Source organism: Muscardinus avellanarius (genome assembly GCF_963383645.1).
Source record: "Muscardinus avellanarius genome assembly, chromosome: 20".
Lineage (NCBI taxonomy): Eukaryota > Metazoa > Chordata > Mammalia > Rodentia > Gliridae > Muscardinus > Muscardinus avellanarius.
The window spans coordinates 15,355,269-15,499,447 of record NC_137806.1 but is presented as its reverse complement, the minus strand read 5'-3'; the positions used below and the strand labels follow the sequence as shown (position 1 = coordinate 15,499,447).

The window sequence follows — 144,179 nt, the reverse complement described above, 5'->3', positions numbered from 1 at the left end:
GTTAGGCCAGTGCCGGGGCCAGCAAGGCCGGGATCGGAGCTCACTGTGAGGCAAGGCTGGTGCTGGGGCCTCTGAAGCCGGGATCGGAGCTCACTGTGAGGCAAGGCTGGTGCTGGGGCCTCTGAAGCCGGGATCGGAGCCTGCCGAGGGGTTAGGCTGGTGCCGGGGCCAGCGGCCGGCACCAGAGCCTTCAGTGAGGCAAGGCCGCTACTGGGGCCTCTGAGGCTAGAATCAGAGCCTGCTGAGGGGTTAGGCCAATGCCGGGGCCAGCAGCCAGCATCAGAGCCTGCTGTGAGGCAAGGCCGGTATTGGGGCCTCTGAGGCCAGTATCGGAGCCTGCCTAGGGGTTAGGCCGGGGCCAGGGCCAGTGTGGCCGGGATCAGAGCCTGCTGTGAGGCAAGGCTGGTGCTGGGGCCTCCGAGGCCGGAATCAGAGCCTGCCGAGGGGTTAGGCCGGTGCCGGGGCCAGCAAGGCTGGCATCGGAGCCTGCTGTGAGGCAAGGCTGGTGCTGGGGCCTCTGAGGCTGGGATCGGAGCCTGCCAAAGGGTTAGGCCGGTGCCAGAGCCAGCGTGGCCAGGATCAGAGCCTGCTGTGAGGCAAGGCCAGTGCTGGGCCTCCAAGGTCGGGATCAGAGCCTGCCGATGGGTTAGGCCGATGCCGGGGCCAACGGCTGGCATCGGAGCCTGACAGAAGGCAAGGCCGCTACTGGGGACTCCAAGGCCAGGATCGGAGCCTGCCAAGGGGTTAGGCCGATGCCGGGGCCAATGGCCAGCATTGGAGCCTGCCATGAGGCAAAGCCGCTACTGGGGCCTCCGAGGCCGGGATTGGAGCCTACTGAGGGGTTAGGCTGATGCTAGGGCCAACAAGGCTGGGATTGGTGCCTTCCGTGAGGCAAGGCTGGAGCTGGGGCCTCCGAGGCTGGGATCAGAGCCTGCCGAGGGATTAGGCAGGTGCCGGGGCCAGCGGCCCACAACAGAGCCTTCTGTGAGGCAAGGCCGCTACTGAGGACACCGAGGCTGGTATTGGAGCCTGCCTTGAGGCTAGGACAGTGCTGGGGCCAACAAGGCCGGGATTGGAGCCAGCTGAGGGGTTAGGCTGGTGTTGGGGCCAGCAAGACCAGAATTGGGGCCTCCCATGAGGCAAGGCCACTGCTTGAGCCAGCAAGGTCTGGATCAGTCCACCAGGCAGCCAGGCCACTACTGGGGCCGTCAAGAGTGGGACCGGTACTTGCAACGCGGCATGCACAGAGAAATATCACAGAAAATAAAAATCAGATGCTTCCCCTAAGCAGCAAAAACTAGGAGGAAAGGGGCAACAGGAAGTGGTCGAGCTATAGAAAGAGCCCTATAGTGAAGCAACTAAGGTGACCAATCAGAGGGTATGGAATAGGGGAGGATGGAGCCTCTTTAAAACGCAGGAGGTACATAAACAAATGTGTCAAAGTTAATCCGCCAAACAAGTATGGGATCGAGGGAGGGGGAGGGAATGGGATGGGAGCTGGATGAGGGCTAATTGGATGATGTGTGCTTGTATATCCTCTCAAGTCTTGTATTCCAATGTGATATATGATTCCAGTGCACCAATAAAAAATAAATAAATAAATAAATAAATAAATAAATAAAATAAAACTAGCCCTAATCATCTCTAGACCACAGCTTCCCCCTCCCTATTCCATTTTCCACAGAGTTCTCAGAGTTCTCAGACTGCATGTCCACTAAGGGCACCACCCTGGCTCCAATTCTTTTTAGGTTTCCCATTCATTTCAGAACACCCCACACCCTCCAGAGGCTGCCTGGTCCCCACAGTTGGACCCTGCACTTAGCTCAGCCGCTCTAAGCTCTTTGGTCCAAATTCTCTCAGCTCTTTTCTACCCCCACAGTTTTGTGTGTTCCATTTCCTCTGCCTGAAACAGTCCTTCCACCCAGTGTGACACTAACTCTAATTCATGCTTCATTGCCTCGGCCAAAGGAAATTTCCATAACTTCTGAAATCCACAACTGCAAGACAAAGGTCCTATTACACATCACATTCTGTATTTTCCTTCTGATCCTGCAGTGTTACTATAAGTTACTTTCAAAACTGGGTGTGGTGGCGCACACTTGTAATCCCAGCATTTAGGAGGTTGAGACAGGAGGATCAAGGTTGGCGACAGCCTCAGCTACTTAGTGAGGCCCTTTACCACTCAGTGAAAACTTGTTTCAAAATAAAGGCTAAAAAATAGGGTTGGGGATGTAGCTCGAAGGTACTGGGTTTCATCCCCAATACCGCAAAAAAAAAAAAAAAAAAGTTACTATAATGATTTGCTTGATTCTATTTCTACAACTAGCCTGCCCAGGGATACCCATTAACCAAAGTGCATGACTATTCTATCTTCAAGAAAGCAGCGTGTGTAAGTATAAAAGAATGGCAAATCAAATATTTATAAGGGCAGAAGTTTTTTGTTTTGTTTGTTTTTGGGCAGTGCTAGGGATTGAACTCAGGACCTCATGCATGCTGGGTAAGTAACTCTACCACTAATCCACACCCCAAGCACAGAGTTATAGAATTTTAAAACCAGAAATAAATATCGTAAAAATAAGTTGTATAAGCCAGGCCCAGTGGCATATGCCTGTAACCTTAGGACTCAAGAGGCTGAATCAGAAGGATTGCAAATTTAAGGACAGCCTCAACAACTTATGTAGACCCTCAGCAATGTATTAAGACCCTGCTTCAAATTAAAAATAAAAGAGGATGGAGAATGTAACTTAAAGGGAGTGTAGCTTAAAAAAGGGCTGGGGGTGTAGAGGTAAAATACCCCTGGGTTCAATGCCCAATACCAAAACATACTAATAGTAATTAGTACAGGCCATCTTCTTTTTAGTTATGATACACTCCCATGGAAAATAAAACACAGGAAATACTCAAAGGAAACAAACTGAAATGTTAGCGGTGCTGATGGCCTTTGCTATAGCAAAGAGCTTTTTTCTTCCATTGCTTTCTTAGCAATTAGCTCTTTCTTTTTTAAGGAAGAGTATTAACTTTATTTTTAAAAATAAAATAAGGATGTTTTCTACCCAAAGAGTTATCTTTCCTTCTCAAGATATTTCAAAAAGTCCTTGACAATTCTGACAGAAATAATACCAAATGCCCATTACACTTCCTGCTCAGGCACTGAAAATAAACCAAAGCACAGCTGTGAGCCTGCCAAAAGGCTCTCATGTGTGTGCTCTCGGCCTGCATGAACACAAAACTCCTTAATAAAATATAAGAAAATCAATTTACCAATATATAAAAGGATAATACTTTAATACAAAGTGGGGTTTATCCTAGGAATGCGAAATTGGTTTAACATTCAAAAAGCAACAATGTACACTATAATTTAAATATGTACCTCCAAAATTTATATTAAAACCTGATCCCCAGTGTAACAGGAGGGGCCTCATGGGAGATGTTAGGTCATGAGAGCTTCACGATGGATGGATGGTGCTATATCATGGGCTTACAGGAGTGGCCGTGCTCCCGCCGTCCACCATGTGAGGGTGTAATATGAAGGAGTCTCCCGCTTCCAGAAATGTTAGAATAAACTTCTGTTCTTAATTAGTGAGTTAATTAATTTTTGTGGTCCTGGGGATTGGATCCAGGTTCTTTCTACCTCTGAGCTACACCTCCAGCCCTATTTTATTTTTTATTTTGAAACAGTGTCTCACTAAGTTCCTGAGGACCCTGCTAAATTGTGGATGCTGACCTCCAACCTGCAATCCTCCTGTCTCAGCCTCCCAAGTACTGGGATTTCAAGCATGTGCCACCATTGTGCCCAGCTATATATATATATATATATATATATATATATATTTTTTTTTTTTTTTTTGGTGTATGGGGATAGAACCCAGGGGTTTTTCTACCTCCAGGCTATACTCCAAGACCTATTTTATACTTTATTTGGAAACAAGGTCTCACTAAGTGGCCGAGAGCCTCACTAAGCTGCTGAGGCTGGCTTCGAACCTGTGCGACCCTCCTGTCTCAGCCTCCCAAGCGCTGGGATTGCAAGCGTGCGCCACCACGCCTGGCTCAATTTATATTCTTTATAAATGCTCAGTCTGTGGTATTCTATTGTAAGATCACAGACTAAGATGATGTAATTTACTACATAATATCAATTAATAAGGGAACAAACTATTTAACTCAGTAGATGAAGAAAAATCTGTTGATTAAAGTCAATACTGGGTCATAGATGAAAAACAATCCACAAACCAGTAACAGGCGAGAATTTTCTCAACTGCATAAAACATGTCTACAAAAAATTAGCAGTTCTATTATTCTTAACAATGGGCTATTAAATGTTCTTCTGTGCCAATAATGATTTCAACTCTTATCACATCTGTTCAATATTGGACTTGTGCTTCTAGCTAATACAATAAGATACCAAAAAATCAATGTAAATTATAATAGAAAGAAAAACTAAAACTGTTATATATAGATAACGTGGTTTTATACATTGAAATCCAAAGGAATCAAGCTGTGTGGTGGCACACACTTGTAATCCCAGTACTTAGGAGGCTGCGTCAGGAGGATCACATGTTCAAGGCCAATCTCATCTACTTAGTGAAGCCCTCCACAGCGTAATGAGACCCCTTTTTAAAATAAAGAATAAAAAATAGGGCTAGGGGTGTATCTCAGAGGTAAAATGCCCCTGTGTTCAATCTCCAGTTTAGAAAAAAAATCCAAAGGAATTAATAAACTGCTAGAGTTAATTTCATTTAATGTGATTTCAGGATGCAAGTCAACACACAAAAATAAGCAAATCATTGAAAATTAACTTTTATAAAGCTATTTGTAATAGCATCAAATAACATTAAATAAATTTAATAAAACTATATAAAGCCTTCAAAACCTAAAAACAGTACAACGGTGCTGAGATAAAAGAGGTATAATTAATGGGAAGATCTGTTCTATGGAATGCAAACCTCGGCAGCATCGAGATTTCTGTTCTCCCTGAATCCATCTTTAGAGTCTGCAAGCTCTGCAAGTGTCGGAAAGTGAGGAGGTTTGTTCATGTTTCTGTCTTGTGATACTAATGGATGGAAGCCGCGGGCATCGTAACTCTGAGATACACCCCCAGCCCTATTATTTATGTATTTATTTATTTATTTATTTATTTATTTATTTATTTATTTATTTTGGTGGTACTGGGGTTCCTGGAAGCCCTTCTACCTCCGAGGTACACTCCCAGACCTATTTTTACATTTTTATTTGGAAACAGGGTCTCCTAAGCCAGCGTGCGCGGCTGGCTTCGAACCTGCGCAATCCTCCTGTCTCCGCCTCCCAAGGGCGGGGATTACAAGCGTGTGCCACCACGCCCGACCTCATTCATTTATTTATTTTAGTCTTTTTTGTGGTACTGGGGTTCCTGGAAACCCTTCTACCTTTGGCCTTCACTCCCAGACCTATTTTTATATTTGTATTTGGAAACAGGGTCTCTTCCTGGCTTTGAACCTGCGCGATCCTTCTGTCTCCGCCTCAGAAGCTCAGGGATTACAAGAGTGCACCACCACGCCGGGCTTAGTCTTTATTTTTAAAACAGGGTCTCACTGAGTTACAAAAGGTCATGGTGGCGCCGGCTTGTAATCCCTTAATCCCCGTGCTTGGGAAGCAGAGACAGGAGGATGGCGCAAGAGAGGGAGAGGGAGAGACAGACAGACAGACAGACAGACAGACACACACACACACACACACACACACACACACACACACACACACACATACTGGGGATTGAACCCAGGGGCATTCTATCTCCAAGCTACATCTATTTCTCTCGTGTGTGTGTGTGTGTGTGTGTGTGTGTTACTAGAGATTAACCTGAGAGCATTCAACCTCTGTGCTGCCCCACAGCCTTATTTTATTTTTTATTCTGAAGCAGGGTCTCACTAAGTTGCAGAAAGCCTCTAAGTTGCTGAGGCTGGCCTTGAACCTGTGATCCTCCTCTCACCCTCCCAAGGTGTGCCACCATGCCCAGCTTAATTTTTTTTTTTAATCTTTGAAACAGGGTATCTCTAGGTTTCTGAGAGTCTTGCCAAGTGGCTGAGGCTGTCCTCAAACCTGCAATCCTACTGTCTCAGCCTCCTGAGTATGGGAGTATAGGCATGCGCCATCAATCCCAGTTTAAAATTCCTTTTTTAAAAAAATGTATAGCCGGGCGTGGTGGCGCACGCCTGTAATCCCCGCGCTTGGGAGGCTGAGACAGGAGGATCATGCAGGTTCGAAGCCAGCCACGCTGGCTTAGGAGACCCTGTTTCCAAATAAAAATATAAAATAGGTCTGGGAGTGTAGCCCGGAGGTAAAAGGGCTTCCAGGAACCCCAGTACCATCAAAATAAATAAATAAATAAAATAAAACAAAATAAAATAAAATAAAAGTATATACTGGGCATTGAGCCCATGGGCATTCTACCTCCAAGGTACACCCCAGATCGCTCTCTCTCTCTCTCTCTCTCTCTCTCTCTCACACACACACACACACACACACACACACACACACACACAACAGAATCTTGCTAAATTGCTGAGGCTGACTTTGAACCTGCAATCTTCCTGTCTCAGACTTCCAAGTACTGGGATTGCACCGCCACGCCCAGCTCCTTTCTGTATTTCTTGTTCTTCCTCGTCACTTTGTCACAAAACTCGCACATACTGGGTCCATGAGCACTTGCGTACTTAGCACCACTGATACCAAGAGCATAGCATTTTATTTCATATCACTTTTAACACATTCCCTATATGCCAGGTTCTTTTTCAATAGTAGCCACACAGTAAATGAACCATAATGATGGCCAAGAAAAGAGCAGTGAAGTTGGGTGTGGTGGCACACACCTGTAACCCCAGTACATGAAGGCTGAGCATGGAGGATCACAGGTTCAAGGCCAGCCTCAGCAACTTAGTGAGACCCTGTTTCAAAATAAGAAAGTGCTGGGGTGTAACTCAGAGGTAGAAATCCCCTAGACTCAATTTGTAGTATCAAAACAAACAAACAAAAACACAAAAAAGAGTGAAAATCTCCTTTTATTTCTTTTTGTCCTCTATATGATCATTTAAAAATATTATAAATAAAAATTGAAGTACATCTCAAAATACAAAAGAGGAAAAATAGGAATGGATTAATTCTTTTAATTGGATTTACATTTTTATCTTAAAAGCAGAGAAAAATATTTACATACCGTTTAATCTGAGTAATGAAGGATAACATTTTCAATTTAAAAAACGAAGTGATTTCATCTAAACATATCTTGTCCGCATGTTTCTGTAATAAGCAGCCAGGTCTGTCCACTGTATGCTCACACGTGGTAAAAGCCCATTTTGTTAATTTTAGTTAATTTAGTTTTCAAAAGTTTATTTCACCTAAAGCAAAAGATACACAAATAGATGGGGAGTCACAAAGACTTTGCAGAGGTGTTTGTTTTGTTTTGTTTTGTTTTGTTTTGTTTTGTTCTGTTGTGGCACTGGGGATCCTGGGAGCCCCTCTACCTCCGGGCTACACTCCCAGAACAATGTTTTATATTTTTATTTGGAAACAGGGTCTCCTAAGCCAGCAAGGCTGGCTTCGAACCTGTGCGATCCTCCTGTCTCTGCCTCCCAAGCAGTGGGATTACAAACCTGTGCCACCACATCCTCTTTGGGAGGGGTTTTTAAAAGTCATTTTCACGATAAATTCCAGAAATCACAATCCTGCTAACGCATTTCTTTTCTTCGAACAGATCCTAGCAAGTTGATTTCCAGCGCGCCTCAGCCAGGTTTCCAAGAGAGTTAACCTCAAGTGAGCACGGACACACTCAGCTGCTCCGCGTCGCCTCCCTGGCCGCAGTCTCTGTGCCCTACAGAGTGTGCGGCCTGTTTAAACTCAGGAACGAGGGCATCGGAGGCCTGGGGGTCTGAGCTGCACCTGCTGTAAACTCCAACAGTCCTCAACCAGGACAGATTCCAAAGTAACTCAGTGACAACGCACTTTCCCAGCGTGCACGAAGCCCTGAGCTCAGCCCTCCAAAAAGTAATAGTAAAAATCATCTGAGTCCATGTTAAATTACATAACTAGAAATTTTTGAATTACTTCTGTACAGAATCCAATGTCCATTAAAAAATAAACTAAAGCACGTAAAAAAGAGGGAGTCGATGAAGACAACATTTCCATTGACACTACATACATATGCAAAACTATCAGTGCCAATCTTAACATCATATATGGGGAGCTGGAGGGAGTAGGGTTGTTGGGGTGCCAAAGATGTTGGGGTGAGCTCTCGGCTCAGGAACTCGGGGTCTGCAGGGTCCTGGGCTAACGTGACAGAAAAGAATCTCAGCACGCGCCAGTTAGAGACATGGACAGAGGTTTATTGGGGAAAAGGGGAGGAAATACACATTCAAGAGAGCAGGCATTTTGGGGAGTTCAGGGTTCTCTTCTTATAGGGGACTTTCGTGAGGGGTGGGCTAGAGAAGGTATGCGAGGATGAGCTCAGTCCGGCAGTCCCAAGGCGGTTTATGGTGGGCAGGTGGTCTGGCAGCCTTAGGGTGGATGATCTTGGGTTGATTGGGGTCCTCATTAGTTGATTGACAGATAAGCTGGGATATCCTAAATTATAGGTTTTCTCGGAAATATTGTTAACTCTAGGATCTACAGGTTTCCCAAGAATTTATGGGAGAGTCAGGCCTGGGAAAGAGAGCTGGTTTGTGGACTAGAGGCAGAAGCACTTCAGCTCCAGGTTCTTATATCAAAGTTATATTTCTACTTTTCCTTCCTGTCTGTCTCCTTTCTACCTGTTTATTCCTTCTATCCTACGTCAGGGTGAGTCCAGAAGAAAATAAATTTAAAACACATTAAAGTGTGTTTATTCACAGCATGCATAGATAGCATAAAAACTCAATAATAGAATGCAGCAATTTTGAAACCTAAACTAATAAAAGATTTTGTTTAGAGAAAAGGTTTTTTTTTAAATCAATGACTTTGTTTTGCATTGCTAATGGTGATAAGAAGAAGCCACCTTCTTCTGGTCAGTCTGACTTCATTCCAAAGCTCTCTACAGACCGGCGTCCTCTTCTTGCCTGCTCCCGGGGCCGATCGTTCCCACTGCTCTGCCCTCAACATCAGGGGGAATCTTCATTGTGCCCCTCTGTCCTTCGACACCTGCCCCCACCCACCTGGGCATGCGAGAGCAAATCAAGGTTGTGTCTGGGCACAAAGTTTCGTGCCCAGGACATTGGGTTCCATGAACATGCTGCGTCCTGGGAAGAGGACAGGGTTGCCAAGATAAATCAGCATGGGTATCGCCATGGGTGAGGGTGCAGGGAAGTGCCCGAGGGACTCTGGACCTTCCAAGGGATCTGTCTGGTGAATCGTAGAGAAAAGGAAAAACAATAGTGGTTTTGACTTTGATGATGGATACAGGAGAACTCAGAAAATTAAAAGAGGACAAGGGCTTAAAAATGGCTCGTTGCACAAATACCAATTACTGCCATTCATGTGAACTGATCACTCTTTTCCCTAATCACCATGCAGCCTATTAACAATAATTTGCAACATCGTGTGTGTGTCATATTAACCAAGTTTAATTGGACAAGGTGTCCTCTGTCATCAGAGTTTATAGTTTGTGTAGCTATAAACTAGCCTATTTGCCAACTAGGCTAAAGAATTTCAGGGAAGCTGGGTGTGGTGGTGCATGCCTGTAATCCCAGTACTTGGGAAGCTGAGACTGGAGGATCACAGGTTCAAGGACAGCCTCTGAAGCTGAGCGAGACTCAGCAATCTAGTGAGACTTTGTCTCAAAACAAAAAATAAAAAGGACTGGGGGTGCAACTCAGAGGTAGAATGTCCTTGGGCTCAATATCCAGTAACATGTATGTTACAGATTGGGAGAGTATAGTTGTGGAGAGAGAGAGAGAGAGAGAGAGAGAGAGAGAGAGAGAGAGAGAATTTCAGAGAAAAATATTCCCATGAATGTTTTCCCCCAGGAAAGTCTGAGTTCCAGGAAGCTCTGGGTTTTCCATCGTTGGAAAGTTCCTCAGATTTCGCTGTTGTCCACACGCCTTTCTGCATGGCCATCCATCGCAACTGCCGCTGGGCTTCCATCTGCCCGCACTCACACTGACATCAAGATACAAAATGGAAACTTCCAGTGTTTCAACAAGAAGTTGTTTGGCATGATAATTAATCAAGAAGGCAAAAACAAGCTCTGCCTCCGCTTGCCTAATTATCTACCAATAAAGGCGATTATAAACTATCACCTGCTGAGCCACACAGATGAAAAAGCCCAGGTCCCCTAACGTCCAGAGCTCACGCATTCCATCTCCAACTTTTGGCTCAGAAAACCTGATGTCTATGCTCATGGATCCTGACTGTCACTGCGTGTTTCCCAAGGACTCATATCTACGAAACAAGGAAGAGTCTTCACAGGTAACAGTGCTCAGGGCTCTGTTGTACATTAAGTGGTAAGCTTACGTTTTCTTTTCCTTTTTTTTTCCCCTGGTGCTGGGGATTGAACCCATGGGCGATACTTCTGAGCTATATCCCCAGCCCTTTTGATTTTTGTTTTGAAACAGGGTCTTGCTAGGTTGCTAAAAGTCTTGCGAATTTGCTGAGGCTGGCCCTGAACCTGTGTCTTTCTCTCTCAGTCATTAAGCCTGCTTGGGGGAGAAGAAGGGGCAGGTGGAGGCAGTGGACAACACCCAGGCCCATGGAGACAACACCCGCTCATGGAAATCAGTATGATTCTGCAAATCATGGGCCAAACCTCCACTGGGCAGACCCCTGGCAGCCTTGAAACAATAGCTCTTTCAGAACATTAGCTGCTTTGAAACAAAAAAATGGTTTGGGTAGTTATGTTTCTTTATGACAACAGGCAACAATTTTTAATAATTGTATTTATTTCCTATTGCTATTATAGTAAACTACCACAGATCTCTAGCTTAAAATGACACCAATTAGTCGGGCGTGGTGGCGCACGCTTGTAATCCCCGCATTTGGGAGGCAGAGACAGGAGGATCGCACAGGTTCGAAGCCAGCCTCCCTGGCTTAAGAGACCCTGTTTCAGCCAGGCGTGGTAGCACATGCTTGTAATCTCAGCATTTGGGAGGCTGAGACCTGAGGATCGTGGTTTGCAGACAGCCTCAGCTACTCAGTGAGGCCCTCCGCAACTTAGTGAGACCTGGTTTCAAAAATAAAGAATAAAAAATAGGGCAGGGGGTGTAGCTCGGAGGTCAAATGCCCCTGGGTTCCATCCCCAGACCCGCAAAAAAACAAAGAGACCCTGTTTCAAAATAAAAATATAAAATAGGTCTGGGAGTGTAGCCTGGAGGTAGAAGGGTTTCCAGGAGCCCCAGTGCCGCACACACACACACACACACACACACACACACACACACACACACACACAGGCACCACTTAATTACCTTTTATTCTAGAGATCAAAATTTATTCTAGAAGCCAAAAGTCCAAAATCAGAGTCAAGTTCAGTGGTGCTCACCTGCAATCCCAGTACTTGGGAGGCTGAAAAAGGAAGATTGTGGGTTTTAAGTGCAGTTACTCAGAGAGACTCTGTTTCAAAATTTAAAAAGTAGGAAGAGGAGGAGGAGGAGGAGGAGGAGGAGGAGGAGGAGGAGGAGGAGGAGGAACTGAGTGTGTAGCTCCATGGTACAATGCTCTTGGGCTTAATCCCCAGTATTAAAACAAACAACAACAAAAAGCCTGGTACCGAATGCTGGAGTGCTGCCAGTAATGTCAGTATTTGTTGAGAAATGCAGGGTTTTCTTTGGAAGCTGAAAATCAGGTATTTGTTATGGTTAGGGGAATCTGACAGACCGCCTGAACTACTCACATTTGCAAAGCCTCTTTGCCACTAAGGTAATATATTCACAGGTTCAGGACTGGGATGGTGAGCATCCTATGAGTGGAAGGGGTAAACATTCTGCCTGCCATAATGATTATGAAATGTATGCCAGTTCAAGAAAATAGCATTTCAGATACAATGTCAAGTAAAGTAAAATATAAAGTTGAAATGATGTGGTATATGAAAATGGCCACATGGAATTAAGATTGTATGTAAAACTAAATTCTGTAAAAATAATGGTATGAGCTGGGTGTGGTGGCATGCACCTATGATCCTAGTACTTGGTGCTACGGTGGGACAGCAAAACTGTGCCGGCGTGAGATGAAGCATAGGCTCTTGTTCTTAGCTATTTTAGAAAAAAACAGCCCAAACTCTTCTGCTGTAGGCTTAAGCGAATTTTATTATTACAAAGGCAGAAAGATAGGACAGAAATGAAAGCACTACATGAAGGATGTAGTGGAGCAACTTGAAAATAAGTTACTGGAGTTTTGGACACAGAACAGTTTTTATAAAGATACATTGTCCTTCATCTTGCTCAACCAATAATTTTCTGAGCTAGGTGTGAGCCCGCCCATTACCTCGGTGCGGGCCCCTTTTTTATGATTATGGGGATGATGATTATGGGGATTTCTCTCTTGGCCAAAAGCCTTCCTCCCTCAATGCAGGTGTAGGCCAAGGTTTTTGTTAGGACCGAATGATTAACAAAGTCTGGGGTCAGTACTGGCACACTTGGGAGGCTAAGACAAGAGGATTACAGGCTTAAAGCCAGCCTCAGCAACTTAGCAAGACCCTGTTTCCAAATAAAAAATAAAATAGAGCTGGGGATTTAGCTCAGAGGTAGTATGACCTTGGACTCAACCCCTAACACACACACACACACACACACACACACAAAGTAATATTAATACTTTCTTTCCACCATCCCTTCTCCTCTGAATAACATATTATCTTCTTAATAGGTTTTTTAAACGAATTTTTTTATTGCACATAAATGATATACATTTAAACTATATTTGGTGCCCTCTCCCCCCCCGCCCCCTTAATAGGTTTTTTAAAACAAAAAAATGGCATCTATCAGAACATAAAAAGAAAGACAGCCAAAACTAAAAAATTAGTTAAAAAAATTATATATATATATATATATATATATATATATATATATATATATATATATATATATTTCTGTGCCAGTACTGGGAAATGGCTTCAAAATGTATTTGAAAATAGCTTTGGTATTAATGTGCCAGCATTGGAAAATGGCTTTGGTATTAATGTATTGGAAAATAAATTTGGTATTAATGTATCAAAAATTAGTGTCAAAATGTAAAAAGCAGTCAGGGCCTGGTTACTGCCAGGCACTCAGGCAGCTGTAATAATGCAGAATTTTCTCGCTAAAAGTTAATTAGCAAGATAGAAGAGTTGGGACCTAGGACCTTCATATTCTAAAAACAGGTTTACAAGCTGGGCATGGTGGCGCATGATTGTAATCTCAGCATTTGGGAGGCTGAGACTGGAGGATCACGGTTCACAGACAGCCTCAGATACTTAGTGAGGTCCTCTGCAACTCAGTGAGACTCTGTTTCAAACTAAAAAATAAAAAAAAAAATAAGGCAGGGGGGTTTAGCTTGGAGATTAAATGCCCCTGGGGTTCATCCTCAGACCCACAAAAAATAAAATTAAATTAAATGATATAAAATAAAATAAAGACAGGTTTACATAATAAATAAATTATAACCGATAGGCTAGAATCCGCCAAGAATGTGGGAGGAGGGTACAGGCCTCTGTCAAGAGTGGGCAGATACCAGGTAACCCCTGACTTCACTGATCATTCTGGTCCTGACAAAGACCTGGGCCTGCACCTGCATTGAGGCAGGAAGGCTTTTGGCTGAACAAAAAAATTCCCATAATTATAATTCCCATAACCATGAAAAAGGGCCCGCATGGAGTTAGTGGGTGGGCTCACACCTAAGTCAGAAGATTATTGGTTGAGCAAGATGAAGGTTAATGTATTTTTATAAAAACTGTTCTGTATCCAAAATCTTCAGTAACTTATTTACAAGTTATTCCCCTACACATTCCCTCTTTGAGTATAGGGCTTTATTAACCTATCCTTTCTTTCTGTCTGTGTAATAATAAAATTGCTTAAGTTTACAATAAAAAAAAAAAGTTAGTACTATTTTTTTCTAAAATAGCTCAGAACAAGAACCTGCAGCTATATCTCCTACCTTACAGTTTTAGAGCCAAACAGGGACATTGTACTGTAACATTGTACAGTAACAATTGTACTGTAACAAGTTTGCACTGTAGCAGTTTTACCATAACAGTTTCCTTTATCTCAACAAAGTCCCACTTTCTAATTTGTAATAAAATGGATGATCAATGAATGAATGAAAAAAAATTGATATTTGCTTGTCAGAAAAGTAATTATCACTTCAACTTCCCTTCCATGATTCTTTAGCCAACAGAATAAAGGTGGTCTTATTATTTATAATATTAAAAGGGAAAGAAAGGGCAACATATGAAGCAAGAAGCCTAACTCGGCACTGATTCTGCACCAGTATTAGGAAATGGCTTAAAATATTTGATAATAGTTTGGGTATTAATGTATCAAACATTGGTTTATCGAAAGTGGGGTTCAAAATGTAAAAAGAGGAGGCTGGGATGTAGCTCAGTGGCAAAGCGCCTGCTTTGCAGGTGTGATGCTCTGGGTTCAATCCCGTTTTAAAATGAAATGGGGGGTTTCTTCCGAGCCCCCAAGATGAAGCGGAGGGTCTCTTGAGAAGAAACCCAGAATTTCATCAAAGATGAAGTGAAGTTACTTGAGAAGAAACTCGGCGTTTCCTTACCAGGTTCTTGTCTACAGTGAGCAAAGACTGACACCCGCAGACCGCAGGAAGGTGAGAAAATGGTTTATTGGAAGCAGCAGGGAATAGGGAAAAGTGGCTGAACACCCCAAAGGGGCTGTCAGAACTCTGGAGTCCAGCAGCTGCCTTCAGGACAATACTTGAGAGTTGCCCAAGCCGAATGCCTTCAGTTGCAAGCTGCTTTTTCCCAGAGTCCACGCGATCTGCCAGAAAGGAATAGGGAAAGTGGCAGAACACCTCTAGGGCTGTCGGGGCTCTGGTGTCCAGTAGCTGCCTTCAGGTCTTACCCGAGTGTTACCCGAGCCAAATGCCGTCAATTGCAAACTACTTTCTCCCAGGGTCCACGCAATCTGCCAGAAAAGAGGTGCAGGTCACCCCTAGGGGCCCTGGTCGGCCTTGATGTCCAGCAGAGGCCTTCAGATCACTACCCGAGAGTAGCCCGAGCCACGTGCCCTCAATTGCACTCTGCCTTCTCTCAAGGCTAACGCGACCTGCGAGAGAGAGAAAAGCTCCCCAAAAGGGGAGGGGGTCCTGGAGAGAGAAAAAAAAATGATTTGGTGGCCGGTCTGAGCTTTTGCCGATGTCTGAGTGTCCTCTGTTGGTTGTGGTGAGTTTGGGATTCTGGGAATTCTGGGAAGCAGCTCTCAGAATTTGCATAGGGTATTTGCAAGTCCTTTGAAGAGTCTCCTTTCAGTAAAGTGTCAGACTTGCTCCAGTGATGTCTCCTGGGTTTGTTGATTAGTAACCAAATGGTTTTGTGAAGCTTTGGTCCTTCTTATCTCTGAACCTTGGCCCCTCACCCCTCAGGAAATTGACTTTTTTCTACCGAGGCCTCTTCCCAATCTGCCTATTTCCTTTCTATCTCCTCAATAAGACAAAAAAAAAAAAAAAGAATCCCAAAATGTAAAAAGAAAAGCAGTTAGGGCCTGGTTACTGCCAGGTACTCAGGTAGCTGTTATAATGCAAAGTACCTTCACTGGAACTAATTAGCAAGTGGATAGAGGAGTTGGGACTTAGGACCCTCACATTCTAAAAACAAGTTTGCATAATAAGTGACATCTAGCAAGAAGCTAAGAATTCCCCAAGAGTGTGGGAGGAGGGACTGACCTCTGTGAAAGGGGAGCAGATACCACATGGCTCCTGACCTTGTTAATCATTCTGGTCCTAACAAAGAAACCTAGGCTTATACCTGCAGTAAGGCAAGAAGGGTTTTGTTTTTGTTTTTGTTTTGTTTTTTTGTTTTGTGGGGGGGTGGTTTTTTTCTTGGGGGGGGGGTTGGCTGAACCAGAAATCCCTATAATTGTACCAGTATTGGGAATGGCCTAGGAAGATTTGAGAAAGCTCTAATTATTAATATATTTCAAAAATATTTGTGTCAAAATGGTGGCAGACCTGGAGAGAGAAAGGCTTGGCTTTGGTCAGGAAGCAAACAACTATTGAAACTTATATTGACTTAGCTAAATGTAATTAGCAAGTCAATAGGAGAGGAGAACTAAGCCTTTTTCTATCTAAAGACAGATCTACATGATTAGATAAGCTAGCTAAGATGGTAGGAGGGGTCGACCTTCATGAAAGGAAACACCTTATCACAGCTTGCTGGGAGAGGTACCTTACAGGGTCAGGAGAGGTACCTTACAGGGATATTCACTACGTCAGAGTCAGAATTACGTAAACAAGATGGAGGTCATGGGTATAAAAAGGTCGAGTCCACGTGTGAGCCCTTTGTTGTATTCATTCGAGTCACCCCTCCATGCCACTCTGGCATGGGGCTGTAACTATTTTCTGTATTTCTGTCTTTTTAATAAACTTCTTTTAATCTTCAGCAACTGTCCAAGCCACGCATATTTATTCTTAGCTTAGGACAAGAATCCGCTTTTTTTTTTTCTTCTGTTTTTGGTTGTTTGGGATTTTGTTGTGGTTTAAGGGAAATTGTGTCCAGGACCCTAACAGGGGTACCCGGAAACAGTTTCCCCACAACCATACTCTCCCAAACTGTATCAATAATCATAACAAAAGGGGCCTGCAGGGAGTTAAGGGGCTGACTTACACATAGGTCAAAGGATTAGGTAGAGCAAGATGGGGAACTATGTATCTATAAAAACTGTTTTGTATTTAGGACTCCAGTGACTTCTTTTCAAGTTACCTCCTTATATTATCTTAGGTTAGGGATAGTATAGGGTGGTATTAAACTATATTATATTTTTCCATCTTTGTAAATAAAGTGACTTAAGCTTCCAGCAAGAGTTTGGACTAAGCTGGGCATGGTGGTGCACACTTGTAATCCCAGCATTTGGGAGGCTGAGACCAGAGGATCATGGTTCGTGGACAGCCTCAGCTACTAAGTGAGACCCTCCGCAACTCAGTGAGACCCGGTTTCAAAATAAAAGAATAAAAAAATAGGGCAGGGGTGTAGTTTGGAGGTCGAATGCCCTTGGGTTCCATCCCCAGACCCACAAAAAAAAAAAAAAAAAAAAGAGTTCGGACTAGTGTTTTTCTATATCTAGTTCAGAACAAGAACCTGCAGTTACATCTCTCTCACACTAACAGTTTTGGGAGCTCAACAGGGTCCCTGGAAGAGTTCCCCAACCATAACAGATTCTTTAGAAACACTGTATATAGTCTAAATTTAAATGAATAAATTTTTCTAAAAACTTGATGAGAATATAATTCACATACCATAAAATTCATATTTCAAAGTGTAAAAATCCTCGTTTTCAGAACATTCAGAGTTCAAGCATTACCACTAGTTAATTTCAGAGCATTCTCACCAAATGCAAAAGAAACTCTATCCCCATTAGCAATCACCTGAATTTTCTTCACCGCACAGCCCCTAGAAACCACTACTCTGTCTCTTTCTCTATGAATTTACCTATTTTGGACTTTTCACATAGATAGAATCATAAAATCTGTGATCCTTTTTGTTGTGGTGTGAGATGATATGGTTTTGGGGAAACTGTCCCCGGGGACCCCTGTTAGGGTTCCAGACACAATTTCCCTCAAGCCACAACAAAACCCAAAAAACAGAAAAACAGAAAAACCGTGGATTCTTGTCCTGAGCTAAGGGTAAATACACTTTAGCCCGGACTCTTGCTGAAGATTTAAAGAAGTTTATTAAAAAGACAGAAATACAGAAGATAGTTACAGGCCCATGCCAGAATGGCACGGGGTGGGGGGGGAGGTTCAAATGAATGCCCCACCAAAGATACAACACGTGGGCCAGACTTTTTATATCCATGACCTACATCTTATTTACGTAATTCTGACGTAGTAAAAACCCTGTAAGTTTCCTCCCCCATCAAGGTGTGGCAAGGTGTCTCCTTTCATGAAAGTCAAAGTGAGGAGGCAGAAAAGGAGTAGGCAGGTAGGGAAGAGGCCTCGGTAGAAAAGCTTAATTTCCTGAGGGGCAACGAATACTAATTAACTTCCAAGGCTCCTAAAAAGAGACCAGCTCTTCCAAGGTTCAGAGACAAAAATGACCAAAGCTTCACAAAACCATCTGTTTACTAATCAACAAACCCAGGAGACATCCCTGGGCAAGCCTGACACCTCTACTGAAAGGAGACCCCTCAAAGGACATGCAAATACCCTATGCAGATTTTAAAAACTGCCTCCCAGACTCCAAGCAACAGAGGACATGCAGAGATGTATAAACCCCTAGACCATTCACTAGGACGGTTACCCACTCTGGAACCCCTCCCGGTTGGGGAACTTTTCTCTCTCTTTCGCAGGTTGCATTAGCTTTGAGAGAAGGTGGGGTGCAATTGAAGGCACTTGGCCCGGGCTACACTCGGGTAGTGACCTGAAGGCCTCTGCTGGACTTCAAGTCTGACCAGGGCCCCTAGGCGTGACCTGCACTTCTTTTCTGGCAGATTGCATGGACTTTGGGAGAAAGTAGCTTACAACTGAAGGCATTTGGCTTGGGCTACCCTCAAGTATTGTCCTGAAGGCAGCTGCTGGGCATCATAGTTCCGACAGCCCTTAGGGGTATTCTGCCATTTTTCCCTATTCCCCACTGTTTCCAATAAACTTCTTACTTCTCTTCCTGGCATTTACGGGTGTCATTCTTCACTCGCCGCAGACAAGAATCCGGTAAGGAAACGCCTTGTTTCTTCTCAAGAAACCCTGTTTCATCTTAAGGAAATGCCATGTTTCTTCTCAAGAAACCCCGTTTCAAAAGGTCGACCCCTTCTCCCATCCTAGCTAGATTATTATGTAGGTCTGTCTTTAGAAAGAGGAAGCCCTAGCTCCCCTCTCCTATGGACTTGTTAATTACTTTTATCTAAGTCAATAGCTGTTTGCTTTTTGACTGAAACTGAAACTAAGTCTTTCTCTCCAGGTCTACCATTTTGACACAATTATTTTAGAAATATATCTATTAATAATCAGAGCTTTCTCAAATCTTCCTAATCCATTCCCAATACTGGCACACTTTGAATTGGCTTTTCTTAACATTGTCAAGGGTCATCCGTGTTGTAGGATGGGGCCGGATCTCACTCCTTATTAGGGCTCAGTAATATCGCACTGTGTGACTGTGCCTTTCTTTTTCTTACCATTCATCCATCCGTGGACCTTTGGGGTGTTTCCACTTGGGGCTATCATGCAGCACTGCTATAGTAATAGGGGTTTGCTTCGGACCCTAGCAGCCAATACCTGGCTGTTCCAAAGCTGCCATGTTTCTTCCTCTGTCTTCCCCCTTTCCTTCACCCCTGATACAAATAACGTGACCTGACATCTGTGGATCTGAATAAGAACTGGCTCAAGGACACAAGACAGGGGCAGAGCCTGCAGAGCTCGTGCTTAACAGACTCGGCCCCTGTGCTCAAGGAGGATCCCAGGCTTGTTCCCAAATGCCTATATTCACTGGTTTCTCCGATTTGTTAGCAAATCAATACATTTCTTTTTCCTTCTTCCCAAAGACTTGGTCTCAATTATTTGATTTGGCAAATTGGGGCAGGTGCAGGGATTTGGTAGCACTATGAACATATGGCAAGTTTTTAGGTGACATAGTTTTCATTTTTCTTAGGAATAGAATTTGTTTGGTCATATAGTAACTTTTTAATTAATTTATTTTGTGTTGCTGGGGATTGAACCCATGGGCATTCTACTGAGGTAGAATAAAAGAAATACAATTTTAGGTAGAAAAGAGAAAATTGGGAAGGAAATAAAAATACAGTTTTAAAATTAGTTTTTTGGGGTTTTTTTTTTTTTTTTTTTTTTGGTGGTACTGGGGTTCCTGGAAGCCCCTCAGGGCTAGAATCCCAGACCTACTTTATACTTCTTATTTGGAAACAGGGCCTCTTAAGCCGGCGCTGCTTCGAACCTGTGCGATCCTCCTGTCTCCACCTCCCAAGCAGGGATTAGAAGCATGCACCTCCATGCCCAGCTCTGGTTTCATTTTAGCAGAGCTTGTTTTCTCTCAGGAAAGAGCCAGGCCTGCACTTATAAATCATAATGGCCTAGTACTTCACCTAGAATTCCTGAGGTAATGAGATTCCAGAAAGAGTTTCACCCTTTGTCAGAGCCTGGGAGGAAAGTGGGGGGTCACACCTGTGTTCCACACCCCATCCCTCCCTGGACTCCCCATCAAGGCTCCAGCTCCCTCCGCTCCCTAGGATTCTCAGCTCAAAGGAATTCCAACCTTTTGTGAGCCTAAAGCTTCCAAAGAGAGGAGGCAGCCAGCCCATGTTGCTGGTTTCCTACCCTTCTCTAGATACCTGTGAAAAATGATTCACCCCAGTGGAGGTCTCTCTCCACAGCAGGTCTCACTCTCTCAAGATGGCCCACATTTCCCTTGAACGTGTATCTTTTCTTAATTTAAACCTCTGCCTTTTCTCTGATTGGCCCACGTTGAAACTTTTTACCACGGAAGCCAAGACATTACGTTTTGGGGGACAGAGTGCTGGAGGGCCAGTCACAAGAGTCTGAGGTCGCTCCCTAAGCCCAGCGTGTGAAGAGCAGCAGGCTATGTTAGAAGGTCTGTCTCTCTTCACTACCTCGTTGCTTTGTCTACCACTGGTCTAGCTTAAGGTCTGGTCCTTAAGGTCTCTGCGAATTCTGCCTGATAAGCTCCTAACCGCTTACTCTGCCAGAAGGACCTCCACCCTCTCATGCTCTGAGAAGCCTTTGTGGTGCCAGGTATGCTTTTTCGTGGGTTACGTGCTAAGCACGTCTGATGTGTATTGCTGGCATGGGTTAAAGAGTTCTTGGTATTTCTGTGTGATATAAATATGCTGCAGGACTACATAATAAACACCTGGTGTGCTTCCGAGCCTCAGGTCAGGTCCCCCATGTCCTTCTTTACTTTCTCTTTGTCCTCAGTCCTGACCCCCGTGTCTTAGTAGTTTTTAATTTTTTTTTTTCCTTTATGTGGTACTGAGGATTGAACACAGGGACATTCTGCCTCCCAGGTATAACCTCAGCACTTTTTTTTTTTTTTTTGCTTTGTTTTGTCTTGTTTTGTTTTGAAACGGGGTCTCACTAGATTGCTAAGTATCTCGTTAAGTTGCTGAGGTTGGTCTTGAGTCTCCCAAGTACTGGGATCCGAGGCCTGAGCCACCATACCTGGCTTGTTAGTGTATTATTAGTGTGTGCTTATTCAAAACGATGACAATATCAGGGAACTTATTCTCACATATTATTTCTCTGGCCCTTGTATTTTTCTCTCCATGTCTCTCTTTCCTGCCTGAATTTAGTTCAATGTTGCCAACATTCTGAATCATTTAACAGGTGATTGTCAAAGACAAATACTTCCTTGACATTACGGAGTGGGGCTCCTCTCTGTGATAAGCAGTCATTCGTTTTCTCTTCCACTGCAGCTGTCTTTACTTCCTATCAGTGAACAACCAAAAAAAAAAGAGGATGGGGAGTTTCCACAGATGTGCTCATCTCTTGTCTGTTACTCATAAAATCCAGGAGGATGCTCCAACTTGCAGCCCTAGGCAGTCCCCATGGATTTCTTCTGTCAAATCAGGGCACCTAAGGATGAACTGGCTGCCCTCCTTTTAAAGGCTGTTTTTACACCCTCCTCCTCCTCCTCCATCTTCTTCTTTCCTGCTGTCAGTACTTGCTGATGTTTCTCAAACATGAAAATCTTTTTATGAGTCAAATCCTTAATTGTGCAAAGAATCATCTCCATCTAGGTTTTCTCAGAATTTTAGTAACCCAGAGGTTTATAGTAAACCTCGATTTTACTTTATTTTATATATTTTGTGGCACTGGGGATTGAATGCAGGGGAATTCTAACTCTGAGTTAGAGCCCAGCCCTGTTTTATTTTTTATTTTGAAACAGGGTCTCAGGAAGTTGCAGGGGGCCTCACTAATTTGCTGAGGTGAGGCTGGCTGCAAACTTCTGATCCTCAGTTTCAGCTTCCTAAGTACTGGGATAACAGGCATGTGCCATCAGGCTCAGAATTTTAAGGATATTTATTTTTTAGAAGAAAGTGAACCCTCTGAGAACCTATAGAGTTCATTTAAATCTCATTCATACAAAAATTACCTGGAAGCTCAATTGTAGCTTGTTGATTTATTTAGGTAAATTATCAGTAAGATAAACTGGATTGTTGGTCATACATAAAGTAGAATACTACACAACTAGTTAAGATTTATCAGAACTAACAATAACATGAAATAATGCTCACCCAGTAAAGTGAGAAAGCAGGACATACAGTTGTAGTTCAGCACAATTTCAACTATATATATGAAAATGTTTTTAAGACAAAGGAGATACACTGAAGTCCTAAGGTCGTTGAGAGCACATATTGCTTTCCTTCTGTTAATAATTTCCAAGCGTCTGTCAAAGCGTATTTCAGTGTCTTTAAGATGCACCTTGTAGGTACCCAGCTTGAGGTGACGCCAGTCATAGTGTAACTGCCATCTTGCCCACCAGGTGCCCCGGCACACATCTGAAGCCCTCCAAAACAAACGAGTTGTTAAAACAGCCACTGACATCTGGGCTGCTTATTAACCAGCACTGGACGTGTTCATAGTTTTTGTGAAAGGCTAAGTATGCTAGAGTTGCCTGTGGCCGTGTTTGCCAGCCTTAGCATGTAGAACTCATTTCTCCTGCCCTGGGGTATGTGGAGCCACCTGTCCTGTGGCCACCCAAGACATCTTCCTGTTCAGAAGTCCCCAGTAAATTAGACTTTGTGCAGTCCTGGGCCTGTCCACCTTTCTCTTTGGTATTGTGGCCCCTTTTGCCTGTGGCTGCTGGTTCTCATAAACTAGGATGTGTTTTTCCAAAAGACACTGTCACATTTTCACATCTCTGTAATTGATACACACCTTGCAATTGCTCTCACCCAGCCAACTTGTGACAAGGTTATTGTCATCTGCAAACAGGCATCAAAACTGCAGACAGGTGTCAGCAGCTTGGAAAACTATCCAGGGTCAAGGAATAGACCTTCACTTAAGAAATGCTGCATCCAAACCTTGGGGTTTTGTGTTAAAAAAAATCATTTTGAGGAATTAAATGAAGAAGTTTTCATTCCAACCAACTGCTTTTTTTATATATTTCTCTGCACATCCTTATCTCTGCACAAGAGTGACATATAATTTTTTAAAAACTCAGAAAAATGAAGACTAAGAACATTTTCTATTTAAAAAGTATTTTTAAACCAAAACTTTGAAGTGATAAGAAAGTATTGAAAGCTGGGCCTGGTGGTGCATATCTATATGCTCTCATCCTGACGGGATGAGACAGGAGGATTCAAGTTCCAGACCAGCCTCAACAATTTAGAAAGATGCTCTGTAACCTCAGGAGACCCTGTTTCAAAACAAAAAATACAAAAGGCTTGGGGTATAACTTGGAGGTAGAATGCTCCTGAATTCAAGCTCCAGTACCAAAAAAAAAAAAAAAAACCCAAAAATACCATATTGGACACCCTTGTACACTGTTGAGAACATAAATTGGTGAAAACAATATAGCAGTTGCTCAAAAAATTAAAACATTGAGACTTCCAGGGAGATGGCGACCGAGAAAAAGCAGCATTTATGAGCCCTACTAAAACTTGATCTTTATTGCCACAAAATCAGCGCTTTTCATAGCCAGAAAACGCCATCAGCAGAGAAATAAAAAATGTAAACACAAGGGACAGAGAAAAAAAAGACTAGAAGAACAACCAGAGACCAGAAATCAAGCCTGCAATGCAGCAGCAGGGCCAGGCCGGCACCATCTTCCCCCACAGCACCAGGATCCAGAGAGGAAAGGTAAACAAGGAGCTGAGGTGAGCAGCTGTGGATCACTCAGGTATAATTCAGCAGTTCTTTCAGTGCAAAGAACGTCTAAAACTCCCAGTGGTCAAGCTCATCACGCCTTCCAGGTACTCAGAACATAGCTCAAAACCAGAAAAGAAATACGCCAGCCTCACAGCCGAGGGCGTGGCAGCGGTGCCATATTGCCAGCAGCTCCAGCCTTATGGCTGAGTGCGTGGCAGCAGCGCCATATTGCCAGCAGCGACAGCGAGTTCATGACACCCTCAACAGCTCCTGATCAACATGCACAATAACCATGAAAGAAATTGCGGCCCCTAAAGGAGGAATCCCTGTACTGCACACCCAGGGACTTTGATAATCTCCCTGGGTCTGAGATTTTGCAGTCCAACCCAGTGAAGGAGTAGTGGTGGCAGAGATACCACACCTTAGTGGCAGCTTCCGTAGGAAAACACCCAGCCCAGCACCCCCACGGTCTTACGGAGCCTCGATTAACTCCCTGGGTCTGAGACTTTGCAATACAACCCAGTAAAGGAGTAGTGGCAGTTGAGATTACCACAGACTCGAGATACAGAGCACCCTAAGTGAAGTCGTAGTGACCCAGGGAAGGCAAAAACTTCTGAAATCATGGGAAAGAGGAACAAAAATAGAGCAGTGAATGCTCACAACCCCATATTATCAGAACCTGATAATACAGAAATTCAGAGATCTCCAGAAGATCAAATCAGGAATATAACTATAGAAATAATACAGGACCTTCGAAAAGAATTTAGAGAGAGTCTAAAAGACATAAAGGATGTAATCATTGAAATAAAGGCCTCAATTCAAAGTATAAACAATCGATTAGACCACATGGAGAATAGAGTCTCACTCCTAGAAGATGATCACTCCAAAAATGAATGCATAATTTATAACTTAGAAAAAAAAATCAGACAGCAGGAATCTGACATTGAAGAAATATGGGACCATTTTAAGAGAGCTAACCTAAGAATAATCGGAATAGAGGAGGGAAAAGAAGTTGAAACCAAAGGGATCAATAATCTCTTCAAAGAAATAATAGCAGAAAAATTTCCAAACAAAGAGCAAGAGGTCGATACACAGGTCCAGGAAAATTATAGAACTCCCTTTAGACAGGATCAGAGAAGAGGCTCCCCACGCCACATAATTGTCAAAATGACCAATGTGGAAGCCAAGCAGAGAATCTTAAAGGCAACAAAAACAAAAGGCCAAGTGACATTCAGAGGCAAACCAATTAGAATCACTCCAGACTTCCCAAACCAAGTCATGAGAGCCAGAAGGGCTTGGAGTAACATATTCCCAGTTCTGAAAGAAAACAACTTCCAGCCAAAAATTTCCTACCCAGCAAAACTGTCTATCAAATTAGATGGAGAAATAAGAAGCTTCCATTACAGACAGAAACTGAAGAAATTTATGTCTTCAAAACCAGCACTAGAGAAAATACTCAAGGAGATTAACTACAAAGAAGAAATAGGTAATACACACCAGAACCAGAGAAACAAGATTTTCCATCCAGCAGACAACTAAGCAAAGTGTTTATTGGTTAAAATCTTTGTAGATTCATTATTTATTTTAGTCTTTTACCTATTTCTAAATTGTATTGTTTGCTTTTATTGTTGCTAATTTTTAGGATTTCTATTTAGAATATTAATATACCTTCATATATAGCATTTGGAAATATTTTACCCCATTCTATCAGTAACTTTTAACTCTACATTGTCTTTGGATGTACAATATATTTTTAATTTTTAGGAAGTTTGTTTGTTTATTCTGTTGTTGCCTGTGTATTTGAAATCATATCCAAGAAATCACTACCAATTTCAATGTTGTGAAGTGTTATGACCCAGGTTTTCTTCTAAAAGTTTATAATCTTAAGATTTACATTTAGGTCTTTTATCTATTTTGAGTTAATATTTGTATATGGTGTTAGGTAAGGGTCCAACTTTATTCTTTTTCATGTAATTATTATTTTTCAACAATATTTAGTGAAAGAAGCAATATTTCCTTCACCAAATGTTCTTGAAAACCTTGTCAAAAATATCTTGACCATATATGGAAGAATTTACTTCTAGGCTTTTTATTTTACTCCACTGGTTTACATATCTGCCTTTATAGCAGTACTAAAGTATTTCAATTAATGTAGCTTTATAAGGTTTGAAATCAGAAAATGTACATATTCTAGCTTTGTTCTTTTTCGAGATTATATAGGGAGTGTTTAGACTGTATAGGGAACAGAGTGTCATTTTTAACAAGATACAGAGATTGATGATGGTGATGGTTACACAACAGTCTGAATGTGCTTAATGTCACTGAACTGTGTGTATATTTAAAAAATTCTAAGGTCAAGCCAGACATGGTGGCGCACACCTGTAATCCCAGTACTTGGGAAGCTGAGACAGGAGGAACTCAGGTTCACAGCCAGCCTCAGCAACCTAGCAAGTCCCTGATTCAAAATAAGACATTTTTTGTGTGTTTATAATGCACATTAAGTTCTATAAATTAATATAGTTTAGCATTATATCTTATATGTCAATCAAGATAATTCAATTAAACATGGTAAGATTCTCTCTCTGACTTCACATCACTATAACATTCTAAGATTTATAACATTCTGAGATTGTATAATAATTGCTATAGTATTCACTTTTTAAAATGCTTTTTAGAGTCTGGGAGTCTAGCTGAAAGGTAGAATGCTCCTGGGCTCAAATATATATATATATATATATATATATATATATATATATATGTATATATATGTATTCAATATATAATTAACAATGATAATTATATAGTCATTTTAATAATGTACTATAATATTTTACTATATATCATTATATGTGTTAACCAATAATAACATATAATAACATATATGTTAAGGTCATTAATTTTATGTTATATGTATTTTACCACAATAAAATTTTTTCGGAGTTGGAAAAGACCTTAAAATCATTGAGCTTAATTTCTGCATAAAATTTTAAGTTCATAATGGCTCAATACTATATAAGAAGACAGCTTTTGTTTTTTAGTCATTGATGCAGAAATTGGTTGTAATTTCTCATCACAGTTTTGGAGGCAGAGAGCTCGATAACAAAATAATTTCCTCATCAGTGCTCTCGAGCACAGGCCACCCTGGCATCGTGGGGGAACTAAGGTGGGACGCTTACAGGTCACAGCCATGGGGGAGCGCTGCAGCTGGATCTGGAACTCCAGAATTCCTGCCACTGGGGAGGGGCCTGCCTCGCCAAGAGCAAGTGTCTTGTGACTTTCATAGTCTTGACATTTCTGCCAAGTGTCTTGTGACTTTCATACAGATACAACCTGTTGATAATTATCTGAGCTTAGAACTTAACTCCCTAAATTATTTTTGTACACTCTATGAGTTTTCTAAAAGTGCAAGGACCATATTCAAGGCGCATTAAAAATTTGCTTGCTTGGGCATTTTGCCAAAAGTCATTTGTCATTTCAGAACACCACATCACCAATAACAGCTGGTTCGGCACACCTGTATCCAGCTGTTTCTGTAACCATCCCCTTCATGGTGAGCCTACCCAGGGGCCAGCGTCTGATCACCTCCTCCCTCCTAATGTACTCATGACCGAGTAGTCACATATAAAATGCGTGTTATCTAAGCTCTTCTCTTTGTATTCTTTTGATCTTTTAATTTAATGCAAGAAATCCATGTTTAAACTAGTAAGTAGTTTTAGTAGGATTATGAGGTCCTAACTAAAAATTTCAATCACTTGAAAAGGTGAGTCCAAAACTAACTGAGGTTAGAGATGTACAAACAAGAGAGTCTAGAAGCCTGAAAACCGGCGTGGCTGGTTATTTATTTTATTGTGGTCTTGGGGATTAAACCTAGGGGCACTCTACCTTTGAGATATAGACAGACACTTCTCAGAGTAAGAAATACAAATGACCAATAAATGTATGAACAATCAGAAAAATGCAAACGAAAACTATCCTGAAGCCAAGGTACGATGGTGCACACTTGGAATCCCAGTACTTGGGAGGCTGAAGCAGGAGATTTGCAAGTTTGAAGCCAGCCCCAGCAACTTGGTGGGACCCTTAGCAGCTTAGAGAGACCATGTTTTTTTGTTTTGATTTTTGTTTTTTTGTTTTTTTGTGGGTTTTTTTTTTTTTTTCGGGTCTGGGGATGGAACCCAGGGGAATTCGACCTCCGAGCTACAGCCCCTGTCCTATTTTTTGATTCTTTATTTTTAAACCGGGTCTCACTGAGTTGCAGAGGGCCTCACTAAGTAGCTGAGGCTGTCCGCGAACCGTGATCCTCCGGCCTCAGCCTCCCAAATGCTAGGATTACAAGCGTGCACCACCACGCCCGGCTCCATGTTTTGAAATAATAAAATAAAATAGAGCTGGGGGTGTAGCTTGGAGGTAGAATGCCCCTGGATTCAATTCAAGCACCAAAAATATTAACAAAACACACACACACACACACACACACACACACACACACACACAAACAATAACAACCAACTACACAGTCCATATAACTCTAGTTAGAATGGCAATCATCAAGAATATAAACAGTAAGAAATGCTGGTGAGGATTTGGGAAAATAGGAACCCTTATCCACTGTTGGTGGAAATGTCAATCAGTGCAGCTGCTATGCGAGCAGCGCGGAGGTTCCTCAGAAGACTCGGAGCGGGTCCTGCACATGACCCGCTCTACAGCTCCTGGGCATCTTCCCACGAAAGTGGAGCTCAGAAGATTATGGTGACATGTGCGTAGCCACAGTTACAGAGACAACTCACAGTAGCCAAACTATGCTACCCCAGCCCTTTTGATTTTTTTTTTTTTTGAAACAGGGTCTTGTAAATTATCCAGGCTGCCCTCAAAGTTGTAATCCTCATGTCTCAGCCTCCTAAGGACTGGGATTACAGCTGTGTGCCACTGTGCCTGCTTTGACCAGTTATTTATTATGCATTTGCCTATTTCCAGAATTCTTGCTGTTGGTGAAGTCTATAAGGGCCAAGGGGAAAGGGGCCTTTGAAAGGAGTCATGGCCTTATAAGATAGATACCTGTCAGTCAGGGGTATCCAGAGAAACAGAACTAATGGTACCTATGAGTGTGAGTGGAAAGAGAAAGACTGATTTTAAGAAACTGGCGCACACCGCTGTGGTGGCTGGCAAGTCTGAAGTCTGCGGAGCAGGCAGCAGCAGGAAATCGCACCTCCAGCCTGGAGTCTGGATAGAAAATTCCTTTCTCTTCTGAAGAGATCAGTCTTTGTCTCTTGAGCCCTTTAATTGGATGAGACCCACATTTGTTATGAAAAGTAATTTGTTTCACTCAAACTCTACTAACTTAAATGTTAATTACATCTAAAATATAGTGTCACAGTAACATCTAGACGGGTGTTTGACCGACTCTCTGGTTCCCCTGGCCTGGCCCGCTGGCAGTGAAATTAACTATCCAACTCTCTGGGTCCCCTGGCCTGGCCCGCTGGCAGTGAAATTAACTATCCAACTCTCTGGGTCCCCTGGCCTGGCCAGTTGGCGGTGAATTAACTATCACAATAAGTACATGGGCCTGGAGCAAAGGGACGAGAGTGACCTCAGGCACACGCCCCTCTCTGAGATGTGAACAACAAACCTCTCTCTCCGTCTCCTCCTCACACACTCTATTGGGATGGGGAGGGGTGCCGAGATCAGCCAAGGGACCGGATTAGGGACCATAGGACCCCCACCCTCCAGTCTCATCTCTGGTGTTTTGCCAAGTGGAGGCTTATTAGTGCCAACCTTCTCAGGAGAGGCATATCAGAGGAGGCTGTTTTTAATCAGCTTTTTATTGCTGTGACCAAAATATCTGGAAGAGGTGTTTTGGGAGGAGGGAGAGTTTAATTTGGCTCATGGTTTCAGAGGTTCAGTCCATGGTCAGTGAGCTCTGAGGCAGGGACATCATGGCAGCAGGGCGTGGTGGAGAAAAACTTCTGAACCCAGGGCAGCCAGAAGCAGAGAGTGTGAAGGAGATCAGAAACAGATGCCTCTTCAGGGCCACGCCTGCAGTGACCCACCTCCTCCAGCCCTGCCACCACGTGAGCCTTTCTGGGGCAATCCTTACCCAAATCATACCAAGGCACAGTCCTTTCATTACTACTACTACTACTGCGACGACTACTACTACTACTATTATTAATTAGCTGTTGTTATTATTATTATTATTATATTATTATTATTATTATTATTATTATTATTTGAGATGGGTTCTTGCTGCGTTTCCCAGGCCAGCCCCCACACTCCCGGGCTCAAGCAATTCTCTGAGCTCTGCCTCTCAGGAGCGAGGCCCTCAGGCGTGTGCCACCACACACAGCTTCCCTTCCCTTCTCCCCAGACTCAGCCCTCGAGTTCAGCAAGAGGGGATTGAGCCCTTTCTGGGAAGTGCACACTTTCCAATGACTATCTCTGTCAGAAAGACTACAGGGAACTGGGCTGTATAAAACGGGTAAGAAGCCAGGTATGGTGGCAGACGCCTGTAATCCCAGCACCGGGGAGACTGAGACAGGAGAATTGCAGGTTTGAAACCAACCTCAGCAGTTTAGAGAGATCCTCGGCAACTTAGTGAAACCCTGCTTCATAATAAAAAAATAAAATAGTGCTGGAGGTGTCATTCAGAGGTAGAATGCCCCTGGGTTCAATATCTACTACCAAAAAAATAAAATAAAATAGGTAAGAAAGGTCCTCCCCAGAAAAATCACTCTTGGACTAGGAGAGGGAAATCGAAAGGAGATGCTGAACTCTTTATGGAAAACATCGAATCTGAGCGCTTTGTTGATGTTTGGGGTGGGGGCACTTTAGGGGCAACCTCCTGTATTTATGGGGAGAGCTGCTGCCCCTTAAAGTTATGACTAACCTATTTTCAAGCTTTTTTTTGCCTCAGAGGATGCCCTTCCAGAGAAAATCACAAGGCACAGGTTTAAACAAGCCAAAACCAGACACCCCTCCCCAGGTAACCCAGAATAACTGCGCTCATTATAAACTTGTGAGAACAGCAAACTCTCTACCCAGAGGATGCTCCAGTCTGCCACTGTTGAACACAAATGTATAAGAAAGAATTACCTTGCACTGCGCATGCTCAGGAATGTGTCTTTCTCTACAGTGATGAGTCTTTCTTGTTTGAATATAAATAAGTTTCCCCAATATAAGGCCCTGGCTTTCTTTGTGTAGAGTTTTTTCTTTGTTGTTGTTGTAATGGGAATTGAACCCGGGGTCGTTCTATCTCTGAAATCCATCCCTAGGCCTATCCTATTTTTAAATTTTGAAACAGGGTCTTACTAAGTTGCAAAGGACCTCACTAACTTGCTGAGGCTGGTCTCAAACTTGAGATCCTCCTGTCTCAGCCTCCCAAGTACTGTATTACAGGCGTGCACCACCATGCCCAGCTTGGATGGTGTTATAGTTCTAGGAATTACCCTCAGTACTCGCTGCAAGTCTTAATAAGTGTTTTCCATTCTATCTCCTGGCTGTGTTTATTGACTTTGTCCCTAGTGAGGAGTGAACCCACTGGGTTCTGTTACATCTTACATTACTTTAACCTTGTCACAAACAGTGGTGAGGACTTCCTAGGAGAAAACTAAAGTGGAAGCATTTATTAAGCACTTACTATCTGCCAGCCCATATATAAGCTGTGTGCGTGCGTGTGTGCGCGTGTGCGTGCGTGTGTGTGTGCACGTGCATGTGTCTGTGTGTGTGTGTGCATGTGTGTGTGAACTGAAGATGGAACACAGGGGCTTTCTACCTCCAGGCTATACTCACAGACCTATTTTCTATTTTATTTGGAAACAGGGTCTCATTAAGTTGCTGAGAACTTCACTAAGTAGCTGAGGCTGGCTTCGAACCTGTTTCAGCCCCCAAGTACTGGGATTACAAGCGTGGGCCACCATGCCTGGCTTTATATAAAGCATTTTACTTAAATGAATTCAGTTCAACCCCTCCCATTCTATTAACTAATACAGTTTAGGAGGAAACCGAGGTCAAATAGACTGTCTCAAGGTCGTGGAATGAGTGAGTGGAGGAGCTGGGTCCCAGATGCAGGGCAGGATTCCCAGCCCCAAGCCTGGCCCGGGCTCCTAGCAGGAGGAAGAGGCGTGGCGGGGTGGGAGAGTCCGGGTCCAGACTGGTTGGAGGGGCAGGACCAGAGCTTTGGTGATGTCAAATGAGAGACTGAGAGGAAAAAGACAAGGGGAAGATTTTTAGTAGCTACTGTGAAGGAAAAGTTGGGGACAGAGAGAGTGATCTAGGCTGGAAGTTTAGAAATTTTTCTGTGTGCAATTGTGAATGAAATTGAAGGAACCTGGAGAAAAGAAACTGAAAGAAAGGCCCACATTATAATCCAGACTTCTGAGTCAGAATGCAGCTATGGGTGTGTGTGAGTGTGTGTGTGTGTGTGTGTGTGTGTGTGTGTGTGTGTGTGTGTCCCCTCTGTCTGTCTGGAGATTGAACTCAGGGCATTCTACCTCTACCATACACCCTCAGCTCAATTTTCTCTCTTATTTTGAAACAGGATCTCACTGAGTTGCTGAGGCTGACTGCAAGCCTCCATCCTCCTGTCTCAGCCTCCCAAGTACTGGGCTCACAGGCGCACGCCACCACGCCCAGCAGTATATCTGACTTTGTCCCTGATGTGTTGGTGGCCTTTACTAACAACAGCTATAAGATGATGAATGGGAAAAGAGGAGGGCATATTTTGATCGAATATAATTATCTCCTTCCAGAAGGCAAGGAAGCAATTCTTAAATTAAATTTAGAGTTATATGAGCAAAGAGAAAGCACTGACATCTCACTGAGCCCATACAGTACTACGAGAGTAGAGTCAAAGTCTGGTGTGCCCAGGCAGAGAAAACACCAAGGCTGAGCACCCCTACGACGACCACGGTCACCATCGCCACCTCCACCGCTGACTCAAGTCAGTTCCCCGAAGTCATAGCTCTGGGGCTCTGAGGGCCCGTGATGAAGTCGGGGCCACCTGCTTTCTGTGGACTCTTTCATAAAAGGACAAAGAAGAAGGTGCATCAGAGAAATCAAGCCTAATGCCGTTAGATCAGGCTAGTCAGAAACACAGGTGAGTGCCCAGAGATGACCAGAGCCTGGGGCCTGGGGAGGACTGAGCTCTTAAACAGAGGGCTCCCGCCAGCTGGCAGCCAGCAGCCAGCAGCTGCAGCCAACAGAGAGGACAGAAACCTGTCACCAAAGGACGCTTCCTCCTGGAAGGGAGGGCAGAGGGGACAGATGGCTGGCCCTCTACTAGCACTTACAATGTCTGTCTTCCTCTCTGTCCTCTCACACTAAATACCACAGAGACATTCCTCATCTCCTCCACAATCTCCAGACCCCTGGTGTCTGGATAATGGTGTCACAGAGACCATAGTCTGCGAACTGCCAGTCTCCTCCCGTGAATCACTGCCCAGAACACAGGGACGACATAGTTTTTAGCCCTGTGCATCAGGTTCAAAGGTTCTTAAACTGGAATTGTGTCCAGGGAAGTACCAGTTACACAGAAGTGTCTCAGAATTGTGTCTTAAAGGACATTCAAGCCAGCCAGTTGTGGTGTCATTCTGATAGTTGGGAAATTGAGACAGGAGGATCACAGGTGAGAGACCAGCCTCTGGGACTTCAAGAAGAGACCCTCAGCAACATAGTGAGACCTGCTGCAAAATAAGAGAGCTGGGCCTCTCTCATTCTCGGGATGGCCCGCACTCTTCCTTGAATGTTTTTCCCTACTCTCCTAAATAAATTTCTGTCTTTTTTTTTTTTTTTTTTTTTTTTTGCGGGTCTGGGGATGGAACCCAGGGGCCTTTGACCTCTGAGCTACATCCTCTGCCCTATTTTTTATTCTTTATTTTGAAGCAGGGTCTCACTGAGTTGCAAAGGGCCTCACTAAGTAGCCGAGGCTGTCCACGAACTGGGATCCTCCAGTCTCAACCTCCCGAATGCTGGGATTACAAGCGTGCGCCACCACGCCCAGCTAATTTCTGTGTCTTAAAAAAAAAACAAAAACACAACAGGGCTGGGGTATAGCTCAGAAGTAGAATACCCCAGAGTTCAGTTCCAGTACTGAGAGAGAGAGAGAGAGAGAGAGAGAGAGAGAGAGAGAGAGAGAGAATATTCAAAGAAGGTGATTATCTTTGGCCTGAAGGTTAACTGCCTTTCAACATTTGAAGCGATATCACATAGAACAATTTGACTTATTCTGTTTTCTCAGAAAATAAGCAAGGAGTAAGCGTGTGAAGGTGGAGGGATTTTTATCCTCACGGTGGAGACAGAAGCACTCCCTAACAAGATGGCCCATCAGGATAGTTCTCTCACTTGAAATCTTCCTGCAGAGGCCGACTATGACGGGGACAAGAGGGAAGCCCAGGGGTAAGGAAAAGCAGACCATCCGCCACACCTCCTCTCGCCTCTAAGAGGGGTGTGTATGTGCGTGCATGCGTGTGTGTGCGTGTGTGCGTGCGTGCATGCACAGGCTGGGAATTGAACCCAGGGCATTCTATTTCCAAGCTACACCCCCAGCCCGTCTTTATATTTTCTTTTCAAACAGGGTCTCATTAAGTTGCTGAGGCTGACCTTGAACCTGCAACCCTCTTGTCTCAGTTTCAGGTTCTGGGATTACAGGCATGTCTAAGATTTATTACTGAATGATTTCATGCCATCCCATTCTCCCTCCCTCCCTGCCTTCCTTCCTTCTTTCCCTCCTTGTACTAGGGATCGAACCCAGGGACATTCTACCTCTGACCTATACCCACAACCCTTTTTAGTTTTAGCCTGGCATGGGGACACATGCCTGTAATTCCAGTAGTTTGGAGACTGAGGCAGGAGGATTGTATGTTGAAGGCAGCATCAGCAGCACAGAGAGAGCTCAGCAAGATCCTTTCTCAAAAGAAAAATTTAAAAGGTGGGGGCTAGGGTATACCTCAAAGATAGAACGCAAAACCAAAAATTATTTTGAAAAAGGGTCCTGCTGAGTTGCTTGACTGTGATCCTTTCTATCTCAGCCTCCCAAGTACTAGGATTACAGGTGTGTATCACCAGGCCAATATCCAATTTTTTAAATTCTTTTTTTGTTTACATTTATTTTATTTATTTTGTTAAATAAATTTTTATTGGTGCATTGTAGTCATACATCTTGATGGGATAAAAAAAAAAAAACTTGTGAAGATATACACACACACATCACCCAATCAGCCCTTACCCAATCCCTAACCCCTCTCCCTCCCTCCTTCCCAGGCTTGGTTTCCTGATTAACTTTGACATGTTTGTGGGGTTTTTTTCTTCCATATATGGTCAAGTTATTTTTGACAAGGTTTCCAAGAACATTTGGTGAAGGAAATAATAATCTTTTCACTAAATATTGTTGAAAAATAATAACTACTTGAAAAAGAATAAAATTGGGCCCTTACCTAACACCCTATATAAATATTAACTCAAAATAGATAAAAGACCTAAATGTAAATCTCAAGATTATAAACTTTTAGAAGAAAACCAGGGTCATAAAACTTCACAACATTGAAATTGGCAGTGATTTTTATTTTGATTCCTCTTTCTCGATTTTCATGTGTGTAAATCTTCTTTATTTCATAGAGAGCATCCACAGGATAATCATTTATATATTTAATACAAAATGGCAAACATACATGGATGATCATTACTTAATGAGATACAACAGATTATTACCTTGCAATCATGAGAAACCTTTAAGAACATATGATCTAGCCAGGCATGGTGGTGCACACCTATAATCCCAGTACTTGAAAGGATAAAACAGGAGGAACACAGGTTCAATTCAGCAACTTAGTGAGGCCCTCAGCAGCTCAGCGAGACCTGTTTAAAAATGAAAAATAAAGCCGGGCATGGTGGTGCACACTTGTAATCCCCGCTCTTGGGAGGTGAAGACAGGAGGATCCTGCAGGTTCAAAGCCAGCCTCATTGGCTTAAAGAGACCCTGTTTCCAAGTAAGAATATAAAAATAGGTCTGGGAGTATAGCCCGAAAGTAGAAGGGCTTCAAGGAACTCAGTACCACCAAAAAAAAAAAAAAAAAAAAAAAAAAAAAAAAGGAGAAGAAAGAAAAAGAAAATAGAAAGAAAATAGGGCTGGGGATATAATTCAGAGGCAGAATGTTCCTGAGTTAAATCCCCAATACCACAACAAATAAGTACATACAGTATTTGGGAGGCTGAGACAGGAGGATTGTGGTTCATGGCCCACGTCAACTCCTTAGTGAGGCCCTCTGCAACTTAGTGAGATCTTGTTTCAAAGTAAAGAATAAAAAATAGAGCTTGGGGTGTAGCTTGGAGGTAGAAGGCCCCTGAGTTTTGTCCCCAGTACAGCAAAAATACATACATACATACATACAGCTGGGGTAGCTCAGAGTTAGAATGTCCCTTGGTTCACTCCAAAAGAAGAGAGGAGAAAGAAGAGGAAGATGAAGAGGAGGAGGAGGAGGATGAAGATGATCTAGTCCTATCCCTCTTCTGATATTTAAACTTCCTCTATGTTACTTCTCCCAGATTATCCCCAAGCCCACGTGAAGGTGAAATTTCCTCACAGGAAGCTCTACATCATTTTGAGGCAACATAATCACATATTTCTTCGTCTCAACTATCTGTGGCAGAGTAACAAACCACACCAGAATTACTGTCTCAGCGAAGCAATGGTTTTTATTGCTGTGGGTGGGCCAGGCGGTTCCCCTGTTGGATTTGCCTGGAGCCAGCTCTGAGCAAGATGGCGGTGCCCGCTGCTGGTTGCAGAGCTGTGGTTCTGTCACCCGGTCTCTCAGCCTCCCTACTTTCATCGCTCTTGGCTCAGTAATGGGCCCAAAGGCCCATGGAATCCAGGGATATCTGAGGGTTTCAGGAAGAGAGATATTGTCCCAACTCCACTGGCTTCATGGAGTGGAGTTAGGAGGAGCCCAAAACTATCCTGAGCCACTTGAGGTGCAGCAGAGCCTAAAGCAGCCCAGAAGCGTGGGGTCAGAGGGACCAGGGTCTGGGGAGCGAACCCCCCTCATCTGTCTCCTTCTGGGGTCTTCATGTCCAGGTAGAGCCCTCAGCCATCCTGAGACTGTGGAGTTTCCCAGAAAGAGGAACTTTCCATGTGAAAGCCTCAAAGTCCCGGGCAAACCGAAATGAACTGGTCTCTCAGGACAGACGCACGCGCTGCACAGGATAATGATAAGTGCAATGATGGCGCCTTGTGCTTTAGCATTAGGAAGAAGGTGCAGTGTCACCTCAATAGAAGAGACTTTTTTGTGACAAGATTTTTGTCATTAGAATTTTGTTATATTTTTTTTCATACAAACCTTTTGGAATGTGATAAACTTAAGTCAGAAATTTTCCATTTTCTGTTGCAAAACTGCTGCGTGGCTGTTAAACAGATTAAACCATATATTAACCTCAGTCCATTTATCAAAGTGATGAATGAGTAGGAACACGTGTAAAGCATATCATTAACCAACAGTTTTATGGAAAAGCAGTATAGACAAGTTCAATTCCCCAGGAAGTAATGAGCTAAGAATGAACAAAACAAAATTAATACAATTCCAATTTCTCCTGAAAAGTTCGTTCAAAATGCACAAAGAACTGTTTTTGAGACACGTTGAAGCAGTAGAAGTCTCCCCACGTGTTAAATTAAGGCTTATGGGTTATAGTTCCACTTTTTATTCTATTAGCTTGTATGACTTAATGTTTATCTGCAGGTACATTCTTTAGATGTTTAATAAGAATAATGGTCACTCTGGCCCCAGTAGTGCCTGCTGGTAATCACAGTACTTGGGAGGCTGAGGCAGGAGGAGCACAGGCTTGAGGCCAGCCTCAGCAACTTTGTGAGATTCTGTTTCAAAGTAAAAAGGGCTGGGAGGTATATCTCCAAAGTAGAATGCCCCTGGGTTCAATCCTCATTACCAAAGAGGAAAAGAAGGAGGCGGAAGAGGAGGTGGTGGTGGAGGTTCATGACCTACTGCATTTGTTCATGATGAAGAGAAAGTAAGACTGTGTGTGTAAGTCATGAGCTGATCACGCGTTCTGTCTGACATCAGCCAGGTGCTTTCTATCCAGGTGCCAGGTTTCCTGTCCTGGCACCAACGCCACCTTCGAGAAGTCTTTCGGTGCCTGAAAAAAAGAATGGCCATAAACTCAAAAGGGCAAAGTTGCAAAACCCATTATTCTGGGAGCATAGTGCTAACATCAAGCACAAAATAAACCCTTACCTCTCCTTTTCTATGAGACACCACTGTTGTCGTGCTTTGACCACGGCTGTTAATTTAGTCTATAGCTACTAAAATTCCAGCTGAGCACACACACACACACACACACGCATACATGCAAGGGGGGGGGGTTAAACAACCACCAAACCCTCCAAGCTATCCTAGCGTGGTGGCGCACTCTCGTAATCCCAGTACTTGGGAGGCTGAGACAAGAGGATCAGAGGTTCACAGCCAGCCTCAGCTACATAGTGAGGCCCTCTGAAACTTAGTGAGACACTGTTTCAAAATAAAGAATAAAAAATAGGGCTAGGGGTATTAGGGGTATATCTCTGAAGTAGAATGCCCCTTGCTGGGTTCAAACCCTAGTACAGAGAGAAAGACAGACAGACGGACGGACGGACGGAAGGAAGGAAGGAAGGAAGGAGAGGGGAAAAGAAGAAGCAAATGTAAAGCAGTCTCCATAGAGGAATGAAGCTGAGTCGGAAGCGAGGCCAGCAAATCATTTTCTCCTTATGGCTTCCCAGAAACGCTCCGAGGGGACACGACCAGACCGTGCACTATTATCAGAGATGCTTTGCTTGCACCGTGCCTCTAGATAGCCACTTCATGAGCTTCTTCTCCAGGACCGGACTAGGTTCTGGATTCTGTCCAGAGTCCACACACCACCAGTACCTCTGCTGTAAGCAAGTCTACGGGTTGAGAGACCGGAAGCATTTTAGGAATGATCACAACATCAGGCAAATCAAGGAAACCTGACTTTCTCTCTGAATTCTCTTCATTATAAATTCAAACAAGCTTGGGCAGCTATAATTCTACTTTTCAATGCATTCTCATAACTATACATTACTTTGCATTTGAAGTAATTTTTTTCTTTCAGCACGAGAATAGATGAATTACTAAATTACAATTACCGAACTACTTATTCAAGAAGTCATTTGTCTTATGGCTTCCAGAAAAATAAAGTTATCTTATTAAACACCACATTACTATCCTCCTAACAGCATTTTTACACATCCTTAAGTTTAATACCTCTCTAGGTTGTTAGCTTGATTAGTTTTAGGAAAATTATGAGAACTGAATTTAGTTTATTGTCACTAATGACTCATTTGGAAACCTCACTTAAATCAAGGTTAACAAGCAAATACAAAGTTGTGTCCTATCAAGTCTGGCAATTCAGAAGTTGCTTGAAAACCACAAAATAATATAGACATGTGGAATCATTGTTGCACCATTAAGTGGAATCTATGGGAAGCCATTTTTTGGACTGAGTTTCTGAATGAGGCCCCAACAGACCAGACCAAACCAGGAGGAGATCCACGGCTCCAGGTGCCATATAATCAAACTGAACTTTGGAATGGCTGGGTTTAGCTAGGTGTGATGGCCTATGCCTGTAATCCCAGGATTTGGGAGGCCGAGATAGGAGGATTCTAGGTTCTAGACCAGTCTCAGCAATTTAAGCAAGAATCCCAGCAACCTAGCAAGACCCTGTTTCAAAAATAAAAAATAGAGAGCCGGGTGTGGTGGCGCATGCTCGTAATCCTGGCAATTGGAAGGCTGAGACAGGAGGATTGCAGTTTGCGGCCAGCCTCAGCTACTTAGTGAGGCCCTTTGCAGCTCAGTAGACCCTGTTTCCAAATAAAGAATAAAAAGTAGGGCTGGGGATATGGCTCAGAGGTTGAATGCCCTGAATTCAATCCCCAGTACTGCAAATTAATTAATTAATGGCTGGTTTTAGCCAGGCATGGTAACTTACACCTGTAATCCTAGTACTTGGGAGACTGAGACAGGAGGATCACAGGTTCACAGTCAGCAACTTAGGCCCTCCACAACTTAGTAAGACCCTGTTTCAAAACAAAAAATAACAAAATAGGGATGGGGGTATAGCTCAACGGCAGAATGCCCAGGCTCTATTCTATCCCTAGGACAAAACACACACAAACACACACACACACACACACACACACACACACACACACACACACATGCCAAGACCGCCTGCTGCCTCGGCATCTATGTGTTGAGACCCCACTCCACATAGCCAATCGGCAACAAGCCCCGAGAAGGGGGTGTTGTCTCTAGCCAAAGTACCCCCCACTTTTAGATACCCTTCATGACTATTATTTTCTTGGTAATGATTCCTTTTAACTCTCTACACGAATTGCTCCAGTGATGTGAGATCAGGACTATGAAAGAAATTGAGTCCGTGGAAATAAATTCTCTAATAATTTGTCTAAACGCCCTTGGCTTTGCTCAATAGTAATGAAAAAACTGGCCAGAACTCAGATGCTGTGATAAGCATTCCAGCTGCAGCAATCACAAATGGTCTCTGACCCTCATTCCTATCACTAACTTAGGTTAAGCCATTAACTCCGGTAACCGGTAGCTCAGTTTAAGGTAACTCTGTTTACCCTTGAGATCCTGCCTAGAGACAGAGAAGATAAAACTTTCTGTGTGACTTCAAAGCAATTTAGTTGATGAACAACTTAGTCGCCCAAATACAATAGAGCCGAAGGAAAAGATTGTTGACTTTTACGCCCAGTATGAGCATTCCCCGAGACAGAGAGACTGGCCGCATGGTTAGAAATGAATATGACAAAATAAAGGACAGATGTTCTAAATATATATGTATGAAGGAAAGGAAATACTGTAAGAGTAAGAAAAGCATTTTTGCATGAAGAAGAGCTTATCATAAGAACGTCCCAACTGGGAAAGAAAGGAATTAGAAAGTTAGAAGCAGGTTGCAGAGGGTTTGTGACAGGGACATGGATTATTAAAGATGAATAGGCTTTTAATAGGCTTGTTGTCTAAAGAAGAGTGTTCAGCAGTTAAGGAAATACATCCAAGAACTTCATGGTGTTGTTTGTGGTGTTCTATTTGCCAAGCTGTGTTGTGAGTTTTTGTAAGCTTTCAGACTTCAGAAGGCAAGGTGGATGAGATCTTAGAGACTCCCATCGCATCTCCCTGGACCGCCATATCTCCCCATGCTTGTCATATGGATATAGATGGAAACTTCAAAAAAGAAAGCAAAAGAAGATTCCATGAGAAGGCGTATGCTCCAAGCCCTGGGCCTTGGGCGTGCCTGTATTTCCTCTGGAAGTTACCCTTTGGACCTGCTCTGAATATCTGAAGAAAGATCCGGAGTTAATCTCCTAAATGCTGGACTAGTTTTTTTACCTTTGTTTACATGTCATTCACTATTGTTCACAGTGATTGCATTCACTTCCTTTTCTCTTACTATTAACTTTACTGGTGAAGGGTATAAATTTTTCGGGGTTCTTGTAATAAATTGTCATTGACTCAAGAAGCCTTTGTCCATATCAGATTCTTTCTAGAGAGCGCCGTCACTAGGAACTCTTAGTTCCTAGAAGGGAAAGAATCGCTGCAGACAAGAGGCTGCAGTACTTCACTCTCATCCTTCCCCATCTTTGCTGAGGTTCTTGACTGCGAGTGGACTCGCGCCCCAATTAGACTGAGCTGGTTTGCGACACACACACACACACACACACACACACACACACACACTGTTGTGTGTTTTTTTTTTAAAATAAAACAGAAGATTCACAGCAACCTATCAAAACAGGCCCAGTTAACCTGAGCTAGTGTGGTAAGAAAGTCCCTTCTGCTTTAACCATATAAGGAAACTAACTTTGAAATAACCAACTGCGTCTTGTTCCCCGTTTCTGCTTCTTCAGCCATTTTTCTGCCTATAAAACCCACCCTCCCCGCTCAGCTGTTGGAGCACTTCCTCCACTTCATAAATGAAATACTTATAGTCATGACTCACTAATCAAAGCCAATTACATCTTGCAGCATGAACCCCAACAACTTGCGGCTCACTAGCTCCCTCCGACCCTCACTATCTCTCACTGCCTTCTTTGGTCCATCTCTACCCCCCCTCTTCTGGCTACGGGCTCATGGATGTGTGTGCTCACCTGTCATTTAAGAGATTGGAATCGACTGGCTACAAAGATTGAATGTAGAAGCTTAACTGGTTGGTGCCTCCCTTTATCCTCCTTCCGTCTCTGACATCTTTCAACTACCTACTGTGAAGAATTGATGCGAAAAGCAAACACGTAGCTCAATAGCATCAAATACAAAGCCCCCCAGATCCCACTATGGATTTCTGTGGTTTCAAATTATAGAAACATCACAAAGGAAAATATAAACAACCTGTGTACAGTACACCAAAGCACCTGTGTCCACTGTGGAGGGCGTGGAACCCCATAAATACAACAAAGAGGAGAAGAGCAGTAGACACAAGATAAATGTCTCTATCAGATAAACAGCTCCTTTGAATTTATAAAGAAAATCTCCTGTATTCCATACATGCACACAATGAAAAAAATGTTTATTTTAGTAATCATTGTGAAGGCAACTCTGAAGTACCATTTTGTATCTCTTAAATTAGTTAAAGAGCTGGATGTGGTGGGGCACGCTTAAAACCCCAGTACTTGGGAGGCTGAGACAGGAGGATCTCAGGTTCATGGGCAACCTCAGCTACTTACTGAGGCCCTCTGCAACTTAGTGAGACCCTGTTTCAAAAGTCCAAAAACAGGGCTGGGAGTATAGCTCTGAGGTAGATGCCCTTGGGTTCAATCCCTAGGACCACACACACAAAAAAAGGTAAAGAAAATGTATTATAAATGCTGGTAAGGCTTGGATAGAAGAATAAATCTAATTTTAGCAAAAATTAGTAGAAACATGCACACACACACACACACACACACACACACACACGCGTGTACGTGGAATGAAGAATGTGCCAGTATTGGAAAATTGCTTTGGTATTAATTTCAAAATGTAAAAAGTAGTCAGGGCCTGGGTGTTGCACTCAGGCAGGGAGGGGAGACAGCTTGTTGTAATGCAGAGTTCCCCTCACTTCGAAAGTGATTACCAAGTACACAAAAGAGTTGTAGCCCAGGGCCTTTATATTTTAAAGACAAGTTTACATAATTAAATAACTTTCAGCAGATACATATAAAAAAGGCTAAAACTCCCCAAGGACGTAGGAGGATGGCACAGGCCTTCCTCAAAGAGGGCATATGCCATGTGACCCCTGACTTTGTCAACCAAGTAACACATCTTGGTTGTAACAAAGGCTTGCACGGAGATAATGAGTGGGCCACACCTGCAATCTGGTCAGGGGCAGAAAAAAGGCTTGGTCAAACAGGATGGAAGATAGTGAACCCTTATAATCACAACCAAGGCTCGCACTGGAGACATTGGGTGGGACACACCTACATGGGGGCAGATAAAAGACTATCTATTGGTCAAGCAGGACGGGAGACAGTGAATCCTCATAGTCATACCAAAAGGCTTGCACTGGAGATAGTGGGCAGGCCCACACCTGCATCAAGTCGAGCAGATAGAAAGACTATTGGTTAAGCGGGATGGAAGATATGAATCCTTATAAAAACTGTTTTGTGTTCAAAATATTCAGTGTCTTATTTTCAAGGCACTCCACTACGTCCCTCTGGTGCAGTGCTTTATTATTCTGTCCCTTCTTTCTACCTTTGTAATAATGAAATTGCTTAAGCTTGCAGCAGTATAGTTCTGGCTATTTTTTCTAAACTAGCTAAGAACAAGAACCCACAGCTCCATCTCAAACCGTTATAGTTTTGGTGCCCAATGGCAGGGCTTTGTTACAACACACACACACACACACACACACACACACACACACACACGATAGATAGATGATAGATAGATGATAGATAGATAGATAGATAGATAATAGCAGAAGCCAGGGGAAACTCACCTAGTACCATGTGCATGTAAGTTCCTATCACTATCAACTTGGTTATGATGAGAGATTATAAACATCAATAAAAGTGTATTTAAAAATATAGAGTACAATTATGCTTTTTCTCTTAAAAATTTTTTGACATTTTAAGCTTTTCACTTGAAATAAACAAGAAGCCCTTTTGTAAGTAGGTGCCAGCCCATGGGCTCTTAGCAAAGATCCTACAGAGAAAGCAAATCTGTGGTGCATCTATTGGTCTGAAGAAATAAAGACACTCTTCATGGCACCGGCACCCTTCGAGATTTATTTTGGCTTTGTTGCTAAGATTTTTGCCAGTGGATTATTTATAAATGCCACCTCCACACGGAGCCCAAAGGAACTGCCCTGATGCAAGTTGTGTGCCTCTCACGCTACGGCAGCTCAGTACCGACAGGCACACTGACCACATCCATTTATATATAACCCAACCAGGAAAAGAATTCCAATTGAACTTTACAGTTTCTATGCAAATAAACCCAATTCTGTTGTTCTCTTTCAATATAAACTCTCCTGTCTCTCATTTGCCATCCCTCTTTTTTGCTTAGACTTTTTTCATCTAAGGAAACAATTCATAATTTGGCCTCAAATTGCTATGACAAAAGGCACTTAAGAATGCCTTACATGATATCACAAGGAAGAAGGAGAATCGTTGACCGATTCTCTTCAGCCAGGTCCTCAGGTGGGCTCTGGTGGACACAGGTGAGCTCTTCTGCAACTGGAGGCCGACGAAAGGAAAAGGAGGTCTGAGAGCTAAGCAGGGGGTGCATTCTTCTGCCAAATGTTCTCCCACGTCTCCCATGGTTCAAAGAGCAAAGAGCTTCAAATGTTAGTGTAAGAACCTGCCAGGTGTGGTGGTGCCTGTCTCAGTACTTGGGAGGCTGAGACAGGAGGATCACAGGTTCTAAGACAGCCTCAGCAACATCAGAACAAAAACATAAAGGGACTGAGGCTGTAGCTCAGAGGTAGAATGCCCTGGGTTTAATTCTCAGTACCCCCCCACAAAACACTGGTTCAAATCATTCCTGAAGTTTAGAGGTTTGGGGGAGCCAGGCGTGGTGGGACATGCTTGTAATCCCAGCATTCTGAAGGTTGAGACAGGAGACAGCCTCAGCAACTTAGTGAGACACTGTTTCAAAATAAAGAATAAAAAATTCAGCAGGGGGTGTGGCTCTGAGGTATAATGCCCCTGGGTTCCATCCCCAGACCCCCCTCCCCCCAAAAAAAGATTTTGGGGAAAAGACAAAGAGAGTGTGTTAGCTTCGTCACTGTGAAAGAGTACCTGAGGAAACAGCCTCGCGGGGAAGGCTGACTGGCTCAGTGTCGGAGGTCAGCCACGGCCTGCCAGCTCCCTTACACTGGGCCTGTCACAAGGATGACCACTATGGCAGGTGGTGTGGTGGGTGGAGCAAGACTGCTCAGCCCTTGGTGTCCAGGAAGCAGAGAGGGAGAGGAAGGGCCAGCATAAGACACAGTCCTGAGGGCAGGCCCCACCTCCAACAGTTCTCACTGCCTCTCCTCAGGCCCTTCAAAGGATTAACTCACTGACAGGCCAGATTGCACCTGGCAGGATCACTTCCCAAGAGCCCTTCTCTGAACATTACTGAATTAGAGAGCAAGCCTTCAACATGCTAGTCCTTGGGGGACACCTCCTATCCAAGCCATAATACTCATTGGACTCTTATTCAGTACCACCAGACTGAATTGCCAGGACACATGTTCCTCGGCAGGTGCAGCTCTATGTGAGGACATGTGCCAGCCCTGGATGTCTCCTGGCTGCACAGGTATCTCTGATGGTCAGGACACTCTTTATACGTGATTTGGAGTCCTTGGCACTGCATTCTGGGAGCCACAAACTATCAGTGGGTAGGTGAGAGGGGAGATGGTTGTCTTTCTTCCAAAGGCTGAGTATTTTCTCTAAGGATCTTATGATTGTAGTTTCAGGATGCGTGTTCTCCCACGGCAGGAGCTCTTATGGAGCTGGTAGAGTAGTTTAACTCTCTTAAAATGGGAATAAGGGATTAGATATATAATATCTAGAATGGGAACATAATTTCATATGCTTAAAATTCACAAATGACAAGTTGGACATGGTGGCACATGCCTGTAATTCCAGTACTTGGGAAGTTGAGACAGGAGGATCACAGGTTTGAAGCCAATGTCAACAAGTTTGCCAGGCTCTTAGCTCTCAGCAACCTGGTGAAACCCTGTTTCCAAATTAAATAGGGCTGGGAGTATAGCTTGGAGGTGGTAGAATGCCCTTGAGTTCAATCCCCAGCACAACCAAAAATCACAAATCATATCATTAACTTTGCCTAACACATTAAATAGAAGTGTGCAAATTTCAAGTCAATAATTCACTTATCAACCAATTTAATAAAAAAATATGTGATCAGAGTAAAAGTATTATTTATTCTTAAATTAACTCAGGATACTTAAGAGGTCTTTAGAAAACTTGAAAGATCTTTAGAGGTCCTTATTAAGCTGTACCTAAGCCAGGCGTGGTGGTGCACGCTTGTAAGCCCAGCATTTGGGAGGCTGAGACAGGAGGGTTGCAAATAGAGGACAGCCTCAGCTACTCCGTGAGGCCCTCCACAACCTGGTGAGACCTTGTTTCAAAATAAAGAATAGCTCAGAGGTAGAATGCCCTTGGGTTTCATCCCCAGTACACACACACACACACACACACACACACACACACACGGTACCTAAATTAAAAGTAAACTTTAAGATGGCAGCATGTATATATGCATATTGTCTGACCCTCTCCTCTCAGTAGGTCCCCATGACATTCCCTTTGGGAATGGCTGCACTGCATTGACTTTGTATCTCCTCGTAACTCATTATCCAGACCCTGCCCATATTCTATCTGCAGTTATCATTGTTTCTCAGAAGATACCTTTGGTATCAGTGTGCAGAAGTATGGGAACTTTTTGTCTTGGTCTATTCTTTTTTTTTTTTTTTTCTGGTGCGGGGGAAGAAACCCGGGACATTCTACCTCTGATTACACCCCAGCCCTATTTTTTATTCTTTATCAGGGTCTCACTGGGTTGCAAGGGCCTCACTAAGTAGCTGAGGCCATCCTCGAACCATGTTCCTCCTATCTCACCCTCCCAAATGCTGAGATTACATGCAGAATTTGCTCAATCGACCCTATAACATTTCGGTGCTAACACTGCAAAGATGAAAGGTTGTTCCTGCTCTCAAGGGGCTGACAGTCTGTTAAAAAAAAGCCAACCTGAAATTAAAAATTGGCATGGTAAGGGCTTTGTAAGCACATCGGTGGGGCACAGACGGGGGCGACTAGCTCAGCCACGCGGCTATTGTCTCTGTCTTTTCTTGCTGCTATAACAAAATACCTTAGACTGAATAACTTGTAAATTTTAGTAATTTATTTCCCACACTTCTGGAGATTGGGAAGTCCAAAATACAACAGATGTGGGTGTTTGGAGATATCTCTCTCTCTCTCTCTCTCTCTCTCTCTCTCTCTCTCTCTCTCTCTCTCTCTCTCTCAAGATAGGTCCTTCTTATCATATCCTCACATGATAGAAGGGAAAAAGGATAAAAAAGGCAGCAGCAGTGCTCCCTCAAGCCCTTTTATAAGGACATTAATCTCGTCCTAAACACCTTCCAAAGTTCCCACCTCAAGAAGGCCTAAGTTCATCACAACGGGCTTCAAGTTCTGCCGTATGGATCTTGGAGAGACACAGACATCCCAACCACACACTTTCCTACATCTAACTCCGTCAGGATTGCCTGCCTTTGCTCAGCCTGCAGCTGCCTCTGCCCAGCACGCCCAGCATCCAAATAAAATCCAAATAGTTCTTCAAGACTCGGCCAGGTGTGGTGGTGCACACTTGTAATCTCAGTACTTGGGAAGTGAGACAGGAGGGTCACAGATTGAAGGCCAAGCTCAGCAACCTAGTGATACCCTCAGTAACTCAGCCAAACCCTGTTTCAAAAGAAGAAGGAGGAGGAGGAAGAAGCTGACCATGGTGGCGCACACTTGTAATCCCAGTACTTGGGAGCCTAAGACAGGAAGACTGTAGGTTCACGGCCACTATCAACTACTTAGTGAGGCCCTCTACAACTTAGTGAGATGCTTTTCCAAAATAAACAATAGGGCTGGGAGTACAGCTCAGAGGTAGAATGCACCTGGGGGTTTAATCTCAAGTACAGAGAGAGAGAGAGAGAGAGAGAGAGAGAGAGAGAGAGAGAGAGAGAGCGCCTCTCAGCCACAGCCTGCCCTCCTCTGTAAAGCCCTTTCTGAGCTAGTTGCCCCCTTTTGTGCCCAGTGACATACAAAGCTCTTACCATGTCAATTTTTAATTTCAGGGTGACTTTTTTTTTAACAGACTGTCAGCCCCTTGAGAGCAGGAACAACCTTTCATCTTTGCAATGTTAGCACTGAGATGTTTTATGATCGATTGAGCAAATTCTGCATCTTTGAACTGTTTTGAAAATCTGTGCCAAGAACACTTGCTAACCCAACCCACACCTCAAGGGCTTTTGGTTTGCTAGAATGGAGAGAGCAGCATGGTCACTGAATAAGTCTTGTAGACACCAGGCTTGTTGAGAATAGGGGTTTTGTGTTGTTGCCAGTTACAATTTACAAATTGTAACTGGAAATTTCTAACAGTCTGCTGCACCAGGTTATAAGCAGCATCAACAGTGGCGCAATCCCAGATGCAGCCTACTGTTGAGAGGACCTGCTCATTGTTCATTCATTAATTCAATATTTTACTCTTTTTAATTTTTATTTGTGTGGTGTGTGTGTATGTGTGTGTGTGTGAATAGTATTTGGGGTTGAACCCCAAGTACTTCAGGCTACACACTCCAACCTTATTTATTTATTTATTTATTTATTTATTTATTTATATTTAGAAACATGGTCTCACTAGGTTACTAAGAGTCTCGCTACATTGCTGAGGCTGGCCTCAAACCTGCAATCCTCTTGTCACAGCTTCCCATATACTGGGTTACAGGCATGCACCACCACACCCAGCTCAATATGTGTGTGTGTGTGTGTGTGTGTGTGTGTGTGTGTGTGTGTGTGGTGCTGGGGATTTAACACAGGACCTTGAGCATGCTAGGCAAACACTCTACCACTGAGCTATATCTCAGTCCCTTAATAGGTATTTTACACCTCCTCTGTGCCAAGGTGTCCTGTATGGGAATGGAATAGCAAGAGAAAAACTAGAAAGACAGCTGGGCTTGCCTTCACGGAGTTTCCATTTATGTAGTAGAAAACAAACTGCGTGGACAGGAGTCTTGGCAGGTGCTACGAAGACATCCCATTGGGCACAGTGGGCGTAGACTGCGGCGGGCGATGGCTGCTGTCTTACAGGCAGACACAGAAAGCCAAGTTGAAAACTCTGATGGCCTCTGTTACCTGCTGAATAAAAACCAGGCCTCTCTGAGAGACGGGAACCCACACTGTACGTTTTCAGTCTTGCCTCTTGTTCCATGGCCGTGATGTGAATGCTCTGTGTCTGCTTTAGTGGCTTATACTACCTGCTCGTCTCCACCTGCCTCACCCAAGGCTGTTCACTGTGAATGCCGAAATGTTACAGCCTTGAGTACCTGCGGTGAGGTCTCGAGTTCCACCCAGTAAGAATTCGTCTTCCCAGGTGGGCATGCGGGCACAGCCTGTAATCTTAGTACCTGGGAGGCCAAGACAGGAGGACAGCAGGTTTGAGGACAGCACCTGCAACATAGCAAGGCTCTTAGTAACTTAGTGAGACCCTGTTTCAAAACAATATAAATAATAATGACATAGGGTTATGGGTGTAGCTTGGAGATAGAATGTCCCTAGGTTCAATCCCCAGCAGCACACACACAAAAAGTGAATCAGTCTTCTCCTCCCTACACAGTAAACCTCTCCGCCTCTGCTTAACACACTGTATTTTTTTTTTTTTTGGCTAGTTATGTATTTACACCTGTTTCTGTTTGGCCAGTGACCTGCTGCAGCAAAACATAGGATTTGTCTTCTAAGCAACACCTTCTCGGTGCTCAGCAGATTGCTTCATACAATAAGTCCTCACTGAACAAAGTATTTACGCTGTCATTTTGTTGTTGTTGTCGTTGTTTTGTGGCACTGGGGATGAAATCTAGGAGCATTCTACCTCCAAGATATACCCCCAGCCCAAGTTTTTATTCTTTATTTTGAAATATGGTCTCACTGAGTTCCAAAGGGCCTCACTAAGTAGCTGAGCCACAATCCTCCTGTCTCAGCCTCCCGAATGCTGGGATTACAAGCGCGCGCCACCACGCCCAGCTATTTTTTGTTTTTTGTTTAAGTATTCACACTGGGTTTTAATAGTAAATTGCTGTTGCAGTGAGAATGGTTTTAGATACTGAGAAAAGATTTGTAGTTGGTCCTCAGACATAAACAGGACACCCACACGCACTATTTTTTCCAAATGCATTTTTATAGGATATTATTATTATCAGCGTCTGTTTAGACCAAAACAACGTATTTTAAAGGTCACATTCTGACTACTCATAAATACAAGCTTCTCTAGAGCAATATTAAGAGAATGTTGTAAAATATATTAAGTGTTTTGTTCCTCTGAGGCCAAGTATGTTTTCATTTTCTTGTGCAAATAAAAATGTATTGATTTTTCTTTTTCATTTCTGGAAAAATAAAGCAACAACTCTTTAAAATACAGGACGCAAACTGCTTATGTGCTGTAGAAGCCAGATGTCCAAGGGCAGTGAAATAGAAAAATTACTGCTATATCCCATAACTTAAAAATATCTTAAGGGAAAGCTGACAAATGCTGCGATTGGAAACTGGAGGCTCGCTGGTCACATCCTGCTTGGTATCAGGAGGGCCTTGCCGTCAGAACCCAGCTTTCTGCTGGGTGCAAACACTATCAGCATAAAAGTCTTTTTCTTACTAAATTATTGCCTCCAGAGCCTTTTTTCACTCCTGTGCATTAAAGTTGCTGGCACAGGGCTGGGGAGGGCATAGCAGTATAACACAAGCTTAGCATGCATGAGGCCCTGGGCTCAATCCCTGGCACGCACACTCAAAAAAAAAAAATGAAATTTTTAGTGGACATTGGGCATGGCAGCTATGCCTGTATTCCCAGTACTTGGAAAGCTGACACGAGAAGATTGAGATTCAAGGACAGCCTCCGCAGTGCAGTGAGACTCTTTGCAAACTAGCAAGACCCTATTAAAAAAAAAAGAAAAAAAAAAAAGCTAGAGATGTAGCTTGGAGGTAGAATGCCCCTGGGTTCAATCTCAAGTATCAGAAAAAAAATATTGGTATAAATGTACTTTTTTTTTTTTTACTAGATTATAAAAGTCTTAGGGGTTATTGGTACAAATGTGTTTTTTCTCCCTCAAGTTCCTGGAGGGCAGGAACTGCCTTTCTCCATATATCTCAAAGCTCTTATCCTAGAGCTTTGCATCTAACATTTACTCAAGAAATACTCAAGTTTGCCAGGCATGGCATCTAACACTTGTAATCCCAGTGAGTGTTTGGGAGACTGAGACAGAAGGATTGCAGGTTCGTAGCCAGCCTCAGCAATTTAGCAAGGCCCTCCACAACTTAGACCCTGTTTCAAAATTTAAAAATAAAATAACGCCGGGCGTGGTGGCGCACGCTTGTAATCCCCGCGCTTGGGAAGCGGAGACAGGAGGATCGTGCAGGTTCGAAGCCAGCCTCTCTGGCTTAAGAGACCCTGTTTCCAAAAATGAAAAAGTATAAAATAGGTCTGGGAGTGTAGCCCAAAGGTAGAAGGGCTTCCAGGAACCCCAGTACTACCTAAATAAATAAATAAATAAATAAATAAATAAATAAATAAATAGGGCTGGTGGTGTAGTTCAAAGGTAGAATGTCCCTGAGCTCAATCCTCAGTAACACACACACACACACACACACACACACACACACGCACACACACACATCCTAAATTCATCTCACGCTTTGATTACTATCCCTGACTTCAGGCTACAGGATACTAAAACACCAGACACAGTCTCTCTGATAGAGAATTGTAATATAGGGTCAGAAGCTGCAGCTGAGACCCAAAATAATAGTTGAAACATCCAAGTGTCAGCTTCCCCAGCCTTACTCCTTCGACAGACCCGCCCTGCACAGTGGCTCTGTAGTGCTGCGTGTGGTAGAGCCATGTTCCAATAAGATTCTGGTTACTGGAAGTTACACCTGTCACCTCTATTTACGTCCCATTAGCTAGGTCTCAGTCACACAGACATGCTTTGCTATAAAAGAGATGGAAAGGAACTTCGTCTTCAGCGCCGACTTAAAACTGGAAGGTTCAATTACCATAAAAGCAGAGAACAGATTTAGGAGACAGCCACAAATCTCTACTACACACCTGAATTTTAACTTTCCATGAAATGCGATTTCTGCAGTCTTTCCTGTAGCTGTGACTACTCTTTTTTGCAAGGTGCAGGTTACTGGGGATTAAGCCCAGGGTCATTCTACCTCTGAGCTACACCCCTAGCCCTATTTTATCTTTTATTTTGAAACAGGGTCTCACTAATTTGCAGAGGGCCTTACTAAATTGCTGCGGCTAGCCTTGAACCTGTAATCCCCCTGTCTCGGCCTCTCAAGTACTGAGATTACGGGGATGTATACAGAGCCTGGCTCTACGACTACTCTGTTCCCGACAGCACAAAGTCTTCTCTGGCCCCTTTATTCGTGGCTTGAACCCCTGCCCCGTTCTAAGCTTCCTAGCCTCTAGTGATTAGGCTCCAGTCCCTGACGGGAGAAATGCCAGCTGTCTGATCTGATCATCTCCTCCCTCCCGCTTTCCTGCTTTCCTGTGGTCTCTCACACACCGCCTTTGTTCTGTGTGAACGCCTCCTTCCCCCCAGACTCGTCCTGTATTTTTCCCACCTATGGATTTTCTCAGGCTGTCTCATTGCTAAGATTACCTCCTGCCCCTGATTTCATGTCAGGATCCTAAATGTTCTTTCAGTTCCCACTAAAAAATGCCTGGCTCTCATTCATTACCCACAACTTCATGATGCATTTTAATTTTAGTCATTTTAGTGTGTTATAGCATATAGTTTTAGTTTGCATTTCTCTAATAAATAATGATTTGGGACATTTTCATATGCTTATTAAACTTCTCAATAAGCTCTTCTTTGTGAAGTGCCTGCTATAGTCTTTTTCTCAGTGGATTATAGTTCTTTATTCTAGATGGAAGTTTTTTTTTTATTTGTTTTGTTTTTTTGTGTGTGTGGTACTGGGGGTTGAACCCAGGGGCTTTTCTACCTCTGGGCTATACTCCCAGACTTATTTTATATTTTATTTGGAAACAGGGTCTCACTAAGTTGCTGAGAGCCTCACTCAGTAGATGAGGCTGGCTTCAAACCTGTGAGATCCTCCTGTCTCAGCCTCCCAAGTGCGGGATTACAAGCGTGCACCACCACGCCCAGCTAGATGGGAGTTCTTTGTCAGATATATGTAGACATATTCTTCCAGGCTGTGGCTTGCCTTGGTATTTACTTTAAAAGTCTGCTAATAAACGGACTGGTTTTTTTCTTATCCCTACGCACTTCAATAAAATTTTAGAATCTGATCATGAATCTACCAAAAAAAAAAAAAAGTTCCTGGGATTTTAATTGAATTTGCTTTGAATTTGTCCATCAGTCTAGGAAGAATTATTGCCCTAACAATATTGAGTTGTTTAGTCTATTAACATATTCCATTTTATTTCTATTATTCATTTATATTCTACTTCTCCATTTTATTTATCTTCGTTTCTGTGTAGAGTTGTGCCTATCTTTTGTTAGCATTACTTCCAAGTGATTTTCACTGCTATTATTTATGTGTGCATTATAATCACACATCGCGATGAAGTTCAGAGCAAGAGACACGCGTGCGCACAGCACGCGGTGAGCATCCCACCCCCCGCTGGGCTCCTCCCCGGGCGTGACATTGAGACTGACAGTGACAGTGCTGTAGATGGACATCACGGCCACTAAAGCGGCCCCTTCATCAGTTCTCTCCCCCCACGGTCTCCCGCCCAGTGGTGCCTGATTGCTCCACTTGGGTTTCTGCTCTTTGTCTAGAGTCCCTTTTGCATTCCAATTTCTCCTTAGTTTCCACATTGAGGGAAAACATTAACCCTTCATATATTTTGATGGCTTGATCTTTCTGAGCATAATATTCTCTAGACCATCAATTTTCCTGCAAATGACATAATTTTGTTTCACTGCTATTTTCTTTTCTTTCTTTCTTTGTGGGACTGGGGACTGAATTCAGGAGCATTCTACCTCCAAGCTACACTCCAGCTCTTTTTATTTTTGTTTTGAACATGGTCTCACTAGGTTGCTGTAAGTCTCGCTAAGTTGCTGAGGTTGTCCTTGAACCTGTGATCCTCCTGTCTTAGCCTCCCAAGTGCTGGGATTACAGATGTGGGCCACCAATCCTGGCTTCACTGCTATTGTAAATAGTAGTTTTTATGTATCATCTTTGGTTGTTTCTAGTATATACAAAATGCCATGCCTTAACCTTGCATTCAGTGAACTTGCTAAATTCACTGTTTGGTGCTAAATTTATATGTAGATTCTTCTAAATAATCAATTTCTACATATGCAATATGATCTATGAATGACAATTTCTTCCTCATTCTTGTACTCTACCCTACACTTCACTAGTCAGATTGAATTGAGCATTTAATTGTGAAAACATTTATTACCAGAGGAAAAAACATTCAGTATACACCCCTTCACTATGCTGTCCACTGTAGGCTTAAGAGATTAGAGATTATTTCAGTGATTTAAGAAACTTTCTTCTTATTCTGAATTTACAGGAAAGGAAAACTATATGTAAGAGTTTGGGGAGATAAAGTGTCTGCGAGGCCTCCAGGGTCCCATTTCTAACCACTCTGAGACTTCTTTAGGAGCTTAGAGATTCAGTAGCCTCTGTCCTACAAATTCTGGCATTTAATTCTCTGAGTATAAATTCAAGGTGTTTATCTTCATTGATATCACAATATTTTTGTTGGGGTTTATGAACTATTTTATTTTTCAAAAGATTTTAGATTGATAAAGACCATATATTTCACTGGAAATGTAGAAATAGGTAAAAATCATACAGAAAATAGTGAGCATAGAAAATGACCCCGAAGGCAGTTAACATGTAAATGTATAGGGGTCATAACCTATGGTATTATTAAAGTTGTACTTTTTGTATACAATATGTTGTAGGTTTAGTGTTGACTACGATAAACAGTCATATCAAATCCTTGCAGGCCATAAAGATTTCCTAGCTCTTGGATTTGAAAAAGAAATTCTTCAGCAGTCTTTACATAGGTCACACAAAGGATACTATGCACAACCCTGAAAGAAATACAGGAGCAAATTGCTAGTTTCCTGAAGGTAAGTAGAGAGCATAACTCCAAAGCAGAACTCACCAAAGACAATCTTCCAAGTTCCCAAGATCTGAACTAAGCAGCCTGTGCCGAGGTTTATTTGATCCTCGAGAGGTGAGGAGGGAGGTAGAAAGCTTATAAAGCTTCCTTCAGATGCGTTTGTGATTCTCTCAGCTAGGGTTATTCTCTAATGAATTGTACAGTGGACATTTTAGGTATAATTAATTTCTGGCAAAGGCTTCCTTGCTTCTTGTCATCGACAGATGTTACGAGTTATTTATGATCTTTACCACCAAGAGTTGGCTTAGAGAGACTTTGCTTCAAAATGAAAAATAAAATTTTCCTGGGGTATACCTGAGATGTAGACTGCCCCTGGGTTCAGTGCCCATTACTGCCATAACCAAAAGAGAGGAAAAAAAAAAAGATTTGGTTTGAGTGTAGGCTGCCCCTGGATGGATCTACTCATCAAAAGAATGTAGCATGATGGATAAGGGCCAGCTTCCCTGTAAGGACCGTTACCCTTTTGCTTAGGACACACAACTCAGAACTCCCACGCCCCTTCCCCAGACAAGCCTGAGCCACACAGAAAGGCCACATATGGGTAATCCAGCTGAAAGCCGAGCTGAACACCCAGATGACGGCCAGCATCCAGTACCAGCCATGTCAGGAAGTCCTTGTGCATGATCTTTATAGCCCAGCTGAAGCTCCAGAAAACTGCAGCCTCACCAGACATCACGTGGAGCAAAAATACCTGCCCAGATGGCCAGTTCAACTTGACTAGAGAGGATGGTGAAATGGAATAAGATGATGGTTGTTTTAAGTCACTGGGTTTGAGGTGGTTTCTAATTCAGTAATATATAGAAAAATACTTTTGATCCCATTTCAAGTCATTGCATGTAACTGTGTTTCTTAATCATTACCACTCCAGAGACTCTGTTCTAGTTCAGTCTTGTAATGGTTTGAATTTAGCAGGTGCCCCGGAGACCTCACGGTGAAATGCTGCCATGTTGGAGGCAGGGCTTGGTTCTGAAGAGGGCCCCTGGTGTGTGGCCTTGGGTTTTATACAAGGTCCCTCCTACCCTTGTTCTAATTTCAAGCCTCTGTGATGTGAGAGCCAAAGCCCTGCTCTCTCCCTTTCTCTGCTTCCCATCACCATGCCCTGAGCTCTGCAGATGTGGCCTGACTTGGACTGAAACTCTGAAATCCCCAGAACTGTGAGCAAATAAATCATCCTTCCTCTCAGCTGTGTGTGGTCTGGCTTGTAGGGTCAGAGCAGTGACAGCGTTGACCAGAACAAGTCTGTAATTGGCTCAGTCACTGGCAGACATAAGAGGCATCTTCCTGTTCCTGCCTTAGCTGGACATTATGCTGCATTTGAATACTGGCCATGCCCTCTTTTTTTTTTCAATTGAAATATTTTAATTGGTGTTAGTATTGGTGTAAAATAAAAAGTGGATATAATTAGTTGACATCAGCAAAAATTATTCTTGACCTTTATGGTGTTCATAACCATAGCTGCCTTTTAACACAATATTACAATGAAAGGACATTTGTCTCCTGGTATTGTAGTCTATGTAGTCTTTGGTGGAAGAGAGTGAGACTTATTGATGCATCTTGATCCGTTTCATTCCTTAGGAAACCACTATCTTTCCTTGTATTGAAGATATGGACCCCAATTCATTGCTGTAGCCATCATCTCCAAACCCAGAAAGCCAGAGTTAACCTTTCCCCCATTATTTTTTTTTAATTGGTGCATTGTAATCATATATCACATTGGAATACAAGACTTGAGAGGATATACAAGCACACATCATCCAATTAGCCCTCGTCCAGCCCCCATCCCATTCCCTCCCCCTCCCTCGATCCCATACTTGTTTGGTGATTAACTTTGACACATTTGTTTATGTACCTCCTGCGTTTTAAAGAGGCTCCATCCTCCCCTATTCCATACCCTCTGATTGGTCACCTTAGTAGCTTCACTATAGGGCCCTTTCTACAACTCGACCTCTTCCTGTTGCCCCTTTCCTCCTAGTTTTTGCTGATTAGGGGAAGCATCTGATTTTTATTTTCTGCGATATTTCTCTCTGCATGCCGCATTGTAAGTACCGATCCCACCCTTGACGGCCCCAGTAGTGGCCTGGCTACCCGGTGGACTGATTCAGACCTCGCTGGCTCAAGCAGCGGCCTTGCCTCATGGGAGGCCTCGATTCTGGTCTCGCTGGCCCCGACACCAGCCTAACCCCTCAGCTAGCTCCGATCCCAGCCTCGGAGGCCCCAGTAGTGGCCTTGCCTCACGGCAAACTCTGAGCCGGCCATTGGCCCCGGCACCGGCCTAACCCCTCAGCAGGCTCCAATCGTGGCCTCAGAAGCACCAGCACCAGCCTAGCCTCACAGCAGGCTCCAATCCCGGCCTCGATGACCCCAAAACCAGCCTAATCCCTCAGCAGGCTCCGATCCCAGCCTCGGAGGCCTCAGTAGCAGCCTTGCCTCACGAAAGGCTCCAGTGCCAGCTGCTGGCTCCAGCACCAACCTAACCCCTCAGCAGGCTCCAATCCCGGCCTCGGAGGCCCCAGCACTGACCTTGCCTCACGGTGAGTTCCGATCCCAGCCAAGCTGGCCCCAGAACTGGCCTAACCCCTCAGCAGGCTCTTATCCTGGCCTCGGAGGCCCCAGCACTGGCCTAACCCCTCGGCAGGCTCTGATGCCAGCCTCGCTGGCCCCAGCACAGGCCTAACCCCTTGGCAGGCTCCGATCCTGGCCTCGGAGGCCTCAGTAGCAGCCTTGCCTCAATGAAGGCTCCAATGCCGGCCGCCGGCACTGGCACCGGCCTAAACCCTTGACAGGTTCCGATCCCAGCCTCAGAGGCCCCAGCACCCACCTTGCCTCATGGCAGGCTCTAATGCCAGCTTCGCTGGCCCCAGCACCGGTCTAACCCCTCGGCAGGATCCGATCCTGGCATCGGAGGCCTCAGTAGCGGCCTTGCCTCACGGAAGGCTCTGATGCCGGCCATTGGCCCAGGCACCGGCCTAACCCCTCGGCAGGCTCTCATCCCAGACTCAGGGTCCCCAGCACCGGCCTTGCCTCACGGCAGGCTCCAATGCTGGCCGTGGGCCCCAGCATCGACCTAACCCCTTGGCAGGCTCCAATCTCAGCTTCGAAGGCCCCAGTAGCGGCCTTGCCTCACGGCAGGCTCCGATGCCAGCCATTGGTCCCGGCACCGGCCTAACCCCTCGGCAGGCTCTTATCCTGGCCTTGGAGGCCCCAGCACCGGCCTTGCCTCATGGCAGACTCCAATGCCAGCCACTGGCCCTGGCACCAGCCTAACCCCTCAGCAGGCTCCGATCACTGTCTCGAAGTTCTAGCACCTGCCTTACCTCATGGCAGGCTCCAATCCCGGCCTTGCTGGCCCCGGCACTGGCCTAACCCCTCGGCAGGCTCCGGTCCTGGCCTCGAAGGCCCCAGCACCGGCCTTGCCCCACGGCAGGCTCCAATCCTGGCCTCACTGGCCCCAGCACCGGAACAACCCCTCAGCAGGCTTCGATCCCGGCCTTGGAGGCTCCAGCACCGGCCTTGCCTCACGGCAGGCTCCAATCCCAGCTTTGCTGTGTCCATCACCGGCCTCACCCCTCGGCAGGCTCCAATCTGAGCACCCTCTTTGCCCAACCAATTGTCCCACGTTCTCGAGGGTGGATGGTGGTAACATTCTGCCTCTGGGGTTATTATTCCAAAGGTTCCAGGTGTAATGCATCATATCTCTGCCTCCCCTGAGTACTGGCCACTGGCATTGTACTGCCTCCACCATTTCAAATCCTTCCCAAGCTCTTTTTCCACTCTGAATGTCGTCCAGTGTTCCTAAGCATGCGCGACGGTAGCATTTGATATTTGGTGTAATTTCTCCAAAAAAATAAGGTTGGTAGGATCCGATTTCTGCTTCTCCTAAATACAAGTCTCCATCGCCATCGCGGAGACCACTTTCAACACCGCCTTTCTCCTTGGTCTCCGCTAAACTCTCTCCTTACAGGTGATGTCCAAGATTCTTAACAATATAGAGAAATAGCAGTACTCCTTCACAGGGAATTTTTTCCGTAAGTTCCAGTGCATTTGGGTAAGTTTTGTCTGCATCTCCAGTGTCCTGGCATCCGCCACGGCTTTCTTAACCCCTCTCCGATATTTTTCCTTTTTCTTTTTCTCTTTTCCTTTTTTTTTTTTTAAATAAGAGAAGACAATATATGTGGTTTGAGGAGGTACTGGGATCAGGCACTCAGTAGCACTGTGACCCGGTCGGTTTCCCCATGGGTCCAGAGTGCTCCGCACAACTCCGCCTGGGGCCCAGAGTCCTGGGACCCAGGCCCCAGCTGTTCCGGGGTCCAGCGTGCCCCACCCGACCCCTGCCCGGGACCCAGGGTCTTACTGGGCCCAGCTTCTCCAGGGGTCTGGCATGCTACGCGTGGTCCAGCCCGGGGCCCAGAATCCCGCGACCCGGGCCCCAGCTTGGCCATGCCCTCTTTAAAAAATATTGTATGGGCTGGATGTGGTGGCACACGCTTGTAATCCCAGCATTCGTGAGGCTGAGACTAGAGGATCATGGTTCATGAACAGCCTCAACTACTTAGTGAGGCCCTCTGTAACTTAGTGAGACCCAGTTTAAAAAAATAAAGAATAAAAATAGAGCAGGGGCTGTAGCTCTGAGGTCGAATGTCTCTGGGTTCCATTCCCAGAACCGCCAAAAAAAAAAAAAAAAAAAAGAAAAAAAAATATATTCACATGGCTCAAAAACTAGATAGTTGAAGTGGTGTCAATAAGAAATCTTCTCTCCATTTTTCACCAATGCATGGCCAATCCCACTCTCACCCTGATTTTGTCTTTTTTAGAGTTTTTACACATACACGTAAACATAAAGGTATGATCATATAAGTATGCATATATAATCACATTTTTTCCTTCCTTTTTTGTGTATGGTACTAGAGATTGAACCCAAGAGCATTCTACCTCTGAACTACACCTTCACCCTTATTTTTATTTGGAAACAGGGTCTAAGTTGCTGAGGGCCTAAGTTGCTGAGACTGGCTACGAGCCTGCAATCCTCCTGGTTCAGCCTGACAAGTACTGGGAATATAGGCCTGTACCACCAGACCTGACTAAAATATATATTTTATGCACACTGTTCTATCCCCTTTATTCCCCATTGAAAAAAATATATATATATATGTGTGTGTGTGTGTGTGTGTGTGTGTGTGTGTGTGTGTGTGTGTGTTACTGGGGATTGAAACCAGGGATTTTGAAACAGGACCTCACTAAGTTTCCAAGGCTGGCCTTGAACCTATGATTCTCCTGTCTTAGTCTCCCAAGTACTGAGATTATAGATGTGCATAGATGAACAGCACCACACCTGGCGTTGTAGGGATTTTTAAGATTGAAGAATTCAACTGTAAAGCCACATTTTAAGAATCTTGCTATTTTTAAGAACCATATTGCTATTTCTAGATTTAAATGCTTTATGTCCCTATGAAGGTTTTTCTAGGCTATCCACAGGAAAATAAAAACAAAAATTAGAACACAGACCATAGGTGGCCTCTTTCCTCTCTTAAGTTCTTTTTTTTTCACTACTAGAGATAGGACCCAGGGGCATTCCACCTCCAAACTATACGCCCAGCCCTATTTTTATTCTTTATTTTGAAACAGGGTCTCACTGTGTTGCAAAGGACCTCAATAACTAGTAGCTGAGGCTGTTTGAGAACCATGATCCTCCTGTCTCAGCCTCCCAAATGCTGGGATTACGAGTGTGCGCCACCACACCCAACTATACACCATTTTAAAATACCAAGACTCCAAGAGAATCATGGGAAAACAAGATGGAACAGCACTTCACAGGGGGGAAAATCCAGTGCATTACTACCTGTTCAATTTTTAAAGTCAGGTAAATACAAGCTGGAACACATGAGGATGTATACAAATGAGGATGTATACTAGTTAGTGTATAAATGGATGATGTGCTCCCACATTCTGCTGTTGGAATTCAACTGACAACAGCTTTTTTGGTGTATGATTTAGCAGTATTTACCAAAATTTTAAATATATATTCCCTTTAACAGAATAATTTTACACTTAGTAATCTGTTACATGTATTCAAAGGTATAACATACTTGTGCTTGTTACTTAACCTAAGACTGACCTTACTGGAAAAACTGTTTATTTGTAATAAACATATCTCATTTCATTGTTATCTCATTTCACTGTTATTTTAAAATGAGGTAACTAATATATGGCCTGGTACTAATAAACTTTAAGAGCAATGCTGTACTGATATTACTATTATCATCACCATTTTATTATACCTTTGTGTACCTATAAATTATAAACAAAAATGCCCATCAATGAAGAAATATGTACTATTATTTTGCAGTACTGAGAATTAAACCTAAGGTCTTGTGCATGCTAGCCAAGCACTACTACTAAGCTATATCCCCAGACCAGAAATATGCATCACAAAACTACATGTACTTCCATACACACACACACACACACACACACACACACACACACACACACACACACACACACATTAACCTCCAGGACACTGTGTGAGCAAAATAGTAAAATCATAAATAATGTGTGTAAGTTAATTGCATTTATTCAACCATCTGCATGTGTATGCGTGCGTGTAAAGGGAAAGACAAAGACTGAATGGTATCTTACAGACACTGTTATCAGTGCCCTAAGAATTAGGGTGAAAAACTGACGAGGAACTTAGACTTTTCTACTCGGTTACTGTATTTTGTCCTTTCTCAACAGCCCAAAAATCTTGTACCCACGAAAACCAGTGGACTTTTTGCATATAACCACAGCAGCTGGACCATGTGACTCAAGGACACTCTAACCAATTTAATTGCTTTTCTTCTTGTTTTTTTATGGTGGGAGTACTGTAATGGGGACTGAACCCAGGGGCATTCTACCTCTCAGCTACAGTCCAGCCCTTGGTTTTTGGTTTTGCAATGGGGTCTTGCTAGGTTGCTGAGTCTCACTACTTGCTGATGCTGGTCTCGAACCTGAGACCTTCCTAACTCAGCCTCCCACGTGCTGAGAATACAGGTATATGCTACTTCTATTTAGAATGAAAGAGATGTACATCTATTTTTGTAAATCGGAACTTTGGACAATGAGCTTAAGTTTTTTGGAAAATCATTTTATTGCTAGAGATGGCAGATTAATGAAGCAGTTCTGAACAAAACTATTGCATCCTATTTTGATTAGGGAACTAATTTGAGAAACCCATAAAACTTTCATATTCTTCAATTAATACCACACATGCAAATGATTAACAGTATGCTGACAATGGAATCCTCTAAAGGGTCTCCTGTTGTAGGCAGTCGTCACGTACCCTGGGACTCCTGTGGGTGGATCAAAGCCCTCTCCCTTCTGCTGTAAGCCCTGTGGGGCAGAGGGGCCGGCCGGCTGGAAAAGCTCTCGCCACACTTCTGCCTTATTTGAAAGACTCACAGTGAAAACCATGACCAGCAGGTCACCGTAGATATCCTAAAAGAGACCAACTGACAGGAAGCTCCTTTATACTGTTCTACTACTAAATGAAAATTACAGCCTTCTACTTCTAATTCAAGATATTATAGACAAACTTCCAAACTGATGAAAGTAGAAAAAGAGAGGAAAAGAAATTTTTGCTAAAGCTATTCTCCATAAGTGATGCTACATTCTGCCCAAGAAACACATGGGCTTGGCATTTTGGGTATTTCATTCTGCTATGTAACAGTTGTTATAAAAACATTAAAAGCAATGAGTCTTTATAACCAGTACTACTTCTTGGGTGCTTAATCTGAAGCCTGTGTTACATACTCATGAGCAGCCTCCGTTTGCTCCTCAGATGACTTACTTCAAGATGACTCTGAATGCTCTTTCCCCACTGAATGTAGCTGAGAGGAAATCTATCACCTGTCACCAGAGTCGATAACAGTAATAAACTCCTAAGGTATTGTTAATATCTCAGAGCAAATGAAGTGGACCCACATATGTGCATATATGAAATGTATTGTTCTGTATGTGGTGATGGAAACCCAGCCCAGGGCTCTGCACATGCTAAGCGTGACTTCCAGTACTGGGCTGTACCTCCAGTCCAATCCACATACTTTTTATCCCTAAAGAAATACTTAAGAGCTTTACGTTAACCCATTTCATTCACTAAAAAAATGAGAACTGATACTAAAGCACAGCTTTAAAATTAATGAAAGATTTTGGAGAAAGTGCTATACATACAAGTAATAAAGTTGTAGCTTTAAAAAAAAAATACTTGATGCTCACACATCCACAAAACTTTAAAATAGATGTGCTTATGATTTCTTCCCTCTTCACCCAGAAGATACATAAGCACAATAAATAATCAGGGATTTTCCAGTGCCAAACATGTTTCATGAGAACTGTTAATATACAACCTAACAACTTATAAAATAATGAATATTTTCACAATACTTTTTTCTTTTGCGGTGCTGAGGATGGAACCCAGGGGAATTCTACCTCTGAGTTACACTCCCAGCCCTATTTTTTCTTTTATTTTGAAAAAGGGTCTGAGTTGCAAAGGGCCTAAGTAGCTGAGGCTGTTCACAAGCCATGATCCTCCTGTCTCAGCCTCCTGAATGCTGGGATTATAAGCGTGCACCACCACACCGGCTTCACAATACTTTTTTGAAAAGCCACTTTACAGCCTATGTTCACACCTTTGTTATCTACATGTAACTACTTCATATTACTACAGATGATATCATCTCTACTTCAAAAAATAAATCCAGAATTCTGAACTTTTTAGTTCCGTCTTTGGGGGGTGTGCTCGGGATTCAACCCAGAGGTATTAAATCTTGTTTTGTTTTGTTTTTTTAATTTAGAAACAGGGTCTCGCTAAGTTGCTGAGGCTGGCTTCAAATGTTTTTCTCTTGTCTCAGCCTCTGAAATGTTTAATTTTTTAAAAAATGAGGTAATATATTTTAATTCTGTAAATTCAATTTTATATAAAATACCTAATATATGTTGATGTCAGAAATGGAACAAAAAGTAATGACAGATTTTGGAGAAAATGCTATGCATACAAGTAATAAAGTTGCAGCTTAAAAAATACTTGATGCTCACACATCCACACTGAGTTAAAAACTGTTTTAAGTCTTTTTTTCTTCTTGAATACACTTAACGTAAATTAATCTTTCCATTTCTTCAGTTCTTAAGATTAATTTCTGTTGTAAGGGTTTTAATAAAGCTCAGTTAAAAGTTTAACTCAATAAAACCAGCTTCTGAACACATTAATTTAGCCACAAACCTATTTTAGTCAACTTATGATTAAATTAAAATCATCCAGGCAAGTTATAATTACTTTCTGTCATGCATAGTTCTCAAAAACAGAAGCACATAATTTCTCATGATCTTGAGTATATTCCTCTCTAAAATGTGTGTGTGTGTGTGTGTGTGTGTGTGTGTGTGTGTGTGTGTGTTGGGGGAAGGCTTTCTTTAAAGCAACATTAAAAGTTCTACTCAACACCTTTATACATTCTTTGACTGTCATAATATCTATTATTTCATGTCATTGAATTAAGTAGAACAAAATAAAACCTGGCTGGATTTTACTATTTTTGCCCGTTTCATGCTTAGGTGAGTGAACACGTAGGTCACCTGGCTGAGTTCACTTAGCAGGGCATTCTCCAGTCCCATCCATCTTACTGCAAATGGCAGGATTCCATTCTCGATGGCTGAGTTAAACTCCGCTTTGTACATCTGACGCCCATCACCTATTGACAGACTCCTTGCTGTCCTTGCCTGGCTGCTGTGCCCTGGCTGCGATGTGCAAGCATACGAGAGTGTGCTGGAGTGGTACGGCTGGGTCGACGTTGGCTCCAACCCAATCCTCAGGAGCCTCCACACAGATCTCCATTGTGCTTGTGTTTCTCTTTCCCCACATTCTCTCCAACATTTATTACTTGTATTCTTGGTGATGCCATTCTAACTGGAGTGAGATAAAATTTCAGTGTCATTTTAATTTGCATTTTCCTAGTTGCTAAAGATGTTGAATATTTTTTCATGATTCTTTTGGCCATTTGTATTTTTTTTTTTTTCTGCTTAGTTTACCTATCTACAGACTGGGTTATTTTAGGGGCATTAAGCTTTTTGAGTTCTGGATAAACTTGTACATTATAGAACATATTAAGCAATAAGGTTATAGAAGGCTCAAAACAACTAGAATTTTTGCAAATATCACTATAGACCACTGAAAGTTGGTAGTATCAAAATTTCTCGGTACATGGTTTTCAAATGCCAAAGTCTGCAGGATTAAATTTAAATTTATTTGATTCATGCCCTGACTTGCCTATTAAATGTTACAATGATTGGGAAAATTTTCAAAGAAGATGGAGCTATAGGAAACAAAGTAAAGGAATTTAAGATACTTTTTCTATCTATCTATCTATCTATCTATCTATCTATCTATTTATTTATTTATTTATTTTTGCAGTACTGAGGATGAAACCCAGGAGCATTCTACCTCCCAGCGACACCCCAAGCCCTAGTTCTTTTTATTCTTTATTTTGAAACAGGGTTTCTCTGAGTTGTGAAGGGCCTCACTAAGTGGCTGAGGCTGTCCACGAACCGAGATCCTCCAGTCTCCACCTCCCAAATGCTGGGATTACAAACATGTGCCACCATGCCTGGCCCAAATACTTTTTCTTCTTAAATTCAAACTACTATTTAGCATTTTATTTTCTACACAAAATAGTTTATAACAAATTGACTATGGAAGAAAACAAACTAAAGTTTAGATATAGTTTGAGTATATATTAACATAGGTCACAAAGAAATTAATGTTTTCACTTTTATTAAAGTCAATCACAATTCCTACTTCAAGATATTCCACAGTGAGGAAAAAGGCATTACAGCTGTTTAGGGGGAGTACAAATTGAATTAATGAAAGGTTTTGAAATATGATTTAAAATACTTTTCACAAGAAAGGCATTTAGTAAAATATGAAAATTCTTATATAGCATGTTACCAAAGGGGGAAACTCCCTGAAATTTTCTTCCACATAAAAACTGAAAACTGACCAACAGTATAAGAATAGAACAAACAGTATTATTGGAGAATTAGTAACCTAATGCGTACTGCTCATCACATTCAGCTGCAGAGAAAGCATTAAAATGTAAAGCTGGGCATGGTGGCGCACGCTTTCCCAGCATCTGAGAGGCTGAGACATAAGGATCACGGTCGCGGCCAGCCTCAACTACTTAGTGAATCCCTTTGCAACACAACTGAGACCCTGTTTCAAAATAAAGAATAAAAAACAGGACTGGGAGTGTCACTCGAAGGTAAAGTACCCTGGATTCCATCCCTGGTACCATAAGAAAAAAAAAAAGTAACATAAAAAAAGAAATAGCACCACTGAAAAAAAAATAAAGTTATAGCTTATAAAACAATTCTGTACTCCAAATTTTAAACGAAAAAAAATCAGTAAAGCAGACAAAACACACATAACTAAGCAGTTTTGAAAAGTGGTTCTATCCCTAATATTACCAAAAAATATATACATATACATAAGTATTTCCAATTGTGACATCTACTTAAATATTTCATACTGTTACTTTACATCAAAATTCTTACCATAGAAGCATATGTTTATACTTTACTTTCAAATATTGTTATTAATCATAAATGTTACCATATGACTTAAAAATAGAATGTGGGTCCCAATACATTCTTAGTAAGTTATAATTTTATATTTACTTTCAATTACAAATATCATATAAATGTCACAGGAAGCCAATATATATTAAATTATTAAAACTAATTTATAAATATTGATTTTAAAAGCCTTGAGTATGTTACAAAAAATTTGTAAAATTAACATAAGTTTCTTTCCAGGTGATATACCCAATTATTTTCTAAGTGATCAATACCTACTCAGGAGTTGATAATATTTACAGTTCTTGTAAAAAGAGACTTGGCACAATATGAAGACAAATGTTAGCAAACACCATGTGTCTCAAGTTATATTAAGAAACAGTACAATCCACAGTATTTCATGAAGTTTTTTATTCTTGTTATTAAAACTTGGACTCGAATAATCCCAGAAAAAGCACCTTGTTTGCAGGGACCATTTTAACCATCTTTTCTATCATCACCTCTCCATGAAGCACCTTTCTTCTTTGACGTAACGTATGAAAACAGAGCTGCAGAAACAATTGAAAAAAGAAAACAAAAAAATAAGCTAGTGCTTTAGATTATTTATGGTTAAAACTGTTAAACGTGGCAAAATTTTAGAGTACGTACATTATATATCATTGCTAACTCAGTAATATGTATGGCGTGTGGGGTAAGAGTACTAATGGAGGCCCATATACTGTAAGTCTAAACATACAGTAGTAGCACATGCCTATAGTCCCAGCACACGGGAGGCTGAGGTAGGAGGATCACAAGTTCAAAGCCAGCCTCAGCAACTGAGACTCTCAGCACCCTGGCAATTTGCCTCAAACAGAAAATAAAAAGGGTTGGGGTGAAGCTTAGAGACAGAATGCCACAGGGTTCAATCCCTAGTACCAGAATATATATATATATATATATATATATATATATATATATATATATATGTATGTATGTATGTGTGTGTGTGTGTGTGTGTGTGTGTACAGACCTTTATACTTTAATGTAATGCAATAAATTGTTGTACTCCTTTAAATAATTAATAAACTTGTCTGAAACTGCCCCTCCTCTCTGTTCCATTTGCTGTATCCTGTGTACATGTGTGTGATATCCCAGCACAATCATCCACACTTCACCCATGCCCCTCACAAAAGTGCTGCCTGGTGGGCCGAACTGCGAGTAGCACGCCAGACCCTGGAGAAACCAGGCCCAGTAAGATGCTGGGTTCTGGGCGGGGGTCGCGCGCGGGACACGCCAGATGGGGCCCAGGTCGCCGGACTCTGGGCCCCGGGCTGAACTGCGAGTAGCACGCCAGACCCCTGGAGAAACCGGGCCCAGAACAGAAAAAGATAAAGAAAAATATCGGAGAGGAGATAAGAAAGATGTTATGGATGCCAGGACACTGGAGATGCAGACACAACTTATCTAAATGCACTGGAACTTATGGAAAAATTCGCCGTGAAAGAGGACTGCTATTTCTCTATATTGTTAAGAATCTCAGACATCACATTTAAGGAGAGAGTTTGGCGGAGACCAAGGAGAAATGCGGTGTTGAAAGAGTTCTCCGCGATGGTGGTAGAGACTTGTATTCAGGAGAAGCAGAAACCGGATCTTACCAACTTTATTTTTTTGGAGAAATTACACCAAATGTCGAATGCTACCATCACGCATGCTTAGGAACACTGGACAACATTCAGAGTGGAAAAAGAGCCTGGGAAGGATTTGAAACGGTGGAGGCAGTGGCAATGCCTGTGGCCAATACTCAGGGAAGGCAGAGATCTGATACATTACACCTGGAACCTTTGAAATAATAACCACAGAGACAGTGATCGGAACCTGCTGAGGAATTAGGCGGGCGCCGGGGCCAGTGGCCGACATCGGAGCTTGCTGTGAGGCAAGGCCACTACTGAGGCCTCCGTGGCCGAGATTGGAACCTGCAGAGGGGTTAGACCGATGCTGGGGCCAGCGAAGCCGGCATTGGAGCCTGCCATGAGGCAAGGCTTATGCTAGGGCCTCCGAGGTCGGGTCCGGAACTTGCTGAGGGGTTGGGCCGGTGCTGGGGCCAGCGAGGCCGGAATCGGAGCTTGCCGTGAGGCAAGGCCGGTACTCGGGCCTCCGAGGCCAGGATAAGAGCCTGCCAAGGGGTTAGGCCGGTGCTGGGGCCAGCGAGGCCGGCATCGGAGCCTGCCTTGAGGCATGACCAGTGCTGGGGCCTCCAAGGCCGGGATCGGAGCCTGCCGAGGGGTTAGGCCGGTGCTGGGGCCAGCGAGGCCGGCATCGGAGCCTGCCTTGAGGCAAGGCCGGTACTGAGGCCTCCGAGGCCAGGATAAGAGCCTGCCGAGGGGTTAGGCCGGTGCTGGGGCCAGCGAGGCCGGCATTGGAGCCTGCCGTGAGGCATGACCAGTGCTGGGGCCTCCAAGGCCGGGATCGGAGCCTGCCGAGGGGTTAGGCCGGTGCTGGGGCCAGCAAGGCCGGCACCGGAGCCTGCCATTAGGCAAGGCTGGTACTGGGGCCTCCGAGCCCGGGATTGGAACCTGCCGAGGGTTGAGGCCGATGCTGGGCCAGCGAGGCCGGCATCGGAGCCTGCCGTGAGGCAAGGCTGGTACTGGGGCTTCCGAGGCCAGGATAACAACCTGCCGAAGGGCTAGACCAGTGCTGGGGCCAGCAAGGCCGGCATCGGAGCCTGCCGTGAGGCGAGGCCAGCATCGGAGCCTGCCATGAGACATGGCCAGTGCTGGGGCCTCCTAACCCGGGAACGGAACCTGCCGAGGGGTTAGGCCGGTGCTGGGGCCAGCGAGGCCGGCACCGGAGCCTGCCATGAGGCAAGGCTGGTACTGAGGCCTCCGAGCCCGGGATTGGAGCCTGCCGAGGGGTGAGGCCGATGCTGGGGCCAGCAAGGCCAGCATTGGAGCCTGCCGTGAGGCAAGGCCACTCCTGCGGCCTCCAAGGCCAGGACCGAAGCCAGCTTAGGGGTTAGACCAGTGCAGGGGCCAGCGAGACTAGACCTGGGGCCTCCCATGAGGCAAGGCTGCTGCTTGAGCCAGCGAGGTCTGGATCAGTCCACTGAGTAGCCAGGCCACTACTGGGACCATCAAGAGTAGGATCGGTACTTGCAACGCAGCATGCACAGAGAAATATCGCAGAAAATATAAATCAGACGCTTCTCTTAATCAGCAATAACTAGGAAGAAAAGGGCAACAGGAAGAGGTTGAGCTATAGAAAGGGCCCTATAGTGAAGCAACTAATGTGACCAATCAGAGGGTATGTAATACTGGAGGACGGAGCCTCTTTAAAACGCAGGAGGTACATAAACAAATGTATCAAAGTAAATCACCAAGGAAGCGTGCGATGGAGGGAGGGGGAGGGAATGGGATGGGGGCTGAAGGAGGGCTAATTGGATGATGTGTGCTTGTGTATCCTCTCAAGTCTTGTACTCCAATGTGATTGATATATGACTACAATGCACCAATTTAAAAAATAAATTAATAAAAAAAAAAAGTGCTGCCTGGTGACTGTAGAGGTGCACGTGCTGGTGAGTGGTCAGCGCGCAGGACAATGGCCAGGGAAGAGGCCTACAAGCACTCAGCACCATCTGGACAACAAATGCGTGGTCTCGGGCTTCCATACTATGATGTAGAAGGGGATGTGGTGACCAGCGACTGAGCAGAGCAGGCCCCTCCATAGGGCCCAGAACAGGTGCTCCTTGAAGCTGTGCTATACATAACGTACACACATGTACGTGGACCAGGTCAGCTGGGCAAATGATCACCTGCTCAAATTTGGAGAATATTCTGGGTTCATATGAAACAATGCTTTAAATAACTGTATAAATGCTAGTGGATAAACAAATTAACATTAGGTATAAACAATAAAAAAGAAAAATATCTCAAAAAAATAAACAGAATAACTAAACTCATAAGCTTAACTCATAAAACAAGCTTTAAATATCTTCCCGGGACAACTTTGGGTAGAAACATATTTTTAAAGCTCTACTCAAAACACTTAAAAAATGTATAAGAGATTTTTTTAAATGTAGGTACTTGAGCCGGGCGTGGTAGTGCACGCTTGTAATCCCAGCACTTGGGAGGCTGAGACAGAAGGACTGTGCAAGTTCAAAGCCAGCCTCAGCTACTGAGTGAGGCTCTCAGCAACTTAGTGAGACTGTTTCCAAATAATGTATAAAATAGGTCTGGGAGGATAGCTCGGAGGTAGAAAAGCCCCTGGGTTCCACCCCTAGTATCACCCCCCCCCCAAAAAAAGTAAGTACTTCTGATCTGAATAAATATAATCATCAATATAATACCTGATGGCCTAAATATATTCAGGTCATATATACTTGAAGTTAATTGAGCAATTACTGTTGATCTGTTGATACTTTTTTTTTTAGCGGTTAGAGATTGAACACAAGAAACATTCTACCTCTGAGCTACACCTCCAGCCCTATTTTTTATTCGTGTGTGTGTGTGTGTGTGTGTGTGTGTGTGCGCGCGCGCGCGTGGTGCTGGGGATTGAACCCAGGGGCATTCTACCTCTGAGCTATATTCCCAGCCTGTTTTTTAATTTTGACAGGGTCTCACTAAGTTGGGGAAGGCCTAAGTAGCTGAGGCTGGCTGTGAACCTGCAATCCTCATCTCTCAGCCTCCTAAGTATTGGGATTACAAGCATGCAACACCATGCCCGGCTTATTGTTTATTTTGAAACACGGTCCCACTAAGCTGTGGAGGGCCTCACTAAGTAGCTGAGGCTGGCTGCGAACCTGCAATCCTCTTCTCTCATCCTTCCAAGTACTGGGATAACAAGCGTGCGCCACCATGCTTGGCTTACATGAACTTCTTACAACTCACCTCACTGGCAGTACCTCACTGGTGGTCAAACCCATGCCTTTCACTGAACTATGCAGGACTTTACAGAAGTATCTACAGTGAGCCAGGCATGGTGGTGCATACCTGTAATCCTAGTACTTGGTAGGCTGAGACAGAAGGATTGCAGGTTTGATGACAGCCTCAGCTACTTAATGAGATCCTGTTTTAAAAAAAATAGAGCTGGAGTATAGCTCAGAGGTAGAATACTCTTAGATTTAATCCCCATTCCCCTCCACAAAGTTGCTGGCTTGAAGCTTCCAACCATGATCCTCTGGAGCCTGGGTTTCTGTGGAGGTCTCTGTGGTCACTGGCAGACAGGAGCCCAATGCCTGCGTCTGTAACTAAACGACAGACGTCTAGGCAATACTGTGATCATGGGCAGCTGTCCGTGAAGGGCATGGATGAAGTTTGGATACTGCACTGGGATCGCCACACACATGCGCACACGGGCCCTCGCAGGCAGGACCAGGAGAGAATGGAGAGAAGGGGCACCGTGGGCTTGTCTTCCTGTGCTCAGGTGGTATTTCAGAGAGCTGACAAGTTACAAAGTCAGGGGTATGACAAGTAATGCAGAGTAGCTGTCTCAGCACTCCTGAACTGGCCTGCATGAGACATCTGATACAGCGTCAGGCTGAAACGACAGATGACAAAGGGGGAACCACTTTCTGACCACTGAGTCCGTTTTGATTCTAGAAGCGATTCAGGCTGGAAACCTCAAAGCCTGGCCAAGTTTTATGTGCCGGTTCAGAGGAAATACTTTCAATGTAGATTTAAGATTCTATAAACTTCCCTCATTTCTTTTCTCCCCCAGTGACATTAGAGTCTCTAATTTTATTGAGAAGAATAGTAACAAGCTTTCTTTTCTCTCATATTTCCTGCTAGTGAAGTAGCAAAATTCCTCCTGAAAACAGATCACAATTTTTTGTCTGTGTGTGTGTGTGGAAATAGTATTGAACCCTGGGGCATTCTGCCTCTGAGCTACACCCCCAGCCCTATTTTTTATTCTTTATTTTGAAACAGGGTCTCACTGAGTTGCAAAGGGCCTAAGTAGCTGAACCTAGCCACAAACCGTGATCGCCCTGTGTCAGTCTCCCAAAAGCTGGGATTACAAGCATGCACCACCATGCCTGGCGTCGCTAGTTGTTTTTTTTTTTTTTGGTGGTACTGGGGTTCCTGGAAACCCTTTTCCGGGCTACACTCCCAGACCTATTTTACATTTTTTTATTTGGAAACAGGGTCTCTTAAGCTAGCGAGGCTGACTTTGAACCTGCGCGATCCTCCTGTCTCCGCCTCCCAACCGTGGGGATTACAAGCATGCGCCACCACGCCCGGCCGGCGTCGCTATTTTTAAATGAGTATAACTCTTGAAAAACATTAGTGAAGAGGCAAGATTATCCAAAATGTTTTAAGAAAAGCACCTTTACTATTTTCCAGTACATAGAGCAACACAAAGAAGACTAAGTCGTACTCCTCAACCAGGCACGGTGGGGAGGCTGACACGGGAGGACGGCACTCGAGGCCAGCCTCAGCAAGTAGTGAGGCTCATCAACCTAGTGAGACCCTGTTTCAAAATTAAAATAAAATAGGACAGGGGTGCAGCTCAGAGTCATGGAATGCCCGGGGTTCAACACTCAGTACCAGCCCCCAAAAAGTACTTCTAGATGCTTTTCCAGGTATGCCTAATGAATAAATACACATGACCTAAAATTTTCTTGAATAGGATGTTTATATCCAGATAAATAACCCCAAATGTTTATCAACAACATACTTTTTCAAATGATTTTTCTCCTGCTTTAAAACACTAAGCTTATTTTAAATGATTTTGAGAAGGTGATCACTGTGAACAATTCACTCACTTCTATCTCACAGTGACTCCTCTGACTCGCTCCTCCTCGGCTCTTCTATGAATTAATGTGGTGTCAAATAGAAGGTTTAATGTATTTTGAGCAATTATTATAAACTATTTCTTCTTTCTTATTATACTGGCTTATTATATCTTTCCAAAGCCTTGAATATTATATGTTAAATCAAAGTACCAGTAAATGTATACTTACATGGTATATATGAGGCCATGGTTATAAGAAGAAAATAATAGTAGTCAAAAGAGACATTGTATTTGTTAGGAAGTCTTATTGAAAACATTCCTGTTTTCTTCACATATGGCAAGGCAGCGTATATTGTCAGAAGTTCACCAGCAACTCCAACAGGATATAAGATGACAAATTATATCTGGAGATGTAAAAATGCCAGAGAATTATTTTTACAGAATAATTACTGGATTTTACAATGTGATTCTTTCTATACTACTGCACTTAAACTTAGAAATTCTCCTACAATTAACCTCATATAAGAAGGTTCCATGCCCAGTATCACAATTAACCTCACATGCGAAGGTTAATTTTGGCCGGCGGTGGTGGCGCACGCTTGCAAGTCCAGTACCCGGGAGGCTGAGGCAGGAGGACCGCAGTTCTCGGCCGGCCTCGGCAGCTGAGCGAGGCCCTCGGCCATTTCGTGAGACCTTGTTCAAAATAAAAAAGCGTGTGCTGGGCGTGGAGGCACGTGCTTGTAATTCTAGCATTTGAGACGGAAGGATCGCAGTTTCAGGGCAGCCTCAGCTACTTAGGCCCTTTGCAACTCAGTGAGACCCTGTTTCAAAATAAAGAATAAAAAAAATAGGGCTGGGGGTGTCGCTCAGAGGAAGAATGTCCCTGGGCTCCAGCAGCCCCAGCACCGCAAAAAAATAAATAAATAATAATAATAATGATAAAAGAATAAAATAAGGCTGAAGGTACAGCTTGGGTTCCATCGCAGTATAAAGAAGCAGGCTGACTTCCTGCCTGAGTCACCCGTCCGTTCGCACCCTCTTGTTCGTTGCCGTTGCTGGACTGACTTGGCGCCGTCCGCCTCGCCGCGCCCCTCAGCCCTTCTTAGTTTTTACTTTGAACAAAGTCTCATTAAATTGCTGAGGACCTTGCTAAGCTGCTGAGGCCGGCCTCAAACTGCAGTCCTCCTACCTCAGCCTCCCAAATACTGGACTTATTGGCATGTGCCATCACACCTTGCTAGAATCTAAACAGAATGTTGCCTTACTTTACTATACTGAACTTCTTCCTTTATTAATCTGTGTTTTAGTTAATCACTTTGTTGGTGAGAAGAAATATCTATAAAGTCAAATCTGTGACTGAAGAAGCTCGGAGACAAAACCACCAATTCCCACATGCCACAGACTTAAGGGAACAGGAGATGGGGAAAGGCCAGAATTATTTGCCAAGACAGATTAAAAGTAGAAGAGAGAAATAATCCCTCTCTCATGCCCTGGTTATACCCTGACCTTCTTACCAGTCTTACAGTTTTCTGTGCATCATTTAAATAACTGAACATTTTATATTCCCTTATCAAAAAAATGCCCAAACTGGGCCGGGCGTGGTGGCGCACACTTGTCATCCCCACTCTTGGGAGGCGGAGACGGAGGATCGCGCAGGTTCAAAGCCAGCCGCGCTGGCTTAAGAGACCCTGTTTCCAAATAAAAAGTATAAAATAGGTCTGGGAGTGTAGCCCGGAGGTAGAAGGGCTTCCAGGAACCCCAGTACCACCAAAAAAAAAAAAAAAAAAAGCCCAAACTGATTAAGTTTTTCTGTTTCACTTTATATGCTTTAAAATTATTTTTGGTAGCATTGTTCTTTAATAGTTAAAAAAAATCATCATCACATCTAGAATAAACTAGTTCTAAGCCTTAAAGACAGTAAAAAATATATAATAAAATGGGGGGAAAGTACATCATGTATTTGACTTTAGTTGCACTTTATTTATTTATTTATTTATTACAGTACTGGGGATTGAACTCAGGGACATTCTATCTCCAAGTTGCACTTTAAAAAAAAATGATGTCACATTTTAAATTCTGAGGAAAGTGTGGGAGATTTAACTACCTGTAGATTACATTTAAAAAAATGATGCTTCCTGGAAGATTCCCAAATATTACCTAAAGTTATTTTTTAAGGGAATGAACATTTGAAATTAAAATAGAAGTCAACATGAAAACATAATCCAGCATACAATTATCTGTTGTGGGGACTTTCCCCGAAACACCTTGGGCACATAAATAAGCCACAGTGTGTTCAAATCGTGACAGACCACGTTTATAAATAAGGAGCCATTTCTAAGCTGAAGCTTTACCTGGAAACAAGTAAAACTGCTGAACTTAAGCTATGACTCCGATTATCTGTGAGGTCGGCAAATACACTCAGTTGGGAGCTTTACGAGCTATGATGATGACTAACGGACAAGTACCTAACACCGCATTTCAAAGTTGGAAGATTTTGTACGACACTAAGGCCATTAACAAATGCTTTCTAAACAGAAAACTTAAACACACAATGGCAAAGTTTTGTCCTTTTCCAGAAATTCAAGGCATGCAAATCCACTGCAAAAGGCAGAGACATAAAGCATTAAAGGGTAAGGTGGCTCACCTAGGGAAATGCACAACCCACTCCGTTAACTTCTTCAAATACAGCGGATGAAAGAGCATGTGCCGTGAGTTAGATTTTTTAAAGGTCCCAGAGGACCAAAAGACTATCATACAAAATGGTACAGCTGTGCGTTCTACGATTAAGTCCAGCGCTGCTCAAAACTGCCAATTTTTGAGCTGGGCACACTGGTAATCTCAGCATATGGGCTGAGACAGGAGGACCCTGGTTCGAGGACAGCCTCAGCTACTTAGTGAGGTTCTTTGCAACTCAGTGAGACACTGTTTCAAAACAGGGCTGAGGGTGTAGCTCAGAGGTGAATGCCCTTGGGGTCTATCTCCAGTAGCAGGAAAAAATAAAACTGCCAAAAAGCCCCAATCATTAAAAGTAAATATATTTTCACATACAATAGGAATGAAACCAACCAAGCACATGTATATTGGTAGAGCAATCTTTTATGACAATGTATTAAAGATCAAATTATAATTCTAAAGCATCTTATTATATGCAAAGTGGTCATGATGTCTATGAAAGAGCCGGAATGTTTCTAAAAATCTGAGATTATAACACAACAGTGATTATCCTTATGTAGAAAGATTATAAGTAACTTCAAAGTTTTTTCCTTCTTTTACTTACATATTCTAACTTATTATATTTCAACATGAATTACACATGAGTTTCAAGAAAGGAGTAATCACTTAAGAGGTAAATGTTAGGTTTTTAATATATGAGCATCTAAAACAAGTCTAAAACTAGCTACAAATTAAGAATGTGGCCAGGTGTAGTGGGCATGAATATAACTGCAGTACTTAGGAGGCTGAGACAGGAGGATCACAAGTTGAAGGCCAGCCTCAGCAATTTAGTGAAGCCCTCGGTAACTTAGCAAGACACTGTTTTAAAATTAAAAAGTGGGGGGCTGGAAGTATAGCTCAGAGGTAGAATGACCTTGGTTTCAATCTCCAGTACCCCCCCACACACACGGAATTAAGAATAGGTTAATATGAATATCAGAGTTTGAAAAAACAACAGAGCCTGGTGCAGTAATATATGGTTTTAATTCCAGTACCTGGCAGGCTGAGACAGGAGAATGGTAGGTTTGATACCAGCCTCGGCAACTTAAAAAACATAAAAAGCTTTTAAGAATGAAAATATTTCTACCCTTTTTATACTACATTTAGGGAATGGATGCACGAATATCCCATTTATCACACAACTATTAAATTTTACTTATTTATTTTGGTATTGGGTATTATTTGAACCAAGGGACATTTTACCTCTAAGCTATACCCTCAGCCCTACTTTTTCTTTTTTTTTTTTTTTGGTGGGTCTGGAGATGGAACCCAGAGGCGTTCAACCTCTGAGCTAAACCCCCTGCTCTATTTTTTATTCTTTATTTTGAAACAGGGTCTGAGTTGCAGAGGGCCTAAGTAGCTGAGGATGTCTGCGAACCATGATCCTCCATCTCAGCCTCCCAAATGCTGGGTATTACAAGCATGCGCCACAACACCGCCCCCCCCCCTTTTTTTTTGTCTAAGTTGTGGAGAACCTCACTTCTTGCTGAGGCTGTCCTCAAAACTACAATCCTCCTCTTTCAGCCTCCCCAGTATTGGGGTTACAAGCATACATCACCATACCCAGTTTATAACTATTAGGTTTTTTTTTTTTTTTAATACTAGGGATTGAACTTGGGAGCGTTCTATCTCTAAGCTACACTAGCCCTGTTTGTTTTTTTTTTTTAATTTTGAAATATGGCCTCACTAAGTTCCTGAGGCTGTCCTCCAACCTGCAATCTTCCTATCTCAGCCTCCCCAGTACTGGGATGACAAGCACACATCACTATGTCTGGCTTACAACTATTGAATTTTTAAATGTTTTGTCTGCTTCTTGAGAGGACAAACTGCATGTTTGGTTTTGTATGCACCTGTATCTCAGGTGTGTACCATATGTGTTTATGATAACATAAACACAAGAAAAATAGAATGAACAACTCTCTGCCGGTTTGTGCTTGCTCTCCAAAGAGCAGCTTTGTCTTTAAAATAACTATAAAATATCAGTTTTCCTCAAAGAATTCAAACTTTAAAACATCTTTTGTTTTAAAAACTACTGTTTCTGATGCTGGATGTGGTGGCACACTCTTGTAATTGCAGCACTTGGGAGGCTGACAGGAGGGTACAGGTTCGAAGCCAGCCTCAGCTGCTGAGTGAGGCTCTCAACAACTTAGTGGGACCCTGTTTCCCTGTTTCCAAATGAAATATAAAAAATAGGTCTGGGAGTATCGCCCAGAGGTAGAAAAGACCCTGGGTTTCACCCCCAGTCCCACAAAATAAAATAAAATAAAATAAAAACTATTGTTTTTGGATAGATATATTTGAAACCCTTGGTTTGGTCCAAATTCCAAATAATACAATTTTAAGTGTAATTTTTTAAAATGTCTATGTCTACTACTTATAACAAAAAAAGTTGTTTATACAAGAAACTAAGAATTGTGGGTCCTATAATAAATATTAAAATAATTTAAATCAATCAAAAAAAATATTACATTTTTGGCATTTTTGGTTACAGCCTCAGCAATGTAGTGAGACTTTCAGCAACCTAGCAAGATTTTGTTTCAAAAACCAAAAAACAAAGAAGGGCTGGAGGTCTATCTTGGAGGTAGAATGCCTCTGGGTTCAATCCCCAGTATGGAAGGAGAAGGAAGAAAGGGTGCTTTAAAGAAAAATAATCATATTCTGAGGTTACATAAGAATATGTTTAGCCGGGTGTGATGGTGCATGCTTACAATCCTAGCGCTTGGGAGACTGAGACAGAAGGATCGCAGCTTTGGCAACTTAGTGTTTCCAAATAAATAAAATCAGGCTGGAGATGTAGCTCAGAGGTAGAGTGCACTTGGGTTCAATCCCCAATGCCGGGTGTGTGTGTGTGTGTGTGTGTGTGTGTGTGTGTGTGTGTGTGTGTTTGCCTTGTATTCACTTCACACAAAATATCATTTTATACTTTAACACAATTCACCTCATCATCAAGTCAAACTTCTAGAACACAAGTTATAACACTGCTAATACCAAAGGCAACAGCGTCCTTGCGTCATGGAGCCACGGCATGAGTTTCATTCTCTGGCGTTAGCGCGGCACACAAATGAGCATGCACAGGACAGCGAGACTACACGGCAGGATACCACCACCTGGCCCATTTGATGAAGTACGGCAAGTGGTCGAGGAGGCTGAATGTGTAGGAGTAGCGAGTGAGCTCAGTCGCCGTCCACGAGACCAGGAAAAGCACCACGCTCTCCTCGTTCTGGATCTGCAGAAGTACACAGAAACCCAGTGTCGTTCAACCCGATTCGTCCGCCAAGGAGATGCATCGTCATCCTCTTAATTACTTCTTTATTGTCTCATCAGAGTGGACTGATCAGGTTAAGCAAAGGCGATAGAGAACCGAAAGCAGTCACCATGACTTCTTTAGTTACAGACAGGGCACTTGAGCAGGTGCCGTGCACAGGAACGGCCGACTGTTCCCTGATTTCCCTCCCCCACAACTGCCCATCAGCCCTTGAAAGCGGAGTAGAACCTGACCCGCACCTTTCCCTTAGTCACCCAACCACACAGATACTAATTCTGTCAGCGCCCACTCTTCGTCCTGATTATTACTATTTTAGTTCAGTGCCCTTATAACTTCTTATCCAGACGACTGTAACCATCTCCTGAACTGTTTCTCTCCTTGTCCTTACAGATGAAAGTTTTCTCAAAACAAATTGGAATCAGCCTTCCGTGTGTGTATAAAACTAGGCACTGAACCCAGGGGTATTCTACCTTTCTACCTTTGAGCTACATCCCCAGCTCTATTTTGTGTGTGTGTGTGTGTGTGTGTGTGTTTTGAAAGTCTCACTAGGTTGCTGAGTCTTGCTCCATTGCTAAGGCTGTCCTCAAACCTGTGAAAATCTGTAGTCCCCTTGTCTTGGCCTCCCTCCTAAATACTGGGATTACGATGTGTGCCAACTCACCTGGCTACTCTTACAACTTAAAAGCTTTACTGCTCCCCTGTGGCCCAACAGACTAAAAAGATGAATCCTAACATCTGAGCACGATATTCCAGGTTCCTTACAATTTGAGTTAAAAAAACCTCCACAACCACTCAACCCCTCAGACTCAGAGACACGTCTGTGTTGCTCTAGACTGTGCTCTGGACGTGCCTGTGCACTCGCTCTTCCTTCTAGTTGCCACGTCACTCCGTGTGGCTCCCCACTGACAATCCTTCCCATCCTTTTGGATCTAGCTGGAAACGCCCCGGCCTCTCCTCTCGCCCAAGTCGTTCCTCACTTACCTTCCTTGTTCTCGCCATACTTTGTTCACATTCGTATTATAACGCCTAGCAATTTGTACTAACCTTTCCTGGCTAACCCGTGTAGACACGTCAGTGCTCAGCTCTGCTGTGGAGAAGCCTCCCTTCACTCCCTGGAGCAGACTGGGGCCCAGGATATACTGCAGTGCAAACTGTGCTCTTGTTCCAAAGCACTTAACACTAATAAAATTAAATAAACATTTGTGTGACTACTTATTTAGCCTCTCAATTACAGGCTGCTTGGGGTGGGAACCATATTTGTGTTAACAGCCACGTCTCCAGCAGTGTTGGGCATAGAACAGCTGCAGTTAGTACCTGTGGCATGAGAATACCTGTGTGACGGCCCCGCCCCACTTCCCCACAGCCAGGACTGCCACAGCTGGGACTGCCTTACTCATTTTCGTAAATCTAGAATTTACACTGTTAGGAATAGAGAAGGTTTCGATACACATTGCCTGATTTCATTAAGGAACAGCTGATAGGTACCAATAGGAAACTATTGTTGGAGAAAAAGAAATGGTGATATTAAGGGAGAGATCATCTGGAGGACAGAGACGGATCCTTTTCCTCCTTGGATTCTGCCATTCTCTAGCATCTCTTTTCCTTTTTTCTCTGTAGCTAATGTTGGCTTCTTTTTCTTTCTTCTCCCTAATTCTTCAGATTCTCTTGGTGGCCCTAGCTCAACTATTATATTCATTCACTGCTTGGTACAATCTCTCTTTTATTCTGTTGTGTTTTACTATTGCTTTTCTACTAGTAAGCAATCTTCACTAATACAAAGGAAGGCTCTCCATGTTGGGTGTGCACACTGCTATCAGTATGGCGCTCCATGGTAAGAGACTGAATGGATCAAGCAGGTTGAATGAAAGACACCAGTCAAGAGGTATAAAGCAGAGAGGGGTAAAGGGCATAAGGTCTGTGATCTGCCCCACAGAGAGGAGACCAGTGCAGCTAAGAGGAAGCGGGCAGGAAGCCAGGTGTCGCTTCCAAAGCACACAGGAGACAAGGAAGGCATCTGTAGAATAAAAAGGAGGCCAGAGATCTGTCCTCAAGTAGACAGCAGACTACAAAGGCTGTCAAGGTCAGAGGGCTGAGCTGGGAGATGTTTCTGTCACAGGTTTAAAATGCCCAGTATCCTGATTAGCATCATGCCTCCATAAATAATATGTTGATTTCCCCCAATGATATGCTGATTTTCCCCTAAGTTTCTCAACCCTAACTTACTTTTTTTGTTACTTTTTTTTTCAGTATTGGGGATTGAAACCTGGGACATTCTACCACCAAGCTACAACCCCAGCTCTATTTTATTTTGAAACGGGGTCTCACTAACTGGTAGAGGCTGGCGCGAACCTGCAATCCTCCTGCCTTGCCTCCCAAGTACTGGGATTACAAGCATGTGCCACCATGCCAGCTCACTAACTCATTTTTGATCAATAAATTTTTACAAATAGTTTTCTTTTTATACTTTTATTGGTATATTGTACTTTGTATATCATAATGAGGTTCATAGTGATATATGTACATACACTCGGTATGCTTCCTTAATTGATATATATTATATATATTTACAGTGTGCAACATGGTGTTTTAAAACAGGTATGCATTTGGAAAGGCTAAATCAAGACGATCAATGTATATTATTTAACAAGCTTATCATTTATTTGTGGTAAGAACTCTTAAAATCTACTCTTGTGAGCCGGGTGTGGTGGTGTACACTTGAAGTACGTGGGAGGCTTGAGACAGGAGGATAGCAGTTTTGCGGCCAGCCTCAGCTACTTAGAAAGGCTCTCCACAATTTAGTGTGACCCTGTTTCAAAATAAAGAATAAAAAATAGGACTGGGAGCCCAGCGTGGTGGCACACTCTTGTAATCCCAGCATTTGGGAGGCTAAGACCAGAGGATCGCAGTTCACCTCAGCTACTTAGTGAGGCCCCTCCACAACTTAGTGAGACCCTGTTTCAAAATAAAGAATAAAAAGTAACAGGGCAAGGGGTGTAGCTCAGAGGTCAAATGTCCCTGGGTTCCATCCCCAGACCCACACAAATAAATAAATAAATAAATAAATAAATAAATAAATAAATAGGGCTGGGGAATGGAGCTGAATGTCCCTGGTTCAACCCCTAGTACCACACACACACACACACACACACACACACACACACACACAATCTACCCTTGTTAACAATTTTAAGTATACAATACCTTTTTATTAACTATATTATTATGTTATGCAATAGATCTCTTGAACTTATTTCTCCTGTCTTTTTTTTTTGCAGGTCTGGGGATGGAACCCAGGGACATTTAACCTCCAAGCTACACTCGTTTTTATTCTTTGTTTTGAAACCGGGTCTCACTGAGTTGCAGAGGGCCTCACTAAGTAGCTGAGGCTGCCTGCAAACTGTGATCCTCTGGTCTCAACCTCCTGAATTCTGGGAATTCAAGTGTGCACCACCACGCCCGGTTTCTCCTGTCTTAACAGAGATTTGTATTGATCTTTTGGTTTAAAATATTTCACTTTTAATATTTTTTTCAGACCTACAAGACCTTGGTTTCTGTCTGTTGCTATAATACTCAATGCAGCCGGATGTGGTGGCACACACTTGTAATCTCAGTGCTTGGGAAGCGGAGACAAGACATAGGTTCAAAGCCAGCCCCAGCTACTTAGTGAGGCTCTCAACAACTCACTGAGACCCTGTTTATATAAAGTATAAAACAGGTCTGGGAGTATAGCCCGGAGGTATAAAAGGCCCAGGGTTCCCACCCCCAGTACCACACACACACAAAAAAAAGAACAATACTCAATGCTAAATGAAGAAAAATTGTTTATCTTGACAATTTCAATTTCATATTAAAAGGTAACTTTGATATAAAAGGAACTTCAATAGAAAATTTCCAGTTAAGTTATTTGGCAGAAGACTAATGTTCATTTTATTTTATTTTATTTTTTTGGTGGTACTGGGGGTGGAACCCAGAGGCTTTCTACCTCCGGGCTATAGTCCCAGACCCACTTTATATTTTATTTGGAAACAGGGTCTCACTAAGTTGCTGAGAGCCTCACTCAGTAGCTGAGGCTGGCTTCGAACCTGTGCCATCCTCCTGTTTAAGCCTCCCAAGTGCGGGGATTAAAAGCACGCGCCACCACATCCGGCCTAATGTTCATTTTAAAAGCCGCAAAACAACAAAGAGTACGTTATGGATATAAAATGCTAATACTTCTCTTCTGCTTGTTTCAAAGTTGCTCTACTATAACACTAAGTAAGTGTTGTGTGAAACTTAAATTCAAATCCAGCTCTTTCTTGCCTAATTATTGTCTCCTGAAATACACCAATGCTAATGATTTCCCTTCCTTCCTTCCTTTCCTTTTTTTTTTTTTTTTGTAGTACTGAGGATGGAATCCAGTATCTCCGAGCTATACCTCCAGCCCTAGTTTTTATATTTTGAAACAGTGTCTCAGTGAGTTGTAAAAGGCCTCACTAAGTAGCTGAGGCCGTCTGCAAACTGCTATCCTCCTGTCTCAGCCTCCCAAATGCAGGGATTACAAGTGTGTGCCACCACACCCGGCACGTTAATGATTTAAATTCCTATAGATGCAAGCCCTTCTGCAGGCTCCCGTGGACAGTGGTCTGCCTCACTCACCGGCTTTATGCTATGCGTGACGAGCCACACCATGAAGATTCTGGAACTCACTTGGACTCCGGCCACAAGCAGAGAAGTAGGCACGATTCCTTGAAGGAAAAACAAGTCACCGATTGCCCTGAAGGCAGTTTACAATAAAAAGACAAAATTAAGGCAAAAACTCACCAATTAAACAGTGGACTATCTGTAAGCAAATTAAAAAAAATCACAAGTCAGTGCTATGAAACATAAAATAGCCCTGTCAACATCCACAGGTGGTACATAAGTAATGAAATAAAACAGACATTGCTCCACAAAAACATTTTCAAATAAATATGGCAACATAGAAAAATAACATGATGAAAACTTACCTCAAGCAGTGCAAATGTCTGGAAAAACTTAAGAGTCTTCTGAATACTTTGATATAAACCTCTGTATGTTCCTTTTTCCATAGAAGCGCACCATGGCCAAAGCTAGAACCAACCACCTAGAGAAAACAAACGTACTTTATAAAGTTTTATCAAAATAAACAACACTGCAGCTGGGTGTGGTGGTGCACAACTGTAATCTCAGTACTTGGTGAGGCCCTCCACAACCTAGGAGACCCTGTTTCAAAATAAAAAATACAACAGGGCTGGAGTGTAGCTTGGGGGTTGAAAGCCTCTGAGTTCAAACCCCAGTAACACAAATAATAATAGTAGTAATTCCACTATGTCTGCTCAAGGCCTCATTATTCACAATGGCTAAAGGTGAAAGTAGCCCAAGTGTCCGTCAATACTGAATGGAAAAACAAACTATACAATGTAATAGTATTCAGATTTAAAAAATTCAGACAGATGCCATATTAAAGACATTAGGAAAGTGAAATAGTATATATTTTCATAAAATACATATTTGTATACACACATAATTTTGATAGCGTCTTACCTCATGACGCATTTATTTAATTATTAAATGCTTTTGGATAATCTTATTTTGGGTATATAAAACTAATTTCTTTAGTCTTTTTGTTGCTGAAATAAAGTAATATGCTGGACAGTGTTTTGTCCTTGTTGGTTTCAATACCATTTGTCATTTTTTGTGTGTGGGTTTTAAAAACTACAATAATAAACTAAGAACAAAATAGAGCATACATACAACTATATAAACAGTATCATTTCCTTTCAGGAAATTCAGTGTGTTTTTTTATTGTGGTAAACACAGAACTCTTACTATCTTAGTCCTTTAAAAATGTACAGTTCAAATGCATGAAGTACATCCACACTGCTGTGAAAGCACTCTTTCTGATGAGACAGCTGTCATCCAGAGACACTAAATGATTGGCCTGACCGTAAGCTGACGAGCGAGGCTGATGTTCCTAAGCCTCAGCTTTACTAGGGTCAATGCATACTTTCATCTTCTGAGATAGCCAATACCGAATTAGTGCCAGCCTGATCCCAGAGTGCTAACATGGACGTTTCGGGTACCTTCCAAGCCTAAATGTTATGGTTTCAATATCCTCAATTCCAAGTTCCTGTGCTTCTTATAAAAGAAAAGGCTTAATAAGCTTTATAAACTTAGTAAGTTCTCATTCACGTTTTCCATACACTTGTATTTAGGTGAACTCAAATCAAACATTTATAAAAGATAAATCTGAGAGGTAATTATTAACCTACCAAAGAATTCATCAAAAGCTTAATTATTTTTTGTTTGCGGTACTGGGGATTGAACACAGGGGCATTCTACCTCAGAGTTACAGCCCCAGCCCTATTTTTATTATTTTTTATTTTGAAACAGGGTCTCACTAAGTTGCAGAGGGCCTCACTAAGTAGCTGAAGTTGGCCGCGAACCTCCTGTCTCAGCCTCCCAAGTACTGGGATTAAAAATGTGCACCACTACACCTGGCTAAAGTATTAATTTAAATGGCAAGTGTTCTACATTTTTGAATAGCATTGTACAAAAAAATTCATGCATTATGACAATTTTTACTATTGTTCCATAGGTGGCAGTATTGTACCAACTAGAATAGTAATGAGTATCCCAATCACCACACTGTTCAAAAATAAATCAGCACACTCTAAGGAACCATTTATTTTAACTTCTCTGTTTTTCAGTAAATAAGGCCTGCGTCTAATCTAAACCAGTCAAAGCTCACTTCCTATACCCACCATCAAAAGTGACAAGCCATGCTTGTAGTCATAGTACTTGGGAGGCTGAGACAGGAGGATCGTGTGAGTTTGAAGCCAGCCTCAGCTTCTTAGTAAGGCTTTCAGCAATTTAGTGAGACCCTGTTTCCAAATAAAATATAAAAATAGGTCTGGGAATGTAGCCTGGAGTTGGAAGGCCCCTGGGTTTCATCCCAAGTACCATAAAAATAAAAAAAAAGTGACAGTAGCTAACTTTGTATTCCCTTCATCGACTAAGTTTGTAATTTTAATAAATTTAACCAAAAAAAATCCAAAAGCAATGGGAATTCCTGCCATTAGTAACTGTTTCCTGGAATGTTCAATTTGTTGAGCCATAATACAAGTTTCCTTAATTGTCTCAATTTTTAAAAATCCTGATTGAAATAGGTCATGTCCTATAGTCATTAAGTCTTTCTACAGGTTTTCCCTTCCTCTTTTCCTTTCTCCATCCTTCCTTCCCTCTTTTTCTTTTGCAATTTGTCTGCTGAACTATGGCTAGTCTTGTAGTTACTCTCAGTCTGAATTTTGCTAAAACTGAAACAGATGTGCATATACAGATGTGGCCATGAATGTTCGTTCACATCTTTATTTGTAACTGCCCCAAATGTCCACCAAAAGACAAATGGATAAGCAAACTGGGGTAGGTCCATACATGTAATCTATCCTCCTCAGCAAAAACTGAACCTAAAAGTTACAGCCAGTACGTACTGTTCTGGAAACTGAACGTGGATTCCTTGTTCTATTAAGTCAGCCAAGTATACCGTAAACACAGATATATTTTTGTGAGAAGTGTGATTTTATTTATTTACTTTTGTGGTACTGCGGATGGAACCCAGGGGCATTCTACCTCTGAGCTACACCCCTAGCCCTATTTTTTTATTCTTTATTTTGAAACAGGGTCTCACTGTTTCAAAATAAAGGGCCTAAGTAGCTGAGGCTGTCCTTGAACCATGACCCTCCTGTCTCAACCTCCCAAATGCTGGAATTACACACATGCCACCACGCCTGGCTAGGAGTGTAATTTTAAATCAACCACTGGAGACAGAAATTAATATTTGTAAACATCTACTGTGCATCAAACATCCTACTAAGAACGTCATAGCTAGGATCTCTTTATTCTTTGTAACAATCCAGCGAAATAATTGTGTTATTCCATGTTTACAGACAGGGAACTAAAGGTCAGAGAGGTTCACTTGTCCAAGGTTTTCCAGCTAAAAAGGTGTAAAACAAAACCTTTAATCAATACCTCCCTGTACTGCTGACAAATTAAAATCCAAACATGTCAGCAAAGTATCTGCGGCCCTGTGTAACGGCTCAAGCTGCCTGCCCTCCTTCATTTCTCACTCTGCACGTCATAGCCCTACCCTAACTCCTCCTGTTCCCCATCCATGTCTATAAGTCCTACTTACCGTTCAAAGCTTAGTTTAAATGCGGATACCCTTCACAAAGCTTTCTCTGACTCTTCCTCCTCTGACACCTCCGTTGCACAATGAACTCATGGTGTATTTTTATGAACTGTCCAGTATAGTAAGCAAAGTAAGTAACAGATACTCAACACCACACTCAAGTCTTTGTCAGTAGATCCTGCAGCGAGTGTAAAATATTAAGTATTTCTTCTTTTACATAGGTTAGTAATACTCCGTGTGATATTGGGAAAATCACTTTTCAGAAGGCAATGTAATTTAGCAACAGAAAATCATTCTCCCAACAAGTTTTGCGGAGTTGACACGGCCACTTTGCCAGCTCTTTGGGGAGGGCAGACCTTGTGTCACGCTAACCTGTGAGTCACAGAGAGCCAGGAATCGAGGGAGCCGCAGTGCCGGCGGGCCGCCCAGGGCTGCGCTCGACCCCGCTCCGCTGGGCGGCTCTAGCCAGAGGCTCAGGCCGCGCCGCGCGGGAAGAGTCGCGGGGGTGCGGCTCCGAGGCCGCCGAGGCCCCGCGTCCAGCCCGGCCCGCCGCCCCGCGCACGTACCCCGCCGTCATGGCGCTGTTGTACAGGGCGAGCCAGGCGGTGGCCAGCAAGCCGGGCGCCTCCGCGGGCCCGGGGCCTCCCGCTCCTCGCCGGCCTCCGCCGCGCCGCCGCTGCCGCCGCTGCCGCCGCCCTCCTCGCTGGACGCCATGGTGGACGCGCTCGGGCGACCGGGCCGGAGAGGCGGGGCGCGTGAGGGCCCAGCCGGGAGCCGCGCCGCGGGGAGGGCGGGCCCGCCGCACGCCCCGCCCCCTGCGACGCACGCCCCGCCCCCAGCGACGCAGATCCCGCTACAGCAACTCACGCCCGGGCGCCGCACGCCCCGCCCCCTACCGACGCACGACCCGCCCCCAGCGACGCAGATCCCGCTACAGCACCTCACGCCCCGGCGCCGCACGCCCCGCCCCAGAGCGCCGTAGGCCACACGCCCCGCCCCCAGCGACGTACGCCCCGCCCCCAGCGACGCAGATCCCGCTACAGCACCTCACGCCCCGGCGCCGCACGCCCCGCCTCCCCGGAGCGGCAAGCGCCGCACGCCCCGCCCCCTAGCGCCGCAGATCCCGCTCCCAGCACCTCACGCCCCGCCCCCGGCGCCGCACGCCGCACGCCCCGCCCCTCCGTCCCCTAGCCCCTCCGCCCGCGAGGCTGCTCCGCGCTCCCATAGGACCCTGACGGCCTGCTAGCTAGCGGGAGCCGCTTCCTAGAGAGACGCCCCAGACTCCTGTGTCCCCCGAGGGCGCCTCGCAGGTGCACTGGGGACGCACGGAGCGCGCCGCACCGGCCCAGCCTGCCGGACATGGTTCTGGGGCTTCCTGCCAAAGACTCGGTCTGGAGAGATTCTGAGGAAGAAGCGCCACCCCGCCCTGTTTCAGCGTCCCTGGCTGTAGAAGGTGAGCGCAGTGAAACGCCCGCTCTCCTGAATCCCGCCCGGCCGCTGTGTCTCAGGCACTGACACCTGCTCGGCGTACGCGGCTGCATGGCGCAGGGAGGCCAGAGGGCACCCTGAGGACGGAACAGGACCCCAGGAGGCTCCCCACCCAGGGGCTAGCGAGAACTCTCCCCGCCGGAACTCGGATCCCACTATTCGCCACTATATGATTCTTTCTTTGTTTTTTTATTCTCTCTCTCCATCTCTCTCTCTCTCTCTCTCTCTCTCTCTCTCTCTCTCTCTCAATAGCTCTTTCTCTTTACTCAAAGCTTGCATTTGGAAGCCAGGCTCTGGACTCGGGTTACTGAAATTCAAACCCTAAATTCCTGACCCACCTGTCGCTGTGAATTTGGCCAACTTGACCACTGGATGCCTCAGTTCTCTTAGTGGGAATCATAAAATAAAAGTCAGCCTCATCGAGTTGTTGCAAGATTTAAGTGAAATTACACATGAAAAACACGTACAGGCTTTAAACAGTTTGTCAGTACCCAAATCAGCGTGCTCACCACCATTCTGGAGACTGATACCCCTCAATTCAATGAAAGAACTAAAGAATTAAAGTAGACACTTTCATTCTTCCAGAATTAAAGTAGAGGCACTTTCAGACTCAAATACTGACAGAATTCTAAAAGGAAACAGCCCTATGAAACATGTGAAATTACAGCATTTGTGAATAGCCGGCAGGATCATAAGGAAGAAACTAGCAAACTCATCTGTAAATAGGGACCAGCTACAAAATACGAGGCTTTGATTGGTAGAATGAATCAAGAGTCAGAACTAAAATGCTGGGTAACAAGAATACATAAGTGTATGGAGAATAAAAGTTAAGATGTTTTTAAAAAGAGCTGGGGGTGTAGCTCAATAGTAAGTGCCCCTGAGTGGTTCAATCCCCAGTAACACCCCCACACGCACACATTTTATGTGGTTTGCAGAATTTAGACTTACATGTGCAAGTAAAATTGCAAGGGTAGGCACTAGAAAAGTAGAAATAGTATATAAATGCAATGTAGATAAAACAAAATTTTAGAATAAAGACTCAAAAAGAGGAAAATCAGAGCAAAATGAAAAAAAGAACCCAAAAGATGATAAAAACAAGTTCAGATATATCAATAATCACAGCAGATATCTATGATTCAAACTCTAGAATAGAATAAAATTGTGTCATAGAATAAAATTGTGAAAAATACTGCAACTGTCTGCTGGTCACATATTGAATGGTGGTACAGCCTGCGATCACTAGGGAGGCTGAGACAGGAGGATCACAGGCTCAAGGGCAGCCTCAACAACTTATCAAGCCCCTTAATAACTTAGTGAGACTCTGTTTTAGAAAAATATAATTAATAAAATAAACCAAGCCGGTGTGGTGGTGCACACTTGTAATCCCAGCATTTGGGAGGCTGAGATAGGAGGATCGTGGTCCAATGACAGCCTTGGCTACTACTTATTGAGGTCTTTTGCAACTCAATGTGACCCTGTTTCAAAATAAAGAATAAAAAATAGGGCAGGAGGCAGAATGCCCCTGGATTCCATTCCCAGACCCGCAAAAAAAAAAAAAAAAAAAAAAAAATTCCTAAATGTATATGCTTTTGATGGTCTTGAAATACAAATAGTCTAAATTTTCCAGTATAACTTGAATTTTGTCATCTTTTTAAAGGAAAATAGATTTTAGTTGCACAGAATTTAAAACAGGCTGTGTCTTATGTAACTTTTTTTTTTTGGTGGATCTGGGGATTGAACCCAGGGACATTCTACCTCCGAGCTGCACCCCCTGTCCTATTTTTTATTCTTTTATTTTGAAACCGGGTCTCACTGAGTTGTGGAGGGCCTCACTAACTAGCTGAGGCTGTCCACGAACCGCGATCCTCCAGTCTCAGCCTCCCGAATGCTGGGAATGCTGTGATTACAAGCGTGCCCGCCACGTCTGGCTCTTATGTAACTTTTTTTTTTTTTTTTTGGCGGTACTGAGAGTGGAATTTAGGGGCTATTTTTTTATTCTTTATTTTGAAACAAGGTCTCACTACATTGCAGAAGGCCTCACTAAGTGGCTGAGACTGTCCGTGAACTGCAATCCTCCTTTCTCAGCCTCCCAAATGCTGGGATTACAAGCATGTTCCACCAGGCCCAGTTTGTAAGTAAGTTTAATGGGCAAAAATATTCCCTCCTAAGCCAGGCCTGGTGGCATAGGCTTGCTATCCCAGTACTTGGGAGACTGAGACAGGAGGATTGCAGGTTTACAGCCATCCTCAGCTACTTTGTGAGGCCCTCCACAACACAGTCAGACCCTGTTTCAAATTAAGAAGTAAAAATAGAGCCAGACATGGCGGCACATGCTTGTAATCCCAGCATTCAGGAGGCTGAGACCAGAGGATCGCAGTTCACGGACAGCCTTAGCTACCTAGTGAGGCCTTCTGCAACTTAGTGAGACCCTGTTTCAAAATAAAAAAAGAATAAAAAATAGGGCAGGGGGTGTAGCTTGGAGGTCAAATACCCCTGGGTTTCATCCCCAAACCTGCAAAAAAGAAAAAAAAAGTAAAAATAGGGGGTGTATCTCAAAGGTAGAATGCCCCAAGTTTCAATCCCCAGCACACACAAAAAAATTTTGCTTAATTATATTCCACATATTTTATCAATCTATTAATAAAATTTATCCCAGAATGGTACTCCACAGTCAAATCTTTTTTCATAGATCAAATATAACTAAGATTGCTTAGAAAAATGGGAACTACAAAAAGCTCTTTAAGATTAAAAAACTATTCACGCCAGCCGGGCATGGTGATACACGCTTGTAATCCCAGTACTTGAGAGGTTGAGACAGGAGGATTGTGCAGGTTCAAAGCCAGTTTCAGCTACTTATTGAGGCTCTCAGCAACTTAGTGAGACCCTGTTTCCAAATAAAATAGGTCTGGGAGTGTAGCCCAGAGGTAGAAAGCCCATGGGTTCCATCCCCAGTAACACATACACACAAAAAAAACTATTTATTTATTTATTTATTTATTTATTTATTTATTTTATTTTTGGTACTGAGATGGAACACAGAGGCATTCTACCTCCAAGTTATGCTCCCAATTCAATTTTATTTCTTGAAACAGGGTGTCACTAAGTTGCAGAGGGCCACACTAGGTTGCCAAGGCAGGCTGGGAGCCTGTGATCCTCCTGTCTTAGGCTTCCGAATACTGGGATTAAAAGCACACAGCAGCATGCTCCAAAAGAAACAGAATCCTATTTAAATTCACGTTACATGCCACAACTTTTATCCTGAAGCATTTTTTTTTATCAAGCTTCTTTTATCAAGAAGCTGGAAGCATTGTCTATCCAGAGCAATCAAGATAAAAGGATCAAATGATTTCCATTTTCACATGACTTTATTAAGCTTTAAGGACTGGAATTAAAGTCTCTGGCAATACAGTAATGCTAGAATGCATGTAGAAATTATAAAGATAAGTGGAAAACTAACTCAAAATAATGATGTCATCTTCTAGTTGTTAATTGTGTTAACTAAATGTAGGCTAACATAGCTAAAAAGCTACAAATGTGAAATAACCATACAAAAATAACTGACTCATAACATATAAAAATTATTTTAATCTATGTAAAATGCCCTAATTTTTTGTTGATAAATAAGATATCCTGATAGTAACATATGCTAAAAGCCCCAAAGATATTTTCTAAACTCTTACAAATCATAAAACTTTCAAGAAGTATTCTGAACTAAAATGCTTCATTCCTGATCTCAGCCCAGACAAATATTTTGAAAAACTGGAAGATAATTTCTATTCCCTACTTGTTTGAACTGGCCTAATATAGTTAGGCAAAGAAGATATTTTTCCCATTCTTTTTTCTTTTTTTGTGGGGGCAGGTCTGGGGATGGAGCCTAGGAGCATTCGACCTCCAAGCTATACCCCCTACCCTATTTTTTAATTTTTGCAACAGGATCTCAATGAGTTGCAGAGGGCCTCACTAAGTAGCTGAGGCTGGCCGCGAGCCATGATCCTCCTACTTCAGCCTCCTGAATGCTGAGATCGCAAGTGTGTGCCACCATGTCCAGCTTTTTCCCCCCCTATTCTTATTTGGCCATTTGTATGCATATTCACACATGGAATAAATTTTAAGTGCTGAATTGGCATGTACAAAATCCTCTGTGAGAAAATCACAGGCCCAAAATACAAGCTGACAGTTTCTGAATTGTTAGGCAGAGCACAGAACAGCATCCACAGAGCTGCTTCCTGCAGTGGTGACGTAGGCATTCCCTCCAGCCAAGTCTGCACTGTTGCCCAAAAGCCCCGTGAGTAGGGCCCGGCAGGAGACATCATCACGAAGCTCCTGACAGACACAAGCTAAGGAACAGTACATGTTCCGGTTCCACTAAGAGTCGAAGAAGCACATCAGGATCAGAAGCCGGGACCAAGATCTCTGTGGCTGCTAGGAAGAGCGGACTGAACACAACCAGCAGAGCGGGGCAGCACAAAAATCTAACATCAGCTCAAGCCCTTTCGGAAAGAGTGACCTAAGATCATAAACACCCCGGCCCACTCTCGAGAAGCAAAAATAAATGTCTTCTAAATGCAGACATCATCCTCCCCCAAAGTAATCCCTAGTACTTTCACATGCAATGTTGACATACAAGGTAAATAACAGCACCCCCACCAGGTGTATTAGGTGAGAGCATCATAAAAAGCAGAAACAGACCCTTGGGAGCCAGAGCTGAGCTATGAGACAAAGGCCTGAAAGTAATTGTGTGCAACAGGAAGAAAGCAAAGACTCGACTAAGAACTTTGATAGAAAATTGAAAACAAATCGTTTTTGTGATACTGGGAATTGAACCCAGAGGCATTCTACCTCTGAGCCACATCCTCAGACCTATTTTTTATTTGAAAACAGGGTCTCACTAGGTTGCTGAGAACCGCACTCAATTGCTGAGGCTGACTTGAACCTGCAATCTTCCTGTCTCAGCCTCCCAAGGACTAGGATTACATGCATGCACCACCACACCGGTCTTGAAAATTTTTTGAAAAAGTACCAAATGGGAATTCTAGAACAAAAATAACACTACTCAAATTGAGAATCCAGCAAGTGGACTTGGAAAATTAAATACAAGTGAATAAACAATTGGTAAACTATGATATAGCTCAGAAGCAAATTACCAAAATGAAGAGACAAAAGGGCAGAAAATACAGGGGACGTGTGAGACGGAATTATGCAAAATGCTGAGAAATGTAGCTGAACTCCAGGAGGGATAAAGGGGAATGGAGCCAATGCGGCACTTGAAAAGAAAATCGAGAGATTAATATTATTTATTTATTTTTTGTACGGGGAATTGAACCCAGAAGACATTCTACCTCTGAGTTACGCCCCAAGCCCTATTTGTTTTTTGAAACAGGGTCTCACTAAATCGTGGAGGGAAGGCCTCATTAAGTAGCTGAGCTGGCCGCAAGCCTGAGATCCTCCTGTCTCAGGCTCCGGAGTACTGGGACTACAGGAGTGCGCCACCACGCCCGGCTGATGAGACATTTCTAAAACCAATGAAAATCACTTCAAGTCATTAAGCAATGGGGAACACATCCACACGTGATGGTGTGCAACTGGCACAATCCATGTGTATGAAATTCCCTAAGCGAAGCAGCTCCATTCCGTCAATAAACTGCAAGGGAAGGAAGGGCTAAGCACACCCAGAGTCCACGAGACACCCCGACCAGGAGGTGGACTGCAGGTCAAGCCTGACTCATGATTCCACTTGGGGAAAATGACGGTGATATCCACAAGACAGCTGGACACTTGGACAGTAATGGAATATGATGATAGTGGAGAATCATTGCAGGCTGGAGGACTGCCTCAGCAAATAAAGGCGTTCTCAATCTAGCAAGACCCTGTTTTGAAATAAAAATAAGAGAGCCAGGTATGGTGGTGCACTCTTGTAATTCCAGTACTTGGGAGGCTGAGACAGGAGAATCGAGGTTCGCGACCAGCCTCAGCTACTTAGTGAGGCCTTCCACAACTTAGTGACATCCTATTTTAAAATAAAAATAGGGCTGGGGGTGTAGCTCGAAGGTACAATGCCTCTGGGTTCAATCTCCAAAACCTCAAAAAAAAAAAAAAAAAAAGGGCTGGGGATGTAGCTTGGAGGTACAATGCCCTTGGGTTTAATCCCGTGTGTGTGTGTGTGTGTGTGTGTGTGTGTGTGTGTAGTTTTTGTTCCATCTGGGCATGGAATGGTTTTGTGATGATATTAGAGCTAAATTATCTTTTAGAGATACTGACATATTTACTGATGAAGTGCCAGAAATGGTAATAATAGTTGCTAAGTTACAATTTGCTACATGTTAACTGTCGAACAGGTAATGGATTTATGTACTTCATTATACTTGTCTTATGCAGCCTCTGGTCCGCATTTTTTAAAAATTGTACTTAGGCCCTCCCTAAGTTACTGAGAGCCTCACAAAATTGCTGAGGCTGGCTGCAAACCTGTGATCCTTGTCTCAGCCTCTCAATACTGGGATTATGGGCATGCACCATCATGCCCGGCTTTCTCTGGTCTGCATTTACCATTCTCTATAAGGAAGCTTTATAAATTATTGGTAAGCCTTCTTCCCTCACAAAACATGAGCCAGATTCATGATCCACCTTTTATTGTCAGATTTTACGACAGGGTAGAAATAGAAAGAACATATCATAATACTTTTTTATTTTTATGGTACTGGGGATTGAACACAGGGCAATTCTACCTCTGAGCTACACCACCCAGCCCTGTTTTTTATTCCTTATTTTGAAACAGGGTCTCACTGAGTTGCAGAGGGCCTGTGATCCTCCTGTCTCAGCCTCCCGAGTATTGGGATTACAAGTGTGTGCCACCACGCCAGCTCGCAATGCTTTCAATCCATTCTCCAAGTCCATGTATAATAGCTTATCAGAGGCTAATTAAAACCAGTCATTCAACTGTACCAATAACTTTATGTAATAGGGAAAACTTTAGAAATGTAAGACTTTCATTGTACTCAACAAGTTTAACATGCTGAAGTACTTTGTTGATAGGGATCACAATACAGACTTAATTTGTTTGTTTTCAATGTTGCATACTTCAAAATAAAACCAGACAAAAATAATCTAAGTTTCATTTTTATCAACGTAGACTTGATCTATTCCAAAGTAGGTATAGGCTGAATACACCTTATCCAAAATGCTTGGAACCAAAAGGGTTTTAGATTTGAGATTTGATTTTGGAATACCTGCATAAATTTTTGAGTTTCCCTAATCTGAAATGTTCCAAAATCCAAACATTTCTGAGCACTAAATGACACTCCCTGAATTTTAGCATACCACATATTCACAAGAGTATGTTATTTACAACATCAAGTTCTATCTTTCTGCTATTCTTAACATAGGCCTCAGCACCACCTTATGAAGCTTTACTTGTTGGGGAAAAATTCAAATATAAGAGTAAACAGAAAGTGATCAAGGCCTTTAATCTACCTTTGACTCCACTGAGTACTGAATGTGGATATACACACAGATAATATAAGCAATCACACTTGAAATATGAACTGTATTTTTAATAATCTGGTGACTTTATATAGCCTACACCACAGATATTAAAGACTAGAAATTCTATCTACAACAGACACTTTCTGGGAGTTGGTACATGGGAATTCCAGAGGAATGTTGTATTATTTGAAATCTGTAACTAAAGTAATTGAATTTAGCATGGAAACCAAAATAAGCCTTTCACATATTTAAAATAAATTTCCTAAGATCATATCAAGGTGAAAAATGAGGTCTGAGCTGGAAGTGGTGACACATGCTTGTGGTCTCAGTAGTTGGGAGACTAGTTGAGAAAGGGGGATTACAGGTTCATAGCCAGCCTCGGCAGCTTAGTTAGAACCTATTTAAAAAAAAAAAATTGGAGCCAGGCGTGGTGGCTGATCCCAGCATTCAGGAGGCTGAGACCAGAGGATCATGGTTCGCAGACAGCTTCAGCTACTTAGTGAGGCCCTCCGCAACTTAGTGAGGCCCTGTTTCAAAATAAAAAATAAAGAATGGGGCGGGGGTGGGGGCGGGAGCTCAGAGTTCTAATGCCCCTGGGTTCCATCACCAGACCTGCAAAAAATAAAATAACATAAAATTGGGCTGCAGGTATAGCTTTGAAGTAGAATGCGTCTGGGTTCAATCATCCCAGTATCCCCACACACACACACCCGAGAGAGTGAGAGAGTGAGAGTGAGAGTGAGAGAGAGAGAGAGAGAGAAAGAGGAAGGAGGAGGAGGAGGAGGAGGAGGGAGCGCGAGAGAGCGAGAGAGAGAGAGAGAGGAGAATGAGAGAAAGAGGGAGAGGGTGGAGGGTCTGGTTGTTTTTATTCCTTTCCAATTATTTCTTGTAAGATATTTCTCATTAAGGCTTTACATAGAATTTTATGTAAGTCATGTTATTTCCTGTTGAGAGCTTTCATGGGAAAGCTCTACTACTTAAGATTTACTTCCTTACTAACTACTAAGGAGAAAGTCTCTTCTGGAGCAGATGAGAGTCAGTCAGCTTCTGGACCTTTATGAAAAATTGGCAGTCAAATTTTATCCAACTTAATGGTGGGATCTATGGTATTCAAGTTTGCTATTAAAACAAACAAAAAAGGATCCATGATATAGAACTACTTGGTATGTATTTTTAATTATCTGTGGTGACCTTATATAGCCTAGAAATTCTGTCTACAACAGACACTTTCTGGGAGTTGGTTCATGGAAATTCCAGAGGAATGTTATATATTATTTGAACTCTGTAACTAAAGTAATTGAATTTAGCATGGAAACCAAAACTGCTTTTTTTTTTTTTTTTTGGCAGTACTGGGTAATAGAAACCCAGAAGTATTCTACCTCTGAGTTATACTCCCAAGCCCTATTTTTATTCTTTATTTTGAAACAGGGTCTCACTAAGTTGCAGAGAGCCTCACTAAGTAACTGAGGCTGGCTGGCCACAAACCTGTGGTCCTCTTGTCTTAGCCTCCCAGGTACTGGGATTACAAGTGTGTGCCACCATGCCCTGCCTAAAACTTCTTTTTAAAATTGCCTTCAGGTTATCTGTATAAAGTGTATGTGAAACAAATTAACTTCTTGTTTACTACTTTCTTCTTAAACTGAATGTTACTCCACATGGAATGTAATGAAAATCATATTTTTATATATGTAATACATGGGCACACACCCATATATATAAATATATAAATCTCTGGCAAAAGAAATGGGAGTTCTCAAAAGGAGAACATTGGGGACACTGTACCACATTTTAGTAGAAACAGGAATTTATTCTTGGAAACCAAAAAACCAAATACCATCTAAAAATATAATATTTTATATATTTGAATTGACACACCGCGAACATAATGACTGATAAGAACATAGGCATTCTTGGATATCAGTATCAAATCTGTTTTAATTTACATGTGCATAGAATACTTTGCTTAAAAAACAGAAAACCACATGTTAAAGAGAAGTACCAAATTTTGAAGCTTTATTGTATTCATCACTCCATATGTATATACCCACGAGTCCTTTTCATCAATGCTTTCCATCCAGGGATTGATGTGATTATCAGTAATAGTTTGATTCTACAACTGACTCTTACTGTTCACTTTGTGTAGTTTATTCAGTGAAGTACATTCCTACTTCTTTTGTTCATTCCTTGGGGTTGATGTTTTGGAAAAATGTCACATTGGTGTTCAACTGATCAGAAAACGCCCCAGGTTTCAGAGCAGGTGACAGGGACAAGAAGGCCGTACCAGGTGCCAGGGACGGGGCTGAGGCCTGGGAGCTCCACTGCAGTTCTTCTGGGGAGTCCAGACCATGCACCAGGAGTAAGAAGTCCAGAGAACACTTGAGACAAAGCAGCGGCCATTACCTCTGAGTACTGACTGCTCTTTTGCCATTGGTGTGTGTGGAATTTTCTGGACTGTTACTCTTTATGGAATCCAACAAGCTTTTGACTCTTTCGCTCGCCCCCTTTCTGCTCTTGTTGAGCGACTTACTGCTGACCACACCTGGGAGCAGCAGGGCTGCCAGCCCCCAGGGCTGAATGCTTGATGCTGAATGTTGATCTTTATCTTCCTGTTGTAAAATCCAAGCACTTTCTCTGGCTAAATCCACAAATTTTTGTAGCTGGCTCTGACTTACATTTTTGCTTATGTTGAGAGAAGTTTCAAAAGGATTCTGAATGTACAAAGGAGAAGAGTCAGGCTTGCTTTGTTCCTTTCCCTATAGAAAATGACAGAAAAGAGACAGGTAAAAATATGCGAGTGACTCTCAAGTCAAAAACACATGAAACAGCAGCATTTCATTTACAGGGTAAAGAGTTCCTTCCCTAGGGGACTTGGGTATATATACACATGTGATATGTATATGAGTACCACTTATAGGGCTTTTCCCACTGTAATTTTACAAGTGTTCTTTGGAGAAAAATAACTTGGGTTATGATCTATGGGTGATGATGTCACTGCTCAGATATCTGGACTGGATCAACAATAAAAATATTTTTATGTAATGTAACTTTTTCTTCCAAAAAGATAGAACTTCAAAGGGGATGAAAAAGAAAATAAAGACAATAAGATGGAGAGCTTGGTAAAAACATACCCTATTGCAGTGAGCACAGAAACACATAAAATTGAGAACTCTTATTAAATATAGTAATTAATATTCTCCAAGTATGAAACAACAAAGAGAAATAAAGGATTATTCACTACTCATTTAAAACACTAACAAGCTTCCATTACATTCCTAAAGACTCAAGAGTAAGCCTCTCCATGTAAGATCATACCTCAAAGGAATAAAGAGAAAAGCTATGAATCACATGACCAGCAAGAAGCCCACATATCCTTTCCTCTTTCAAATGACCCCACCAATCACATCAATATTCAAAAGCCAGTGTGCAGAGTTCCCCAGCGAGAGCAGCACTGTCATCTCAAGCCACTGCTCAGCAGCCTCCTGCCTGACACCACCTGAGCCCTAAGCAAGAAGAGAGAAAGGCCAAACAGGGTGTGGTGGCGCACAATTTTAAGTAATCCCAGCATTTGGGAGGCTGAGATGGGAAGATCGTGGTTCAATAGCCTCAGCTATTACTGAGCAAGGCCATTTGCAACTCAGTAAGACCCTGTTTCAAGATAAAGAATAAAAAATAGGACTGGGAGATGTAGCTTGGAGGTAGAAATGACCTGGGCTCCAATCCAAGTACCGCAAAATAAATAAATAAATAATTTAATTAATTAAAAATAAAATAAAGGCCTGTGTGTTTGGTGACCTCCTTCTCCACCACATCCCAGCACCCAGGGCCCTTCCCTCTCCCCTTCCTGCACTTCTCTTAACAAAGTCTCCTCAAGCAGGAAAGGAGAGCTGCAGCAACAACAAAAATGTGTGCCTGGGTGTCCAAATGGTCTGTTTTTGGAAATCAGTCTCAGAACAAAGCCAGACTGACAGCTCTCACAAGCATCCCACCAGGGACACGCTGCCTAGGCTTCTGCTATGACTAATTCTTTTTTTAGAACGATGTCTATAATTTAGGCCGGGCATGGTGGCGCACGCTTGTAATCCCCGCGCTTGGGAGGCAGAGACAGGAGGATCGCGCAGGTTCGAAGCCAGCCACGCGCGCTGGCTTAGGAGACCCTGTTTCCAAATAAAAAATGTAAAAATAGGTCTGGGAGTGTAGCCCGGAGGCAGAAGGGCTTCCAGGAACCCCAGTACCACCAAAAAAAAAAAAAAAAAAAAAAAAAAAGAATGATGTCTATAAGCTACTCAGAAGAATTGCAATCATAAATTCACATACTCTAAATAAGTTAAGTCCTATGGGCTGAAATTGAGGGAACCACTAAAATCTATCCTCTTGGGATTCTGTATCAAATTTCTTCTATAGGAACACAAATCCAGTTCAAAAACAACCATATGTAAAATATGGTTTTCAGAAAATTGGGGGGATATTATTCTACATTTTAAAAGATACAGTATTAACACTAAAATGACGTCGGAAGTGCCACGGCACTGTGACGAAGGCGGATGGCTGAGAGCGCTCCTCCAGCCAAGCAGACCACCCGCGGACACCTGGCGCTCCTGCAGGCACCGGCCTCGTTAACTGCCCGGCCGCTGCTTCAGAGTCAAGCGAAGTAATCTGTTAGACATTCTGAAAAATATCAGTACAGTAGGAGACCAGACACCTTATAATCAAATACTAAAACACTTACCTGTCGAATATTTAAGGAATTCTTATTGAAAGCAAAATTGCCAAAATATTCAAAAAATTCCTTCAGTAGTACTTCTATAAGAAAATAAAATAAATGAAATAAGAGAAGAGACTTTTTGAATCCAAAAAGAAAAAAAAGAAAAAAAACCAAACTCTTACCTAATGTTTCTGTGTTTTCTGAAGGTTTAATTTTATTCAAGTCACTAATGAATGTGCAATTACTACCTTCTATTATACATTTATCTTCTGCACCTTAAATAAAATTAAAATATTCCATATTATACTTCAAAGATATCTCTTATTTCAGAAAAGAAATATATGGTTTAAACATATCAAAATTATAAGCTGGGCGTGGTGGCACACGCTTGTAATCCCAGCAAATTGGGAGGCTGAGACCAGAAGATTGTGCAGGTTCGAAGCCAGCTTCAGCTACTTAGTGAGGCTCTTGGCAATGTAGTGAGACCCTTTTTCCAAATAAAGTATAAAAAATGTCTGGGAGTACAGCCCAGAGGTAGAAAAGCCTCTGGGTTCCACCCCCAGTACCACACACAAATTTTTTAATATATCAAAATTACATAAACACGTATTATTGTTAAATGTATTGACATTAATAGAATTTAAAACTCAACTAGAAAAAGATTTGAGATGAACTTTAGTTTCGTAAAATTAACATTTAATTTTCTCTCTCTCTCTTTTTTTTTTTTTTTGGTACCAAGGTTCCAACCTAAGAGCATTCTACCTCCGAGCTACACTCTCAGCTCTATTTTGCTTTTTTTTTTTGGTACTGGGGATTGAACCCAGGAGCACCCTACCTCCAAGATCCCCCTCCCCCAGCCCTATTCCTTTATTTTGAAACAATCTCACTAGGTTGTGGAGGGCCTCACTAAGTAGCTGAGGCTGGCTGCAAACCTGCAATCCTCCTGTCTCAGCGAGCTAACCAGCTTTCTAGTCATGGATGAAAATACAGGAGTTTATATCTTTCAATCCACCTTTAATCAGATCTTATTTTAGATCTCCAATTCCATTCTTACCACCTTTTCCTGTTTCTATTTAATGATTCATATATGACACAAGCTGAAAGTTCTGGAAGCTTTTAAAAACCAGACAATTCCTACTATGAAATAATTTAGAGTAACTAAGTTAATTCAGTAAAACAAATGCAGTAACACATTAGACTCAGGCATTCAACTTTTCTACCTGTGTTTATATATTTTGAGGCAATCATTTTAATTATTGGTACACAGCCACTATGAAACCCTTTGTTTACTCTAATCCACATTCCACTACACAATATATAATAAGATTTTTTTTTTAAATATGGGAGATTGAGCCCAGGGATATTGTACTTCTGAGCTATATCCCTAACCCATTTTTTAATTTTGAGACAGGGTCTCACCAAGTTGCTCAGGCTGGTCTTGAACCTATGATTTTCTTGTCTCAGTCACCCAAGTACTGGGATTATAGGCATGTACCACTGAGTTCAGCTATATAATAAGCTCCTTTGAAGAGAAAACTCCCATTCTTCAAAGGTCAAACGAATGGTCACCTCTTCTCTTTGTTTCCTAATTCAAACCCGGTGCTCCGTGACTCCACTCCATCCAACGCCTGCGCTCATCTGACTGCACTTTGATTCCGCTCCTGCAGTCTGCCCCCACCCCCAGGCTGCAACTGAAGGGCCACTGTCCTGTCATTCCTGCTCCCCGCCCTGTCCAGTCCAAACAGCAGAGTCTGGCAAATTTGCAGGCACATAACCAATAATCTGAATGACGCTGATATTGGGTTCCAAATGCCTATACTTAAGAAAGATAAACAAGGTTCCTTCAAACTTAAGTCTCCTCTTTTCTTGTAGATTTTTTTTGTTGTTAAGACCTGTTACTGATGATTTCTCAAACGCTGTTCTACACTTGAACACATTAATTTATTTTATTTTTGGTAATGGGGATTGAACCCAGAAGCATTCTACCTCCATGCTATACCCAGCCTGTTTTTATTTCTTTTCTTTTCTTTTTTCTTTTCTTGCAATACTGGGGATGGGACCCAGGGGCATTCTATCTCTGAGTGACATCCTCAGCCCTACTATTTAATTATTTGTTTGTTTATTTTGCAGTACTGGGGATGGAACCCAGGGGTATTCTACCTCCTCCCAGTCCTATTTTTTTAGTCTTTTTATTTTTGAAACAGGGTCTCATTGAATTGCAAAGGGCCTCGCTAAGTAGCTGAGGCTGTCCTCTGGTCTCAGCCTCTTGAATTCTGGGATTACAAGCATGTGCCACCATGCCTGGCTTATTCTTTATTTTGAAACAGGACCTCACTGAGTTGCAAAGGACCTCAAAGTAGCTGAGGCTGTCCTTGAACTGCGATACTCCTGTCTCAGCCTCCCAAATGCTGGGATTACAAGCGTGCACCACCATACCCGGCGTGGTTTTATTTTTTAATTGCTAAGTCTCACTACGCTGCTGATAGTCTCGCTAAATTGCCAAGACTGGCCACAAACCTGTGATGATCCTGTCTCAGCCTCCCAAGTGCTAGGATTATAAGTGTGCACCACCATGCCCAGCCAGCTGCGAGCAATTGTAATAAATGAGTAGAAATTGATAAAACATGAATCTTTAAAGGATACAACAGTCACTCAGCTCTCTTGTAAATATCTTTTCTAATATTCTATTTTTATAAGACCAGCCTCAGCTACTTAGTGAGGCCATTCGCAACTCAGTGAGACCCTGTTTAAAATAATAATGATAATGATAATAATAATAATAATAATAATAGGGCTGGGGGTGTTGTTCAGAGGTAGAATGCCCCTGGGTTTCATTCCCAGGACTGCAAAACAAAAAACAAAAAAAAAGAAGAAAAAAAAAAGAGGAACATACTACATAAAAGAACCACACAGAGAAATAAATAAAAGTTAGCAAAGCCAAGAGATTAAAACAAAATAAAAGAAAAAAAAAATCAGACACAAGGGAGGGTAAGAGACACTGTTAGGAAACAAAGAAAATCAAAAGTAACAAAATACCTAATTATATAAGTTGCCATTATGGTCAAAATACCTAATTAAATAAGTTGCCATTACGGTCAGAACATTATTGCTCAGAACAAAAGGCCTTCAGTGTTCAAATGCTCATCCAGCTGTGTGGAGGCTATTTACCATCATCCAGAACAGAAGATGCAGAGACAGAGCAGAGAGAACCAGCACCAGCCTGCCCCCGGGAGGCTCGCCCAGGGACGTACACCTGGCTGGCTAACCCTGCGCAGGCTCTCCGTGTCAGAGGAGGCAGAGAAGGCCACTGCACACCAACGAGAGGCATGACGAGGCAGAAGCTTGTGAGATCAGCCAGGAGCCCGGCTGCTCAATGGAGGCGCGGAAGAGAAGACCCAGGTCACTGAGGGCCCTGGAGACAATGCTATGAAGCTGGGCTCTATCTCTGCCTAAGTTCCAACACTGGTTTACAAAGTACTACACCTTTGGGGAAGGGGTTCCGTAAACGCGTGCTGAATAAGCAAGCAAGCAAAAAATTTTTTCATTTAGAAGAGAACAAACTGATAGGCTCTTTGTATATCAAACAAGAAGCAGAGCTTAGGAGAAGTCAATGACTATGCATCATTCGAGTCACTGTTTAGCACTCATAGCCATATATTCTTCAATGTCTATCAATACTGAGCTACCAGTTAAAATCAGGATATATAAAAACCATGGATTGTAAAAACATAAACGAGTACAAAGAGTATCTTGATAATTTCTTAAAATGATCTTTACTACATCCTTAATAGAGCTCATCTAAGAAAAATCCTTTTATAGCTACTTTAAAAAACCAAAGATGATAAAGTACGTAGAGCCGGGCGTGGTGGCGCAGCTCGTGACCCCAGCACTCCGGGCTGGGACCAGAGGCTCACAGTTCGCGGACAGCTTCAGCTACTTAGTGAGGCCTCCGCAACTCAGTGAGGCCCTGTTTCAAAAAAAGAATTAAAAATAAAAAAACAGGGCAGGGGGTGTAGCTCGGAGGTCCAATGCTCCTGGGTTCCACCCCCAGACCCGCAAAAAAAAGAAAAAAAAAAAAAAGTATGTAGAAGCCCCCATTTCACTCTGCATTTGTAGACCATTCACACATACAATGTACAGCGTACAGTAAAGCAATTACAAAACGCCTAAAAACAAGAAGTGTAGAATAATCAATCTGAGCAGGAAATGAAAGAATCCTAAACTAATTTTATCTGTTTTGATGTCATAAGACATAAATGTATTTAAATTTATTTTTAAACAGATTTAGGAGAAAACCTCAACTTGTAATTTTTAATTTGTTCACAAATCATATTTGTTTTCTAAAATAATTAGCAAAGATGTGTGTGTGTGTGTGTGTGTGTGTGTGTGTGTACTGGGAATGGGACTAAGGGGCCTTCTACCTCTGGGCTCCACCCACAGACCTACTTTTATTTTTTGTTAACAAGGTCTAAGTGGCTGAAAGCCTCACTAAGTTGCTGAGGCTGGCTTCGAACCTGTGATCCTGCTGTCTCAGCCTACCAAGTACTGGGATTACAAGCATGTGCCACCACGACCAATTTAGAGATATTTTTAAATTAAAAATTTTTTGAAGGATTCAAGAGAGAGAATGCTACTGGACTGCGTTTTTGAAGTCACTGTTTTTGGTGAGAAGAAAGCTGGAGGTGAGAGGAGACGACACACGATTTCCCAGACAGGACAAGAGACCCCTGCCTCGGGGAGGCACGGGCGCCGCAGCAGCCCGCCCTCACAGGAGCCTGCCCCAGGGCCGCCTTTATGTAGCGTCTATTCTTAGCTTTTGAATTCCATGATTTCCCCCACAATAACTTCTATGAGTGGTATTAAGCATCTGTGTACCCAGCGTAGAAGGGGAAGGCCCACCAAAGGTTGCTTATCAGGCGGGTGCACCGTGTTTGTTCCTGTTCATGTCTAACCTTCCTATTAGACTGTTCTGAGCACCCTCTGTATTCCCACTGCTCCAATAACACCTGACTCTCAGTGCGTGATCAACGAACCCTCTCTGAGAACAAACCCGAGGGCTGAGAGGAGTGCGGGCCTGGACACTGCCAAAGTGAACCACGTGGGCACTTCTGACCTGCTGAAAACTTCCCACTTTTCCACATACCTGTCACACTTAGCAGTTTTAAAAGCCCAACTCCCCTTAATACTGCTACTCCCAGCGTTACCTGGAAGGTATCACTTCTAACTTGGATAGCGAAGAACAGTGGCACAGAAGAGAGTTTGGTCTGAGAGGAGACAGCATTTCAGGCAGAAACACGAACAGTAAATAAAGATGCTGAAGCTAAACATGATGAGGCAAACGTAAGATGTGCAGAGAGGAGGGAGCAGAGAAGAGGCTGGAAGCCAAGCGGTGACTCACCAGCTCAAGGTTTAACACAACCTCAGCCAACAGTCTGAGGCTCATTACGTAGACAATAAAATAATTTTAAGGTTATTCTAGAGGGAAAATCAAGGTTGCACTTAAAAAATTATCAAGCAGCAGTATATAGAATGAGTAAAAGATTAAGTATACTTTAAACTAATATTTTATTCTTAGTTATATTCCTTTTAGAATTTGAACTGAAATATTTTACTATCTCTTCCAGCAAGCTACCAAAATTTCAATTCATCCATAATATAAGTAGTATGCTAAATTTAAAACTGCACCTAAGACTGCTTATAAACTTTTAACAAAAAACACACTTAGAAGCTTTAAAATACCATGAAATAGTTTTAGCATCTCTACTCTAAACCTGGAAATAAGTTTAGATTTAATAAACTTTCTCTGAGTCAGGTGTGGTAGTGCACGCTTGTAATCCCAGTACTTGAGAGGCTGAGACAGGAGGCTCGCAGGTTGGAAGCCAGCCTCCACAGCTTAGTGAGGCTGTTTCCAAGTAAAATATAAAAATAGGTCTAGAGGTATAGCTCAAAGGTAGAAGGCCCTGGGTTCCATCCCCAGTAACACACATGCACGCACACATGCACACTCGCACACACATGCGTTTTCTGCCCCGTGACTGTTTTATACCACCTCACCACAAGACACAAATAACTCTCAAAAAATTCTAACGGCCCTAGCCTCATACATAATCTGTTCTCATGACCCCAGTAGACATTAAAAAATAATAAAAAGCAGTTAAATTTTAGATTCACAAGGATATTTAATTCAATTAAAAATTTAGATTTTAAAAATCAGTAAGACCAATTATATAAACAATAGACAGATGCATAGGCTTTGACAATGTATGGCACTTGTCTTTATTCATAATACCAATGAGAGAAAATAGTGGAAAGTTCTTCTAGTCTTACCTGCTAGGGTTTTTAGAAAATCTAGTGTTGGGAGAATAGGCGGCAATCTTCTCTGGAGAAAAAAGATGACCATCATGGTAAGAGAGAAATTTGTAATCCAAGCACCAGGAATACTACTCGTTAGTGAATGTGCTCGAGCCCAGAACCGTACGCTGAACACCAAGGCCCTTACTCTGGAGTCCAGGGAGCCGTAGATATAGAGGAGTTCAGAACATTTCAAGGCAATCCTACAAAAATGAAAATAAAAAGAATGTTCAATTCCCAAATTATGACCCATGGATTAAATAAACCATACACCTGGGAACTTATCTAAATAGCTTACTTTATTGCAATGTACTAAAAACACACCATGACCAGATTATTAAAAGCATTATGTATTTGTTTAGGGAACACAAAAATTCTGGTTTTTCAAAGTAGGATTTCCTACTGTTCAACTTAAAAGTGTTCAAAATATATATATATATATATATATATATATATGGAAGCATATTTAAGAGTCCAAAGCCCCTATGTCTAAGCCTAGTATCTTATATTCTCGCTGAAGATGATGAATTTGAAATCATACCTATTATTGGAAGTCAGATCACACTGAAGTCCAGAGGCCTGATGGGAGAACCTCACGAGAGGGCACCGGGCATGCAGAATCTTCTGTACGCCCACACAGCCAGGGCCAAAGTGGTCCAGGCACTCTCCAATCACAGACAGGATCTTCTGGGTTGCAATTCTTTCTGAAGGAACATTTTTCACTTGAAATTCCATGAAAAAATTTCCTGTGTTCTAAAGAATAAAAGCATCTGTAAATAGGAGATTTTGGTAAAAAGAAATTTCTTAGTGTGAAATAATGATTTAAATTATTTCTGGCAGAAAATAAGCCAAACCTACAAAATAAAAATTCTTCATGCAATCACAGCCAAAGCCAACCTAAAACATCCTCTGGTGCCTTCACTGCCCTAGAAAAGAATGCACTCACTGCAAGTTCTTGGGAATGATAATTAAATAATGTAGTTAGAAAACTAGGATATGTGAAGTTACTATCATTAGAAATGATGACTAAAATTAAAAAAAGATACACACAAAACATAACAAGGTATATAAAAGTTGAAAATAAAGAAAAAAAGAAAAAGCATTTGTAAAGATGAACAAGCACATAATTTAAAAAGAAGCAATTCAATGAGATATAATAATCATATAGCTATATGACTCTAGAGAATAGAGCCTTCATCAATATAAGCCATATCAAATAAATATATCCTTAAGTATCAACTCATCATCAAAAATGTCAGTAATTAAAATAATAAAATAATAACTGAGTGTGAGCGGCGGCACACGCCTGTGATTCTAGTACCCGGGAGGCAAAGGCAAGAGGATCACAGGTTCAAGGACAGCCAAAAGTAGGGAGACTCTCATCAACCTAGCAAGATGCTGTTTCAAAATAAAAACAAAATCGGCTCTGGGCTATAACTCAGAGGTAGAATGCCCTTAGGTTCAATCCCCAGAACAAAATCCAATCATAAATATCACTATCAAGTAAGTCACACTTTGGTGGTGGTAGAGAAATTGAACTCAGGGACATTTTACATCTAAGCTACACCTCCAGCCTGTTTTCATTTTTTGTTTTGAAACGGTCTCACTAGATTGCTAAGACTCTTGCTACCTTAACTGAGCTTGTCCTTGAACCCATGATCCTCCTATCACAGCCTTCCACATACTGGGATTAGAGGTGTGCACCCACACCATAGCCACAAAACCAAATCCTTTTTTTTTTTTTGCAGTACTGGGAATGGAACCTAGGGGGCAATCTACCTCCAAGCTACACCCCAGCCCCATTTTTTATTATTTTGAAAGAAGGTCTCACTAAGTAGCTGAGGCTGGTCTCAAACCTGTGATTTTCCTGTCTCAGTCTCCCAAGTACTGGGATTACAAGCATGCGCCACCACGCCCAGCTAAAACCAAATTCTTTAATCATGTTTACTAAGTTTAGAAATCAAAAGTTAAATACAAAAAATATCAAAAGTTAATAGTTTTATAAAGTTCAAAGATTTCCCTTTCCTAATTTCTTAGTGTTGTGAAGAGAAATGATCACCTTGTGAGTGCCGAGTTTTCTCGTTTCATCCAGATCCAAAAATATGTCCAAATCACACCCTAACTTCCCGAAAGTGTTCACTGAGGAGCCAAAGGGCCTGACTGTGCAGTCCGGGAAATAGGCAGCTGCTATGTCTTCGACGAGAGAGCAGGTGAGATAGCGGAGCTTGGTGTTCTCCTCCGTCAGCTGCAGCTCCTTCAGGAGAGTATTCAGCTGGTCGTCTATCTAGCTGGCCAAAAAAAGAACAAAATATAGAAAATGTACAGGTTATAAAAATAACCATCATTTTAATTACAAAGATTTGATGAATTTTGAGAGCTACCTTAAAAATACACAATCCTTTTCTTCATTCTTAAAAGTAGATTTAAAAAAATTCCTTAAAAAAGCACTCAGAAGCTGGGCATGCTTGTAACCTCAGTACTTGGGAGGCTGAGACAGGAGGCTCGTAGGTTTGAGGACAGCCTCAGCAAGTGGTAAGAATCTTGTCAAGAGAGCCCAGCAAAATCGTTTCAAAAATAAAAATAAAACAGGGCTAGGAGTATAGCTCAGAGGTAGATACCCTTGAATTCAATTGCCAGTACCAAAAAAAAAAAAGCACTGAGCAATGACACTTAGCAGACTTGGCCAGAATTCAGACGGCTTTTTGTGAGCCACGAGCATAAAGTATTGTATTGTTCTAGGAAAACATAAGTAGTAAAGTGTTACTGAAGAGATCAGAACAACACTGAAGCTAGAAATCCAATGTCAAAAGGTGGGAAGCGCAGTGGCGCACGCCTGTGATCCCGGCATTCGGGAGACTGAGAATGGAGGATCGCGGTTCGCAGGCAGCCTCAGCTACTTGGCGAGGCCCCCCGCAACGTAGCAAGACCCTGTTTCAAAACAAAGAATAAAAAATAAGTCAGGGGGTGTAGCTCGGAGGTCAAACGCCCCAGGGTTCCACCAAAAAAAAAAAAAAAAAAAAAAAAGGTGAGAAGCACTAGCTGTAAGCAACAGCTCCAATCATGAGGCCCAGGGCCTCTGACTCTAGAAACAAACCCTGTGATTTTCTACAAGACTGTGCTCTAGAGGTAGGTATTGAAAGTAAAAGAAAAATAATCATAGCTTCAAATTCTGAAAACAATACTAAAAATAAGCATTCAACTCAAAGGATGAGAAAAAGTAAAGAAAATATACAAAGCCAGAAGCAAAAAAATTAAAAAATCAAACCAAAAATATTATTTTGATAAATAACAACATGAGTTGACTTATTTTTGGTCCTGGGGACTGAACCCAGGGGCATTTTACCTCTAAGCCAAACCCCCAGCTCAGCCGGGCATGGTGATGCACGCCTCTAACCCCAGTACTTAGGAGGCTGAAGCAGGATGATCACAGGTTCAAGGCCAGCCTCAGCAATTTAGCAAGGTCCTCCATAACTCAGTGAGACTGTTCCAAATAAAATAGGGCTGGGGTATAGCTCAGAGGTAGATTGCCTCTGGGTTCAATCCCTAGTACTGATACCCCTAAACACACACACACACACACACACACCCCTCATAGCTCTTCTTCTTTAAAATATTTGAAACACAGTCTCACTAAATTGTGAGGCTGGCCTTGAACTTGCATTCTTCTTGTCTTAGATTCTCAAGTACTGGGATTATAGGCATAGACCATCACACCCAGCTTGAGTTGATTTTTTCAAAGGACTACAAAACTAAGTAAAAGCTTAACAGGTCTGAATAAGGAAAAAAAAAAAAAACCAACAACAAGATAAATACAGTATGAGGACAAAGAGATAAAGCTGGAATAAGATACTTTGTTTATAGAATCTCATGTAGAACTTTATGTCCTCATGTTGAAAAGAGGAAAAAAAATCTAAATTTTCCGAAAACTGGCAGATTTTGGTTACCTCTGGGGAGTTAAAAATGACTATGGAGTGTGGAGAATTATTTTCACTTTTCCCTAGATAGACTCTGTAGTTTGATTTTTTTAAAAAGAAATACCATTTGTTAACAGAGATACAAAAGCTATAAAAAGAACTGGCAAAATAATACGCTATTCTTTAAAAAACAAAAAAAAGACCTTGGCTCAGTAGGGCTTATGCTGTAAGTAAAAGGCCTCACATGAGGAAATCTATGACTGTAAGTCACCATATTTAAAGAAATAATGAAAAACCTGTTAGGATAACCTCAAAACTCTATACCAGTTATCAAGATAAATCCAACTGTGAAATCCCACATCTACTTTGACGCGGCTAAAGCTACTGAAACCCAAGAAAACGGTCCTTCAGGATATTACACACCATGACCACCATTCATCCACAGCCCTTTCCCCTTGCAAAATGAAGCTCGAACCCCATCAAATAATACAGCGTGTGTGTGTGTGTGTGTGTGTGTGTGTGTGTGTGTGTGTGTGTGTATGTATTTGCGGGTCTGGGAATGGAACCCAGGGGCGTTCAACCTCCAAGCTATAGACCCTGCCCTATTTTTTAAATTCTTTATTTTGAAACCAGGTTTCACTGATTTGAGGAGTGCCTCACTAAGTGGCTGAGGCTGTCCACGAACCGTGATCCTCTGGTCTCAGGCTCCCAAATGCTGGGATTACAAGCATGTGTCACCACACCCGGCTTCAATATTTTATGAGAACTTTTCTAATATATAAAATATCCTATGTGTCTTTAAAAGTCATGGAAGACCTATAAACTCACACTTTCTGCCTGACAAAGTAACTCAAAAAGCTTCTTGCTTGCAGGAGGCAACTGAGGACTGGACCGCACGCAGGACTGCTCAGAGGTCTGGCCTGATGGGTTCTTGAGCTTCAAGTTGAAGAAACGTGATCTGAATGGAATCGCAGCCTCTGTGCCCAGGCTTGGAGTATGTGTTCTGCTCTGCATTGACTCTACACTGTCCTTTTGGCAAAATTCAACAACAGCATAGAGACCCTATATAAAAAATATAAGCAAATAATTATCATTTGCCACAAATTATTATTATTTTTTGTAGTACTAAAGATTGAGCCCAGGGGTATTCTACCCTTAAGCTACAGCCCCAGCCCTATAGTCTATATTTTTAAAACACGTTCTCACTAAGTTGCAGAGAGTTTCAATAAGTAGCTGTGGCTGGCCGTGAACCTGCTATCCTCCTGTTTCAGCCTCCCAAGTGCTACGATTACAAGCGTGCACCACCAAGCCCAACCAAATTATTACTTTTATAGAATTTACAAATGATATGATTTTAACATGAGCACTGGTTTTACTACTTACAAGTAGATTAAGAAAAGGAATATTTTAGGTGGTCAGTCCAGAAAAGCTGAAGAATGCTGAAATAGAAAATTAAAGGGCAAAACAAAGATCCTACACCAGGAGACTTTAAAGTAGCAGATGACTGCCAGGTGTAGTGGCACACGCTTTTAATCCCAGTATGTGGGCAGTTGAAACAAAAGGACACCATGTTCAAAACCAGAGCTGGCAACTTATCAAGGCCCTCCAAAACTTGGTGAGAGCCTATCTCCAAATAAGAAATCAAATTGGGTTGGGGGTATACCTTGATGGTAGAATACCTCTGGGTTCAATCCCTAGTACCAAACACAAATAAAGCAGCAGACTATAAAAGTATGCAGCTAATAAAACTGTTCAGTCATAAATTACTACTAATATTATGTCTGTGTGGTACTAAGGATTGAACCCAGGGGCATTCTACCTCTAAGCTGCACCCCCCAAAGCCCTTTGTGCACCACCACACCCAGCCATAAATTATTTGTAATTCTAAAATATTGGTAGAAAACTTTTCATTTTTCTTCATATCCAAAAAAATCTCATTAACTTAGATAAAGAAAGATGTAGGGTACCAAAAGAGATTCTGTCATTTTTCAAAAGGCACAATAAACTATTCTTCAAAAGCATGATATCAAGTTACATTGTTTTTCATATACGTACAAAGCTCTCATAGAAGAAATGATTATTAATAGGTCCATGTTGGGATAAATGCTTGAGAAGCTTTTTTTCACTGATTTTACTTGGGCAATGTATTAAAACTGTCCGCTGAGCCTGTTCTCGTCTTTCCTTTTGCATCTCAGAGAATGTCTTTTGGGGGGTCTTATCTTCAAAGCCTATGAATGAAACAAAAACATTGCCAACATATATACACATGTAAAACTTAAAACGCATCTTGGTTAAGTATATATAAATGTATAAAAAAAATCCAACTAAGTCACCATCTCATATTTTTCCTTCTCTTCCTTTCAAGAGAAAAATTATCAAGATAGTGTTCATTTTACTATTTTCCCATAGCTATCATTAAAACTATCTACTCTGCTTTGATTACTATAATAATGTCCAGTGCTAAAAACAAGTTTCACAAAATCTTAAAAGCAAAACCAGGAAAGTAAGCCAGGCACAGTGGCACACGCTTGTAATCCCAGCATTTGGGAGGCTGAGACAGGAGGCTGAGATAGGAGGATCGTGTTTCGTGGACAGCCTCAGCTACTTAGTGAGGTCCTTTGCAACTCAGTGAGACCTTGTTTCTAAATAAAGAGTAAAAAATAGGGCTTGGGGTGTAGCTCAGAGAGATAGAACACCCCTGGGTTCCATCCCCAGTACTGCAAAACAAAACAGTAGAGTAAAATCACTCATTTAACACACACACACACACACACACACACACACACACACACATACACACACACCCTGTGCAAGCTGTAACATCCCAAAGTCTTAAATAAATTAGTGCCAAGCCTGAGTGCAAGGAGACAAAACACTTAGAGGTTCAATGTTCTCTCTGCCAGGGTCTTGATCAGCCCTAACGAGACACGAGGTTACCATCTGCCCTGTGCTCTACATCAGTGAAATCAAAGTGTTTAAAACCTAGCTGCTATCCAGGAGCTGGTGATAATTGTACTAATGAAGCAGAAGGCTTTGTTTTCTTAATTTTAAACCTTTCTAGGAACAAGGAGTTTTACAAACAGGGAAAGGAGAGAAGAGCTGTAACCATTGAGAATTAAATACTAATCAACCACTGACCACAAAGAGAAGACAAAACCTAAATAAGTATAAAGAAAAAAACTACCACTCAAGTTCTAAGAAAATATTAAAGCCAAATATTGGATTTTAATGATTTATTTCCCCAAGAAACTTAACTCCCAATTGAGTTAGCTTAAAATGCTTCTTTTAAAACTCTAAAAATGGTAGACTCTAGAGATTATAAACCACCAAGTCTGATATTAATATCCTCAATAAAATTTCAAAGCAACCGAATAGAAATTTTAACTAATACATGAAAACCAACAGAAGCTCTTTTAGCATCATTTTCTTTCCATATGCTATAAACAGATGGATCGGAGAATACTCCAAGCACATTGTAGCTTAATTTCAGCAAACTCCAAACCATTCACACTCCAAACCATTCACATGGCCCAGAAGAAATACGGGCCAATGACAGAAGCTGGGTGAGCCCGAGTCTCAGCTCAGGGTAAGTCTCTGAGGGCACAACAGACTCTTGCCCCAACTTGCTCATCATTTCTTTTTCCTTTCTTGTCTTGTGGTACTGGGGATGGGACCCAGGGGCATTCTACCTCCAAGTTACAACTCCAGCCCTATTTCTTCTTTTTTTTAATCCTTTATTTTGAAACAGGGCCTCACTAAGTAGCTGAGGCTGGCCGTGAGCCTTCAATTCTGTCTCAGCCTCCCAAGTACTGGGATTAGCATGCGCCACCACACCCGGCTTGCTCATCATTTTTAACAAGTGGTCAAACTCAGAGGACATCTTTTGTGTCCCACTGTCCTGAATGCTAAAAAGTACATCTTCCAGCTGCATGCTCTCCTCTCCACTACCAATGGCAAGTCATGAACACTTGACTTCTCGTTTCAGGCCTGTTCCACAGTCACCTGACCCCTAACCTGTCTCTGCCATTCTTCGGATTGCTGCCAACATATTTGTAAAATGACCTTTCCTTTCTTTTTTTACAGTATTGGGGATAGAATCCAGGAGGATTCCACCTCTGAGATACACCCCCAGCCCTATTTTTTAAAATCCTTTCTTTTGAAACAAGGTCTCACTAGGTAGCTGTCTGCGAATTGCAATCCTCAGTCTCAGTCTCCCATGTGCTAGGATTACAAGCAAGCACACTACGATTGGCTGAAATGATCTTTAAAAAAAAAAGTCTAATTCTGGGGTGGGAATTGGGTAAGGGCTAATTGGGTGATGTGTGCATGTATGTCTCTGCAATCTTGTATTCCATTAAGATGTAAGACTACAGTGAACCAATAAAAAGTTTTTTTAAAAAGTCTAATTCTTTGACTTCCCTGCTGCAAATCCTTGAACACTTTCCCACGCCTTTAAGACGAAGTCTGATTCCACAGCACTGGTGTGAAGCTTCCTGCAGCTGTCTTGCTCCCTCTTCAATGGTGGTTTCCCCCCCTGGGTCTGCCTTGCCTCTTACGCCCAGCGCTCTGCACACAGTACCAACACACACCACGGATTTATCATCTTGGTCCCTCTGCGGAAATGCACACCTCCTCACCTTCTGTCTAACAAGCCCCATTCATCCTCCAGAGTTTGCCCAGGTCTGAGGAGACTTTCTCTCAGTGGTAGAATCTCATCTCCTTTACGTTACCTTATTTTAGCAAATACGAAGGAATGTAAGTCACAGCCTTGTTACAGATACATTTAACCTCATGGAAGACAGTCTTCTTCAACGTCGAGGCCAGGGACTGCTGTACCCAATATGATCTCAGCCTACCAACGACCTCCTTCCTACTAGTCCCTGTTCCTTCTTGTCTGATGCTACGCTCTGCCCGGACCATCTCACGACATTTCCTACAATTGCCACTTACACAGGCTTATCTCTGGTTTTTACTCCAAGTCTAGACTGACTGGCGTTGGTGTCGCCTTCTATTATGCAAAAGTATAAATCCTCCTCCATCTCTCTTACCCTAATAATAGCTAATAGTGTGAACTTGTTTTTCCAGACATCTTCCAAAGCTTATTAAAACAAAATAAAGAGCCAGTACATAATGGGGGGTGGGGGTGGTCATCCTATAATAGAAGACTAGACGCGGGATTTGATGACATCTCAAAATGTCTCAAAAACATGTTTTGACTTTATGGGTGAGGATAAGGAAAATACACAAATATAACTTCAGGTGTTATTAAAACTTGGATATGAAGAATATCATTGTTGCTGGCCCTGGTAGTGCATGCCTGTAATTTCCGTACTTGAGAGGCTGAGACAGGAAGATTGCAGGTTCAAAGCCAGCCTCAACAACCTAGTGAGACCTTGTTTCAAAGTAAAAAACAAAATAGGCCTGGGATGTAGCTCAGAGGTAGCACATTCCTGGGTTCAATCCCCAGTAACTCTTCTCACACACACACACACACACACACACACACACCATTAATGAGCCAGAGAACACTCAGAAAAGTAACAAAAAGTCTAAAAACTGATAGAGAATTACTATTCATAAAGCGAGGATTTTTTTTATTTTTTATTTTTTTGGTACTGGAAATTGAACTCGGGCATTCTATCTTTGAAGTACACCCTCAGCTCTAATTTTCATGCCTTATTTTGAAACAGTCTCATTAAGTTGCAGAAAGCCTCACTGGGTAGCTGAGGCTGGCCGTGAACCTGCGATCCTCCTGTCTTAGCCTCCAAAGTCTGGGATTACAAGCATGCACCACTATGTCCAGCTGACTATAATTTATCTTAGGGGAAAATATTTTACTGTAGTATGCTTTTGAGTTGTTTCCAAGACTTCATTTCTTAAAAGTATAGCCCTAAGGAATGACAAGACCAATACATTTTGTTTGACTGCCTGACTCAAGATTTAATTTGTGTGACAATGCACACGTTATGCAGCTTTTTGAGATTCTTTCTGTCTGTACAACGGAGACATTTAACTTATTGCAAGTTTTAAGAACTGTGAGTAGCATATACAAGCTCTTGGGCCACAAGAGAGGTTCCTAAGGGTGGGCTTCTCGATGCACAAATAAGCCCATACGTCTGGAACAACAGTAAATCCAAAACTGTTACCAAATGGATCTTGCTCAAAATGGCCCAGAGGATAAGCAGCAAGAAATTTCATCAGTACAGCACGACCCCTGGGAGCCAGGAACCCTGATTGTTCACTACATTCGGGCCCTCCAAGACCTGCGCATCGAAATCAGATACACTGGTGAAGGATGAAGCGAGTAACCTAGGTATTCGCCAGGCCTGAACTGCAGAGGCTTAAACTTCGTTACTGTGGGGAAGAGCCGCCCCTGTGAACGCCACACACCACGGCGCCGCCCGGAGCCCCCGGAGGCCGCGAGGCCCGGCAGCCCGCAGCCGCACCGGCCTGCCCAAGCTCGGGCCGGTCCCACCAGCCCCGGGGCCGCCCGAGGCCGCGGCGCCATCACCTGCGTCCCCGCTCCCTGCCCGCTGCTCCTCTCGCCCCAGGTCCGCGGCCACAGTCCCCGGGCAACTAAGGAGCCTGAACACGGGACGCTGGAAACGGCCGCTCGTCCGAGAACACGGGGGCAAACAGGTCAAGCGCCGCACGCCGCGGGCCGCCATGGTAGACAGCCGCGCGAAGCCCCGAAGTCAGCGGACTTCCGCGCATGCGCGGAGACGCGAACAACGGGAGAGCCCGAGGGTCAGAATTAGCGAAACGCGTTCGCTCGTGCGCTGAAAAGTTTAGGCAGGAGTGAAAATAGCTGAGGTTTAGACGGCCTGCGTTTAAACTTTTGTATGCCTCACTGCCCATTTGTGAGATAAGGAGTACTATTTCCATTTTACAGAGCATGGCTTAGCCGGGCGTGGTGGGCACGCTTGTAATCCCCGCGCTTGGGAGGCGGAGACAGGAGGATCGCGCAGGTTCGAAGCCAGCCGTGTGCGCTGGCTTAGGAGACCCTGTTTCCAAATAAAAAAATATAAAATAGGTCTGGGAGTGTAGCCCAGGAGGTAGAAGGGCTTCCAGGAACCCAGTACCACAAAAAAAAAAAAAAAAAAAAGCCAGGCTTTATTCGTTCAGTTTATTCTAATTTCATTTTTTAGTCTTAGTTTTTTTGTTTGTTTGTTTTTGTTTTGTGGTACAGGAATTGAACCCAGGGACATTCTATCTCCAAGCTAAAACCCTAGCCTTTTTATTTTTTGGTTTGAAACAGGGTATGGATAATTTGCTGAGAATCTCACTACATTGCTGAGGCTGTCCTCCAACTTGCCATCCTCCCGTCTGAGACTCCCAGCACTATAGACTACAGGGTGCAGAAGAGGAAAATTAATGAGGCCTAAAAGTCAACCCCAAATATCTGATTTCTACTAATTGGATTACATTCCTTCACTCCATAAATGAGAAAAGTTTCCATTAAGTTTCCATGAATATCATTAAGGAGGAAAAAAGTGAATGAGACTCAAAAATCTAAAATAAATAATGACACTCTCTAAAATGTATTGAACACAGTGTAGTTAAAATTACTCCCAAGAAAGCCAGGGGTGGTGGCGCACGCTTGTAATCCCACCTTTTGGGAGGTTGGGACAGGAGGATTGCGCTTCGCAGACAGCCTCAGCTACTTAGTGAGGCCCTTTGCAGCTCAGTGAGACCCTGTTTCAAAATAAAGAATAAAATAATAGAGCTGGGGACACAGCTTGGAGGTAGAATGCCCCTGGGTTCCATCCCCAGTTCCGCATAAATAAATAAATAAATATATAACTCCCAAGAAAAGATAGTGGCAGAGAGTTTGTTTGGTATTATTTACAATAATGGGCTCAAATGAGGTATAAGATATTTGCACAGTGGATTTCCAGATAACATTGGGTACAATAAATGGCATAACAGGGTTTTCTTTACCAGCTGCTGTTCTTATATATATTGATTCTTTTAATCTTTACAAGAATTGAGATTATCTCCATTTATGTGTAGGGAAAACAAGGCCTACAGAAGTAACACTGGTAAAATTATATATCTAGTCATGGCAGAGGTGAGAGTTACACCTTCTTTGTCCAGTTCAAGTTTTATTTACTAATTTTTTTTTTTTTTTTTTTTTTTTGCGGGTCTGGGGATGGAACCCAGAGGCATTCGACCTCTGAGCTACACCCCCTGCCCTATCTTTTATTCTTTATTTTGAGACAGGGTCTCACTAAGTTATGGAGGGCCTCACTAAGTAACTGAGGCTGTCCTCGAACCGCAATCCTCTGGTCTCAGCTTCCCAAATTCTGGGATTACAAGTGTGCGCCACCATGCCTGGCTACTCATATATATTTTTTTGCAACAGCTTTATTGATGTTTAATTTGAATGTAATACAAATCACCCCTTGAACATGTACAGGGCTTTTTAGGATATTCATAGAGTTTTGTAACAATCACCATGGTCAATTTTAGAACATTTTTATCACCTCAAAAGGAAATCCTATGTCCTTTATTACCACCAGCAGTCACCCCATTCCTTACAGCCCTACGCACTCACTTTTGTATTCTTTCACTTAGAATAATGTTTCCAGGGTCTGTCCATATTGCAGCGTCTATTAGAACTGTACTGCACCCTTTCTATGCTGAAATAATACTCCATTGTATTGGTATGCCATATATTGCTATACATTCATCAGTTAATGGAGAGTCAGATTGTTTCCACCTCTTGGCTATTATAAACAATGCAACTTTGAACAGTGCTGGCGAGCATGTATTTTCATGTCTCTTGGGTATATACCTAGAAGTAGAAGGGCTGAATGAGATGATAACTCTGTTGAACTTTTTTTTTGTGTGTGTGTGGGTCTGGGGATGGAACCCAGGGGCATTTGACCTCCGAGCGACACCCCTCGCCCTATTTTTAATTAATTAATTAATTTATTATTATTATTTTTTTTTTTTTTGGTGGTGGTACTGGGGGTGAAACCCAGAGGCTTTCTACCTCCGGGCTATACTCCCAGACCCATTTTATATTTTATTTGGAAACAGGGTCTCACTAAGTTGCTGAGAGCCTCACTAAGTAGCTGAGGCTGGCTTTGAACCTGTGCCATCCTCCTGTCTCAGCCATCCTCCTGTCTCAGCCTCCCAAGCGCGGGGATTACAAGCATGTGCCACCAAGCCCAGCTCTTTTATTCTTTATTTTGAAACAGGGTCTCACTGAGTTGCGGAGGGCCTCACTAAGTAGCTGAGGCTGTCCGCGAACCGCGATCCTCTGGTCTCAACCTCACGAATGCTGGGATTACAAGTGCACGCCACCATGCCCGGCTCTGTTGAACTTTTTAAGAAACTCTCGGGCTATTTCCTAAAGGGGCTGCACTTTAGTTCTCACCAGAAAGGTGTGATGGCTTCAATTTTTGAACATCCTTGCCAATATTTGTTATTTTTATCTTTTTTAAATAATAGCCATTCACATGGATGTGAAGTGCTATCTATATCATGTGTTTCTTGAGTGTGTGTGTGTGTGTGTGTGTGTGTGTGTGTGTGTGTGTGTTACTGGCTATTGAACCAGGGGTGTCTATTCTTAGCTATATCCCCAGGACGACTTTATTATTATTATTTGAGTCAGGATCACCCTGTCTCAGCCTCTACCCCAAGCTTTTGCTTTGTGTTTCCGTGGTGAATGTTGAGCACCTTGTGGTCTAATTATTGGCCATCCATATATTTTCTTTGGAGAAATAGCTACTTATAGCTTTTGTCCAACTTTTACTTGGTTTGTATTTCGGGGAGGTGTTATTGTCCTGGGGGTAGAACCCAGGGGCATTCTACCTCTGAGTTATACTCCGAGCCCTATTTAATTTGATTTTTTGAAACAAGGTCTTGCTACATTGCTGAGGCTGTTCTCCAGCCTGCTATCCTCCTGCCTCAGCCTCCCAGGTACTGCAGTTACAGATGTGTACCACCACACCAGCTGGGTTGCCTTTTATTATTGAGTTTTAAGCTTCTGTGTATATTCTGGATTCAAACCTCTTATCAATCTGATTTCGTTTCATTTTCTTGACTAGTCACCTGAGCTGGAATCTCCAGGACAATGTTGAGTTGAAGTGGCTAGAATACACATGTTGGTACCGGTCACGGCCTTAGGGGGATACGCATGCTTCCAGCAGCAGGATCTATGACCTTAGCCGGGGGCGTAGGTAGAGTCCCTTTACCAGGTTGAAGGTCACCTCTCCTGCTCTCTAGAGTTTTTATCATGAAAGGGTATTGGGTTGTCACTGCTCCCCTCACCTATTGAGGTGGAGAATTTGTTAAACGATTAGCTGACAGTCAATCGTCACAGGAAAGCACCTGCCCCAGGACATCCCACCAGGTGACGCAGTGTCTCACCTGTTGTATGGACTTTTGTATGGAGAACGATCAAGATCAACGGGCTGTCAGTCTAGAACAGCATAATTTGGGGTGACCTATTGGCTTGTTGGGGCTTCCTGAAGACTGCTGCAACCATGAGTTTTCTTAGGACCACTTTCATGTCATCCAACCGGAAGCCAGCTGAATCCTCTTATATTTCATAATCCCCGTCCAGGGGGGGCGAAGTGCTCACTCTTGGTCTTAATTTGTGTTTCTCTTAAGAGTGCCAAGTGCCTTATTGTGTAACTATTGACCACATGTGTAGGTATGTTTTGTTTTTTTTTTACACAACTGCTTTTAGGAGTTTACCTTAAAGATTACAACTTAATTGAGTTGTTTTGTGGGGGGCGGGCACTGGGGATTGAACCCAGGGACATTCTACCTCCGAGCTAAACCCCTAGTCCTATTTTATTTTTATTTGGAAAGAAGGTCTAGCTGTGTTGATGACCATCTCATTACTTGCTGAGGCTGTCCTCCAACTTGCATCCTCCTGTGTCAGCCTCCCAAGGACTGGGATCACAAACAGGTGCCACCATGCTTAGCTCATTTAAGAGTTTACCTTATAGATTTTAATTTAAATTAAAAATGTACATTGATGCCTTTCAAACTCCTCTTAGGCGCTCACTTTATAGATTGACTTGGCACCTGTGTAAACCGCATGCAGAAGGGCACGATTCACAACAGCAGAGAAAGGGAAACACCAGAAACACAGGCGACTGGCTGCAGAAGCTAGAGTATGAACACATTCTAGAACTCTCTGCTTCTATTCCAAAGAGTGAGGTCACGTGCATAGAAAGCGCCTCCGGCATGGGAGGACTTAAAGTTTTCACCCCATATAATTTTGAATTATGTGTACATTTTAAAACGAGCATGTAGCAATATATTAATTTGTCATTGTGAATAAATACATTGGAAGTATATTTAAAGTGAAAAAATATCTTAAAAATTAAATTGTACATAATTAAAATTCAATGATAATGGTAATATTGTGTGTGTGTGTGTGTGTGTGTGTGTGTGTGTGTGTGTGTTACTGAGGATTGAACCTAGGAGCTTTCTACTTCTGAACTATACCTTCAGCCTTTGTTGGTTTTTATTTTGAAAAAGGGTCTCACTAAGTTGCTGAGAGTCTCACTAAATTGCTGAGGCTGGCCATGGACCTGAGATCCTCCGGTCTCAAGTACTGGGATTACAGTCATCGCTATGTTTTATTTTCTTAAACTATGCATTGATACCACCGGTATTTATTATATTAGATTCTTACCAGGTTTGGGGGTGCATGCCTGTAATCCCAGTACTTGGGAGGCTGAGACAGGAGGATCTTAGGTTTGCTGCCAGCTTCAGTTATTTAGTGAGGCCCTCTGCCACTTAATGAGACTCTGTTTCTAAATAAAAATATAAAATAAAATAGGAATTGGGGTGTAGCTTAGAGGTAGAACACCTTGGGTTCAATCCGCAGTTAAACACACATGATTCTTCTTATCATACCCATAAATTTTACTTTGTATCTACTCAATAAAGGTGTGCTCATTTCTGATTATTTCCTTTTAATGGCCACTCTTTTGAAAAGATTAGGGCAAATAAGTTTTTCAGTGAGCAGAGGGTCTGGCTAGCTGAGTTCAGCCCGTGCAAGTGTGTCTGCATCCACCAATAATCTGTCCTACATTCTCTCAAACCTGAGAAGAGACCGTCAAGCCCCCAGGCATCAGGCATGCTCTCTGTTACAGCCTCATTCTCTGGTTCACAATGCTCACCTGCTCTTGGGGAATGTGTTATATCTCCCTCGAAAGAGGTGTGTTGAAGTCCTAGTACCCAGCACCTCAAAATGTGACCTTATTTCGGAAATGGGATCATTGAGGACTTCAGTAGATAAGATGTGTCCTGCTGGGGAAGAGTGGGCCTCTAGCCCAGCGTGTGAGTCCTTACGAGATGCTGACAGGTGAACACAGAGACCCACAGGAGGACACCACTGAGGACGAAGCCAGAGACCGCAGTTAGTAGCTGCAGTGATTGCCAGAACACACCAGAAGCTGCGGAGACCAAGAGGTTCCCGAGCTCGGCCCGCCAACATCTCTACCTTGGACTTCTTGCCTCCAGACGTGCCAGACCATGTATTTCCACTGTCCTAAGCCTCGCAGTGTGTGGTCCTTTGCCTAGGAAATGAAAACACCTGATCTGTACTCATTGTCATTATAAATATTATCTTGACATGGGAGAATAATTGTCAAATTCAGGCTCTCACACCGCTAAGCCAGTGAGCCGATCTTTCCCTTGAAAGGTCTCCTGAAATAGAGCTCCGTGAGTGATACCTCACTGTTTTTCTAAAGCTTTGGAAACTTCTAGCAGGAGACTGTCCAAGCTGGCATCAGTGGTTAGCTCTGAGGAAGGAAACTGGGGGCAGAGGTGCATAGAAGTGAATGGCTTTGCCGGGCAGAGGGGCACATGCTGCAATCCCTGTACTCAAGAGGCAGAGGATCACAGGGCCTCAGCAACTTAGGGAGAACCTGTTTCAAAAAAACAAGGCTGTATCTCAGAGGTAGAATGCCCTGGAGTTCAATCCCCAGTACTAAACACATACATACACACAGAAAGAGTGGCTTTTAGTGTGTGTGTGTGTGTGTGTGTGTGTGTGTGTGTGTGTGTGTGTGTTACCCAGGGGCATTCTACTTCTGAGCTACACACCAGACATGTTTTGTTTGTTTTGAAACAGGGTCTCACTAAATTGCTAAGGGTTTTGTTATGTTACTGAAGCTGGTCTTGAACCTGCAATCATCCTGTCTCAGCCTCCCAAATATTGGGATTACAAGTGTGTGCCAACATACCCGGTTAATTTACAGCCTTTTACAAAATAAGCAGTATTATTATTATCTTTAAAAAATAGTAAAAATGAGTCCTTTGGTATATTTAAAAGTCTATAAAAAAGAAAATTCTTGAATTGTATTTCATTTAATCACTTTAAAATAAACTAATCTATAGATAAATCGGGAACAAGTGGGAATTAAGATTCATGTGACCACATATTCAGACCACACCCATGAAACTGTTAGTAGTGCCCACTTTCACTCTCAAAAGTGATCTGATTTTCCGGGCCTGGTGGCGCACGCTTGTAATCCCTGCACTTGGGAGGCGGAGACAGGAGTATCGCGCCGGTTTGGAGCCAGCAACACTGGCTTAAGAGACCCTGTTTCCAAATAAAAAGTATAAAATAGGTCTGGGAGTGTAGCCCGGAGGTAGAAGGGCTTCCAGGAAACCCAGTACCACACACACACAAAAAAAAATCTGATTTGCATAATAAATTAATGGTCTTTTCAATCCTAGTTTCTGTTGGAATCATAGGAAGGATTTCCATGTTCAGAGTGAACTGTGTTACCTGATGGTATATTTGGCCTCAGCTAGCAGAGTTTTCAGGGCAACTTTACCGGCAGAGGAAAGCAAATGCGCGACTTCTGGGAGTTGCGAAAGGCGTAAGCTGTGAAATTTTGTGCCTTTGCCTTTAACATCATGGAAGGGAGATGGCTGCCTTCTCACAGCCTCTCTGTCCACAGGAGGGAGGAAAACTCACAAACCTCCTCCACTGGCTTTAGACTTATACGTGCAGCAAGACTCATAGATCCAGTAGGCAGAGATCCGTGTCTACACCTATCCCATGCATCTGACGATCGCACACATACAAGAACAAACTTCATCGCTCTCTTTTCCAAGGTTTAGCTCAGCATCTTGCACAACGGCAATCTCCAAATATCAACTGAGGCTCAGGCAGAAGCGTCAAGAGATGGTGCAAAGGGTGCCGGCCTGGGAAGCAAGACTTGGGTTCTAGTCCCACTCTACCTGGAGCTACTGTGTGGCATTAGAAAGAAACTGAACATCTTGATCCTGTATTCCTCAAAACACAAATACTTAGAATCCAATGAAGACATATTCTCTTACAAGTATGTGCCAGGAGCCAGGTGTGGTGGCACATGCCTGTAATCCCACTACATGGGAGACTGAGACAGGAGGATTGTGGGTTCAAGGACAGCCTCAAGAACTTAGCAAGATTCTCAGCAGCCTAGTGAGACCCTGTTTCAAAACAAAAAATACAAAAATAAAAAAGGCTAGAGGTCTAGCTCAGAGATAGAAAGCCCCTGGGTTCAATCCTTAGAGAGACAGACAGACAGACAGACACACCACATACACACTGGCTTCACGTACACTCTCTGGAGGGATGCCCAAGAAGCTGCAGTCCTGGTCGGCTCTGGAGATGGAACCGACGGGCTGGACCCAAGGCAAGTCACGCACCTTTTGTACCTTCTCAGTTTATAAACACCCTAGTCATATTTTAATTCTGAATTTTATTGTAAAGGTCTAAAATGCTTCTTCATTAAAAATATTAAATCTATTTAATATTTACTTATTTATTTAAAATATGTATTTAAAATATTTATTTATTTTAAAATAAATATTAAATATTAAATTCAGCCAGTCTTTGCCTTTAATGGGAAACATGAAGTACAAATAGAGTTGCCGGAGTGATTTCTCATGGCTGTCTCATGCAGAGAGCTAAACTGCTCCTATGGCATTTCCTTAAAAGTGGTTGCAGAGCCGGGCGTGGTGGCGCAGGCTTGTAATCCCAGCATTCTGGAGGCTGACACAGTAGGATAAATAACAGTCACGGCCAGCCTCAGCTACTTAGTGAGGCCCTTTGCAACTCAGTGAGACGCTGTTTCAAAATAAAGAATAAAAATTAGGGCTGGAGTGTAGCTCAGAGGTAGAACGCCCCTGAATCCCATCCCCAGTACCAAAAAAAAAAAAAAAAAAAAAAAAAAAAAGGTGATTGCAAACGGTTTCATCTGTTCATTTGCAGACAAGTGAAGATCCAGCATATGAGGGGTACACATAGCGGACCCAAACTTCATGATCAGCATCTTTTGTTATTTAAAGCAATAAGTCAGACCTCCATACCAAAGTCGTCAAGAACTTCAGGCATAAGCTTTTACTATTCAGATGGGACAGTCCTAGACAAGGAGTTGATAAATCGGATCATTTCTAACACGTTTGTTTTATGCTGCTGCCATTTCTATGACTGCCACACGGAGTTGCTGTTGAAAATTACCTAGTCGCATGTGTTCCCCGAAGCTGGAAAAAGCTGTGCTGGTGAGCTGCTGCCTCGAAGTCTCAGTAACAATATTTTACATTCAATATGTCCTAGTGTTATGTTGTATCTAATTGAATCAACTTATTAAACACAATCTGCCTGTGAATGTTAACATTATGCCAATTTCTTGGATGCAAACGTTGAAAAGGTTTAAGTAACGACCCAGGTCAGAGCCAGTGTTTCTAACTCAAGTTTGACTGACTTGCTAATCACTATGACTCAAAATCCATCCTTTATGTATGCTCCTGATTTTTGACCTAGTAATTTCACTTTTAGCAATCTATCCTAATTAGAGATGCACATACAAGGAGATGTAATGCCATACTAAACAATAGAAAAACTTGGAACAGCCTGAAGATCCCCTGTTACTGTCTCCACCACTAAGAAAATTGCTGAAGCTGACGCTGCGAGTGTAGCCTACGGGTAGAATCTTGCCTAGCATGAGTGAGGCCCCACACTGGCTCCCCATCCAGAGGACGGAAGGGAGGAGAGAGAAAGGAAGAAAGAAGAAGGAAGGACGAAGGAAGGAGAAAGGAAGAAAGAAAAAGGAAGGAAGGAGAGAGAAAGGAAGAAAGAAGGAAGGCAGGCAGGCAGGAAGGAAGGAAGGGGGAGAAGCCAGGCATGGTGGTGAACACTTGTAATCCCAGTAGTTGGGAGGCTGAGACAGGAGGATCACTGGTTCGCAGCCAGCCTCAGCTACTTAGTGAGGCCCTCCACAATGTAGTGAGACCTTATTTCAAAATAAAAAATAGGGCTGGGTGTGTAGCTCAGAGATAGAATGCCCCTGAGAGAGAGAGATTGAGATTGCCATTAAAATACGATTTTTTAGCTGGGCGTGGTGGTGCATGCTTTTAATCCCCGTGCTTGAGAGGCGGAAACAGGAGGATTGCGCAGGTTCGAAGCCAGCTTAAAGAGAACCTGTCCCCCATATATATATATATATATATATATATATATATATATATATATATATATATATATATATATATTTTTTACTTATATATACATATACATATACATATACATATACATATACATATACAGATAGATAGATAGATTGATCTGGGAGTGTAGCCCAGAGGTAGAAGGGCTTCCGGGAACCCCAGTACCACACACACACACACACACAACAAAAAAGATACTATTTTTTTTGGTCAGCAGTAATTTTCACTTTAGAGATATCAAAGCATGAAAACACATGAAAAAAATGTATTCTTGGAGTTGATGAAGTAAGTATTATAAAATATTTTAGATTAAGCCTGGCGTGGTGGCAAATGTTTGCAATCCCAGTGTTTGGGAGGCCGAGACAGGAGGATCTCGGTGTGCAGACAGGAGGATCTCGGTGTGCAGACAGCCTCAACTACTTAGTGAGGCCCTTTGCAACTCACTGAGATTCTGTTTCAAAATAAAGAATAAAAAATAGGGCAGGGTGGTGAAGCTCGGAGGTAGAATGCCTCTGGGTTCCATCCCCAGTACCGCAAAAAAATAGATGATAATATAAAATAATTATAATATCATCTCCCATCTATGGATGAGAGATTGAGGTACATAAATATTAAACAACTTGGCCAGGGTCAAAATATATGAAAGAAGAGGGAGAATAGTGACTAATAACCAAAAGTCCCAGCCTTTAACTTAGCTTTAGACACATAGACAGCTTTTGGACAGGTTTCAAGTCATGGGAAACACGTCTATTAGGACAGAAAGAAACTTTATCACCAGTAAATTTATCAGAGCTGTGACCTAAACAAATACATTCACTGAAAAGATTTTCTTAAGCCAGATGTGATGGCACACATCTGTAATCCAAGTACATGGGAGGCTGAGGGGGGTCACGGTTTGAGAGCAGCCTCAGCAACTTTGTGAGATCCTATTTAAAAAGAAAAAAAAAGAGTGAGACCCTGTTTCAAAATAAAGAATAAAAAAATAGGGCTAAGGGGTATAGCTTGGAAGTAGAATGCCCTGGGTTCCATCCCCAGTACCAAAAAAAAAAAAAACAAAAACAAAAACAAAAAACCAAAAAAAACCCAAACCCTCAAAACAACAACAACAACAACAACAACAACAACAACAACAACAACAGAGAAAAGAAAGGAAAAATAAATAAATAAAAGAAAAAAAAAGTTCTGGCGTTGTGGCTCAGAGGGGATCTTAGATTCAATCTCTAGTACCAAGAGCGGGGGTGGGACTTTGTGTCTTCACTACCCTATGAGAGGTTTTGTGTTAACGATCGCCATTGACAACTTTTTCTCTCACTCGTGATGTTTTCTAAGCCATTGCTGCTGCTGCTGGGGCAACCTGACAGGTCAAATGTCAAGCCGTGTACCTGTGCTCGCAGGCACGTTTGAAATGGGAACGTGCCCCGGCTGTTCTTCTAGTTTGGCCGTGTCTATTATTTCTCCTTTTGAGAGACCTGGGGTTCCTAAGGGGTTGGTCCAGGGATTGGATTATCTCCTCAAAAGCATTTGGGGAAGTTTCAGAGACAGAAATCTGCTATTTTTACAATCTCTTCAGTATGTGAAGGCAGAGGAACGATGCTGAAAGCCTTGGCAACACGCGCATGCGCACTCCGTACAAGTCTACGCATCCCTTTTTTTTCCTTTCTGAACAGATGATTTTGCCACCAGAAAAACTGCTCACCTAACCCAGCTATTGCTGAAGTTAAGCGCTTTTCTCCACAGAGAACAAATGAATGCATTTTTATGTCTGTGCGCATATTGACTTTTTATTTATTTATATTAGGACAGGAAATTAAACCCTGGGGCCTTCTAGCTCTGGGCTACACCCCAGCCCTATTTTACTTTTTATTTCGAAGCAGGGTCTTGCTAAGTTGCTGAAGAGTCTCATAATGTTGCTGAGGCTGGCCTCAAACCCAAGGGACTCCTGTCTCTGCTTCCCAAGTTCTGGTATGACGGGCTTATGTCACCATGTCCAGCACACAGAGTTTTATTAATTCACTTACCTGTGATTTGTTAGTTGTCATCTCATCTTACAATAATAAAGTTTTGAATTTATACTCCCAACAAGCCCATGAACTCAGACACAGCCTCACAGATACAGAATTACATCTTTCTTTCTTTCTTTCTTTCTTTCTTTCTTTCTTTCTTTCTTTTTTTTTTGCAGGTCTGGGGTCTGGGGATGTAACCCAAGGACATTCGACCTCTGAGCTACACCCCTTGCCCTATTTTTTATTCTTTATTTTGAAACCGGGTCTCACGGAGTTGCAGAGGGCCTCACTAAGTAGCTGAGGCTGTCCGCGAACCGCGATCCCGGGGTCTCAGCCTCCCAAATGTTGGGATCACAAGCGTGCGCCACCACGCTCGGCTCAGAATTACATGTTTTATTCTTGCCACATTTAATACCAACTCGTGTCTCCTTTTCTTTAAAATAAGAATAAAAGAAAAAAAGAGAAGATTCTTAGAGAAGACGAGGGAAGGGGGCTTTCTCTGCCATGTTTCTCTGCCGTGCAGGTTCTTGGCCTCCCTCACAACCACTCGCTTCCTTAGGAAACACTGTTGCTGCAGAGCTGGGTGAGAGTGGGCAGAAATGCCTGACAGGGCCAGGGCCAGGCCTGCTGGTGCATGCCTACAATCCTAGTACTTCGGAGGCTGAGACTGGAGGACCACAGATTTGAGGCCAGCCTCAGCTACTTAGATAGGTGCCCAGCAACTTAGGAAGACCTCGTTTCAAATAAAAAGGGATGGAGGTTTAACTTGAAGGAAAAATACCCCTGGGTTGGATCCCCAGTACCAAGAATATGAAGACAAAAAAGGGGGGAGAGGAGGAGGAGGAGAAGGGGGAGGAGAGGGAGGCCTGCAATTGGGTGGGGAGCACCTGGGAGTGCTCTCATTACATTCACCAGGCTGGACTCACCCACTTCTGTTCATTCTGTGGCTCTCCCTGAGTTTGGGAAAGGCATACTGGCTTGAGGACGTCCCAGAAGGACTCAAAGACATTAGCAACTAGGTTCGTTCTTACTTGATCCATATTGTAAAAAAGAAAAATGAGCATTCTGTATAAATCTGTGAGTCACAAAAACAGGCCTTTAGGTTGACCTTTCTCTAGGGCTTTGTAAGATTTTGCTAAGGCCTCTGTAAACTGTCAAACATTCAACAGTTTCTTAGCTGGGTATTTTCTTTAAAATACCCTGCTTCTTTATCAATTGCAGCCATTTTCCCAAGAACTCGAGGGAGATTTGCAGTGGAGAATCCGGTTCCCACGGTGAAAATGAAACCAGACCACAGAACCGAGGCTGCCGCTGATGGAGGGGAGGCCAGGAGGTGGCGGGCCTGAGAATGGAAACCGCAGCTCCGCCTCCACGCACGCGGACTCGGGTTTCTGTTGCTAACAGAGCCCGGTGCCGTGAAAGGAAAGCCCAGTCGCACCAGCAAGCTTATTCTATTTCCCTGGCCTCGAGAAAGTTAAACGAAGCTTCTCACTCTGTGCTTTTCTTTTTTTCTGTGATCTCTCAGTGTTTTCTATATTTAAACATTGAAATACTAAACAGTTTTATGAGGATCCTGGTTTCATAAATAAGAAAACTAGAACCCAGAGGGGTTAGGTGGCCTTTCCAAATCACAGGAATACTCAGACAAAAGTGGGAAAATGACCTTTGCATGTCAGGCAGCACTAAAATCCATGGTTTTTTGTTAATTTTTTTGTTTTTGATGTGTGTGTGTGTGTGTGTGTGTGTGTGTGTGTGTGTGTGTGTGTTTACTGGAAACTGAACCCAGGGTCATTCTACCACCAAGCTACACCTCCAGCCCCTTTTATTTTTTATTTTGCAACAGAATCTGGCTCTATGTTCTTTCTTTTATTCCAGAATTTCCATCAGGTATAAAAAGATACAAATACTATGTAACTGGTTATATTTGGTGCTGGAATATTTATGAGTGATCTAAAGTAGCATATCATTATATCACTCTTATTTATTTTTATGGTAGTGGAGAGAGAACCCAGGGGCTTTCTACTTCTGGGATACACCCCCAGACCTACAGGATCTCACTAAATTGCTGAGGGTGATTTCAAACTTGAGATCATCCTGTCTAAGTCTCCCAAGTACTGGTATTACAGCATGCCCCACTATGCCCAGCTCATTCTTTAAAAAAAAGAAACTGCATGTATAACTAGTAGTAGTTAAATTTGTGTGTGTGTGTGTGTGTGTATGTGTGTGTGTGTGTATTGTGTGTGTGTGTGGTACTAGGGATGGAACCCAGGAGGCATTCCACCTCCAAGATACTCCAGCCCTAATTTTTATTTTTTATTTTGAAACGATCTCACTGAGTTACAAAGAGCCTCACTAAGTAGCTGTGGCTGTCTGTGAACCGGGATCCTCCGGTCTCAGCCTCTCAAATACTGGGATTACGAGCCTGTGCCACCATGCCCGGCAGTAGTTGAATTTTTAAGTCCAAAAATCTGGTCTCCAGGTCTGGTTCTGTTATTTGCTATAATGTGATTCTAACAGCCCCACCCACCTCTTCCTGTCTTCCCTTCCTTCCTTCCTTCCTTCCTTCTCTTCTTTCTTTCTTTCTTTCCTTCTTTCCTTCTTTCCTTCTTTCTTCTTTCTTTCTCCTTTCCAGGATTGAACCCAGAGACATTCTACAGGATTTCTCTAGGTTGATGAGTCTCACTCTTGAATCAATAATCCTTCTGTCTCAGCCTCCTAAATACTGGGATTACAGGCACGTGCCACCACACTCAGCTCAGTTTCATCATTTCTAAAGAAAAAACAATCCTGGATAGTCACTGCTAAGACTTTTGCTTACATCATCTGACGACCAAACTGAAGCACGGCTGCGGCGGTGAGCTGCCAGTCACTCTCTGCAGTGGCTTTTGGCTCTTGCCCTCATCCACAGCGTCGCCTCCGTTTGGCAAGGGCGAGGCGTTCTCAGAAGGGCCCGCCGCAGCTCAGTCCGGGCAGAGCCTCTCTCGTGTCCCCTTTTCTGCCTTCCCCTATTCGCTTCCTCCTGGCTCTTGCCAGAAGCTCCACTCCTGTGCGTTTGTCTCAGAGACAGGCCGTGAGTTTCGTGCACTGGATTCCCCACCTCCTGGCTCCGTGGCAGGCACATAATTTACATTCAAATATTTGCTCCATGAATAAGTTGCGTGAGTAAGTTGTTTTTAAAGTGGCATGGTGGTAATTTTTTTCTTCTCGCTTGTGAGGTTAATTTTAGAAGCAGGTGTCAGGGTTAAAGGTAAAAAAAAAATCTTAATGTTTGTGCCTGATAAAGGGATCAGAATGCCAGTCACTAAGGCCGTGGCAGCAGGTACTGATCTAGGGCCAGGACTAGGAATAAGACTTATTTCCCAGAATGTCTTTACCACTCAGCCTGCATTGTTTGGCAAGTGGACTTTGTTGTTCTGTTTTTAAAGAGGTGTGAACTCTCGGTGTCCCTAGTGTGCTGCTTTTCTTGGCGCAGTGGGGTATCACTGGTGTATGGAGATGGGGCAGCCGAAGATTCCTGATACCGTAATTTATTTATTTACGGTACTGGGGACTGAAGAACACAGGCACATTCTACCTCTGAGCTACACTTCCAACTCTTTTTCATTTTTTATACTTGAAAACAGGGTTTCACTGAATTGCTGATAGCCTTGCTAAGTTACTGAAGCTGGCGTGGAACCTGCAACCCTCCTGTCCCTGTCTCCCGAGCACAGGCATGTGCCACCATGCCGACTACTTCCCAATCTTTAACTAACTGGTTCAAGAAGATGCATGCCACTATTCCAGCTCCCCCCAGAAGGTCTGTGCCCCATGACCATATTCTGCCAGTTTGGGATCTGCAGGGTGAAGCTGGGAGGTGGCTGGGAACAGCTACAGTGTGGTTCTAAGCGGGCAGGCTGAGGGCAGGAGAGGGAAGGCTGGCCAGGAGCCGGGGTCAGCACGGTGACCCTGGGCTTTCTCCCACACTGACAGCAGTCCCCGGAGCCGCTCTGGGTATGAGGTGTCTTTTGAATGTGTGAGTGACTCGGCACATTCTAAGTCCAGGAATCTAGTAATAGAACGGTTGAATAATTTTGAAAGCAATGAATGTGTTAGAATGTTGGCTTTGTGTATTGTCTGAGCACTTGGATACTGAAACGAGAGGATCGCAGATTCGAGGCCAGCCTCAGCAACTTAGAGAGACCTTCAGCAATTTAGTGAGACCCTGTTTAAAAAAAAAAAAAAGCTGGGGGTGGAGGTCAGAGGTCAGAGGTAGAATATCCCTAGGTTCCATCCCTAGCACCACAAAAAAGTGTATTTTAGCATCAATACATGCATAATTGACTTTACTTTTCTCCTACTTTCAGGACTTTAGGTGTTAGCACATTTGGTGCTATAAAAACTAAAATGAAAGCGTGGTGGCTTTTCTTTTTCACCTTATATAAAAACAGAAATCAAGACTTGATGTCTTGCCCCAAAGATCATGTGATTTGAAAATAGGGAAGTGAAGAACTGAATGTCAAAAATGGTCTTTTCACTTGGCTCATATTTGCCAGTAATCTTGCACCTTCTGAGATTCGAAATCCATTGGCCCAAATCTCTACCGACTATATGAGGATTTCCCAGGTACTTTATCTAGTTTGATACTTGGGATTAAGATCAAGGGTATTCTACCTCAAGTCACAGCCCTAAGCCCTATTTATTTATTTTGAAACAGGGTCTTGCTAAGTCGCCGAGGCTGTCCTAAAACCTTCAGTTCACCTGTCTCGGCCTCCAAGTATTGGGGTGACAAGAGTGTGCCACCACACCCGGCTTGCAATTTTCTTTTCTTTCCTTTTTTAATGATGGCCATGATGCTGGGTATGGTGGCACACACTTGTAATCTCAGTACTTGGGAGGCGGAGACAGGAGGATTGAAAGTTCAGCCAGCCTCAGCGCCTTAGTGAGGACCTCTGGAACCTGGTGAGACCCTGTTTCAAAATAAAAGTGAAATGAGGCTGGGGATGTAGCTCAGAGGCAGAATCGCCCTGGATTCAATCCCCAGTACCAACAATAATGATGGTAATGATAATAGTGGCCGTGTTTAACACCCAGCCCTCAGGGACCCTGCAAGTTTGAACAGGCTGGTGGACGAGTCTCTGCGACAAAAGTCCTGGCTGGAAGGAGTGTTGGAGTGCTGTGGCTCGGGGTGCAGCTGTGTGGACAAGATGCTTCTCCAGCACTCTCGGGGACACCTTAGGAACAGACCACAACCTAGCAACACCTTTTCTCCCCACCATCACGGCACCCAGGGAACTTCCTCGGAGTCTCCGGGTGAGGGGAGGCAGTCTCCTGGGTCCCTGCGGGCCTTGAGAAATTGAAGCAGATTTACATCAGGAGGAAGCAAAACTAGAGTTTTATTTTAGAGGCTCTTTGGGCTCAGTGCTCCCCTATCTCTCCCCCAGGAGAAGGTTAGGATCCCATCAGAACCCCTCCTCTGGTGAGGAGAAACTCCCCTCTTGAGGAAGGGCCCAGAGGCCTGGCCTGGATGGAAATGGCAAACCAGACCAGGCACAGAGGCACATGCCTGTATCCAGTACTTGGGAGGCTGAAACACGAGGATCACAGGTTTGAGGCCAGTGTGCAGTAACTTAATAAGGCCCTGTTTTAAAATAAGAAGGACTGGGGTATAGCTCAATGGTAGAATGTTCCTGGGTTCAATCCCCAGTACAAAACAAAACAAGGCACTTCACAACTGGCCCCAGGCAGCTCTGGTTTCCAAACACACACCAGCTGTGCAGGGAGAGGCCTTGCTGCGGGAGGCACAGCATGTGCCTTGAGATGCAGGAGATTTTCTTTGGGGCTTAAGGTCAGACAGATGTGGATTAGAATCTGGTAACTCAGATAAACATGGAGAACAGTACACACAGGACTCTGTGATGGCCAAAGAAGATAATCCATCAAGAAGGCAGCGCACTGGGACACAGTGAGTTCTCAAAGTGCAACAGCTATGAGTGACATTTTATTTCATTTTATGTTTTTATTTTGTAGTACTGGGGTTTGAACCCAGGGACATTCTACCTCCGATTTACCCCCACCCCAGCCCTATTTTTTATTCTTTATGTTGCAACAGAGTGTAAGTTGTGGAGGGCCTCACTAAGTAGCTGCAGCTGGCCATGAACCTGAAACCACCTGTCTTAGCCTCCCAAGCACTGGGATTATAAATGTGCACCACCATGCCCGGCTGAATGGCATCTTAATATGTGAGTCAATAATGATGCCTCGTTGTTATAACATGAATGAACCAAAGCGTCTCAGTTCTAAGAAAAAATGCTCTGACAGGCCAGGCACGGTGCTCCACTCCAGGCACGGTGCTCCACTCCCGTAATTCCAGTACTTGGAAGGCTGACACAGTAGGATCACAGGTTCGCAGCCAGCCTCAGCTACTTGGTGAGGCCCTCTGCAATTTAGTGAGGCCCTGCTGCAAAATAAAGGATAAAAAAATAGGGCAGAGGATATAGCGTGGAGGTAGAAAACCACTGGGTTCAATCCTCACTACTGAAATAAATAATAATAAATAAATAAATAAATAAATAAATTGGGCATGGTAGTACAGGCTTCTAATCTCAGTGCTTGGAAGGCTGAGACAAGAGGATTGCAGGTTCAAAGCCAACCTCAACAATTTAACAAGGCCCTTAGCAATCTACTGAGACCCTGTTTCCAAATAAATAAAATTGAGCTGGGGGTGTAGCTTGGAGGTAGAATGCCTCAGGGTTCAATATCCAGTATCAGAAAAACAAAAAACAAAAAGTAAAACAGTAACAACAACAACAGCAACAACAAAAACAAAATAAAAAGCCGGGCGTGGTGGTACACACTTATAATCCCAGCATTTGGGAAGCTGAGACAGGAGAATCGCGGTTCGATGACAGCCTTAGCTACTTAGTGAGAGGCTCTGCTACTCAGTGAGACCCTGTTTCAAAATAAAGAGTTAAAAACTTGGGCTGGGGCTGTAGATGGAACCTCTGGGTTCCATCCCCGGTACCACAAAAAATAAAATAAAATAAAAAGGTTGGGAATGTATCACAGAGGTAGAACGCCCCTGGGCTCCATCATCATAAAAATAACAAGAACAAAAAGTTCTAGCCGGGTGTGGTGGTGCACGCCTGTAATCCCAGCATTTGGGAGGCTGAGACAGGAGGATCGCGTGATTCTTGGCCAGCATCAGCTACTTAGTGAGGCCCCTTGCACCTCAGTGAGACCTTGGTTCAAAATAAAGAATAAAAAATAGGGTTGGGGTTAGTTGGGAGATAGAATGCTCCTGGGTTACATCCTCAGTACTACAAAAAAAAAAAAAAAAAAAAAAGAAAGAAAGAAAGAAAGAAAAGAAAAGAGAAGAAAAGTTCTGATGGCCATTAATCTGTAGATTTGATTAAAAAGGAAAGAAATCTCTTCCTCTGCACAAACAAGATGCACTCTGTTAATAGTTACTTACAGCACTGCAACATAATTGCTTTGGTTTGAATGTGTGCCCTTTAAAATTGAGGTGTTAAGAAGTGGGGTCTGTTTTAGCCAGGTACAATGTCCTAAGTCTGTGACCCCCAGTACCTGGGTGAATGAGACAGGAGGACTGCAAATTTGAGGATAGTCTCAGCAACTTAGCGAGACCCTATTTCAAAATAAAAAAATAAAATAGGGCTGGGGTTAGTCCCCAGTACTGCACAAAAAAAAAAAAAGTGGGGTCTTTAAAAAAAATTGTATTTATTATTTATTGGTACTGGGGATTGAACTCAGGAACATTCTACCTTCAAGCTAAATGCCCAGACCTTTTTAAAAATTGAAACAGGGTCTCATTAAGATTCTAAGGGTCTCTCTAAATTTCTGAGGCTGGCCTCAAACCGGAGATTTTCCCATCTCAGCCTCTCAAGCACTGGGATTCCAGGTGTGCACCATGCTTACCTGGCTAGAAGTGTGGCCTTTAAGAAGTGACCGGCCACGAGGGCGCTTCTGCCCTGAGTGAGATCAAGGCTGCTTCGAGAGGACCTAGCTTTCTCCTCTCTTCCCCTCCACCGGCTGCAGTAACAGACACCCTCCGGGAAGCAGGGCCAGGCCTCCCCAGGCTGCTGAACCTTCTGTGCCTTGATCTTGGCCTTCCCAGCCTCTGGACTTGTGAGAAAATGAATTTCTGTTCTCTATAAATTGCCAGGTGGTCTCAGGCATTTTGGTCTAGCAGCACAAAATGGATCAAGAAAGAGAAAGACAAAAACAAATTTTTAACTTGTTTGGTTTAAGACCAAGTATCATAAAGATGAGCAAGCTGGCTCCGGCCTACAGAGATCATCTCCCCAGCTTCTTCATCCATTGCATGTGAATGAAGAATGCCATTTTGATAGGGGCTTAGTCAATTGTTTTTGAAGGGTATTATGCTCTACTTATTTTTTCTTTACTGAAGCTTTTTTTTTTGTTGTTGTTTTTTTTTGGTATTTGGAATTGAACCCTGGGACATTCTACCTCCGAGCTATAGTCATGGTCCTTTTTATTTTTTATTTTGAAATACAGTCTTGCTAAATTGCTGAGGCTGGACTTGAACCTGTGATTCTCTTGTCTTAGCCTCCCAAGTACTGGGATAATAGGTGTGTACTGCTACACCCACTTTACCAATAATTTTTTTTTTTTTTTTGGTGGTACTGGGGGTAGAACCCAGGGGCTTTTCTACCTCCACCCTATACTCCCAGACCTATTTTATACTTTATTTGGAAACAGGGTCTCACTAAGTTGCTGAGAGCCTCACTCAGTAGCTGAGGCTGGCTTCGAACCTGTGTGATCCTTCTGTCTCAGCCTCCCAAGCGCTGGGATTACAAGCGTGTGCTGCCACACCCAGTTTACCAATAAATTTCTACACTTGCATGTACAGAGGGAACATCAGGCTGTACACAGGCACCTTCACCACCCCCTTGGATTGAAGCCAGGGGCGTTCTACCTCTGAGCTATATCCCTGGCCCTTTCTATATTTTGTTTGGAAACAGGGTCTGGCTGGATTGCTGAGATCATCCTCTAACCTATGATCCTCTTGAGTGCTTGGACTCCAGGCCTGTGCCACCACACCCAGATCACACAATCATTTTTTTTTTTTTTTTGGTGGTGGTACTGGGGGGTTCCTGGAAGCCCTTCTACCTCTGGGCTACACTCCTAGACCTATTTTTACATTTTTATTTGAAAACAGGGTCTCCTAAGCCAGTGTGCATGGCTGGCTTCGAACCCGCGTGATCCTCCTGTCTCTGCTTCCCAAGTGCGAGGATTACAAGTCCGGCTCACACAATCATCTTTAAACCCTTTCCCCACCCAAACAATACGTGGATAACCGTTGCTTCACACCGCAGTGGCGCTGTCTGTGAGTCTTCTAGGCTGCGTTTGCAGAGCCCTGTGGTCTTGGAGACCGAGCACCGTGCAGCTAGTGGGTCTACAGAGCAGCCAGGCAAGAGAGAGGACTCTGTGTGACCGCGGCAGTCCACCCAATGCCGCCAGAAGGCCGGGCTCCAGGCAGTTTGGGGGAACTAAGCGTTAGGAGGAGGATCACTACAGACCTCTCTGCCTCTAGAATCGTGACAAAGGAAGGCAGCTGCCCAGCCCCGGAGTGCAGCCCAGAGCTGTGTGGTCATTTTGGAAGGCCACGGTGAAGAAATGCTTCAGGAGTTTCCATTGGCGGGTGGAGCGGAGGAGGCCAGAGCAGTGGTTTCTGTTTTCAGTGTGGTCCGAAGAGCTCAAATTTGGGGAAGTCACGACAGTAAGCAAGTAAAACTGCAGCACAAACCAGCGCAGTTGGAGACCTGCGTTTCAGCGCTTCTGTCATGTCATGAAAACAGACATCTGGAGTCACGCACAGCAGGTGTGTGCACAGCCCACACTGTCAACGGAGCCAAGGCTGCTGTCCTAGGAACTCCCCTTCCCTTCCCAAGGCTCTGGGGGCCATCTCCTCTCCTCCATGGGGACACATTTCCCTCCTTCAGTTGCTGTTCCCATGGTGATGGTAAACGCCATCATCAGTGACCGCCCCAGGGGGCAGGGGCAGGCCGAGGGAGGAGGAGGACGGAGGAGGCCATCCTTTCCCAGGTTCGTGCATTAATCTCCTATAATCCTAGGGAGGAGCATAAGTTCCTCGGGTCTTAGGAGCTGAGGGCGCATCTTGTAGGCTAGGAGCCAGCGATGCATCATTAGTCCTGGGCCGAGGCTCCAGGGCCTGGGGCTTCTCCGGGGCTGCTGGAGCACCAGCAGCATCTCATGATGCGTCCCGCAGCCCTCACAGGCATGATGGACAGGCATGATGGATTCGCCCCCATGCCAGGAGGCTGGGCAGGGCCCGCTTGACCATCCTCGGCACAGAGCGCTGCTGCTGCAGCCGTGCTCAGACCCTGGGTGCAGAGTGGGAGAAAGGAAAACTAGATGCAGAAACAACTTAAGCACAGGCCATGCTCTTACGGCCTCTCAGGGCCCACAGGGACCCAGCCTCGGCATCATTGTGCAGAGGTGGGATTTTAGCTATACCTGTACTCTTCTTCCTATGTTGCGAGTGTGGGTCTCATTGCCATCGTGTGTGTGTGTGTGTGTGTTAATGGGAATTGGACCCAGGGACATTCTACCTCTGAGCTACACCTCCGGCCATTTTTAACTTTGAAACAGGGTCTCACTAGGTACCTGAGAATTTCACTAAATTGCTGGGATCGGCCTTGAACCTGTGACCCTTCTGTCTCAGCTTCCCAAGTACTGGGATTCCAGGCTTGGGTCACCACCCCCGGCTCCTTTCCATCTTAAGCCTTCGCCCAAGGGGGTGCGTTTCACAGCGCTCATAAGGGTCAAGGGTGACTTCAGTGGCTGTTCTGCGCATGCGTTTGCCCCTCGCCGCCAGGACTTGCTCCTTATCGCCTGGCCTCTGATACTATTTTCAAAGCAGGGAAAACTATTGTCCTGCCTCAGCCGGCTACTATGCTTTGGGCCTAGCTTCTTGCCATTTCTGCTGACACATAACCTCAAAAGCCAAGCTCACGTCTGAGCCTCCATCTTCGGGCTCTTCTCTCAATCCCACAGCCTTGAAGGATGTTCACTTTTTAGCTCATTTCCGGGACGGCTGTCAACTCACCCAGTAAGAGTGAGCCAGCTTGGTGGTCTAGTTTCCCTTGAGAGGGGGACCCCTTAGTTCTAAGGGGTCCTCTTTCAGGGTCTGGGACTGGCCCAGTCCTAGTGGGCAGGGATCAGATCACTCGAAGGGACTTGTGTTTCTGGCACGAGAAGAGCAGTCAGGGCAGAGTGGGCAGGAGGTGCGGTGCTGGCGCCGCAGGCAGGTGACCCCGATCTCGCTTTCACAGCCTACTTTATCCTTGGGGTCCCTGTGCCTTTTAGTGTAGCAAAGTAACTTCTATCAAAGTGTGCATGTTCTGCACAGTAAAGCTTGGCCCCAAGCCAGGTGTAGCGGCACACTCTTGTAATCCCAATGTGGGGGCTGGGACAAGAAGATTGCAGGTTCTAGGTCAGCATCAGCAACTTAGTGAAGCCCTCCCCAGCTTAGTGAGATCCTGTTCCAAACAAGAATAAAATAAGGCTGGGGTAGAGCTCAGCGGTAGAAGGCCCCTGGGTTCCATCCCCAGTACCCTCCCCCCAAAAGCTTTGTCATTTCCAAATGCTTAATATGAAAAAGTTCAATCACATTTGAAACCCCCAAACATTAGCATAAGAAACTTAGAAATTCAAATTCGGTATTTAATTATCTTTCTTCAATACTTTGTGTTTTATTGTTATAATTTTGTGTGCACGCGTGCGTGCGTGTACTGGGGATGAAACCCCGGGAGGAGCATTCTGCCTCTGAGCCACACCCCCAGTCCTATTTTATTCTTTATTTTTACACCTGCTCTTACTAAGTTGTAGAGGGTTTCCCTAGGTTACTGGTTACTGAGGCCTCACTAAGTTACCTGGAACCTGCCATCCTCCTGTCTCAGCCTCCAAGTGCTGGGATTACAAGTGTTCACCACCCTACCCGGTTTGTTACAATTTTAAAAAGCAAAACAAACCGGAGTTTTCATCACATTACATGTAGATATCTGCCAGTTCCTTTCAGTTTACTCATAACACTCCATATTTTATGAATGTGGAAAAGGCTGGGAATTAGCATCCGTACTATATTTATTACTGTAAGATCCCACTTGTGATTACATAGGCTAATTTACTGCCAGTAACCTACCTTTGTTAATAATTTTGTTTCTCAGTTGGGCATGGTGGTGAAACGAATCGTGGGTGTGTGGGGGAACAGCTCAGAGGCAGAAAGCCCTGGATTCCATCCCCAGTGACACACACACACACACACACACACACACACACACACACACACACAATTTGTTTCTTGCATGGGTAAATGAATCCCATTTTCCAAACTATAGATTATAAACTCATTATTGTCCCAATTCTAATGAGGAAAGACCCTTTTGTTAAACTGCAACTCATGTTGTTGTTGTTGTTGTTGTTGTTCCAGCAATTCAATCCAGGAGCATCTACCTCCAAGCTACACTCCCAGACCTTTTTTAAATATTTAAATTTTGGCCAGGCGTGGTGGTGCCAGTTTGTAATCCCTGTGCTTGGGAGGCTGAGACAGGAGAATCGCATAGTCTCCAAGCCAGCCTTAGCTACTTAGTGAAATAAATAAATTTTGTTTTTGTTTTGGCACTGGGATTGAACCCAGGGGCATTCTACCTCTGAGCTAAAGGAGGCTCTAATTTATTATTTTGAAACAGGGTCTTGCTAGGAAGATGAGAGTCACACTACTTGCTGAGGCTGTCCTTGAACCTGTGATCCTCCTGTCTCAGTCTCCCAGGCACTGGAATTACAGGCCTGCGCCACCACGTCCAGCTTCAATTTTTCCCTCTGTACTGGGGATGGGACTCAGCTGCATTCTACTTCTACACCCCCAGCCCTACTTTTTAATTCTTCATTTTGAAACAGTCTTACTGAGTTGCAAAGGGCTTCACTAAGTAGCTGCGGCTGTCCTGAACTGAGTTCCTCCTGTCTCAGCCTCCCCAAATGCTGCGATTACAAGTGTGCAGTCACCATATCCAGCCCCAGCTTAAATTTTTAAAATTTGATATTAATTTTCTCTAAATTGCTGAGGCTGGCCTCAAGCCCGAGATCCTCCTGTTTCGGCCTCCCAAGCACTGGGAATACAGATATGAACCACCCACCACACTAGCTGCAACCCAATTTACAAGTGCAGTTTGTTGGCTGCAAACAACTTCAAGAGAGCTGTTGTAATTTACAATAACTTCTCTAATAACTTCCCAGTGATTGTGCACAGTCTAGTCCAGGTGGCTTCTCCTTGGGGCACAGAAAACTCAATTTGGTAGCATGTTCCTAAAATGACAGGGCTTCTTTTGTTAACCCATATTTACAAGGCCTGGCTAAGAGATGTCTGGAAGCTGCAAACCTCTTTTCTCTTCAGTTGTTTCCTTCCTTGGACTGTTCAAGGTGGCCAGATTTAGTCTTTGTTGGACTTTTAGAATGTAATCCCAGCATTCGGGAGGCTGAGACCCAGAGGATAGCAGTTCCCGGCCAGCCTCAGCTACTTAGTGAGGCCCTCTGCAACTCAGTGAGACCCGGTTTCAAAATAACAAATGAAAAACAGGGCAGGGGGTGTAACTCGGAGGTCGAATGCTCCTGGGTTCCATCCCCAGACCCGCAAAAAAAAAAAAAAAAAAAAAAAAAAGTTTAAAAATGAAACCTCCCAATTCACCCCTGCAGATAAAATCTGCTATTGCACGAATCAGGGGCAGCCAGAGACGCAGCCATTATACCAGCTCCTTCAAATGCAGCTCGGTTGGAGCGACCTCTACGTAGGAAGTTAGGCTAATACTTAGTTCCCAGAAGATGAGGTGTGGTTTTAATGAGCTCATTCGAGGGGAGGGGGAGGGAGTGGCTTCGTGGTTCTATTTTTAAAATGCTTATAAAGGCCATCCTTTGTTGTGTAA

At 43.2% G+C, this 144,179-nt stretch overlaps 1 protein-coding gene and 1 pseudogene across 2 annotated transcripts; both read right to left on the bottom strand.

The window, feature by feature from the left end:
* Nucleotides 1-72,447: 72,447 nt before the first annotated feature.
* LOC308277814 (very-long-chain (3R)-3-hydroxyacyl-CoA dehydratase 1-like) lies at nucleotides 72,448-88,528 on the bottom strand (annotated as a pseudogene). Its single transcript has 7 exons — nucleotides 88,375-88,528; nucleotides 84,609-84,724; nucleotides 84,424-84,442; nucleotides 84,259-84,347; nucleotides 79,460-79,584; nucleotides 73,876-74,050; nucleotides 72,448-72,452 (listed from the first exon to the last, which is right to left on the bottom strand). The product of its transcript is annotated as a very-long-chain (3R)-3-hydroxyacyl-CoA dehydratase 1-like (transcript).
* Nucleotides 88,529-89,054: 526 nt separating this feature from the next.
* Nucleotides 89,055-118,410, bottom strand: MTPAP (mitochondrial poly(A) polymerase; the record flags this gene model as incomplete). Its single annotated transcript, XM_080717208.1, has 11 exons — nucleotides 89,055-89,252; nucleotides 93,472-93,619; nucleotides 99,176-99,528; nucleotides 101,502-101,575; nucleotides 101,660-101,752; nucleotides 107,805-108,031; nucleotides 108,370-108,581; nucleotides 109,888-110,112; nucleotides 112,571-112,804; nucleotides 113,798-113,970; nucleotides 118,254-118,410. The coding sequence occupies 11 exons, from the start codon at nucleotides 118,408-118,410 to the stop codon at nucleotides 89,055-89,057; spliced, it is 2,094 nt and encodes a 697-aa protein (XP_080573334.1).
* Nucleotides 118,411-144,179: the final 25,769 nt, after the last annotated feature.